This window comes from Macaca mulatta, chromosome 11, assembly GCF_049350105.2.
Source record: "Macaca mulatta isolate MMU2019108-1 chromosome 11, T2T-MMU8v2.0, whole genome shotgun sequence".
In the NCBI taxonomy this organism is placed as follows: Eukaryota; Metazoa; Chordata; class Mammalia; order Primates; family Cercopithecidae; genus Macaca; species Macaca mulatta.
In genome coordinates this window covers 24967720-25081698 of record NC_133416.1, presented here as the reverse complement: position 1 = coordinate 25081698, position 113979 = coordinate 24967720, and the positions used below count along the sequence as shown (strand labels likewise).

At 36.1% G+C, this 113979-nt stretch overlaps 1 protein-coding gene, 2 long non-coding RNA genes and 1 pseudogene across 9 annotated transcripts; 1 reads left to right on the top strand and 3 right to left on the bottom strand.

The window, feature by feature from the left end:
- Positions 1–15439: 15439 nt before the first annotated feature.
- On the bottom strand, positions 15440–77177 carry ETNK1 (ethanolamine kinase 1). 7 transcript variants are annotated; one of them, XR_013400932.1, is made up of 10 exons: positions 76735–77177; positions 56107–56366; positions 44889–45029; positions 42918–43060; positions 37838–37987; positions 35385–35509; positions 32770–32853; positions 30823–30983; positions 21554–21627; positions 15440–21224 (listed from the first exon to the last, which is right to left on the bottom strand). XR_013400932.1 is itself a non-coding variant. In XM_015151275.3 (8 exons), the coding sequence occupies exons 1-8, from the start codon at positions 76888–76890 to the stop codon at positions 21152–21154; spliced, it is 1092 nt and encodes a 363-aa protein (XP_015006761.2). In that variant the 5' UTR covers positions 76891–77150; the 3' UTR covers positions 15440–21151. The 7 variants fall into 7 exon arrangements, 2 of the variants coding, with proteins under 2 accessions (XP_015006761.2, XP_077809839.1); XR_013400934.1 differs by having other exon boundaries at positions 35407–35509; XR_013400933.1 differs by lacking the exon at positions 35385–35509.
- Positions 77178–77272: 95 nt separating this feature from the next.
- LOC144332807 (uncharacterized) lies at positions 77273–113745 on the top strand. The gene is made up of 4 exons (XR_013400938.1): positions 77273–77644; positions 92865–93042; positions 111803–111920; positions 113668–113745. It is a non-coding gene; the product is annotated as an uncharacterized LOC144332807 (long non-coding RNA).
- Positions 82199–83362, bottom strand: LOC144332806 (uncharacterized). The gene is made up of 2 exons (XR_013400937.1): positions 83051–83362; positions 82199–82708 (listed from the first exon to the last, which is right to left on the bottom strand). It is a non-coding gene; the product is annotated as an uncharacterized LOC144332806 (long non-coding RNA).
- Positions 106251–106429, bottom strand: LOC114670810 (small integral membrane protein 30 pseudogene; annotated as a pseudogene).
- Positions 113746–113979: the final 234 nt, after the last annotated feature.

Genomic DNA, 113979 nt, shown 5'->3' with positions numbered 1-113979 from the left:
AGTCCCTCCAACTGACCGTCCGCACTGCACCAGTTACTTCTCCAAAATGCACACGGGATCATGTGACTTTCCGCTTAATATCTTCCAGCACTTCTTAACACCCACAAGAAAAGAATACTAAATGCTGACAGCCAACCTCTTAATACAACTCCTGCTGCTTTCTAGGATCATTCACTGCTGTTCCCCCAACTTACACAGGCTGCTGCAGTCAAACCAGGCCTTGCTGTTCCCAGCTAGGCCACTGTATGCTCCATACTTCCTTGCGTTGGTACGAGCTGTATCCCTGTCTGAAAACCCACTTTTATGCCTGGTTAACTCCTAATCTTGGTTAGTCTTAATTTGGATTTAACACTCATGACTCGGCTCACTCCCCGACTGAGTAGTCCCACAGCATTCCCACACTATTACACTTAACTGCCTGTATTGTAATGATGCATTTACTGGTCTCTCTATAACCCCCTACCCCCAGCTCCCCAGAACTCCAATGCAGGGTAGAGACTGAACTATGCTGTATTTATTTCAGTAGTCCCAGAACCTATGCCCAGCAAGGCATGGGTATATAAGGAAGATTGGCTGCAGCTGTTTGTAGGAATTTGATCTCCACAGGATACAGGTGGCCAGAGCTTTAACGAAGAAAAGGTGATACCTGGCCGGGCGCGGTGGCTCATACCTGTAATCCCAACACTTTGAGAGGCCGAGGCAGGCAGATCAACATGAGGCCAGGAGTTTGAGACCAGCCTGGCTAACATGGTAAAACCCCATCTCTACTAAAAATACAAAAAATTAGTTGGGTGTGGTGGCGCACACCTATGATCCCAGCTACTCGGGAGGCTGAGGCGTGAGAATTGCTTGAGCCTGGGAGGCAGAGGTTACAGTGAGCCGAGATTGCGCCACTGCACTCCAGCCTGAGTGAAAGAGCAAGACTGCCTCAAAAAGAAAGGGAAAAAAGAAGGAGATACCATTTGTGGCTTAGCACACTGGGCAGGTATTTTTTTTAATGATGATTAGCTACTGTTAGCAAGGATTCTCAAAGTTCAGGTAAGAATAAAAATTTGTTTAAGTCTTTCAGAAGTAAGTACAACAAAATATGTCAAAAATATGCATATCATTTGACCCAGAATTCCACTTGTAGGAAGTGAAATTGACAATGGGCACAAAGATTTAAATATAATACTGTTTTTCACAGCAGCGTTAATATGCTGGAAAAGAATAAAAACTGGAAACCTAAAATGTCCAGAATAGGCACTTGCCAAAGTTAATCATGGTATAACATATAATAAAACTCAGGCAGCTATTAAAAATGAACATTTTCTGAAAAGCAGGAAAAAACGATGTAAAACAACTGTGGTCAGTTTTTTAGTGTACATCTGTATGTGTATGTGGGTTCATTTGTGACATGGCCTAACGCAATAAACTTATGTATGTACATACATTCACACACAAACAGATACTTAGCATAATGAAAGGTTGGAAAATACTTATACCAAAATGAAAATAGGGTTATAAATAATTTAATTTTTGGTTTCTCTGTAGTTTCTGATTTTTCTCCAGTGAACAAGCATCATTTGTAATAAGGGAGGTAATAAAGGTTATATTATTTAAGAGAAGAGGAAGAAGAAAAGAAAGGAGGCTGCTAAGCCCCTAAGGCCATCAAGCAAGGAGACTATAGGAAGCTTACCTGAATTTAAAAAAGCATCTGAATCTTAATAACAGAAAGACCTATGGAGTTTTACAGAAGGTTAAGTCAATTGGTTATATGTGCCTTAGTGTCAAGTCCTCAAATCAATATGTACTTGAGGTCAATGTCAGTGAATGGAAATTATTTGGAGAGGAGGGAGGTAGGGGGAAGAGGTGATATCTGTCAATATTATGGGTCAGACTATTCACATAACCCTTCTTCCCTTTGTTGCCCCACCCCACCCCACCACTAGGCCTCCATTCTTACTACAGGGACTTGGAGAATACTAAAGACTTCCCTTCTTCGTGGAGGATAGAAGGATATCTGTGGAAGCAGCACAAGAAGAATATCTATGCCATACGCCCACCCTTCTATCTGGATCTACATCACCAGCCTTGTCCTAACTAAAGGACAGATTAATTCTTTCCAAGTGCTTAGAAATTTGCATTCAGATTTCATCAAGAATTTTCCACTGATTGATTTACAAATTAAATCTTTAACACAAAGAATCTCTGGTCTCATTAGAATAAATATAAATAAATATAAAATAGTTGTGTGGAGAATTACTTTGTTCAGACCAAAAAAAAAAAAAAAAAAAAAGACCACTAAAACTATAATAAATGAAAGCTGAAGATAAAAAAAATGGAGATACCAAGAGTACACTGAGTTTTCATGAACTTCAGCTATGATGTTGAAAGGGTTCAGGTAATGGAAAATATTTATTGTTATCATGTTTGTTTTAAGATAAGAAGACACATTTGCATTTCCTGTCTTATGGGGAACATTCTTAAGAGGAAACTAATTGAACAAAGAAGAGAGGACATAAAGGAAATCACTGGTATTGAATGGGATAAAGAGCATTTTTACTTCTGAGGTTGAAGAAAAGTAGACGAGAAGGATCCATAATACTTTTAGTTTTGAGGATGGAATGCGGTGGGACATTTTAATTGATTGTCTGTGAAATTAGAGGCAAGATCAAGTGCGAGGGAAAGAGGGGTACAAGGGTCAGACAGTGGTTTTAGAAGTATCACATGTTTTTGGGAAAAACGCAGCAAATGATGTCTTCTTGGGAAATAATGTGTTGTCCCAGGTGGTGTTCTCTGGGAAGCAGAGACTGAAAGAGAGTAGAGAGTAGAAAAGTTCATCAGGGAGTAACACCTATGAAAGAGGAATCATGTCTTATGAGGGGCTCAGCGTTGCTTTCTGTTGTTGACTGGTCAGAGCTTCAGAGGCAGCAGATGAGGCTTGGTAGAAACTCAAATAGAGCCTAAAAATAGCCTCCATCCCTGCTAACGTGGCCACTTCATGCATGCGCCCATCATGTTAGCCCTGGGGTGGCCACTGATGAAAGCTGGCTAATATGAAATGGCCAAGCCGTTTTGTCTACTTAGTTGTTTAGTGGCTCATCCATGGTGGCTTCCATGTTTGGGGCATGTTAGCGTATGACAGAAAGATCCTTAAATTTTGTGCCTACTCCCGTGTGTCTAACTATATGTCTCTCTCCCAGATCTTGTCACTAATCTTCACATCTTCTTTCCTTCCATCTCTGACCAGCTCCTCATTGCCCATGAGTCCTTGTACAGCATAACCTCCTTCCATACAAACTGGATAGCCTAATAAACCACCCAAAACTCTGTCCACTAGGAATATTTTCCGTCACCACTGTCTTTCAAGACCATCCTGAGTGGAGTAGTAATTCAGCTGCTATCCACACCCAGCTTACGCTCATATAAGGCCACCTGTTTATAAAGCAAGCCCAGGCTTTCTCCTTTACCTTCAGCTGGTCATATAAGACCACCCATGTATAAAGTGGGGGAGGGGTGATGATGCCAATATGATGAACAGCATAGGGGGATGGGTTAACCACCCATTCAACCTGCTTTTATCTTCTGTCCTGTTCATGTCTAGTCCCCAGTTTCCTATTTTAAATTTAAAATGAATTGCCACTGGGCCTGTCTGAGTTTTTAATCTAGTAGGACCAACAGAATCCAGATCATGATGGCCAGTTCAAGATGCATAATAATTGGGGGTCCCATAATCAAGTGCTCCATCTCTTGATTATTTGGGGTCCAGTAGCACACCAACAGCTATTTTTCAGAAGGCGATTAATTCTGTGCTGCAGATGGCAAGACTACTCCAAAACCTAAGGGTTTTCTCCACAGGGAGAAATTCCGTATTATATCTTTTTCCACCATTGACATCTCTAACATCATAGGCTCTACCAAACATATAGTTCAAGTGGCCAGGCTACTTTCACCATAGGCTTGACTTGTTGAAAAGGTCTTATCAGCTCCAAGTCCAATGCAAATCTGACATCTTCCATATCACCAACAACATGGGGTGAAACAGTATTCCTAGGTGGAGAATATGTTGTCTCTGCAATTCAAAGAGATATCCTAGGTACTATGATTTCTTCTTCGTAGGCAAAGATGCACAATAAAACATTTGTCTTTTACTTTGGAGGGGATGCCCCAGCATGATCTTTACCACTGAACCCCTAATTGTGTTAAGTCGTAGGTCCCTAAATCTTCTTAAGGATTATCACATATGTGTTTTGCCAAGGCCTCTAGCATGTTAGCTACCTCTTGTTCATCCTGCCTGATCAGCAGGATGTCACTGATGTAACGGATTGGTATGATGATTTCCAGGGTATCCAGATGGTCTAGATCTGTTTGGACTATATTATGGCACATCATGATGATGCTAACAAAGCCTTGGCATATGGTTGACTCCCCGTGCAGTTTAGTAGGTCAAAAGGGAGAAATGAGAACCGGAACTCACAAAGGTCTTGGTCTAGTCTTGGAGCATACCACCTGGATGGCAGTCTCAATCTCAGCTGGTCACAGTACCAAAAAGAGACTTTTAAAATTACCAAGATGGTACACCAAAGCATGGGGACCACGGCAGGGGACTCTATTTGCTCACATCTAATGATGGTAATAGTCTCCATAATTCTTAACTGGTCAAGCTCCTTAGGCTGTTACTTCAAGCTTCTTGATCGTGTTGATAATCGTGACCCCCTCATTTCTGGCAGTTAAGCACAACCATCTGGCCTCTACGCTTCAGAGCACTATCATTTCCAATACCACCAATGAGAAAAGTTCTGTGGTAGCCTCTCCTATCTGCAGAACTGGCTTACAGAGAACTGTCACTGAACCTCTTGACTGGTGGCTCTTTCATCAGCTTATTCCTGACAGCCTTGGTGAAACGATGTGTCCTCTTTGCCTCCCTATAAAACATACCCTTCTGATGTGTCTTCTGGCCTTATATATACAATATTATATGTCCAGCCTGTCCACTGTTCTCAACCCTTTACGGTAATATCTTTTTCTAATGTATGTCGTGGCAATTCAGGCATTTCAGCCTCATTCATGTGGGCCATCATTTTTTGCCCTGGTAGCAAGTTTGCATCACCCCCCGGAGCCCTTACTAGAATGTTAAATTGCATATCCCAAGAGAGTACCATCAAGTCAATACATTCATTGTAAGTTACCAAAGAGACCAGCTCTGTTATTTAGTTTTCAATTGTTTGCTAACTGACCTCAGCTTTTCTTTATCCATCTACAGGTTACCAATGCAATTTATAACAACAGTTCAATTCAATTATCTTTATATTTATCATTCCCCTTATTCATTTAAAATTCCTGAATAATCATGCTACACCAATGGATTTCAATCCGCTAGCACACCATCCTAGTTCATCATTAGTGAAAGTAGGTCACATGTTGCTTAACCATGAGGATATGTACTGAGAAATGCGTTGTTAGGCAATCTCATCATTGTGTGCACATCATGAAGTGTAACTACAGAAACCTAAATGATACAGCCTACTAAACACCTAGGCTATGTGGTACAGCCTATTGCTCCTAGATTACAAACGTACAGCATGTTACTATACTGAATACTGTACACAATTGGAACACAGTGGTATCTGTGTATATAAATATATCTAAACATTAAAAACCTACAGTAAAAACATGGTACAAAAGATACAAAGTAATACACCTGTATAAGCTACTTTCCATGAATGGAGCTTTCAGGACTGGAAGTCAAGCTCTGGGTGTCAGTGAATGACTGGTGAGTGAATAAGAAGGCCTACGACATTACTGTATACTGCTGTAGACTTTATAAACACTGAAGACTTAGGCTACACTAAATGTATTTCAAAATATTTTTCTTTATTCAATAATAAATTAACTTTAACCTAGTGTAACTTTTTTACTGAATAAACTTTTTAATTTTTTTACTTTTTGACTCTTTCATAATACTTAAAACACAATCATACTGTGCAACTGTACACAAATATTTTTTTCTTTATATCCTTATTCTATATGCTTTTTTCTATTTAAAAATTTTTTAAAAAACTTTTTTGTTAAAAAATAAAACACAAACACACACATTAGCCTATGCCTATACAGGGTCAAGATTATCCAGACTAAGCCATAAGAATTTTTCAGCTTCCGGCCGGGCGCGGTGGCTCAAGCCTGTAATCCCAGCACTTTGGGAGGCCGAGACGGGCGGATCACGAGGTCAGGAGATCGAGACCATCCTGGCTAACACAATGAAACCCCGTCTCTACTAAAAATACAAAAAAATTAGCCGGGCGAGGTGGCGGGCGCCTGTAGTCCCAGCTACTCGGGAGGCTGAGGCAGGAGAATGGCGTAAACCCGGGAGGCGGAGCTTGCAGTGAGCCGAGATGGCGCCACTGCACTCCAGCCTGGGCGACAGAGCGAGACTCCGTCTCAAAAAAAAAAAAAAAAAAAAAAAAAAAAAAAAAAAAAAAGAATTTTTCAGCTTCCTTATCATCTTATGGGACCACCATTATATACATTGTCCATCATTAACCAAAACATTGTTATGTGGTACATTTCTTATGAAATAATGATAACAGATATATTTAGTAACATTATACAATGATAATAAAAAATTATATCCCAGTAAAATTATAACATGTCCATTAGGAGATATATGATGAGGACATACATTATTGTTTGTGGTGTCAAAAAGTTACAGGCAACCTGAGTGTCCATCACCGGGAGAAAGGATAGGTGAAATGTTTTCGATGCACACTAAATGGTTGTGCAGCTAACAGAAACAATACCTTAGAAATACATATTCACAGAGCTACAAAAATTAATCCTGGAAATACAGTGCTTGGTGAAAAAAGTGAGAATAAGAATGCAATGACTAAATTAATGTTATGTGAATTTAAATGGCCATAAAACTATACACATATTGTAAAACTACATTCAAATTTAAAAATATATACAATAAAATGGCTGCTTATTAGGAGCAGTGGAATAAGAGTGGAAGGCATGGGTAAAAGGGAAATGAATTAATAAATTAGAGCGCAAACTGACTAGAAGTGCTTTGCAAGGACAAACAATGCTAACATGGCTTTAACAGAAGAGCATGATTAACTCAGCTATCTATTCCTGAAGTCAACTGCTCTTAAAGGTGCAGTCTACAATGGAGACTTTGGAATTGGGGAGCATCAGCTAACAAAGTTGTCACGGGGCAGGGCCAACCCCAGGGGCAGGATATATCCAAGTCTAAGAATTGGCTGGATATTGGTGAGAGAAAGATGGTGGTGGCCAGTAGTTAAAAAGGCTGGCAGGAGGACCTGAGGTGACATGCCATCATCTAGCCTAGATAATAATAGGCCAAAAGGGGGATATCTGGACAGAAATGAATGCGGTCCAAAGTCTGGAGGTTTTACAAGGTAAAAGAAAAGGTGAAGTGAAAGGGAAAAAAATGAAAAAAGCTGGATGAATAGAAAAGCATAGCCAAAGATTGATACTAGTTTTTACATTTCAGTGGTGATACATTTTTCAGGTCAGGAGTTAGGCACAGATTATGACTATCCACATGGGAAGTTGATATAAAATGGAAATGAATAATACTAAAATTTGAAAACGCCCAGGCGCTTCCAGCCTGAGTTGCTGGAAGGGTCATTCTCAAGTAAGCTGCCTGTGGTGATAGCAGCAGTGGGAGACTGGGACTCAGAGATACTAAAGCTCTTCATGAGGAAGAAAGAGCGACCAGAATAGGAAATGACCAATAGGAAAGATAAGTCGGGTGTGACATAGGCATGTCTCATGAACTTTGCATAGTGCAAGTGTTTGTTGGAAAGAGATAGCAGTGGGAGGCTAAGAAAATATCCACAAGTCTATGAGCCCTCCCTGTGGAATAACCATTCTTTATTCCCTCACTTTCTTAATAAACTTGCTTTCGCTTTATGGACTCACCTCAAATTCTTTCTTGCATGAAGTCCAAGAACCCTCTCTTGGGCTCTGGATTGGGGCCCCTTTCTGGTAACATTTTGGTTACCATATCTTAGTATTTTACAAATAGAAAAGACTCTAGAGGTAATCTTATTTAATCTGATTATTCTATAAATGAGAATATGAAGCCCAGAAAACCCATGGTCATTAATGGGACTTCTTGCCACCTGAACGGGGCCTTTCTACTATATAACACTTTACCTCTACTTTCTGTCTCCAGTGAGATACTCAGGGTTGACAAGGATAAACAAGAGAAAAACGAAACTCCATTCAACCTTTACAAAGACTTGTGAAATTAGCAACCCCCCTCTCATTCTTCATTTGTATTGCAAAGGCAAATGAGCTGATATTGTCAAGACAATTACCAGGTAATTTAAGACAAAGAATTCTCCTCCTCTAGCTAAGTAAGGAAATTCACTGGCAAATGTGGTCAAATGGTTATATTTTCTTTCTAGTTAATGAATTTTCTGTTTTAGAATATTTCAAAGCTGTAACTCAGAAATATTTTTTAGCAAGATTGCTTTAGGTTCTTGTTAGGGATGTCACCAAGACAGACTTTTACAAGGCACCTACACAGCCTTCTGTTTCCATGTGGAAAAGAAAAAAGAAAACCTGCAAGAAGCACAATAACATTTTAAATTCTTTCCAAGTGTTACAAAACTAGAAAAAAAAGGGAACGGTTTTAGTTAGCTTCTTGAAATGTGGTGAGAAGATTAAAATGGCAATCCTTATCAACTAATTACTAAATATATATTTTTATAAGAGTCGAAATAAATTTTCAACTATTAAGATTCATAATATAGTTGAGAAAACCAGCTAGAGAAATTGCAGTAGAAACCAGAATGTTTGATTCATGATGTTGTGTTGAATTAAAATAATACAGTAAAAATACCTGATATGTCAAAGAAGAGATTTAGGCTGATTCTTCTTTTGTGATAATCTCATTGAGAGAAGGGGTCAGAGGAGATAAAGCAGTGCAATTGCCAAATCTTAATAACAGCCATTTTTGAAAATAAAGTTTTGGTATCAAAAGTCGGTAATGCTTGGCTTGAGTTTTATTGACTTTTATGTAATAGTCTGAGAAAAACAATTATAGGTTTTGGCTGAAACTCATCTAGAGAGATAAAATCGTTTAATGCTTGTTTCAATGTTATGGACACACATTTTTAAGACCATACACTGGTGGGACTTTAAAAGCTGCAGGGATGCTAGATTCTAAGAAGACTGAATTCTAGTCACCTCTAGGAAATCAATGGCAGTTTACAAAGTATTTAAATACTTCCCTCAATTCAGGCCCAACTAAATAAACTAAAACCAAACCATACAGAAATATGTGGTTAAAAAAATGAATTCACAACTTCCAAAGTAACGAAGTACAGGTTCTTCAATGCAGCAGATTTAAGAGCATCATATCAACTCAGAAAAAAAATGATTCTGGACAATTATTTCCAGAGTTTTTAATCTCTTTCCAAAATCAAATCCTGTCTTTGTGTCTTTGTGGAATGTGTTCCTAGAGCACTGCTCTGAGACAGGGGATGGGGGCAAAAAGACAGCTGACGAACAGAAAGATGGCTCTCCGAGAGTCTTACCTCCAAAGCAGTTTTTAAAAGTTTTAACAGAGCAGGAGTTAACCTGGTCAAGAGGATTAGAAGAAAAGTATGAACAACAACAACAAAAATGAATTTAATGTATATCATTGTGGAGGTAAGACTCAAACAAGGATAGGGACACTGTTTGCCTATATGGAAATGTTATATGTTCTAACATGCAAAGAATGTTAACTAAATAAAATGGGAGAAAAAAGAGAGACAGAGAAGTAGAGTAACATCACCGACTGTTCAGTAAATAAGATGGAGTCAGAGGATAGAATTTAAAACTGACAGGCAAGACAGGAAAAGCTAAATAAGAGAAAAAGCCCCTATAAAAATTATATAAAGAAAATCACTAGAACAAAAATACAAACCTTCCTGAATACAGATAGCAAAATAACAAAAAAGACAAACTAGACGCAGAAAAAATAACAAATATTAACAATACATAGTAATTTTAACACAGACTAATATGGCCAGAGTTGAGTCCAAACATATGAGTCATACAAAAAATATGAATGGGTACATTAACATGATAAGATTTCAAACTGACTCATAGGGTAAAATCCAATTATATGTTATACATAAGAGACATATCTAAACCAGTAACTCAAAAAAGTTAAAGGGATAAACAAACATAAACCAGGCAATTAGAAATAAGAAAGGAGGGTTATGATCCTAATGTCAACGTGGAATTCAGACCAAAAAGTATTAAATGGGATGAAGAGTGAAACCTTACAATGGTAAAAGCCACAATTTACAATGAACATCTAACAATATGTATATTTTTGCACCGAATAACACAGCAACAACCTATATGAAGCAGAAACTACAAGAGATACAAGGTGAAATTGACAGAATCACATAACCATCAGGAACTTCAACATATCAAACTTTAACATATCATAGGGACAAAAAAATGAGAATATTTCCCAAATTTCATAAAAGGTGTAAATTTATAGATTCAAGTGGTTCAAAACCCAAGCAAGATAATAAATACAAAGTAAATTGCACCAAAGCATACCATAATCAAATTACTGAAAACCAAAAGAAAAAAGAAAATCTTGAAAGTAGTCACTAAAAAATAACACACTATGTACAAAGTGACATTCATCTGAATGATCAACTGCTCATCAGAAACAGTGGGGGTCAGAACAGTGTTTTTAGAAAATACAAGAATGGAGGAATAAAGGAGAGTTATGTGTGCAATTTGCTCTCAAATAATTCACAAAAAGAAATATAGATGTAGAGAGAAAATGATAAAACAAAGCAAATATTTATTGGAGGGCACGGGAAAAAATAGGAGTTCACTAAATGATTCTTGTGACGTTTCTGTATATTTGAAATGAGTTCAAAATAAAAAGTTACAAACACAGATGAAAAAGTATAGAGGCATGTGTGTGTATAGTAGTCTACATATATTTATTTTCTAAAATGTCCACTGATGGAATGTAGAAGTAGCAAGAACTCAGGCTGGGCATGGTGGCTCACGCCTGTAATCCCAGCACTTTGGGAGGCTGAGGCGGGTGGATCACCAAGTCAAGAGATAGAGACCATCCTGGTCAACAGGGTGAAACCCCAACTCTAATAAAATTACAAAAATTAGCTGGGTGTGGTGGCGTGCGCCTGTACTTGCAGCTACTCAGGAGGTTGAAGCAGGAGAATCGCTTGAACCCGGGAGGCGGAGCTTGCAGTGAGCTGAGATCGCACCACTGCACTCCAGCCTGGGCGACAGAGCGAGACTCCATCTCAAAAAAAAAAAAAAAAAAAAGAAGTAGCAAGAACTCAGTAGTAATAAGCACCTGGCACCCGGTCTTGATTTCTAAATACCATTCTCTAATAAATAGAAAAAAAAAAGAAATAAGAACTCCTTGAAGAAATAGTTGAATTGAGGATTGAGGCAGGGAAGGTACAAGATGAGCCTGAAACACCTCATGTTAGAAAAAGAAGTGCTCAAAAAATTATGTAGCTTTACACTGCAAATGCTAGAGGTTAAGAAATAATAATAAATACATACAAATAATTATTGTAGCTGAAGTGGCTACATTGTCTGGGGGAAATACCTGGGGTTTGTCGTCTCCTGCCATAAAAATTTAGGACCCAGACACACACAAGGAGTTTAGGAGCAGAGGTTTAAGAAAGGCGAAAGAAAGAGAAAGGAAAACAGCTCTCTGTCTAGTGAGAGAGAAGGGACTTTGGAGAGGAAAAGGCCATTCAGCCACCTATGTCTGGATTTTATAGACTGGCTTGAGGAGGCAGTGTCTGATTTATGTAGGGCTCACAGATTGGGCTCACAGATTGGTTCCATCATATTGCCCGGGAATGCTGGATGCCCCACCCTCATCTTGTTATGCAAATGAACTTTCCCCTTGGCCAGCACCATCTTATCTGCTCCTTACTGTACATGTGGCTGGCAGAGAAGGGAAGACCAGCTGCCATTCTGAACATGATTGGCACAACTGCCGGCATCTATGTCTGCAGCTCAATTTTACAGGCTGCTCTTTGTTAGAAGGGAAAATGATTTGGGGCTGCTTTCCTTTCCTTTTTTTTTTTTTTTTTTTTTTTGAGACAGAGTCTTGCTAGGTTGCCCAGGCTGGAGAGCAGTGGCCCGATCTCAGCTCACTGCAAATTCCACCTCTGGGATTCAAGCAATTCTCCTGCCTCAGCCTCCCGAGTAGCTGGAACTACAGATACACACTGCCATGACTGGCTAATTTTTTTGTATTTTAGTAGACACAGGATTTCACTGTGTTGCCCAGGCTGGTCTCAAACTCCTGAGCTCAGGCAATCCGCCCGCCTTGGCTTCCCAAAGTACTAGGATTACATGTGTGAGCCACCAAGTTAAAAGGAAAACCATACTGAGGACTTCAGTACCCTCAATATCTGCATCAGTAATTTCTTCTTAATTCCTGTATCGTAGGCATGTTGAAAGGATACAGAAGCCAAGCTGAAAAAGTTCCCAATTGCCAAAATGAAAAACTTGAGCAACAAAATTATTTTTTGGTCAACAACTTGGCCAAAAAAATTATTGTAGTGGATTATAGGCCAGTGAATTAAGTATCTGAGTCCTTACTGATCTAGTTAAATAAATAAGTGTAAAAAAGGTATCCCTCCTTATTTCAGCAAAATTCCAATTTTCAAATGTAGAAGAGGGAAATGGAAAATCAGTGTTAGACAAACACAGTAATTGTTGCAAACAAAACCACCAATGGATGCTAAAATTAATGGCAAAAGATTTGCATAGTTTCAAAGTATCCCTCCCCCACTCCCACACAGGATATTAATTAAAAGGGGAAAACGGGTGGAAAAAAAGAGGGATGGAGGAGAGGGAGAATTGGGAGGAATCCAGCAGATACCACTTTAATCAAATGATCAAAGTTTACAAAAACTAGTAATTTGTATACTAACATCTTATAAACTCTCATGATACATTCTAAACAAGCACATCAATTCTGTGGAATTCTTAAAAACACACACAAACATAATCATAGTGGGTAAAGGGAGAAACAAATATGAATGAGAGAGGCAAGGAAAAATTCTAGTTAGAAGCTGGAGGTATAACTTGGCCTTTTGGCTAAGATCAAGTGTAGAAATTGGAGGTAACAGTATGAACTCACAATCTCTAAAAAAGAGATTTATATATAAATGTGTGTGTGTGTGCTTTCTTGCTCTGCCAGTCAAAAGAACCTAGGATGGATTGGTGATATCTCAGGAGTCAATAAGCACACCAAGTTCTCAGATCTTAGTTTCTAAACACCATTCCTCCTAAATGGAACCTCTAGGTTCTTTGGAGAAATGGCTGATTCCAGGGCTGAGGCACAAAAGGTACACGATGAATCTAGAATGTCTTCTTTTGCCAGAAAGTAAGCGCTGAAAACATGTTGGGAGCACAGCAAAAGGAATCAAATTTGAGGGGCTCCCTCAAGACCAATCTCAGACAATTTTAACAATGACATGAATAAATAATAGTATTAATAGCAGATTATAATCCACTGAATAAAACAGAAATCTATGAGTCTACACCTAAAATACAAATAGATGATAGATGATTGATAGGTAGGTAGGTAGATAGGTGCAAATAAGAGGACAATTCCTTTCAGTAAAATGCTGAGAAAAGGAGAACATAGCAATATTTTTAAAACACCATTTTACAATCATCATAATAAAGACTGGATTGGATGAGAATTATCAAGTATTGCTAAATCAGGGAAGGAAAAAGGGGATGTTTGTAGGGGAGCAAAATACTCAATCTAAAGCACTTTCCCACAGATTGCCTATTTGTTGCAAGGGGAAAATATACAGTGAAGACACAGAACAATACTTCAACCAGGTGATCAAAATTAATAAGTGATGTATCCTTGTTAAGGTATCACACGTGAGATGAGGAACTTGTTGATGTTATCCCCAGTTGGGGATACATAACTGCAAGCTAATCATCAGAAATTCTCAAACCCAAACTGGAAAACATTCTACAAAAAACCCCACACATGAACACAAATTAATGACTATTTTTGTTTACGGACAACTGACCTTCATGGCAAATAAACATCATCTGAAGGCAGAGATCATCTATCACACTATCTGATAATTTTAAGAGTTTGTTGTTTAAATGGATAATCCCTGCCTAGACCATAAGATGCTACGTCTCAGTGTCTTTATTCCTCTATGTTTCCCAACTCTGGTTCCAAAGAATAGTGAAGACACAAAGCATAATAGTCAGAAGAATAGTGAATTTTTAAACTAGGTAAACAGAATGTTTATAAGTTATGTAATATTCCATAGTCTCATCTCAACCAAATTTTTCCAAAAGTAAACATTTTTTCAAAACTCTTTTGTAGGGAGACCCCTTGAAACTATTGCTACAAAATAAAAGAAGAAATGCTCCTGATTATTGTAAATATAAAATTGCATGCAGGATTGTGTAAAGACAATGCCAGTTTGGACTGCCAGAATGAGCCAACAGTGCATGATGTGCTTCCCCCTGCAGAGAGCCTGTGACACGTACAGTCAGGGAGGTTTCACATCACCAAGATTCCTATCCCAGAAAAGCAGATGTTCATAGCTCTGGGAATGGAATGCGACCCTTGTGGAGAGCCTATAAACGGATGCATGAGGTGTGCCTGTCCATATGGATAAGATGGGGCTATAAATGCCCTCATCTTGCCTTGGCTTTTCTAGGCCTCTTTAGGCTTAAGGCATACTCCCTTCTGAGAATTTCTGGTCTAACCGGTTGTCTAGCTTCACGTCCTGTTTCTATGGATTGTTTGTAACCAGTTTTTGCTGCAACTGTTACTGCTGATTAATATCTTGCTAATCATAGGTTATGAAAAGACCGTGTTTCTGTTTTAAGGCTCTGTTAGAAATTACTGATGCACACACTATATTATAAATTCTTATCTCTGTATATTGTACTTCTGCATACAGATGTTATGTTAAAGAATTACTTCATCCTCATGTGACCATCTCACCTAATAATCAAATGACCCTAAATCCCTCACTAACCTACCCCCGCTCTCACTAAACTTAATAATAAATGCTGGTATATCCAGTGCATTGGCGGCACCGTGGGACCAGAAGGTGGTGACCCCCTGGAAACAGCTTTCACTATGTTGTGTGGGTCTATTATTTCTCCACCTGCTGATCTGCCTGAGAGCAAAGAAAGAGCCCTGTTGCATTGTGGGCTGCTGGCCAGATCCCACAATACTTTTTAATGTATATAAAACTAAAACCAAACCAAAAAAAAAAAAAAAAAACCTAGAATTTAGAATTAGAATTTAAAGAATCACTCCACATATACACTTATATACTAACTTTGGAAAGTCTTGTTTGCAGATATTCACAAGGAAAACCTCAAAAATAAGTTGAAGTAACAAAATTTATGAATACACTGTAGTTAGAACTCAACTTTATTGTTACAACCAATTTTTATTTACAGAATATAAATCTCTTCAAAAAGATACATTCCTTCATTTAATCAATGGTAAAAAGCCTTATTAACAGAAATAAAGCCTAAACATCACTTATATTTGAACTGAAAGACAAACAGCTTCATTAAGTTTATGAACACATAGTGAAAATGTATTTTTACTTAACCAGTTACATGAATGAGGCTGTTTTTAATTTTCTTCACTGCCAACCTCATTTTAACCACAGAACAAATTTTACTTAAATTAACAGTAGTAAAAATGTAAAACTTAAATTTTAAACATGAAAATATGAAACAAAACCACAGGAAGTATCTTCATTACCAAACAGATTAACAAATTCTTAGACACTCAGATATTTTCTGAGGCATATCAAAACACCTACATCAAAAGTTGCATTCATTTAAGAGGTATCAATACATTGTCAGTGCTGAGACTATTTGTAGCACTTACATTATATACAAAGCAGCATTATACTACTATGCTTCACATTTGATAAACACGAATTTAAGCTTTATGCCACAATTTCCCAATTCAACATAGAGCTAACGCAATGACAGTTACTCAATTTCATTCTTTTTCTTCTGAAACTGAATAAGGAAATTATCATTTAAGCACATGGAAAAATGGCCATGTCTTTTCCTTTTAATAACAGTATATTTTAAAACTCAAATACTTCATATCGTGGAGATCTGACCTAGCTGTACAAAGGCTCCTAAATACAGTACAGTCAAAAAGTTTCCTCTTTGCAGACTCAATTTATAGCCAATTTAGTACAGATAAATACCGGAAACTACTTCAGATTATTGGACAATAAGAATTTCAGCGTGTCACCACCTGTAATTAAGTAGCAGCACACCACAACCACAGCAAGTAAACACTAATCTTCTCCACTGCCTTTTTGGGGTCTTTTCCAGTCCCCAGTGGTATCCAGGGATACCACTGGGTTTCAACTTATCTCTGAAGGTTCCTTTATTATGAGTTTTGAAACTTAACTAATGCATCACCTATAATTCTGTCGGCCAGTTTTTTTCTTACCATTCACTAATTAGTTTCAAATACAATATGTAATGTTTTCAAATTTTTATAAACACAGGTGTTGTACTAAAATGATTAATGGCATTTGAAATACCACAAATTGGTAAGATGTAAACCAAAACAATGGGATTAAGAGTATTTTAGAAAGAAATTTTTTGATAACTAGAAAAGCTATAGGATTCACAATGAATACAGATACAATATTTTTAACCCTGCCCTTTTATTACATCAGTAGTATAGTAAGTGCATAAAGTATAGAAGAGAAAGAAAATTTCAGGAGAGAAACCTACAAAAAACTTGAAGTTTGATGCGTCAAACACAAAAGAGTTTACAGTTCCCATAAGCACTATCATAATTTTTTCCTATCCAAATAATTCAGGTCTTCATTCCATTTCAAATTGTAATCCAGAAATGAAGATTTTCAGTGTAAAAAACTGTTCAGAAAAATCTAATTCATTATGTAATACATCTTATTAATTTCAGTCTTCAAGTATTCAAGTAATGCATACCCAAGTATTTTCTGTTACAGCAACACATTTACAGACTAAGCCTCAAACACGGGGAAAAATTCATTTAAAATAATTGATACACTTTTCTGTCCAACGACATCAAACCCAAGACATGACACTGGAATCACACAAGTGGTATATAAAAGTTAAAAATTTTAAAATAAGGTGGTTCAATATAACTAACAATGTCTTCTTTTCAAAACAAACTGATAACAGGTTATCTTAATATGTAACTAAATTCCCAGTAAAAGGATATTCTGGAATCTAATGGACCAAAGAAAAAGCAGAGCAAATCAATTTTGAAAAATGAAGCTGCTTTACCACATACTTAAAATTATTTTTCCTCTGTGCATAATAATTACTAGCATTTGTTTTCTGCATAAAGTAGCACAAGTTGCTGTCAACAAGTTTGCTAGCATAAAGCATCGTAACTTTGTCTATCAACTGAATGACTGATTGATTAAAAGCTTAAGTCTGTATCACTTTGGAATGTTTATTAAAAGCAATTTAAAGCAGAAAATCGAAATGACAGTATTTTCACTTATATTATGAAGACAGGAATTCGTAAAATGGTACAGAAGGCTTCTGTGTAATGTAAAAAAGAAATAACTATATAATTTTAAAAGTGGAGGGTTCTAACTTTTAATTGAGAGTGTTTGGGGGAAACTTTTTTCTTTAAATCTGGAAGCTGTAGTAACATATATTTATGAAGTTAAATATTTTTAGTTCGGCAAAAATGGAAACAGTTGTCATTACAAGATTACTTATGTCTTTTCTGTCTTTTATGATCCTATCAGGATCAACTTTAAATTTAAAGAAGTCATTTGAGATATGCTTAAGTTGAAGTAAAGACTTATTATTTGTCTTGTTTCTGTATATATGGAACTTAGATTCACATTGGGATATATAAAATTTCAAGGTTTTTTTGTAGAAAAAAAATTAACAACCCTAAAAATAGGAAATTATTAAATTACATTTTTAATTTCCTTTAGCTTGGAATCATGAGTCAAAGAATGGAGCTCTATTCATATAACAGTGTACAAATTCACTGCTTCCAGGAATCTAACCTCACAAAACCTAACGGCTAACTAAAAAATAAAGAAAAGTCTTATTAAGCATCGAGAGGCTAAATAAATAAGTACTGACATTAACCAAAGCCGACAAACCCTATTTCCAGTTCCTGTGATCTCACTGTGCAGCCACAACTGTTGGCTATTTTTAGTCTAAAACCAACAAGCTGAATCATTTCCTTACAGAAAAATTTCTACAAAAGGGAAGAGAATGCAAAACAATACACAATGCAAGATACAATTCACACTAATTTACAAATTTTTATTTACATTATTTTATATACATTCCAGGCAGACCTACTTGATGAGTTTTGTGCTCATATTGATCTCAGATGATCATGTGTACTGTATGATGTACTACCACATCTCTTTTGATTTCCAGAATATGGTGGTAGCATGGGGTTAGGAGGAAAAGAAATCACTGGTCAGGTGAGATCATACAAGTATGAAGGGGAAATAATGAAAAAATTTGTGGAATTTTGCTTGTTAAAGCATCCAGGCCACTATGGTCTATTGATTAACATTGAATATACATGAATGCCACTTCTTACAGCCATTTTCATATTTACAAAATGAGCTTACTACTAGTTGAGTTATTAGGTAAGGCATTCAAGTTCCTTAGCTTAACATAAAAAGGCAACAGACATCTCAGCACACCACAGGACAAATTTTAGAGGGATGATTTTAGAGCACTTTGAGATTTACCCTTCTTTAGAATCCCTTAAGCGGTTGATATAAAAGAGAAGCAATTCTGAACCCTATTACTAGCCTGCACCACGATCCCAAAAACCTACACAGGAAGTAGGAGCATCACAACACCCAAAATCTAGCCAGAGTGGGGAAAATAGATTAAGTATCTTATTTTGTTCCCAAGATCCACTGCATATTCCCAGAACTAAAGTGAGAGCCTTTATTCCTGGTGACATTCACTTCCCTATGAATCTCTCCAAAAAACTTACAATAGTGTGACAGCTAGTAGCTATGCACAGTCTATCAGCAATGGCTCAGTGAATCTCTATTCAAAACAGTTTGAAGTAAGAACATGGAGTAAGGTAGAAAAATTATCTTCTCTCCTCCCACAGTTCTACAAGATATATACTGTTGCACTTTAGAAGGCAGAAAGCAAAAAAAAAAAAAAAAAAAAAAAAAACGAGTATTAACACATTCTTTATCTGTTTTATGAAAATGTTCCAACCATAGACAAAAATTCCACCAAAAACAATTTTTCAAGTTCACACTAACATTATAAAAAGCTACTAGTTGTTTAATTGGTTCCATTCACTTAATCAACTAGGCAAAGTTCTATTGATCTTACAGTAATATGGTTTGTAAAAACAAAAGTGAACATTTATAACATTGGGGAGGTAGAAACCAAATCTGGTCTAACACTGTTATAGATACAAACATATTTTAAGATTCTATTTATGTAACTAGAATTTACCATTTAAAATGGCCTGTGTTTCTATTTACTTTATTAGCTTTAAAAATCTTGAGATAATCCAAGTATTTTAAAGCATTTGTCTGAGAATATTAAGTCATTTGGAATACATCAGACTCCTCAGAAGATTTCTCAGAGGATAAATTTGTAGTTGCATATTTTGAATATGCAGATCCAGTAAGCCAACTTTGTACATGGGCACTTATGTGACCGAAGTGCAAAGCTTGTCAGACTAATTTTCTAAGTAAAGTTAACCATGACTGCCCAACTACAACAGCAGACTTCAAAACCTGAAGCCTATTTATCTATCTGAAAGATCTAACTTCTTTCCATATAATAATTACCTCCTTCTTACCACCAAACTAAATTAAAAATACAGTTAAACAAAAACAAGAGAAATAAACAAAAACCCTCCTGCCATGACTATTTCTGCTTAATTCACATTTTGTCATCTGTCAGATTTTAAGTGTACAAGATCAATGCCCTAAGTGTTCCTTATTTAATTACATAACTGCCTCAACATATAACGCTGAACTTACATATATCAAGTAATCATTTGCTATCACTCTAAAAACATAGAACCAGACTAAAACATGAAACTAAAATGTAAGGAACGAAACATGAAACTAAAACATGAAACTGAAATGCAAGGAATGACTCTGGATAGGTAAAAAATAATTAGCCTAAACAATATTTTCTTATTTCCACATATGATAAACTTTGTATGTTTGTTTTAAAAATTAGCAATACTACTGACTAATAATCAAAAACATAAAGCATCTCTAAAAGTAAAAGAAAATTTTTGGTTAGAAAGAATTTGATACTGTAAAATTTTCAAAACTGAAAATAGTAACTTGATCACATTTAGCATTTGAAAACATTATTTAATACAGATTTTGGTAACATTAACTCATACTTATTCCAAGATTATATGGTAAATATTTATATTTATACTGCCAGACTACGTAGAGAAATGGGGATTTAATTCTAAGTTATATTACCCCAAAAAGAAATACTTTCTAATATTGAATTCAACAAGATGTACCACCAACACAGACAGTGAATGTATTTCACCTTCCGAAACAGGTATTTTTATATGAAAATCCTAAACTATCTACATCAGTCAATGACTGGCATTTCAAGAGAAAATGATTCATTTTACTTACAATGCATCAAGATAAAAAGGTTACACTGAACAACTAGAATGTTTACTGAAATTAATATTAAAGTAAAACTGAAAACAATTTATCTGGGACATTTTCATTGCTTACACTCAACAAACATGAAACAGAGAAAAACAGTCACAGAATCCTGTTAAGTTTATAATAAATAATTCACATACAACATAGGTTAAATTATCAAAGAAATGCTTAAACTGACATCTTTATACCTTTTGCAGATTTAACACATTTCTAATCCACCACATACTGAGAGCAGTAGGTATATTTCTTGACATCATTCAGTCTATTTAAAAAATAGATTGATTGTTTAGAGGCATAATTTATAAAGCAAGATAACCAAATTAAATAACAGAATTTTAACTAATATTGGCTTTTTGGGATTTCTTAAGAAAAGATTCACAAGCATTGCTCAGCTACTGGAGAATAATTAAATCTCTTCTTTACTCAGGCACTTTTAATGCAGTAACCTCAGGCTTCATTTTAAAGTACTGGTTAAAACGAACAATTGCATACCTAGTGAGAAAAAGAGAACAACAAAAAAATTAGTCAAAGCTGAAAAACTTGGTCCTCCCCTTATTTCCACTCAGTCCTCTCTAAGCTGGTTTTTTTAAAGTTTAACATTTTCAAAGGACATATTTTTAGTTTACTGCACCACCTACTGGACACTTTTCTAATCCTGTGAGCACTTAACAGCTTATAGCAATTTCTTCACAGACCAATTACTAAATGTATGCAACTTTTATAATTGATTGCAAATAACTACAATATTCCCTGTGAATTCTAAATGTTAATCCAAACAAAAGCAGAGACCAATGTAATCCATATAATAAAATTTAACTCACCCAAGGAAATCAAACTCAATAGTGGAGTATTTGGCTTGAATCAAAGCCCACAATCCCCAAAAGAAATGAGAAGCCTTAAAAGAAGGAAAGAAAAATAAAAAATTATGATAATGAATTTCTCTGTAAAACACATATGAATTGCTAATTCTATCCTCTAAATCAACTCCATGCACCACACTTTCTTGCTGTTCTTTTTATATACAGTGTCTAAAACCTAGATCATATTGAAGTCTACACCTGCTAGATGGCTACAGATCACTTTCGTCAACACCAAAGGAGGTTATGGTAAATTACAATCACTTGAAAAATAGAGGTCAGTTACTGTGACCTGCTTTTTTATAAAGCAAAGTTTACTATTAGCACTGATAGATGTTAGTGTTTTTAAAGGTTATAATTGCTAACAGGCTTACACATTATATCAAAGGCCTTTGTTTCTTGACATAAAAATATAAACACAAAAGAAAACCCAAATCTCACAAGCAATAAATATATTTAAATGTAAAAAATGTTCTAGGGGTGAAAAACATCTGAAAATTGTCTTATTGGCTTAATTCTGCATAACAGACTACAACATAAAGTAACACAACTTATGTCAGGAAAAATATGGGCTTTGGACTTACAGGGAAATTTAGTATGTAATCAGTAACTATAAAATAATTATGTGTGCTTTACAATCTATTTTCAGTTGAACATGGTAATATTTTAAAATTTGAACAAGATTTCACTTCCCAAGAAATACTATATTCTAACTAAAAATTCTAAGTAGAAAAAGTATTAAAGACAAGGTTTTTGTTTCAGCTAAATTCATTATAGCAACAGTAACAAAGGGGCTCTAACAAAAAAGTACTCAACAGCCGTGACCTTGATATTTTTAAATACCAAGGTCAAGCAGCACAGTATATCAAAAAGAATTCTTAATTTGAATTACAAGATGTAGAGGCTCCAGTCCAGGCTCTATCTCTGAGTACCTTTGCAACCTTTAATAAGTCACAAACTTTAGTGTCAGATCTATCATTTACGAGATGGGAATATCAGCCATTCTGTATTCTACATAGGATTGTTTTAAAGACTAAAGGAAATAATATATGTAAAAACAAATTTTCAACCTAAAGATCTCTATTTAAAAAGCACACTGCACTTTGGTTTTGGCTTCCCCAAAAAATATCACTAACCATCCAGCTCTTCAGGAGGCTGGTGATCACTAGAGCCCAGGAGTTCAAGGCTGCAGTGAGGAGCACGCCACTGCACTCCAGCCTGGGCAACAGAGTGAGACCCTATCTCTTAAAAAAAAAAAAAAAAAGAACAAGAATATAATTTCTTATCTGATACAGGGATAGAAAAGAATAAACAATGTAGCAAAGACTAAACAAGTAAAGTCACTTGCACATGAAGCATAATAGTTTGAAAAAAAAAAAAAAAAAAAAAAAAAAAAAGCTGGGCTCTGGTGTGTGGCTTTAAGCACCAAACACGGTGCCTTTATTTCCTCATCTGTAAAATGTAGGTCATAATAGTGCCTATACCTGGCATATAACAAATATTCAATAGGATGCTAGCTATTCTTACTACATGAAACCAGAATGATTAAAAATGATAAAGATTTTCAAAAATGGTCTTCTATCTAAAAAAGTGTATCGGGTATTGAGAAATGAAGTTACGAAATTAGAGGACTTTCTTCTTTTCAAAGTCTACATCAGAGGTTCTTAAAGTGGTCGATGAACCCATGGGAGGTTTCAGAGGCCCAAAATTACTTTCATAATTACACTGATATGTTACTTGCCTTTTTGACTATGTTAACGTTTACACCAATGGTTCAAAAGCAGAGGAGGGTGAAGCTACTGTTACCTTAAGTCAAGGCAGTCGTAGCAAATCACACTAGTATAACAGTTTTATTCTTCACCATCACACAATAACAGTAAAAAGCCACTAAAGAATGTCCTTTGTGAAACCATTAAAACTATTAATTTTATCAAATCTCTACCCTGAAATACAAGCTCTAGTATTCTGTGGGAGGAAATAGGCAGTACATATAAAGCATGTCTACTGCATATCCAAAGTACAATGGTTGTCTCAGGAAAAACACTTAGGTAACTGACTTTTGAGTTGAATTTGCACATTTTTAATGCAACACCATTTTTACTTGAAAAAAAATGACTAATATACAAACTAGAGTTATCAAACTAGAGTTATCAGACTTGGGTATTTGGCAGACATTTTCCCAACTATAAAAAAGATAACTTGTCATTTCAGTGAAAATAACTGACAGTATTTGTTGCCAATGATAAAATTCAAGTTTTCACCCTAAAATTAGAACATGAGAAAAGTTGTATGTGATTCTGTGAGCTTAACAGCTTCTCAATATAGTACTGTAAGTTTTTCTGATGACACTGGTGGTGATATCAACACATGTGATCTTTAGCTATCTTATAATGAGATGTGTCAACATTTGGAAGATCTATACAACTCAATGAATCAATTATTTTCCAAATAACTAATAAGCTAAAATTACCAAATCACATACAGGTAAAAGAATCATTCAATCTGCAAGATAAACCAGTAGATCTTAATGTAATACAGTAAAAAGTTAATTGATATGTTCAGATTATTCACAGCAACTAACCTTTAAGAAACTATCACTTGTTGAGTTTTGGTCTAGTATCAAAAAAGAATATCCACAATTATCTGAAAAGGCAAAATACTCCTCTTTTCCAGCATGCATGTGTGAAACTTTTTTTCATATACTTGAAATGAAACAATCCATCACAAAAGATGTAATGCAGAAGCAGATACGGGAATCCCGCTGTATTCTATTAAACCAGACATTAAAGAAATTTGCAGAAGTGTAAAATAATGCCATTCTTCTCACTAAATTGTTTTTTGTTTTGAAAAATAGTTATTCTATTTATGGTATTTACATTAATGTAATGAGTTTATTTTAAATATATATATATATACTTAAATGTTTGAATTTTGACTTCTAATATGGTAAATACTGCCAATTAATTCACAAAGACAAAAGCTTGTAGAGGTCTTCAAAAAAATTTTAAGTGTGTAGAGGTCCTAAGATTGAAAACTTTGAGAACCACTAGTCTAAATCGCCTTGCATATTTTACATTGATATAAAATCACCTATAGATGGTATCCTAATCTCTTCTTCCTACTAAATTTATTCTGTAGTGGAAAAGACTGAGAAATCAAGAATCATTCTGCATTTTAAAAACATACCAACTTAGCTCTTCTCACCATTGTCAAGCAGAGATGGTAACTATATTTCTCAATTAGTTTTTATTCATATACTTAAATAAATTAAATGATTCTACACTAAAGAAGCATTATCCATAAAATCTCACTGAAATCTCATTTGTGTAGGCAACCATTTTTATAGGGGGAAAAGTGATAAATTAATATATAACAGTGGATTCTAAATGGATGAGAAGCAAAGGCAGAAAACAGCCCATTGGTCATTTGCATCCCCCCAAAATATAAGTACACCCCAAAAAATAATAAATTCTGTAACTATACTATTTCTTTTACATTTGGAGGTTATGGATATGTAAGTCTCTCTGTTAAAAGGTATTTTAATTTCTACACTACTCACCCCTGTTGCAAAGAAATATTCAAAGCTTTATATGGTAAGTAAATAACTAAAATAAATCCCAAGTGTGCATATAATGGGGAAAAAAGAAAAAAAAGAAAAACTCCTCAAAGTCATTATGTATACTCTGTTTGGTTTTATAATGCATATACCTACTTTTGTTTGCCACCATCTCAACATTAAACAATCAATGACAAGTGAAGTCTTATAATCTTCAGAAGTCTGTATCACGGCCTGAGCACTAAACATTTACTAACCATTTGTAATATTTCAAAACACGTATACCCTGATCTTATTATTCAGACCTGCTTTTCTTTTTATCAAAGCAGCTTCATAAACTATCTGAGGAGGAAACAGCACTTAAGACACATCCATAAGGAATAAGAGAAATCTGTAAAGGGATGCAGGGAAAGAAATCTGTAAAGGGCATTCCAGGTAGAAGGAATAAGCTTCTAAGTACACAGACATGAAACATCATGGAGTATGTCGGCACAAAATGACTCTGCTAGGGCTGATGTAGGAGGTGTGAAGTAGTGGGAAATAAGAGTTTGCAGATGCTGTCATTTGGATTTCATTCTGTAGGTCACAGGGAGCCATAAAATAGAAAAGTGACACAATCTAATTGACAAATTAAATTCTAATTACTAGAAAGGATCACTTTCTTAATAAACAGGATAAATTAAAGACAGGAAAAACAACAACAACAACAACAAACTGAAGGCAAAGAGACCAGCAAAGGCTAATGTTAGTAAGAGATTAAGTTCTCAATCAAAAGTCAAAAATAAAGGGAGAAGGGGATGAAATCAAGAACATTTTAGGAAGCAAGAACAGAACTTGGAAGGGGTAGACCCAAATCAGAACACTAGGGAATACTACTAACATGTAAGAGGGCTGGGAGAAGAGGAGGAAAGAGGAGCCAGATTAAGAGACTGAGCAAGACAGTACAAAAAGAGAATTTGTCACACGGCTTTAAAATGATGTATTCCCCCTCCCTGCAAGAATATGGCCAGGTGAGGTGGCTCACACCTGTAATCCCAACACTCGGGAAGGCCAAGGTGGGTGGATCATTTGAGGTCAGGAGTTCAAGACCAGCCTGGCTGACATGGTGAAACTCCGTCTCTACCAAAAACACAAAAATCAGCCGGGTGTACCGGCAAACGCCTATAATCCCACCTACTGAGGCCAGAGAACTGCTTGAACCCAGGAGGCAGAGGTTGCAGTGAGCCCAGATTGCGCCACTGCACTCGAGGCTGGGCGATAGAGACTCCATACTGGAGGGGGAAAAAAACCCCACAAATATGAGAACTATCAGATCCTGTATGTAAGCAAATGCAACTACTCCCACACCCTAGGAGAATGCGAAGTCTTATCAGGCCCTATGATGGTTAATATTAGGTGTCAACTTGATTGGACTGAGGGATGCCTAGTTGGCTGGTAAAGTATTGTTTCTGGGTGTGTCTGTGAGGGTGTTGCCAGAGGAGACTGACATTTGAGTCTGTGGACTGGGAGAGGAAGACCCACCCTCAATGTGGGCTGGCATCATCCAATCGGCTGCCAGCCTGGCAAAAACAAAGCAGCAGAAGAAAGTCGGATAACTTGGCTTGCCGGGTTTTCTGGCTTCCTTCTTTTACCCCATGTTGGATGCTTCCTCCTGCTCCTCCTGCCCTTGGACATCAGAATCCAAGTTCTTCGGCATTTGGACACTTGGACTTAGACCAGTGGTTTGCCAGGGGGCTCTTGGGCCTTTGGCCACAGACTGAAGGCAGCATGGTCAGCTTTTCTGGTTTTGAGGCTTTCAAACTTGTACTGAGCCACTACTGGCTTCCTTCTTCCTCAGCATGCAGACAGCCTATTGTGAGACTTCACCTTGTGATCATGTGAGCCAATTCTCCCTAACAAACTTCCTTTCACACATACATATATCCTATTAGCTCTGTCCCTCTGGGGAACACTAATACAAATTCCATATGTGAGTGCTTGGGGTGAACTCCTTCTCCTCTTTGGAATGTTACATTACACTTTCTCAGAACCCATGTGAGTAATTGACCTCAACTAGTGGACTTCAAAATGCATATAAACATAACAATTTGACACTCCGAACACTTAGTCTGTGACAGGCTGCACTCTGTCAGCTACTTCTCCAAAAGCAGAGTTCAGGCCTCTATAGGCCTTGGAGCTCTGAAGTCTCATCATGACAACACTAACACTACCTTCTTGCATTCAGGAACTTCAGGTGTCTTCAAGGATCTTTCCTATGTTGGTCAAGCCCAAGAAACTAATCGTAAAAAGGTATAGCTCAATCCTCTCCTGCTTTCATCCTAATTGGACTGGACTTTTAATAATTTGGAACTCACTCATTATATAGTTAATGTACCTCATCTATTGAGTATATTCCCTGTGAGATTTGTTCAGGTTGTTCTTCCTCCCTTTAAGCATTGTGAACCTAAGGGGAAAAAATTATCTTTGTACGGCAATAAAGTGTGTAATTCATGAAACTAGACTTTGATAATTTCCTTGTTTTCATCATATATAAAACTATCACAAAGTCAACGAGAGAATATTTTTTAAATCAATGGTAAATACTACTGACAGATCAAGGAAGATAAGGACTGAAAAATTTACATTGGACTTAGCGATTATGTCATGATTGGTAAGCCTTACCTGATTTTCTTTTTATAGTAGCGAGGGAAAAGGCAGATTGCAGTGTCTGAGAAATGCATGAAGGACAAGGGAGTAAGATTGAGGGTTTCCTTTTATTTCACATTGCAATCACAATTACTGATTCCTTCAAATGCTTGAGATGTGACAGGCACATACTCAATAAACAGTGGGAGGAAATTAAGAGTTAGTAAAAGAGGAAGGTAAATGGCTAGCTAAAAAGAAGCTACAGAAAGTCTTGAAAAAGAAAAGAAGGTATGTCAAAAGAAGGTAGTAACAGAGGCCCTGATGCAAGAAAGTTGTGACATCCCAGAAGGGCAGGAAAATCACACAACAGACGATCAGCAGAATTCTGATAAAATAAGAACAGGAATTGAAACAAAAACTGTCTTGATAAATAAAGGGCTTTTCAAAATCTCCTTAAGCTGAGAAGCAACTTCAGCAAAGTCTCAGGAGAAAAAAATCAATTTACAAAAATCACAAGCATTCCTATACACCGATAATAGACAAACAGAGAGCCAAATCCTAAGTGAACTCCCATTCACAATTGCTGCAAAGAGAATTAAATACCCACGAATACAACATACAAGGGATGTGAAGGACCTCTTCAAGGAGAACTACAAACCACTGCTCAAGGAAATAAAAGAGGACACAAACAAATGGAAAAACATTCCATGCTCATGGATAGGAAGAATCGATATCGTGAAAATGGCAATATTGCCCAAAGTAATTTATAGATTCAATGCTATCCCCATCAAGCTTCCATTGCCTTTCTTCACAGAATTAGAGAAAACTACTTTAAATTTCATATGAAGTCAAAAAAGACCCTGAATAGCCAAGATAATCCTAAGCAAAAAGAACAAAGCTGGAGGCATCATGCTACCTGACTTCAAACTATACCACAAGGCTACAGTAACCAAAACAGCATGGTACTGCTACCAAAACAGATAAATAGATCAATGGAATGGAACAGAACCCAGGCCTCAGAAATAACACCACACATCTACAACCATCTTATCTTTGACAAACCTGAGAAAAACAAGCAATGGGGGAAAAATTCCCTATTTAATAAATGGTGTTGGGAAAACTGGCTAGCCTTATGCAGAAAACTGAAACTGGTCCCCTTCCTTACACCTTATACAAAAATTAACTCAAGACAGATTAAAGACTTAAATGTAAATCAGCCAGGCATGGTGGCGTGTACCTGTAGTCCTAGCTACTTGAAAGGCTGAGTTGGGAGGATCCCTTGTGCTCAGGAGTTTGAGGTTGCAGTGAGCTATGACCATACCACTGCATTCCAGCCTGGGTGACAAACACCTTGTATCCAATAAAAAATAGGCCTGGCATGGTGGCTCATGCCTGTAATCCCAGCACTTTGGGAGGCTGAGCCGGGGAAAATCACTTACGCCCAGGAGTTCAAGACCAGCCTGCGCAATATAGAGAGACCTCATCTCCACAAAAAAACTAAAAAATTAGCCAGGTATGGTGGCCCTTGCTACTCGGAAGGCTCAAGTGGGAGGATTGCTTAAGTCCGGGAGGTTGAGGCTGCAATGACCTGTGATCACATCACTATACTCCAGGCCTGGATGATAGAGCAAAACTGTCTCAAAATAAAAATAAAAGTAAGTAAATATTAAAATAAAATCAATTTTAAAAGAAATGACTGTCAAATTTTACCAGTAAAAGAGTTATTCTGTACATCTTATTTGGCCTTCTAAATTATAAGCATTTTGAAAGAATGCATTTTTTAAAATTCTTCCAATCCACCTGACCTAGAATAACAATAAGTACTTAGTATCTGATTAATGAATCAGAAGTACAGGTATTTTTCAATGCCATGTACAGATACAGTCATAGTATCCCCCCAAAATGTTAAATGTCATCAAAAGTTTGCAAGGAAATCCAAATCAGCTTTCTAACAGCAAACAGTGGGACTGATGACTAAGAATTGATGAGCTATGTGTACTTTACATGGAAATTAACTAATTCAATGAATAAATGGAATATTAGGTTTATTCTGAAGCTCATTAAGTAACCTAAAGAGAAAGAAAGGCCTACATTCTCTAAAATCATGCTTAAATACAATAAATAGAAACAGCAGACATCCTAGGACCAGCTGTAGAGCATGTCATTAATTGACCCAGTAGTTGTACCAAAAATAGATATAAGAACAGCAGGTAAAGGAACATTTCAGGACACTCTCTTACTTCGGATGTATTCTGAGTAACTCTGGTCATACGGTACTTTTAAGACTATAAAAATGGTATACTTGTATACCACTAGGGTCTATCTGTACAGACAACATAACAAATATTTCCCGTGTCAACTGTACAAAATTATATTAAAACTGAAAAGCAGCAGCTAAAATAGCCTTGGCTTATTATTCCATTTAATTATCTAACACCTTAGTTGAAAGATCATTCTAATGTATCATACTGTTCTCAAAAGATAATTTAATGAGCTAATTTTTAAAATATAAATGCATGAAAAGAGAAGTAGGTCTTAATAATAAAGCTTTAAGATACCAATAAAGCTGGAAATAACTGCTTATCAAATGAAGGTCAAGAAGACAAAACACTGGATAAGTCATAAAAAACATAATCCTACTGGTTCTTCCAACCTACATTTATCATATAAGATCTAACTATAAAATGTGTTGTGGAAAAGCTCCTTTCCTGTAAAATCTGACTTTGATGTAAAGAAAGGAATAGACTAAGAAATTGTTTTATGCATCAATCTTAACCCTAATAAGAATCCACTCATTAAACAAATAATTACTGAGTACCTACCATATGGCCAGGCATTGTTCTAGGGGATAGGGATATAGTAGGAAATGAAACAAAATTGTCTTAAAAGCAATGCAATGGGGTAATGCATACTGTAAATGGTCATATATTTTCACTATTCTGAACAAAAATTCACAAAACTTAAAATAAGAAATTGTCTAAGATGACAAAAATTTAGAGGCATTTTAAATTACAGTAAGAACCGTTCATTAATTCTGTACATTTAAACTTACCAATGCAAACTGATTGACTTGAATGAAGAGTATTTCTACCTCCTTTTCAGTAACTTCAGTCCCAAAGCCCTTAAATTCTTTGTAGGCTTCAAGGTAAGCACGCAGCCACTGGCTCTGGAGTTCTCTATCTGGATACAGACTATAGTCTACATCACTTACACCTTTAGAAGAAAAAAAAAAATACACTGAAAAATTTTAAAACATAAACTCTTCTGCATACCTTAATAATCCCTAAAACCACCATTTTTTCATAAAAAAATGAAAAGTTCCATTTTGGCTAGAATGGTACCTGTTAAGTAAATAGCATTTATTAAAATAATAAACCAATCATTCTGTATTTCAGCTTAAACGCTAAGGCACATTACTGTTGATCACCAAATCAATTCTCATGGCTTCAATTTTTCCTCAAAGTATGTAGCTAGAACCAGCTGCATCACAAACCCAAAATATGCATTTTAGGAAGCAACTCAGGAAATTCTTAAGCATGCTGACATTTGGAGAACCACCTCAAAGTGTGGCTATAAAACTTTTTAAAACATGACTCATGGTAAGAATACTTTTTTTTTTTCTGGAGACGGAATCTTGTTCTGTCGCCCAGGCTGGAGTGCAGTGGCGTGATTTCAGTTCACTGCAACCAAGAATACATTTTTTTTGAGACCTTATACATATAACCAGCTGATACTAAATTTCACACAACAGTATTTACCCCAACAACATTTTCCAACTCTGATATTTTGTTTCTCTTTTCCATTCCTTGCTTTGAAAAAAAAAAAGTCATTACCCCAAAAATTTAATTTCATGATCTGTAGTTTGGAAAATACTAACCTAGAAGACAAAGTTCATACTATTTTCCTTAGCATCCAAGGTTCTTTATAAGTTGGTCTAAATCTACCTCACTAGTACCATAACTTTCTAGGCTCCTTCATGAATTTTATATCCTATAAAAGTAGTTTTTTACACATCCAAATTCTACCTAACTCACAAGTTTTAGCTCACTTTTTTTGCTCACGAAATCATTGAAGATCACTGGAGTTTTCTATTTCATATCGACGGCAATGACTGTCTATATTAGTAATATGGTAATATTTCATTATATGTACAGCTAGTTCCGTTTCCATAGATGAGATATGTAAAAATATGTACAGCTTATATGTATATGATAAGTTTGGTAGTCCAAAACAACTGGAAATGTCAAATTAAAATTTTTCCCCAGAGTATTTCCCAGTCTGGTAATCTGAAGTATATAAAAATACATAAATACATAAACTTACACAAATATAAATTCAACAATAAAAAATTTCTACTATGTATAAACCATTCAGGGGTATGTTCTAATCTTTAGCTTTTACAGCATTTCATATTTCTAAATAAAGAGTGATAAAATGGATTTTAAATTATTTCCATTTACATTTAAAAAACTAGTAATTTTAATTTAAGTTAGGGGTAAAAATGACCAACTTTTCAATATTCATAGCCAAAGACAAAAAAAGGTTATTGAGTTTTTTAGTGAACCAACATTCCAAAAGCCCCAGTTTACACTGGAAACAGCAAAGGCTTTTTAAATGCTTAAAAATTAGCTTCAAATCTTAGTTCTCTGTATTTTACTGTGACGTTGGTAAGTTTCTTTTTGATATGTAAACTGGGAATATTACCTTGTAGGGCTGTTGTGGAGAAAAAAATGAGGTAAGATTTATGAAGCACCTTATACTATGTCTGGTCTCAACAGAAGCCACAATCATTATCTTTCTCCTATTACTTTCTGATGGCAATTAAGGAAGAAATTTTGGTCATCTCTGCTTTCCTCCAGTGACAAACAAAAGCAAAGAAAAACGGTCAACAACATATGGGAAAATGTTGCTCCTGCTCCCAGTTTATTTGCTTTAAAAAAGAACAAAATATTCTGCAAATACCACTTCAAAGCTACATAAGTTACTCTATTAGTTATACCTGCAAATTCATTGAAATGATTTCCAATGTCATATGCCAGGTAGTTGTATCCAGAATATTCATAATCAATGAACTGTACATCACCTATGTGAGACACAAAAACAAAGACATTAAGAAATCACATATAAGATCAGAAAATCCCTATGCTATTTGTAATTAAATAGCTTCCAATATTTTGTCTCACTGTACGTGCTTGATTACATGCACTTCTGAGACAATACAGGGTAAGGCTGTGAATTTTATGGCAATGAGCTTTACAAAATTCAAATTATTTCTCTTGGTCAACAGCTTCTTTGTAAACACTAATGTCCACTTTTTTAAAGAAAAATGAAAAGACAGTCATTCTCCAAGTTTAAACAAAAGCAAAATACATCTTTCGCCACATGGGGGCACCAGTTACTTAAAAATTCAAGTTTAATTAGAAACAAAATTTTTATATTTGAAAATTGCTAATAATCTGTGTAATTTTAACAAAAATTTTGATACTCCAAGAGTAAACTGATAAGCTTATCTACATATGGAAATAAAATATAAACTTTTCAAGACCTGAATTCTGTAAATCTTGCAATAATGCTATAATACTTGCTGAGCAAATTAAGTAAGATCACTAACAAGAAGTTAGTTGCTATCATATGCTTACATTTTCCTGTAATACTACCTAAGGTTTCCATATCTGAGCAGCATTAAGGTGGTGGTTTTATCTTATAAAAAAGCAAAAGTATGGTTTCTGTTAACGTTTATAAATGTGAGAAATTTTTACATAAGCTAAATAGATGCCTATTCTAAATTACTGCTACATATATAGGCATGTCATTATAGCTCTCCAAAGATAATCTAGTTCTTTCATACTACTACTCAGGAACTTTTAACTTTTGAGTAATATTATAAAGGATTTGCCTTAACAAAGATATAGGTCCTATATTCAAAAGAAAAAGCAAAAGAGACAGAGAGAAACCTTAAAAAAAAAAATCAATGTGGGTCACTGTCTTCACCAGGGATCACAAACTCAAAGGCTTACAGGGTGTGGAGTTAAAATGGATATATGAACAGAGATGGCTGTAAGAATATAGAAAATGTTTAACACCTGCATAGTTACACTGTCTTTTAATCATCAGGCTTAGGTAGGAGAACAAATTCCTGGTCTTTTCACATTGTTATTTATTTCCCAAATAAAAACAGCTTTTGAATTATAGTATCTTGATATACATTTGTAAGTTTAATTTTGGAAAGTATTTGATCATATTCAAACACAAACAAAAACAAAATTATATGACAAAAAATGTCATGGCAAATTGTGTTTTACATAAAAGCAAATATTTTTAATATAATTGTATTTAATATATAATTCTAAACTTGTATAAATAAGTCACATCTAGAATAAGTGAGAATAATCAGTTATAACCCAGTTATAAAAATGTAATGTGTATTATAATAATAAATATAAGATTTTAAAATATTGGTGACAATAAATCACGGCAATTCAACTACCTCAAGTATTATATATTTTTTTCTCTCTTTGTTTTTTGTAGAGACGGGGGTCTTGCTATGTTGCCCAGGCTGGTATTGAACTCCTGGCCTGAAGTGATCCTCCTGTCTGTATACCTGAATTCACAGAATATTACTCCACAAGTCTTAGAGTTAACCAAATCACTTTACTAAACTGCAGAATGGGAAGTAGAAACATGTTTTAAAGTTTCTTTTCTAGGAATCATGGGAGTAGGAGAGTGAAGAGACAACCATCATGATAAAATACTCACAGGCATGAAAGTAAAATGAAATAAAACCATGAAGAAATCTCATTTTCAAAAATAATGACCAGGGAAATTACAAATGTCATATGAAAAGGAGATACTAAGTAGTAAACTGTGATCCAAATTAAAATATGCCTACAGAGAAAAAATATATATGTAAATAATGCATGTGGGGAAGGATGAATGGAAATAAACCAAAATGTTTAAACTATTAACAGGTGATAGACAAGTGACTTTTTTCCTTTTATTTTAAAATTTTATTTTAAAATTTATGTACAATAAGTAATAGAAATAAATTAGAGGAAAAATGTTATTTTAGAAGAGAAAAAGATGAATTCCCTATACAAAACTATCAGTAAAAAGACTAAAACCAATGATTTCAGAGACATCTATCCACCAGACTTCAGAAACTCAGGATACAAGATTTACTAAGTTGTACAACTGATCTAACCTAACAGTTTTAATATGTAATTTTTAAAATCTGCAGCTGTTGATAGCTTTAGCTCTCTAAAACAAATTCTTGTAGAGCTCATATTAACTGTTACATGCCAATAAAAATACACAGCCCAGTCCTGAAGCTTACTTTTGCCACATAAACATAAGCTTCAATTTCAATTTTCAAAATTATATTTAGAATTTGGCAAATACAGTTAAAATGGCAGGTAAAACATGCCTGCTTGTAGAGTAAATACAATTTAATTAAAGCATAGCACATTTTAACAAAAGTTAAAATCTGTTTCACTATGAAAATTTTAGCAATGACTTTTTGTAGTAACATTAATTAATTAAAACTAGCCTTTATTTTTAAATGCTATGTTGAGTTTATAAATAATGAAATTTTAAAAATAAGAAAATGAAGCTAACAAGATACAGATGAGGCTGTTACCAGGCTCCGTGCATGTGAACAAGTGATGCGATAAACCTCCAGTCAGTGCGTTTAAGAAGCACGGGGTGCGCCGCCACATGGCAGCAACAATGGCATACCTAATCTGTAGCAGATGAAGAAAATTTGGCAAACTCACATTGTACAAGACACAAAGCTTAAAAGGAAAAAAATTTAAAAAAAAAAATCTGCATTAGCTATTCTTTTTCAAACTATTGCAAACAAAGTGGAACTCAACCTTAAATTTAATCTTCTGCAACAAAGTAAAATTTAAAAAGCCAACTTCTCATAGTTAGGGTGCCAGAAAAATCAAATTACTGGAAAATGCTTTCCTAACAACAGAAAATACACTTTTTCCTTCTATAAAGTTAACTTCTGATTTCTAAAATTTCCCTTTATTTAAATGAATATCCACATCAGCAATAAAAATTAACTAGCTCATATAGCAAGATCATCTTGTCAGTTCTTTAAGATACGAATTTTTAATTGGGGTTTCAAGGATGAAAAGACAATTAGAATATTCCCTAAAATTTTATGTGTATGTGCACTTTCTTAGGAGGAGATTCTCAATTTTTCAGATTCTCAAGGGACCCTTGACCTTTAAAAAGTAAAGAACTACTACTTTAAGGCCTAGGAGTGTTATTTTAGTTATCTTTATATAATTATCACAACGACAAGCACATAATGGGTAAAGTATATAATTAATGGATAAAACTACAATTTGAATTTTCCAAACCTACATTTTTGTCTTTTATTACTTTATTTCTTGCATATCTTTATCAGGGTAATCAAATCCCCACACTACTGGTTAAACTGTTCAAATCTTAGTAAAAGACTGAAAACAGTCTGCCAATTTTTAAGGTACTTTAAAACCAAAAAATAATAATGTAATACCTAAAGTTGTCTAATTATCACATAACATGTTTGTCTGAATTCCTTTATTTTGTTGTTAGGAGAAAGGAATAAAAATGAAAAGCAAAACAGTCAATATGAGAACCTGAAAAATCTTTCCAATTCACCCTACTTGCTCTGCAATGTTAGGCAGGTTCAAAGAGAACAATACGAAAAGCAACTATAATCCTAACGTTAGCAAAATGTTTTCTGTCTTATACAGAAAAAGGGAGTATTCTAGTCTGAAACACTTTCCCTTCAATCCTCATGCTGGTGTCCTGTAGTACTCTGTACCCCTTCACCAAGGCACTCATCATTCTAAATGTAGGTATCTGTTCAGTGATTGGACTTCTCCACTACATGACACACAGCCTCCTGGAGGGGCAGTAGGGTCCCCTTCCTCTTTCATCATGCAATCCACAGAGCAATCCCTAGGACACAGGAAATATTTAAATGCTAGTGGAAAAAATGGAAGTTTTGCAGAAAATGCTGACACACAATAACACACTTGCTGGGGTAGGGGGAAAGACAAAAAAGCATGGAAAACTAAAGGAAAAATGTGGTGTTTCTGACATTTTCATTCAAGTACAAGACTGAACACAGTGGGCCAGAATGCATGAATGAAAAAACAAACAAACAAACTAGTACCTATATTAGGTCCCTCTTTCTTAATAGCTTCAGGTTTTTACAGTTCATTTAAGTTTTTTATTATCTGACTTACATTTTATTTTCTGCTAACTAGTGGTTGAGAATACAAATTAAAGCAGAGTTAAAGATTAAACTACATTTAGAAACACCACCCTAGAAAACACAGTTTACCAAACACAAAAATCAATTTGTATTTATTTAAATTTTTTAAAAGTACCAATGTAAAAACTCTTCTCAGTCATTAAAACATGAATAACATGATAACTACAAAGCTTTCTCAGGAGTAATAGTACAGTGGATAAGATTTAGAGCCAAACAAGTGACTATGGGGACTCACCCATTTTCTATTTATATTGTGTAGAACTCTTAAAACAAAACAAAACAAAACAAAACCTGATTTACTCTTTAATTCCCAGAAAAAGCTTTCCTTTTCTTCTACTCATTTCCTTAAACAGCTGTAAATCAGCTTCTTGTATTTTGCTGACAGAGAAAATAAACAGTGATTGCCATTACTGACATTTAAAGTTACATATTAGGTATTTACATGAGCTTTTAGGAAGAAATGGGAGAGAGGAGGAGAAATGAAAGTCACCAAAAGTCATGAGACCAATAAACATTCTGAGAGAGCATCAAGACATGAGATAGAAATCTCAACAGCTTTAGTAATTTCTTGATGTCAGTAGTTAAATGATTAGTTGAAATTAAAATATTAGATTTAAAGTTAGTCATAGGCAATATTACAATTTGTTCTGCTTAATATAAAGTCTATTAAATTAATGATTGATTTAAAAGATGACTGATAATTCCTATAGTTTTGGAGCAAGAACCACTGCTTTTGGTTTCCTTATTATATATCAAATTCTACCATCATTATCATTAAGTATTCTTTTCTTACCTTTTTAGGATGTCATTTCACTGAAGGCAAGGAATGGGCCGCTGCTTACCAATCACCTAATTCCTGGCACTAACTTTTCAAAAATCTTGACAGCTACCATCAACTTCAGAAAGGAAGCTCACTCTTCTCCCATGTCCTGAGTCCTGTCAACTGACATGGTGAGAGTAGGTAGAGGCAAAATTTCTTCCTGTGATGCCTATCAGTTCCAATAACATTCGCATGTAAAAATGCCTACAAACTGCAGGGTGCTCATAGTATGTGTGCCTTGTGTATAAATATGACCCATATATACATATACACACATTTGTAATTCTAAATTAATATCTCAAGTTATAGTTAAGATAGAAACTGAAAGTTGCACTTAAGGCAAACTGAATTGTCATGTCATATCTATCTGTTAATTTAGTCCTACCATCTAGCCTATAATAACCATTTTTCATTTTTTCAGAATCAGATACACTTTGTAAAACAAACGCTATAAACATAATACAGGGTTGGCGAACCATGTACCTTCAGCCCAAATCCAATCCACCACCTATCTTTGGAAAAAGTTTTATTGGAAAACAGCTACACTCATTTAGGTATGTATTGTCTATCGCTGTGTTCATGCCTCAACACACAGCTGAAAAGTTGCAATGGAGACTATCCAGCCCACAACGCCTAAAAGTTGTACTACACAGCTCCTTACAGAAAATGTTTGCCAACCCCTTTGTCAGTATAATAGCTACAACTAAGAGCTGCTAAGTCCTTGGTCCAGTGCTATATATTTTATATGCATAATCTAAAATCTTGTTAGCATCCATCTGAAGTAGATACTGTCTCTAAGTTACAAATAAAGCAAACTAAAGTTCTAGACTATCAGTAGCACAAAAACTGCCTCAGAATCTGTTAAACACAAAATTTCTAAGCCTATCTATAAAAATTATTGTTTAATTGGTCATGGGTGGGGCCCAGAAATCCAAATTTTTCCCAAGTACCATAGGTGATTCTGATGTAAATTGTCAAGAACAGTCTGTGTTTACATAAAGACATAAAGAGATAAAATGATATGTCTAATACAACTTATTTCTGTAAGTAACTGGGTAGGGATCTAAACTCAAATGTGCTTACTTCCAAAATCTATACTCTTTCTGACTTCTCTTGGTAGTAACCAAGCTTTAATTGTATCTGCTTTTAAGAGTCAGAGATTTTCTAGTACAAAATCTAAGTTACTATGGTTTAAACATATATGCAGAGACATCAAGATAATCCAGTATAAATTTAAGAAGTTTGCCTAAAATTTGTACTTCTGAGAAATTAAGGGTCTGAAACATACTGCAGACAAAGACTGAGCTTGATGATTTCAAGGCCAGTTCCTTGGCTTTCATCTTATTATGTTTTATCTATTGGTATCTCAAAGATGGGTACACAATAATGAAACCCGGAGCTCAAGTCATATGAATGACTTAAGAAGTAATAACAAATCAAACATGTTTGTGAATATGCAGCTTAATCATTTATTTTATATGGAAATTATCTTTATCTCAAAAGAGTCAACATGGCATTTATACGCTATAATAAGGCAACTAGTTTAAGAAGGTAAATAACTGCAGTCTGTATCTCTAGCTTTAATTACCCTTTTCAAAACTGCTGCCATAAGTGTTAATGCTATGCTACAATCTCAAATATATAAAATTTATTCCTGTGATGCCTATCGGTTCCAAAAACATTTGCATGTAAAAATGCCTACAAACTGCAGGGTGCTCATAGTGTGTGTGCTTTGTGTATAAATATGTTATGTATACATATACCCATATACATACACATCTTAATTCTAAATTAATCTAAATTAATCTCTCAAGTTATATTATAGAGATTAATATAAATCTCAAAATTAATCTCTCAAGTTATAGTTAAGATAGAAACTAAAAGTTGCACTTTTAGTGAACTGAATCGTCATGTCATATCTATCTGTTAATTAAGTCCTATATTTACCAGTTATATGCTTGCATTTAATATGCAAACATATCTACTAGTTATATTATATGCATATTATATTATATGCATATTAAATGCAAACATATAACTAGTTTGCATATTAAATTTACTCAATATTGACTATTTTTGTCTATTAAATTTATTAAATAATATAATTCATACCTTTTAAGGCATGGTATCTTCTACTTATAGTAAACACTCAAACATGTCATATAGTTAAATTACCTCAAAACCATCAGCTCCTAATTTCAAATGTAACACTAAAGACTAGGCTAAGTAAGTGTCTTGTCATACTCTAGTTTTAGATTTTTATTTGAACATTCTAACCATATTTCTTAATGCTTATGTTTCAACTAATCACACAGAAATTACTTTTTTAAACAGATACCATGGGATCAAAACTAGCCTTCCTAGTGAACATTATAAAACCACTGGTAAGGAGATAAAAAAAACCAGAACATTTCTATAAGTAAGACACATACACAACCACAAAGACTAAGAAAAAAACAAATGATACAAAAGAGACTTCAATAAAAAAGGCAAATTCTAAAAAATGTATCAAAACAGTTCACCTGTACAGCTGTAAAAATTTTCTGTGAAAGGAAAATTTGACACAAAACTATGATTCAAGTAACTTGGCACAAAAACAAATGACAACCTTGCATTCTTAAGGCTGAATTGAATAAAGATTTTATGTGAAAACATGGGAACTTTTCACATAACTGATCGATAGTTTAGAGATAAGTGACCATTTAAATAAAAAAGTGAAAATGTATTTTTTAATACCCAAGACAAAGTAATCTGATTTTTTTGGTCCCTTATTTTTTGGTTTTATAAACAAGTTTGTTCTGTGAAATGAATATGCAAAAGAAACTTATAAAAATAAAAATATGAAAGTTTAAAATTATATTCTAAAGGAAATAACAGATTCTCTTTGATCAACTTGCAGTTAAAAATAAAGCTGAGTGTCCACTTCAAATGTAAGATGAAGTCCCTCACTTGAAATTCCATTATATAAAATGTTTTATTAGGTCCTGCACTGAATTTACAAGCTCATACACTGCTTTAATGCGTAACTAATGCTCTAGTCTCACAAATGGCATTGAGATTTGGTTACCAGTATATAATGTAGTGCATATATACTATGATAATTATACATAATAGACAAAAAGACATTAAAGGACACTGTCAAGTACTTAATATTTTAGGGTACGCTCGAAATTTTAAAAATGATTCCACACAAGCATTTCAAGATGATTCAAAACAAAAATGTTAGTTCAGTATGTTTTTGAAAAATAGATCTCTAATCGACATTGAAATATCAAACATAAAAAATTCTCGAATATATTTTTGGCAATATGTGCGTAAGCCTACCACTCGACAGTGTACCTTTCGTTTTCTTAAAGTGAAAGTCAGCTATATCTATCAACCTTTGTATTTGAATAGTCCCGCCTTACACTCTAAGAAGGGTCATAAACAGTAATTTAATATAATTATGACCATGCTAATGTGAATTCTTAGGCTTTAGTATATTTACAACAGCGCAATTTTGATTCAAAATCGGCTCTTTCAACTGTAATAACTATCTTCAAAAACTGGTTTTCAGGCCAGGCACAGTGGCTCACGCCAGTAATCCCAGCACTTTTGGAGGCCAAGGCAGGAGGATCACTTGAGGCCACATATTCAAAACTAGCCTGGGTAACATAGCAAGATTCCATCTCTACAAAAAAAAAATTTTGAAATTAGTCAGGCATGGTAGCATGCACCTGTAGTCCCAGCTACTCAGGGGGGTGGGGCAAGAGGACTGCTTGAGCCCAGGAGTTGAAGGCTGCAGTGAGCCATGATTACACCATTGCATTCCAGGCCTGGGTAACATAGTGAGATCCCATCACTTTAAAAACAAAACAAAACAAAACAAAACAGAGAAGGCCGGGCACGGTAGCTCATGCCTGTAATCCCAGCACTTTGGGAGGCCGAGGTGGGTAGATCACCTGAGGTCAGGAGTTCAAGACCAGCCTGGCCACCATGGGGAAACTCTCTCTTCTTAAAAAAAAGAAAAAAAGAAGATACAAAAATTAGCCGAGCGTGGGGATGTGCACCTGTAGTCCCAACTACTCAGGAGGCTGAGGCAGGAGAATCACTTGAACTTGGGAGGCGGAAGTTGCAGTGAGTCAAGATTATGCCATTGCACTCCAGCCTGGGTGACAAGAGCGAAACCCCATCTCAAAAAAGAAATAAAAAAGTAAAAAAAACTAGTTTCCTATAAAATGAAAACACAGTTTCAAAAACATTTTTTGTTAGTAAGAATCCTTCAACTAAAATTTCATTTTAAAATTTCAATTTAGCGTTGAAGGGCATCTATCATTTAGCAACCAAACCTCAAACCACTTTAGCCAGTAATATAATACAACCGAGTGGTTCTTAAATATGAAAACAGAAAGAAATTGAATACAGTGTACAAATATGAACACAAAAACATTTCACCAAAAAGTATCAGGCTACCTCAAAAAATGTTGACATTATTTACCAAGATTTCTTGATTACTTTAGTAGACATAAATTTGAGAAACTACAAATAATATCTCCTCCATCTGTAGCTCTCTCCTTAGCATCAAAATAACTAACAAATCAACATAATAAATAGATAATGAGAAACCTGGAGACACATTTGTTTTTAATACTGTTGTCCTTCCCAACACTGTGAGAAAATTTTTCTATTTATAAAGCAGTTCAATGTCACTTTGTTGATTTTCCACATCCCCCGTTATAAGCAGGTACATGTTCAATTCATGAACAACCAAATAAGTTTTGCAATTAAATTTATAAACAAAATCATTTCATCATTTTATACTTAAAAATCCCACAGAAATCACAATCTGTTTCTAACCAATTCTAAAAAACATATTTTATACAAATATTAAAAGAATATATATCCTAAATTATCACAGTTACCGTAACTTGGATAACCTAAAAGAAAATCTTTAAAGGTTTCATGCATGATCTCACTCCTTGCATTTGAATTTATTTTATTGATATAGAGATGAAATGACCATTAAGAACATAAAATAAATCAATTTTACTTACTGCTAAGGTCAAATACCTACCTTGTTTCTCATTGTAGATTATATTCTTACACAATAGGTCATTATGGCAAAGCACAACAGGTGAGCCCAGGTTGGAAAGAATCTCCTTCATCCAAGTCATCTCTTCCTGAAGAATCTGAGAGCTTGGGATATCACTTAGGAACCTTTTAGTTTTAAAAGAAGAGTTATATCTGGTGTGACTTTTTTTTCAAGTTTGATTATGTCAAAAGTTAGAATAAAGAAAATCTATATAGTAAGTTTAGACATGAATAAAAGAAACTGAGCAGCAATTAAAATGTAGGACAAAAGTTAAAAAAAAAATCACTAAAAACTTGTGTTTCTAAGTGATATACATAGGTAATAGTTAACAATTACTAAGTACTATTCTAAGTAATTTACATTTATGTCAATTTTATAGATGACAAAACAAAGAGACAAAGCATTTAATAAACAGAAGTTTAAGAATGTTATTTAAAGTTACAAAGACTATTTTAAAAATTAAAAATACGTATTTCAAGGTTGAAAGGGTAAATGCAATATAAATCTAAATTCTCAGAAAAGTCAAAAGATTACTGTCTATAAAAGTTGATAAAAAATAAAGTTATCCTTATATAATCCAGTTATGTTAAAAACAGAACTATTACAGAAATCGCCACAGAGTAGTGAGACTGTGAAGGGTGGGAGGCAGCATGGTGAGCTGGACTAGAAATTGTGGCTTTTTGTCCTGTCCTCATCTATACTGATTATTATCTACACTTGTATTAATTTAATTAAAAAATCAAAGGAAACAAAATTGGCTGCTACCACTCATTCCTCAATAGCACCAATCAGGCTTACAAAACAGCTATACTCCTTCCCTCCTTCCCTTAATACTTGATGACGTCTTGATTCTTTCTCCAAAGTCTCTCGAATTACTCCTTGCTTCTCCATTAACAGTACAAACACAGATTCTTTTTACATTACTTAATTTGCCTGTTCAGGTGGTTTCTACCTATATTTTCCCCACTACTGTATTCTTCTCTACATACAACTTCCACAAGTAGTCCTCATATGCTCTTTTCAAAATGGTATGACTGGTCAAAAATGCGGTGCTTTTTTTTTTTTTTTTTTTTTTAAAGGTAGTGTTGAATGAAAATTGTGGGATTCAAAGGATTATAAAACTTATAATCATGAACAAACAAAATGGAATAAAAGAAACACAAAATGTATTTAATATTTTAATTGTGTGTTATGTTCTAGCTGTATTATTTTCTACTGGGGTAAGGGTTTTCTTCCTATTATTTACCATAGTACACCTCCAGCTTTTCCAAAGAATCATTAACCTTAAGGATTTCAAATAAACCTTGGAGAGCCTAGGAAAGAAATACAACTCTAATAACCTTCTTTGAATAACAATAGTAATTTTTAAAACAGCAGCTACCTCAACACTTACCTGATGACCAGGCACTGTTATAAAGACCTTTACATATACTATCTCGATCTTCACAAAACCTCTCTAGGGTTAATACACTACTACTGTAATTTCCATTTTATAGATAAGAAAACAGTTAGGTAAGTTCCCTAGTTGAGTGAGTTACACAACAGAAATGTTAACCAGTAGGACTGAGATTTAATCTGTTTGGCTCCAGGCTCTTGTGCTCTTATTCTATATAATACTAGACTTGCCTCTCAATTCTGCAGTATCTTAAAAAGTCAAGAAAAATCTTGCTTCACCATTACCACCTACCTTTTTATTTTTAAATGGTGTTCCCCTACTTCCACCTCTGCCCCTTGCTGTTGTAGGGCATATTTTTTGGAAGGGGACACTGAGGGGGATAGAGAGGCAGTTTTTTCTGTAGTGCCATCTGACAGCCAAAGAATCAATGCTTATTTTACTTCAATGCAAAGAAAGAAAACCTGATTTTATACAATGAAACTTTACAATTACCTTTGAAACCCTATCATAGAGCAAAGCAACATAAAACATAATTTCAAATGTAAAAATAATTGTACCTTTTATTAATGTCTTCATCTGCAAATCCTGTGGGAATGAGAGAGAAATACTTTCCCATCTTTAGCCAAAGATTAGATTTGGGGATCCAGCCATTGTGTGCATGGATAGCATGGATTTTAGCAAGCTGACGAGCTATTAGCCTGTTTAAAACAAAACCGCATAAAAAAGAAAAACTTAAGTATCAAAAAGGTCAAGTCTACTGACAAAGATTCTTGATGAAACTTTAGTCAGTCTCCTGAATCTTCTTGTAGACCTACCTGTGCTCCCTGTTGTTAAAACCAGTTTTAGCAAGAATCCTACTGAGTCCGTTTAGCGAGAGTATCCCCACCCTTGATATCTGATCAGGTTCCTTATCCTTCACCATTCCCCAAATTAATTACTCTGGCCATCTTCAGCAAGAACCATTAGGTTGTTTTACCCAGAAACCCCTTACTCTGATGTTACTCTTAATCTTCCACCCACCAACCCCTACCCTGCTCCTTGGATATACATTCCTACTTGCGCATGCTGCATTTGGAGTTGGGCCCAGTCTCTCTTCTCCAATTCCAAAATCCCACTGCTGTGGTCCCTATACCTGTAACTCAATGATTCTGAAGAAAGTCGGCCTTATCATGCTTTAGCAAGTATCACTAATAATTTTTTCTTTAACAGTTATGGTGCTGTGACTCAGAATCAAATTCATCACTGGACCCAGGACCCTATGTTTGCACTTTTGAATTCACTTCTGACTGACTGATGGGGATCCATTGGTGAATCAGATTCCTGAACCACTGAATATCCATTGAAGCTGGTAAGAACTTTAATACTTAAGATTTTGAGCGTACTCTCTGAAACTAGATTTGAGTCCCAGGCTTCCTTTGAAAGGTACCTCCTAGGCTGGAGGTCCTTCTTTCTGTCTCTCTTTGAGGCCCCTCTGTTCTCTCCATTGGATCCTGCTTCTCCCATGTGAACTTCTCTGTCCCCTGAAATCCGTCTTTTCGAACCTCGGCTCTACCAGCTCTGTCTACCCAGTTCTTGTTAGCATGATTTTCCTAAGGAACTTCAAAACAAATTAATTACACAGGAACTAACAAAATTCTGATTTAACTGGCCTGGTGTGCAGCCAGGACACTGAGATATTTAAAACCTTCCCGAGTCATTTTAATATGTAAAAACATTTGAAAACCACTTAGGGCCCACAGAGAATCTAGCATTATATCAATCCTTAAATAACACGTTTAATATTACATTTCTATATTATTGTGAATATTCTTGTTTTTGTTTCATTCCTAGTAACTAAAGAGTCCTGATTTTCCTTTGGAGAAACTTCTGTCCCTCTTACTTTTAGTTCATGTCATTACTACAGAACTGATTTCAACCCTAACTGCATCCCATGTCCATCACTCACTTCAATAGTGAGTGAACATATGACCCTGACTTGCTCAGAGCATTCTATCATTCAGGCTGGTTCAGCACATATCACCCAAGCCAAGCCAGAGACTTGATCTCACTTTTGTTGAAGCTATTAGAAAATTAGGAAAATTTTCCCCCTGGGGTGGTTAAACTGGTCAGAGAAACCAACTGATATTATTATGGAGAATCCTAAGGAAAGTTTGCAAGAAAAAAAAAAGGTAAAAGAATAAACAGAATAAAGTGATATTCCTAATGACATTGTTAGAGTCCCTGGATTTACCCCATGTTTGAACTCAGTATTCGCAATTACAAGTACCAATAAATTCCTTCTCCTTTATGTCACTGTAAATTGTCAAATTATCATCCTCAATCAACAGTATTAGTCTCATCTTTAATCTAATACATTATTAAAATATTAAAATCCATAACCTTTTTATATATGTGTACTTTGGTTCATACCTCTCAAACAAATGAGTAAATAAACATTTACTTTTACAAACTAAATCATTTTGAATGACCCTCCCTAAGACCATAAACTCATGTCCACAAGAATACAGAAAACAAATTATTTTTATGTCAGTCGCATATATACACAGAAAGCTAAGCCCAAATGAACTGTGGTACTTAAGCACCAGGCAACTTGATGAAAAGGCCAGGTGGTGATAAAATCAAAACAAAGGAAAGTACAAATGCATGCATGTACATGCATGCACACACAGACACACACACACTTTAAGCCAGTTAAAACTGGTTTTAAAACTTCAGAGAAGAGGCGGAAACAAAAAGCTTGAATAAAGATACAATCTGTGTTATATGAAACACAAGGGGTGATCTGTGTCAACAGAATATTATGTCTTAGAAATATTTACTAAAGAAATGAAACAGATGATTTAGGAGGGGGTCACACATATTTAACTCTAACAAACTTTATTTGCTGTGATTTTTTAAAAATAAATGAATAATAATATCATTTCTAACAGTTTTACCCCAGGGTTTATATGAGACCTTGATTTGGGGTCTCTTACAAAATGTAATTTTCCTTTTTGCAAAGGGGACACACATGCTGGAACGGACAGAACTCCATGACTTCCTCATCTGCTCCATGCTGGATTCAGAGCAGGTGGGAAGAGAGGCAAATGTCTGGGAGAGCAGAAGGCCCGTGTCACTGGAGGGCTCGGCACAGTAGTTCTGCTTTCAGTGAATAAGCAAAACTCAGGGAAGTAGCAGTTATTTGGAAATGTTTTCCCAGCAGTCCCTTTAGAACTAAGCCGTTTCTGCTCTTCTGATCTGAAACGATCAGTGTAAGCTTACTGAGATCAGGAGACAAGGAGGCCCTGCACATCACACGGATAAAGTCAGACAACTATAATACTTTTGCTGCCTCAAGTTGTTTTTTAAATAAAGTATTTTGAAGTTCATGAGAATCATGCTGCAGTATGGTCATTCCAGAGCAAATATATATTTCAAGATTAATCTAAAGCAGTTTTTAAATTACTTCAATTTTCTGTGTACTAAAAAAATGTAATGTTAGAAGTTGTCCAGTTACTCAGCTGATAGTAACTGAAATGTCAGGTGGATTAAAATCTATTTTGGATTTTTAATAATCTCATGTACTAATAATTGTAACAAAAAGGTTTTCTTACACAAAAACCAAATGAGCATCCACTTAAAATACTGCCTATTCTTTGATAATAAAGCCACATCACCTTCTTCTCATACTCCAGAATTCAAGCCAGTATCTACAGGTCTCAAAATTACTGGTCTTTTTTATCTTTTATATAACACAATTAACATGTAAAGTGTCTTAGTCCTTTCAGGCTGCTTTAACAAAAATGCCATAAACAAGGTAGCTTATAAATGACATAAATTTCTTTCTCACAGTTCTGTTCCTCACAGATGGCACCTTCTTGCTGCGTTTTCGCATGGTAGAAGGGGCAAGCAAATTTCTTTGGGCCTCTCTTATAAGGGCATTAATGCCATTCATGAGAGCTCCACCCCCATGACTAATACTGCCAAAGGGACACACCTCTTAATACTATTTCACTGGAATCAGGTCTGAACAAAAGGTTTTTGAGGGGATACAAATATTCAGATCATAGCAGAAAGGAAGGCAGTTGATTTACAATACAAATCTTCTCATGGAAATAAGTATACTTCGATTGTAACTGTGGCAGCCACCTATATACACTTAAAAACTAGGCTTTCTGAAGAGATTTTAAAAAATTATGACCTAATCACAAGTTCCATACTCATCTAAAATTTTTAATTAATAAGGACTGAACAAAGCATGAAAATTTTAAATGATTTTTAAGAAAATTAACAGTTTTTACTAAAAATCGAATTCAGCAAAGCTGCAGAACAGAAAATCAACACAGAAAAATCAGTTGCACTTCTACACCATTAACAATGAACAATCCAGAAAAGAAATTAAGAAAACAATTCCATTTACGATAGTATCAAAAAGAAATAAACACTCAGGAATAACCGTAATTGAGGAGGTGAAAGACTTGTAAATTGAAAATAATAAAACACTGCTGAAAAAAATTAAATACACAAATAAACAGAAAGACACCCCATGTTCATGGATTGGAAAACAATATTGTTAATATTTCAATACCACCAAAAGCGATCCACAGATTCAGCGCAATCTCTATCAAAATCCCAAAGGCAATTCTTGCAGAAACAGAAAAATCTATCCTAAAATTCATGGACTCTCAAGGGACCCGAGAGTCCATGACACTGAAAAAGAGTAAAGTTGGAAGTCTTACACTTCCTGATTTCAACTTATTACACAAAGCTGCTGTAATCAAAACAGTATGATGCTGTCACAAAGAAAAACATATAGATAAATGGAATAGAGCAGAGAACCCAGAAACAAATCCACAATTATACAGTCAAACAGTACTCAACAAGGGTGCCAAGAACCTTAAATGAGGAAAGGACAACAATGGGAAGAGAAGAACAATGAGGAAAGGACAACAAATCGTACTGGGAAAACTAGACATCCACATGCAAAAGAATGAAGCTGGCCCCTTTCCTTACACCATATACCATATACGAAAACTAACTCAAGATGGACCAAAGATCTAAACGTAAGAACTAAAAGTATTAAAACGCTCATGAGAAAACAGGGATAAAGCTTCATGACACTGGATATTTGGCACTGATTTCTTGGATATGACACCAAAAGCACAGGCAACAAAAGTAAAAATAAACTCTACCACATCAAAATTAAAAACTATGCACCAAAGGACACAATCAAAAGACTGAAAAAGCAACCTGCAGAATAAGATAAAATATTTGGAAATCATGTATTTAACAAGGAGTTAACATTCAGAACATGTAACAAACTCCCACAATTCAACAACAAAAAATAACAAATAACCCCATGAAAAAATAGGCAAAGGACCTGAATAGGTGATTCTCCAGAAAAAGTAAACAAATGGTCAATAAGCATATGTTCAACATTACTACTCATTAGGCAAATGCAAATCAAAAGCACAATATGATACCACCTCATATCCATTAGAATGGCTACTATAAAAAATAAAATAACTGTTGGTAAGAATGTAAAGAAATTGGTGCCCTTGTGCACTGTTGATGGCAATATAAAACGCTACAGCTATTACAGAAAACAGTATGGTGGTTCCTCAAATAATTAAAACCAGAATTACCATATGATCTAGCAATTTCACTTCTGGGCATTTATCCAAAAGAACTGAATGCAGGGTATCACAAACATATTTACATATTCATGTTCACAGCAACATTATTCACAATAGCCAAAACTGACTAGCCCAAGTATACATCCATGGATGAATAAACAAAATGTAGTATATAAATACAAAGGAATATGATTAAGCCTTGAAAAAAAAGAAAATTCTGACACATGCTACACAACATAGATGAACCTTGAAGTGTTCATGCTAAGTGAAATAAGCCAGTCACAAAAAGACTTGATTCCACTGACATGATGGAATCTACCTAAGTAGTCAAATTCCTAGGGATAGAAGGTAGATGATGGTTGCCAGGGGCTAGAGGAAGGAAGGAAGATTTGTTGTTTAAAAAGCATAGAATCAGCCAGGCCTGGTGGCTCATGCCTATAATCCCAGCACTTTGGGAGGCCAAGGTGGGCAGATCACCTGAGGTCTGGAGTTCGAGACCAGCCTGGCCAACATGGTGAAACCCTGTCTCTACTAAAAAATAAAATAATTGGCCGGGCGAGGTAGTGGGCACTAAAAAAATACAATAATTGGTAGGGCGAGGTGGTGGGCACTAAAAAATACAGTAATTGGCAGGGTGAGGTGGTGAGCACCTGTAGTCCCAGTTACTTGGGAGACTGAGGCAGAAGAATCGCTTGAACCTGGAAGGCAGAGGTTGCAGTGAGCCGAGATTGCACCACTGTACTCCAGCCTGGCCGACATGGCAAGACTCTGTCTCAAAAAAAAAAAAAAAAAAAAAAAAGAATTGCAATTTTACAAGATAAAAAAAAAAATTTTTTCAGGAAATTAGTTGCACAACCATGTGAATGCAGTAACACTACTGAGCTGTACATGTTAAAAAACGGTTAAGATGGTGACACAGGAGCCAGGAAGAAATTATTTAGGCAGATAGTGAAGGTAAAGGAGTTATCGGCAAGGGCTCCCTTTTAATAGAAAGCAGCCCCCAAATCACTTCTAACAAAGAGTGGCCTGAAAATTCAAGCTGCAGACATAGATAAGCAAGCTAGAAGCTTGCATAGGTAAATGCTGGCAGCTGTGCCAATAGAAAAGGGCTAGCTGGAAGCCAGGTATATTCAACATGGAGCCTCCACATCTTCCCTTTTCTTTGTCATCATGTGTCCAGTAAAACAAGCAGGCAACATGGCACTGGCCAGGTAGAGAATCATCTGCATAATAAAAGATTAAAGTGGGGCCACCAGCTTCTACACGCTTTATGCAAAAGGCACACCTGGTCCAACCAATCTTTCGCGCCCTATGCAAATCCAACACTGCCTCCTCCAGTTAATCTATAAAACCCCGTGCATTTCAGCACAGAACTGGCAACCCATTTTCTCTGGGACCCCTCTCTGCACAGAGAGCTCTTCTCTTTCTTTTGCCTATTAAACTTGCGCTCTTAATCTCACTCTGGTTGTCTGCATCCTAGTTTTCTGTAGCTGTGAGACAACCAACCTCAGGTATTACCCCAGATAAAAATGCTGCTTCAATGGTAAATTTTATGTTGTACTTACCATAATCAAATTTTTTCAGAACAACTATAAACAAATCAAATTTTTATTAACTAAATAAAATGCTCATTGAAAAAGAAAACACTTTAATCAAGTGTACCTCAATTGTTTTCTATTAGCAAATATCATATACAACAGAAAACACTACATTTTTGTATTTCCTATTTATTTAAAACATTATTTTTAAATGTTTCTTTTTTATATATTTGCTGACACAAAACATAAGCAAATCAAATCCAACAATGTATAAAAATAAACTATACACTGTGACCAAGTGGGATTATCTCAGGTATACAAGGCTGGTTCAATATTTGAAAATTAGTTAATGTAATCCATTACATTAACAGACTAAAACAGAAAAATCACACGAACCTATCAACATGTGCAGAAAAAGCATTTTGCAAAATCCAGCACCCATTATCATAAAAACTCAGCAAACTAGGAATAAAGAGACAGTATCTTCAATCTGATAAAGAATATCTACAAAAAAACTACAGCTAACATCCTACTTAATGACAAATAATTTGAAGATTTCCCACTGAGATCAGGAATAAAGAAAGAACATCACTTTTTAACCAATCCTTCTTAACACTGTACTGAAAGTTCTAGCTAATGCATTAAGACAAGAAAAAAAAAAATAAGAGGCAAGAAAAAAAAAACTGTCTTTGTTTGCAGACAACATGATTTTCTACGGAGGAAATCTAAAAGAATGGATCAAAAAAACCTCCTGGAATAAGCAATTATAGCAAGCTTGCAGGATAAAAAAAAAAAAATATGAAAGTCAATTGCTTTCCTACATACCAGTAATGAATAGTGAAATTTGAAAATAAAATGCACTCCTTTTACAGTAGCACCCCCAAAAATAAAATACTTAGGTATAAATCTAACAAACTATGTACAAGATCTATATGGGGAAGATTATAAAACTATGATAAAAGAAAGCAAATAACTAAATAAGAGATATTCCATGTTCATGGATAAAAAGACTCAATACTGCCAAGATGTCAGTTCTTCCCAATTTGATCTACAGATTCAGCGCAATTCCTACCAAAATCCCAGCAAGTTATTTTGTGATATCGAAAAACTGATTCTAAAGTTTACATGAATAATGTATCCCAAATATACACAATTATTATTTGTCAATTAAAAATAAATTCTTAAAAAGTCAATTTTAAAATGTAAAAAAAAAAGTTTTTATAGAGAGGCAAAAGGCCCAGAATAGCCAACACAATATTGAAAAAGAAGAACAAGTTGGAGGACTAACACTACCTGACTTCGAGACTTACTATAAAGCTACAGTAATTAAGGTAGTGTGATATCTGCAAAAGATTAGACAAACAGATGAAGAAACAGAATACAGAACTCAGAAATAGACCCACATAGTTAACTGATTTTTAAAAAGGAGCAAAGGAAATAAAATGGAGAAAAGACAGACTTTTCAATAAATTGTGCTGAACAACTGGACCTTCACATGCAAAAACATGAATCTAGACATATACCTTACACCTTCATTAAAATTTTGTCAAAATGGATTGCAGACCTAAATGTAAAATCCAAAACTAAAACTCTGTGAGAAGATAACATAGGAGAAAATGTAGATGACCCTGGATTTGGCAATGACTTTTAAAAAACGACAACAAAGGCATGATCCATGAAAGGAAGAACAGATAAGCTGGACTTCATTAAAATGAAAACTTTCTACTCTGCAAAAGACACTGCCAAAAGAATAAAAAGATAAAGCACAGACTGGAAGAAAATATTTGCAAAACTCATATCCAATAATGGATTATTATCCAAAATACACCAAAGAGCTCTTAAAATTCAGCAATAAGAACACAAACAACCCCATTTCATCAAAGATACACAGATGGGTAAATAGGCATATGAAAAGATATTCCATATTACGTATCAGGGAAATGCAAACAAAAACAATACGATACCTATACATTTATTAGAATGACCAAAATTCAAAACTCTTACAACACTAAATGCTGGTGAAGATGTGGAGCAACAGCAACTCTCAGTCATCGCTAGTGGAAATGTAAAATGGCACAGCCATTCTGGGAAAGTTTGGCGGTTTATTACAAAACTAAACATACTCTTACCATACAATCCAGCAATCATGCTCGTCAGCATTTACCCAAAGGAGTTAAAAATTTGTATGTCTACATTAAAATCTGCATAGAGATTCTTATAGCAGCTTAATTCATAGTTGCTAAAACTTGGAAGCAACCAAAATGTCCTTCAGTAGTTGAATGAACAAAATAGATTTGGTGTACATCCAATGAAATATTATTCAGCACCCTGAAAAGAAATCTGCCAATAAGCCATAAAAAGACATGGAAGAAACAAATGCATATTACTAAGTCAAAGAAGCCAATCTAATGAGGCTACTTAATTAAATGACTCCAAATATATGACATTCTGAAAAAGGCAAAACTGGGAAGCAGTAAAAAGATCAGGGGTTGCCACTGGTTAAGGGGAAAAGAGGGATGAATAGGCAGAGCACAGAGGATTTTTTTAGAGCAGTGAAACTCCACTGTATGACACTATTAACAGTGGATACGTGCATTATGTATTTGCCCAAACCCACAGAATGTACATCACCAAGGGTGTACCCTAATGTAAACTGTGGACTTTGGGTGATAATGGTGTATCAATATAGGTTTGTGTATTATAACAAAAGTACCACTCTGATATTCATAATGAGGGAGGATGTCTGTAAAGGATGTATCAATAAAAAATATATCTTTAAAAAGATCTAAGTAGAGAAAAATAAACAAAGGCTTTGGCATTTTGGAAAGAAATAATATATAAGTAGATCTAACCAAAAAGCATAAAAAAGGATACTTTTACTGAAAACATGTTTATAACATTGTATCAAATACCAAAGTCGGCCTTGACAAACCTTCACTGTTCTTGATCAAAAACTATAATTTATTTTTTCTATTTGAGGTTACTGAAAAAGATAAATCATGTTTTACTCTTTGCTTTAGTTAGAAGGAAACTCATGTGGCCTTTCTCTAGGAACTTCATGAAATATGTTTTTGTATATATACAAAACCAGCTTTGGGGGGGATCCAATTTATGCATCTATTCATTTTTACTGCTGTTATATAGGTATTTGCCAACCACTGTGAACAGATTGAGGATTTATAAATACATGCAAGCCTAAAGATTACCGAACAATTGATATACAGTAAACACAAATGTATTAATCAGAATCTCTTAATACATCTAAAGATCAGACTCATGTAAAAGAAGAAAATATATGTAATGGCTAAAAACTAGGGTTTGAACAGATTTCTATGCCAAAATATTTTAATATATTATTTGATATAGGTTTACAATAGGTAAGTGATACTGGTACATTCCATTTTTACCAGTGTATTAACTTAGCAATTCTTAAACTATGATCAGGGAGCCCCTGGCCATCCAAAACCCTTTCAGGAATTTTGTAAAGTTGAAACTATTTTCACAAGATATTATTTACCTTTCTCACTCTCATTCTCTCACAAGTGTACAGTGTAGTTTTCAAGAGGTTACATGATATGTGATAATTTCATCACAATGACAGCTAACAGGACATGTACTTGATATTCTTTTATTCTAAAAAATTTGTTTTAGTATCTAATATGGCAAATATTAATAAACGTTAATCAAATATTAAAACAAAGCTCTTTGGGCACCCAGCCTCAAAGAGCTATAAAGAGGTCTTGAGACCAAAATGGTTGCGAACTGCTGCTTTAACCTATGAAGTAACCTGCTGTTTTCCAATCAAGACCATTTTCTAGGCCGGGTGCGGTGGCTCACGCCTGTAATCCCAGCACTTTGGGAGGCCGAGGCGGGCGGATCACAAGGTCAGGAGATCGAGACCACGGTAAAACCCCGTCTCTACTAAAAATACAAAAAATTAGCCGGGCGCGGTTGTGGGCACCTGTAGTCACAGCTACTCGGGAGGCTGAGGCAGGAGAATGGCGTGAACCCGGGAGGTGGAGCTTGCAGTGAGCCGAGGTCACGCCACTGCCCTCCAGCCAGGAGGATAGAGCAAGACTCCGTCTCAAAAAAAAAAAGGCCATTTTCTAGAGTTTTCAAGAGCAGAAAGAGAATTTAAATTGGCGATTTTGGAAAAATGATCAAGCATATATGACATTATTCTTTATAGAAAGCACAATAATAATGAACAACTTAACAAAGAATTGTTAACCAAATTAATAAAATTTTACTAAGCAAGAACTCTGAAAACATGAATAATTAAGTAATAAGCAATTGTTAGTAACAAATGTATAACACGTCAACTCAAATACTAACTCGAAAACACTAAGCAGAAGCCTCGACTCTCTGCAGCTGGTTAATCCAAAAGCTCTTGTAGTTTTTCCTTTGCAAAGAGTCAGTGACGAGAACTGCAGATATAAAGAAATTTACTTCTTTCTTTTTAGGGAAAACAAGAACAAAAACAAAAACCCTAGCTAAAGAAAGTTTCTAAGTTAACCAAATAGTTGTTCAAACAAAGAAAAGGCAATTTTAAAAAATATTTCCTTAAGGCACTTAAATGCCCATATTTTTCAAAAGGAAAAATTCAGAAAAAATGTATGTACCTGAAAATGGCTGGATTGCAGACATGCTTTGGATCCAATGCTTCGCCTTGTATAAACTCATAGCATAGTCCATTATTGAAGGTACAGTAGAGTTGTGGTGCACACCCATGAGCCTGCAACACTCGAAAACTCTTTACTTCCTCATCTCGATCGACTAATAACTCAGTCTTATTGCCATAAATTCTCACCAGGACTACATCCTCCATGGTATTTCCCACGTAACAGCCAATAAGTTTATTTGTGATTCCATCTGTGAAGAGCTGCCAAAAATAAAAATTAAAAATGGGGGAAAAAAAGGAATTATCTATCTTTACAGAACAGGAGATAAATTGAAAATCATGAGTTAAATACTTATTAAAGAAAACACCAACTTCTTAACATAAAAGAACCATCTTTGAATACAATTTTATTTAACATCTATAATTTTAATTCGATATTTAAACTAAGGGGACAACTAATGTTAATATGTTGCCCTTAATTCATATAACATGCTTTCCTTGATCCAAAGTGTTAATTATTCACTGTCTTCAATATTTCTATATAACTTTTTTGATACATGCCATTTCTTACAGTCCACCTCGTATCACAATCTTTGCACATCTGTGTGTGTATATGTGTGTGTGTACACATACAGGGAATCTCTCCTATGTCCAACAGATCGTAAAGTCTCTGAGAATGGGAACACTGCCCTATTCCTGGTATGGTTCATTACTTATAGAAGTCCTTAACAACATTCATAGACTTGTTACTAAATATACAAATATAATCTACCATAATTTAATTATGGCAAATCTCCAACTTACTAAAAACTCAATTTTAAATATTAATTTTAAAGATTATCTAACATAACATGCATTAAACATTGTGTTATGCACTCAGGGTATAACAGTTTTGACTATTATAATTTAACCACTATGGCTATAAACAAAAACACAACTTTACAGAAAGACAAAAGAGGTAAGTAGAGATTTCTATGGTATTTTTTTAAATGAGACTTTGGGGCTTGTCAAGACCTTTAAGTCAAGTACTTTAAATCCTTTTTTAGATCTGAGCACAGAAGGTGTATTTCAAAAGGAAACAGGTGATTAGCAATACTAATTATAAAAGTCTATTAAAAATTATAATTTTCATTTTCCTCTGTATTAATCTGACACTAGAACTAACACTTCACTTCTATTATAATTCAGAACTTTTGGAGGCTCCCAAGTGGAACAAAGGGAGAAAAGAAGAAAGCGAAAGCAAGAATTCAGGACATTTTTTCCATGTCAACAGGGCAAGAATAGGAAAAAAGAACAGAAGTTTTAAAAGTATGTATACACATTTAACTAATGCTTGAGAAAGAGGGTAACTATTTCTATCTCAATTAGACTGATATGACATTAAATGACATATGAAAAAAGATGTCAAACTATTTACTAAAACTATTAATAATATACAACTAACCAGTGTTGAGATAATGGTTTTTATTATATATAGGTCTTAGCTGTTACCTTTCTTCACATAATGCAGTAAAACTTCATGAACTAGTGTAAAGGGACTTATTTTGAATATCCCCATTTTTTAGATATGTGCATACTAGTGTTGCTTTCCACCTAGATTTCAAAAAGACTGTATGAAAGACACTGTCAGGAAGTATATATACTTAAAATGAGTATTTTTTATCATAATTGTAATTTTATTAAAATCTGCAATGAAAAACATGTTATTTCTTATCACAATGCCACTATCAATTCACACATGCTGTTCTGTAACTTCTTCAGATGTCATAGATAAAATATTTCAAATACAGTAATAAAGATTGAGAAACCTTTTAACATTCTGAAATGTTTATAATGAATGAAACTCTGGGCTCCTCAAACTCCAGAAATCATCATCTCCATTTTCTGAATCTTCACAGCAAATAGTAGGTGCTTAATACTTAATACTAGGTGCTTAACACTAGAACTCATATAGTTACCAACATTAATGTCTTCATCCAGCTTATAAAAATTGCATTCTCGGGAGGCTGAGGCAGGAGAATGGCGTGAACCCGGGAGGCGGAGCTTGCAGTGAGCCGAGATCTGGCCATTGCACTCCAGCCTGGGGGACACAGCAAGACTCCGTCTCAAAAAAAAAAAAAAAAAAAAAAAAATTGTATTCTCTTGTTCTTGCCTATAATGATCAAACATATCCCTAAATTGACCATGCTATATTATACACATTTATTTGTGCAAACATAAAAAGATGTATACATTTAAGGGCTAGAGACAGATATGATTACTCAATACAGATTACTAAACACTAATTAAACATATATAAAGATGACAGTGTCACAACTCCAATGACCCTGGCCCTAACTTTCTGTATTGCACAACAGCTACATAATTGGCAATGAAATGATAGGCAAAGAAACCTCTAGAATGAAAAGATATGTGAATAATATAATTCCACATTTATCAAAATATTTTATATATAAAGATTTATTTGTCTACAAAGATACTAGGTAGTTTAAATCTTGTTTCTTTATTTTTTTGTTTCTCTGTAAGTAATTTAACCTTTTATCTTTTGGCTTATGTATGTTTACTAACTTGTATTTTTACAGCAATGAACCTGGTTTACTAGTGGAAAAATCAGTAGCAAAACAATGGCCTGGACTCAGTAGGCCTTGAAGTCATGCTGAACATAGTTTTACAAAACATCAATATTCAACATCAGATGAGGTCACTCTGTGATTATAATGGATCCAGAAAACAACAAAACCACTCTGTAATCATGTCTGAAGGTGGAAAAAAAATACGAACTTTGTCCAAATGACAAAAATTACCAAATATCTCCTTATCCTGGCTAATATGAGTGACTGCTGCTCTTTTCCAGTCAAACTTTGGCCCTGCTTCATTTCTTCAGCCTTCTAGGTAAGATTAAGATACCCCTAAGTCATAGACTTATCCCACTTCCTTCCTGACAGCATCCAATCCAGAGAATACCCTGTTTACCTCGAACCCTCCACCAAATCACAGACAAATCCCCACCATTCTCAATGATGTAGTTCTCCCTCACTGCAGTGAGTAATAAACCCAACTTCTTCAGCTACAGGTGAGTTTCTACCGGTCTCTCGCTGGAGAACAATGACTTCAGTTTAAAGATGTACAGGTAATACTTCTTACCTTTGCATTGTTCCCACCTCATATATAAACCACAAGTAACTCAATGTGCTGAACCATCTAAAATATGCTATTAAAATACACTATACACACTCTAGCTATGTATACTATCTTAAATATATACTAGAAATATAAAATTCCACCCCAGTAGAGGTGAGACAAAATATAAATCTTAGTGAGCTCCTTTTAATGGGGCTTATCCTGCACTATTTGTTAAGTATTTCACACGGCAGTAGTTGAGAGGATGAGCTACAGAGCCAGAGTTTGAGTTTGAATCCCAGCTCTGTTACATACAAACCGAGTAAACTTAGGCAAGTCACTTACCCTCTGTGTGTCTCTATCTCATATATAAAATCAGTATATTAGAATCTACTTCTTGCATTGCTCTGAAGATTAATATGTTATATACATAAAAGTACTTAGAACAGTGCTTGGCACTCAGTAAGCTTGTAAATGTAGCCAATTATACATTTAAATTTCAATACAAAACAGCAAAATAATGTTGAAATTATAAAATAATTAAGACTAAAATATATGTTAAAACAATATTTAAAAACAATACTTTAAATATGTCTCTAAAAGTAGCTTAAATCCAAATAGCTAAATGTTAAATATCATTTCTGGGCAAATTCTCTTTCACATCTAAAAAAAAAAAAAAAGGCTTTCAACTTAGTTAGAAATGCCATTCAATGGTACTCTCTCAAGTTAGTATTACCCTATATGCATTTGGTTTTGCACGACGAATTATATCCCGTTAAACTTTAATCCCTAAAATGTATACTACTAAGCTAGTAAATGTAGCTACTAATCACTTCTAATCTTTAGTTTAATTATTAACATCTTTTAAATACTAGGAAAATTAATAACGGATTCTCAATTTGTTCTCTGCCTTACCTCATCACGTAATTTTTAAAAACAACATCTATATTGGTTAAAAATACAATTTAAACTTACCCTTTAACAAATTCCAACAACCCAGGAGTCTATTTTTTAACTGCTTAATATTGATGAAGTTATCAATGTTACTATGAAAATTGGCAATTAAGTAGAATTAAGCGTTTATCCTACATTTTATGTAAACCACATTTCATAATATCCAAACTGCTCTAATTAATGAGAGAAAGTTATGTACCAAAGAATTCCAGTTGACAAATGTGGAGGATACAACAGAAAAAGTATTCAGGAAACAATCTTCAATGAATAAGACCATTAGATGAAAGATTGACAGGTAATTTTATAATGGTAGGAGTCATTTGTCACCTCCTGATTTCAAGAAACAATCTGACATGTTATACCTTCTGATGTGATGCAATATGAAATACACTGCACTACCCACGATTTGAAATCTAATCAAGCTTCTAGATCTTCTTTTTTTTTTTTTTTTTGACAGAGTCGCGCAGTGACTCTCCTGCCTCAGCCTCCCAAGTAGCTGGGATTAAGGCAACTGCCACTACACCTGGCTAATTTTGGTATTTTTAGTAAAGACAGGGTTTCCTCATGTTGGCCAGGCTGGTCTAGAACTCCTGATCTCAAGTGATCCACCCGCCTCAGCCTCCCAAAGTGCTAGGATTCCACGTGTGAGCCACGATGCCCGGCCAGATCTTCCTATTCCTAAGAAACACCACATGGCTGGCCACAGTGGCATGAATGCCTATAATCCCAACACTTTGGAAGCCAGGAGAATCCCTTGGGGTCAGGAGTTCAAGATAACCCTGGCTAACGTGGTGATACCCCGTTTCTCTAAAAAAAAAAAAAAAAAAAAAAAAACCACCACAAAGAGGAACAACAAAAAATATACAAATCCACAATGTGGGTCTTTCTACACAAACGCCCCACCAATAGTCAATAGTATGGCAGTCTAGTTTACGGAGGCTTAGGAAACACACAGATGCATCTAGTTTGTTTCCTAACTCAAACAAATATGTATAAAAATATTTTTTGAGGTAAAATTTTATTATGAACTGGCTATTAAACAGTACTTAGACATTACTACTAATTTTGCTCGGTGTTATAATGGTGCTGTGATCATGTAAAAAAAATTTTTTTTATGTTTACAAATGCATATGGAAATACACAAAGACAATGACAAGGTCTGACTGAGATTTGCTTTAGAATACTTTAAAGGGGTTAAAAACCAAATGAAGCAAATATGGATTCTGGATAATATACGAATATTTTATTCTCTCAATTTTGAGTATGTTAGAAAATTATAGTTTTTAACTTGCATGATACAACTAATCAAAGTGTAAGTGAGGAACTCTAGAGCTTCTATTAGAGAATTACAAAATATAAAAGATCAAGGAGAAATTCTAGAGTTTCTATTAGAGAATTACATAATATAATATAGCACAAGTATGTAACATTCACTTGCTAGCAGATTCCAAAACAAGTAAATGATAAAACTTAAAGACAGGCCGCGCATGATGGCTCATGCCTGTGATTCCAGCACTTCAGGAGGCCGAGGCAGGCGGATCACTTCAGGTCAGGAGATCGAGACTAGCGTGGTCAATATGGTGAAACACTATCTCTACTAAAAATACAAAAATTAGCTGGGTGTGGTGGTGCATGCCTGTAATTGCAGCTACTCACGAGGCTGAGGCAGGAGAATCACTTAAACTCAGGAGGTAAAGGTTGCAGTGAGCCAAGATCGCTCTACTGCACTCCAGCCTGGGAGACAGAGTGAGACTCCGTCTCAACAAAACAAAACAAAACACCTTAAAGACAGGTTAAAAAGGGGGAAAAAAAGTTAAAAGGTCCAAGTGTATGGGACGGAAAAATATATTATGCGGCCATGTATCCCACCCACTTCTAGAGGCCAACTTCTTTCTCCTTCCCTTCTCTGCCAAATTTCTTGCAAGAGAATTTTGTATTCAGTTATTTCCACTTCCAAACCTACCATCTGCTTTTTTTTTTGTAATTTTTATTTTTATCAATCAACAGTAGACCTCCTGCTAAACTACTTTTCAACTCTCATGCTATTTAATTCCTTATTTTTAAATACCATTCTTAAACTGCTTTTCTGTAAAGTCTACACATTATCTGAGACTTCTTATGAGACTGAGCTTTCTTATTTTCTTCACAATATACTCTCTCTCTCTCTGTCACTTCTCCTATCTTCCTCTACCCAATATAAGTATATCAGATTTTTTATTTTATCAATCTTCAATTACACTATTTTGTACACATCCTGCCAAACCCCAACATGAGATACACTGTAAATTTCCTTTCCGGATAGTTTGTTTCCTCTTTAACTAATAACTGGCTTATTTTCTCATTTGCTTACTTTTTAATATACCTATTTGTACTCTCTATATTAGTGACTTTCAAATTGGGCTATAAAGCCCTCAAGGAATGGGAATGGGAATCCAAGTGGGCAAAAAAGCTCTGCTATATCCCCAGCACATACAAACGCACATGTGCGCGTATACTACACTACCACCATCTTGCCCTCGTTTATTTCACATATACATGACACTTGGGGACAAGATTTTATTTAAACAAAGAATTCTAACCCTATAGAAAAGGTTGAAAATCACTGATAAAAATCATCTAATGGGCCACTTTCACTCTTGGCCAAGGCAAAGTAATGGGGACAGGATTTACCCTTTTACTTGAAACAACCTCTCTCCCACAAATAAAAACCAGACAAAACATATGAAATAACAATTTTTAAGACAATGGACTTTAGAGAGAACAGTGATTCCTGAGAGATGGGAAACAAACAATATGAACTCTATGATTGCCCCCAGCTTAATGTCTTGAGAGAATTCTCAGGTCCCAGCAAAGGGAAAGAGAACCCAGATGGAGCTTGTGTGGACTTCATTAATTGAGATAAACTGAGCATCGGAGGATATCAAAACAGCTAGAGTATGCAGGACAGAGTAGTAAACCGGAAAGACAGGGAGACAGACAGAAAGGAGACAGCACTCTAGAGGATCTGCAAATGGCCCCACTGTATCCCCTTGGTATCCGAGGGGGATTCATTCCAGGACCCCACCCCCACAACAACACCAAAATCTACAAATGCTCAAGCCTGTTAAATTTTGTTTTACATTTTTTTGTTCATATTATTTTACATGTTCTGAAAGTCTGTTATATAGAATGATGTAGTATTTGCACATAACCTATTTATATTCTGCCATACACTTTAAATCATCACTAGATTACTTACAATACCTAATACAATGTAGATGTTATGTAAATAGTTGTTATACCGTATTGTTTAAGAAATAATGACAAGAAAAAATATCTACACGTGTTCAGTACTGAAACAACCATCTTTTTTTTCTCTTAATATTTTCAATCCGCAGTTGCTTGAATCCACGGAGGCAGAAGCCATGGATATGAAAGGACAACTCTATATGCTGCTTACAAAACACATAGAGAAGAAGTTGATGTAGCTAGCTATCTCATAACAGATAAAATAGACCTTAATGAAATATTACTAAAGATAAGGAGGGACATTTTATAATGACAAAGGGATTGATCCACCCAGAAGATATAAAAATTCTAAATGTGTATGCATCCAACAATACAACTTCAAAAGATACAGAGCAAAAACTTACAGAATTAAACAAATCCCATAATAAATGTAGGAAATTTGAGCACACCATTCAAGACCTCAATTTTAATTTTTTTAATGTTTATAGATAACACTATTTTTTTTACAAGACCTCATTTTTTTGAGCAGAGAAAAATCATTATGTAGTAAAAGCTCTAAACAACAAAATTAAAAATCCAAATTAATTGACATACACAGAAGCCTACAGTCAACAACAGAATATTCTTTTTCTTATCTTTTTTTTGAGAGGGTCCCACTCTGTTCACCCAGGCGGCAGTGCAGTGACACAATCACAGCTCACTGCAGCCTCAACCTCCCAGGCTGAAACAATCCTCCTACCTCAGCCACCTGAGTAGCTGGGACTAAGGCGTGCATCACCACGCCCGGCTAAGGTTTTGCATTTTTTTGTAGAGACAGGGTTTTGCCATGTTGGCCAGGCTAATCTTGAATTCCTGGAGTCAGTCTGCCCACCTCAGGCTCCCAAAGTGCTGGGCCGTGCCCGGCCAAGAACATACTTTCTTTTCAAGGCTACACAAAACATTACCAAAATTGACTATGGGCTTCATTATAAAGCAAGCCTCAACAAATATCAAAGGATTAAAATCACTTAGAGTATCTTCTCAAACTACAGTGGATATGAGTTAGATATCAATAACATACACACCAAATAAAGCCGGTTAAGATAATGAATTTTTATGTTTTTATAACAATTTTTTTAAAAAATTAAATATGCATCAACTCAATGGAAAGGAATCAAATACACATGTAAAATAAGTGAGATAAAGAAAAAAAACACCACCATGGCAATTAGAAAACATTTTGAACTAAATGATAAACACATATTGTCAAGCAAGTGGTATCTGTAACCTAATATCAACACTAGAAGTCTTAGAACTTCTTTCTGTTCATTGTTTCTTGGTATCACAGTCACCAAAGAACACACGATGCGCAGTCAAGCACTGCATGGAACAACGCTTTACTCACACAGAGAGGAGACAAAGCAAGATCAGCTTCAGTAATGGGTGTTGGTCTCCCATGGTGGGCAAGTGCCTCCCAGCAGCTGATGCCAACAACTGGCCTACACAAACCCCTCCTGGGCTACAGCAGACCAACCCCATCCCTCCATCCCCTCCCCACTGGGGAGACACTGTAGGTGAGCCAGGTGACATACGACACACATGCTGAAGCAGAGCAAAGGAGTACACACTGAGTCTAAAACAGGAAAAAATATTCCCACACAGGAAAAAATAGGTCCAGCACAGGCTATGAGGACTCTTACCTCTTGGTAAGAAAGTGTTTCAGGCCCAAAGCCCATTTCTATTTGGTGAGAAGGGATGGAAGGACTGCGTGCATGAGACTGCCTTTCCCAACACAAGTCAAGACTTGTGGATACTTACAAAGACATGTAATGAACAATATATTAGAAATTTAAAAGGCAAAAAATTAGTGCTTCCAGCTCAAGAAGCTAGAAAAATAACAGCTAATTAACCTTCGAAAACAAAAAAAGGATTAGGAAGGAAATAACGAAGGACAAAACAATCAATAAAATAGAAAAACTCAACAGTCAAAAATTGTTATTTTTTAATAACTTCAAAAATAGCAAACTTTTGAAAACTTCAAAAGTTTGAGATGTGATGGTTCATGCCTGTAATCACAACACTTTGGGAGGCCAAGGTGGGCAGACTGCTTGAACTCAGGAGTTCAAGACCAGCCTGGGCAACATGATGAAATTCCATCTCAAATAAATAAATAAATAAATAAATAAATAAATAAATAAATAAGCTGGGCATGCGGCGAGCACCTGGTCGAGGCTGTAGTGGGCCATGATAGCACCACTGCATTCAATCCCGGGCAACAGAGTGACACCTTGCCTCAAAACAAACAAAAATTATTCTTTGAAAAGATTAACACAGTTGATAACTTCTTAGCAAAATGTATGAAGACAATAAAGTGACACAAATGATAAAGAAATGAACTTCACTACAGACCTTAAACATGTATTATTAAAAGCAACTCTTCCAAAAATAGAAAAAAAAAGAAATACCTCCGAACTTGGTACCAAAACTTGTCAAGGACATTATAAGAAAGGAAAATTTCAGACCAATCTCTTTCATAAGCAGAGTTGCAAAAATCCTAATCAAAATATTAGCAATTGATACAATAATAAAAAAGAGAATATATACAACCAAATAGGGTTTTCTCCAGGAATGCAAAGGTTACTTAACATTTAAATTTTTTTAAAATCAAAGTAATTCACCTCAATAAGAGAAAAATTAAGAAAAATCTTATAATCATCATGAAATGCAGAAAAAACATTTGGCCAAATTCATCATTCATGATGAAAATACTTAAACAAAGAATAAAAAGAAACTTGCTTAATCTGGTAAAGTCATTAAAGAAAATCTATAGCATATATCATACCTAACAATAAATTATTGAAAATGTTCTCCTTAAGACTGGGAAATAAAGGATGCCCACTATCAACTTTCATCTTTTTCAAGTGTGTTAGAGAGGTCCTTACTAGTGCAGTAAGACAAAAAGACAGAAGGACAGACAGCAATTATGTATTATTTTCAGATTTTACATAGAGAAAATGCAAAAATAATCTACATAAAAACCTTTAAAATGTGAAAAATTCAATATACAACAATTAATTATAATCCTATATACCAACAACAAAGTAATTTTTTAAGTGACACCCTTTACAATAATATCAAAAAGCATCAATACCTAGGGATAAATCAGATAAAACACGAGATCTCCACAGTGAAAACTTCAAAAGTTTGAGAGAAATTAAAAACCTAAACAAACAGCATATATGATGTTTATTAATTTTAAGATTCAATCTTGTTAAAAGAATTCACTTCTCCCCAAATCTATCTATTGATTCTACAAAATATAATCAAAATCCTATCCAGTTTCTTTTGTGGGAATTCCAGAATTGAGTCTACAACTTATATGGCAACTTAAAAAGTCAAGAATAGTCAAGGCAATCTCAAAAACGAACAAAGCTGGAGTCCTATACCAAAGCCTATAATAACTACATCAAATACCAAGTCCTGTAGCAATGATTGAGCGTAATCCACACAGAGTGGTACTGCTGCAGTAACAGACAAAACAGACCAAAAGAAAAGAACAGGCGGGGTGCAGTGGCTCGCGCCTGTAATCCCAGCAATTTGGGAGGCCAAGGCGGGCAGATCACTTGAGGCCAGGAGTTCAAGACCAGCCTGGCCAACATGGTGAATCCCCATCTCCACTAAAAATACAAAAGAAAATTGGCAGGGCATGGTGGCGGGCACCTGTAATCCCAGCTACTGGGGAGGCTGAGGCAGAAGAATCACTTGACCCCGGGAGGTGAGGCTGCAGTGGGCCGAGATTACGCCACTGTACTCCAGCCTCAGTGACAGAGTGAGACTATGTCTCAAAAAAAAAAAAAAAAAAGAACAACAGAATTCATAAACAGATCCACATATAATGCCATCTGATTTATGACAAAGGTGACACTGCAATGGGGAAGTATTTTCAACAAATGATACTGCATCAACCGACAGCCATTTGGGAAAAAAATGAATCATAAACCCTCCACCTCAAACCATACATAACAATCAATTATAAACCAGATGGCTTATACATCAAAGTGTAAAATATGAAATAATAAAGCTTCTAGAAGAAAATAGGAATATCTTCATAACTTTGGCACTGGAAAAGATCTCTTGTTCAAGACACAAAACATACTATCCATTAAAAAATTGAAAAGTTAGTCTTAAGACTATCAAAAGACAATATTAAGAATAAAAATGTGCAGTCGCAGTGGTTCACGCCTATAATCCCAGCACTTTGGGAGGCCGAGGTGGGTGGATCACCTGAGGTCAGGAGCTTGAGACCAGCCTGACCAATATGGTGAAACCCCGTCTCTAGTAAAATTACAAAAATTAGCCGGGCGTGGCGGCGTGTGCCTGTAGTTCCAGCTACTCAGGAGGCTGAGACAAGAGAATCGCTTTAACCCGGGAGGCAGAGGTTGCAGTGAGCCTAGATTGCGCTACTGCACTCCAGCCTGGGCAACAGAATGAGACTCTGTCTCAAAAAAAAAAAAAAAAAAAAAAGAAAAAAGAAAATGTAAGCCACAAAGCAGGAGAAAATACGTGAAAACGTATTTCTAAAAGAGGACGCAACTAGAATATATAAAGAATATCTACAAACCATTGAAAACATATTTCTAAGAGATGACTCATCTAGAATATATAAACAACATCTACCAATCATTGAGAAAAAAATCAGATAATCCAACAGAAAAATCAGCAAAAGGCTTGAACAGGAACCTCAAAATAGAACACATACAAAAAAAACCCACACACACAGAAAAAAGATGCACTAATTGTAGAAACAAGAGCAACTTTATTTTAAAATGTTAATCTACCATGTAACTTCTGACTAACCGTTGTCCAAGAATGCCTAAAAAATGTCTTTCTGTAGAAATGTCCATTCATTGTAAGTTTCACCCAAAACAACCCTTGATGCTGGGTTGCAGAAATTGTAAGTTGTGACACCCATAGCCACCTACACATTCCTTCCAGAGCATGCATACTTTCCCCAAGACATAAGACCTGGGTCTGAGGGGTTGTGAGGTAGAGATCTACCTGTTTTGTAGCCACCCAAGACCACACTTCTGCATCTAACTTCCCCTAGTAAGTCACCCAAAACCAACAAACTGGATTTGTCTGCCTCCTTTTTTGGTTTCTCAGCTCCTTCCACATTTAGAGGTTGCTTTGCATATATGGCCCTTTCACAAAACAGTAGTTATCAGGAATATGCAAATTATACCTGGAATAAGATACTCCAATACCTACCAGAAAGAAAAAATAAAGGCAGACAATAGCAATTACTGGTAAAGATATACAATAACTGAAACTCTCACATATTGCTATTAGGAATATAAACCGGGACAATCACTTCAGAAAACTGAAAGCATCTAACAAAGCTGAAAATACACAAACTAGATGACTCAGAAAGTCTACTTATAGGTATTCACTTAACAGAAATGGATATTCGTGTTCAAAAAAAGTGTATTTGTAAGAAGCACAATTTGTGATAGCCAAAACATGAAAACAACCCAAGTGTTCATTAACAGTAGGAGACAAATAAATTGAGGTGTATTCTTAAAATGGAATGATAGTCAGTCATGGAAAAGAACAATAACTATACACGCTTGAATAAATCTCTCAAAATCTGGGCCTACGCCAAATCAAAATTTTTAAAAAATGATGCCATTATATAAAATTCAAAAAGAGGCAAAACACTGACACAAGGCACAGTGGCTCACACCTGTAATCCCAGCACTTTGGGAAGCTAAGGTAAGAGGGTCACTTGAGGCCAGGAGTTCAAGACCAGCCTGGCAACACAGCAAGACCACATCGCTACAAAAAATTTAAAAACTAGGCAGGCATGGTGGCATGCACCTTTAGTCTCAAGTACTCTGGATGCTGATGTAGAAGGGATCGCGTGAGCTCAGGAGTACAAGGCTGCAGTGAGCTATGATAGCATCACTGCACTCCAGCCTGGATGGCAGCACAGACCCCATCCCTTAAAAAAAAAAGTAAAAATTTAAAAAATAATAAATAACAACTAAGTCACATTATGTTTAACATGATCATCAAATATTAGGTTTGTGACTACCAAAAATTATACTCCCATTCAAACATGGGAAAATGTTTATAAAGGGCTAGTGAAAAAAAGAATATAAAATTATATATATGATTGCAAATATGTAAAATAGGTTTAGGAGAAGTAGACGGTAATAAAAATAAAACAGTTGTGAATAGAATATTGATGACAGGAAATTGATTTTTTTTCTCCTATTCAGTCGTGGTACAACCTTTCAGTAAAACTAAATTATTTCATGTTCATATCGTTTCTTGTACAAAGACCTTCATGCGCTTATTATTTTTCTCAGAGTACTTACTTTAAAAAAATAACTAATTCAAAACATTCTATTTTGTTAATTAGAAAAAAAAATCTGCTATTATGATTACCACTAGAGGGAGGGAGAGATCAAGACTAAGAAGGAAAATGAAGATACTCGGTTGCTGGAAATTAGTTTTCTTTTCCTGGGTTGGGGTGGGTAAACGTTTTACAACAATTTATGATTCGTCCATTTTTCTACATGTTTGCTTTTTTTTTTTTTTTTTACAATTTTTAAAAGAATGTTAAAAATGTATTTATAGCCATTCTGGTATATCAAAGAGTAAAATAACTCCTTAGAAAACAAAATAAAGAGAAATAGAACCTCTGATTTCTTAAATAAAGGTCTTCTACTACTTCCCTATCTTTGTCATCCACTCCTTCCCCCACAAAAAACACCTTAATCTTCTTCCCTAACCTGCAATCAATTAACAAGTCCTGCACATTTATATTCTGAAATGTGAAATCTGTACCTTATTTCCATCTCATCTGTCCTAATCTGGGCCCCAGCGCCTCTTGTCTGGACTAACGCAACAGTCGCTCTCAAATTATTTCCTCAAGTTTTTTAAATGCAATACACTGGAAGAAATATATTTATCATTTGATATAATATGTACATAGATACTTTTTTTTTTTTTTTTGAGACGAAGTCTCACTCTGTCGCCCAGGCTGGAGTGCAGTGGCGCGATCTCGGCTCACTGCAAGCTCTGTCTCCCAGATTCACGCCATTCTCCTGCCTCAGCCTCCTGAGTACCTGGGACTACAGGCGCCCGCCACCACGCCCAGCTAATTTTTTGTATTTTTTAGTAAAGACAGGGTTTCACCGAGTTAGGCAGGATGGTCTTGATCTCCTGACCTTGTGATCCACCCGCCTCGGCCTCCCAAAGTGCTGGGATTACAGGTGTGAGCCACTGCGCCCGGCAGTACATAGATACTTTTATATAAAACTAAAGCACGCTTCACAAAAGAATACGTAGCACACTTCACAAAAGAATACGTACCACTGGGTGCAATGGCTCACGCCTGTAATCCCAGCACTTTGGGAGGCCGAGGCAGGTGGCTCACCTGAGGTTGGGAGTTCAAGACCAGCCTGACCAACATGAAGAAATCCCGTCTCTACTAAAAATACAAAAATTAGCCGGGCGTGGTGGCAGGTGTCTGTAATCCCAGCTACTCGGGAGGCTGAGGCAGGAGAATCACTTGAACCCGTGAGGCAGAGGTTGCGGTGAGCTGAGATCACACCATTGCACTACTCCAGCCTAGGCAACAAAAGCAAAACTCCATCTCAAAAAAAAAAAAAAAAAAAAAAAAAAAAAAAAAAAGAGTACATACCTTACTACTTGCAATGCTGTTTGATGTATCCTCTACAATTACGTACTCTAACTCATCTTTTTAAACTGTAATGGTCTCAATACAGTATTGATTTGGCATCCTATTAATGTATGGTAATCACCAGTTTCAAAACCAACGTTCTGAGTGATGACTTATTTCCCTATTTAAAACATTTCCCTCAAACAACCCTTCTCTACATTCTTGCCTGTCACTTCTCTAATACGTGATATAATTTACCTGCTTAACAATGTCCAGGCCAGGCGTGGTGGCTCACGCCTGTAATCCCAGCATTTTGGGAGGCCAAGGTGGGTGGATCACTTGAGGTTAGGCATTCGAGACCAGCCTGGCCAACATGGTGAAACCTAACTCCACTAAAAATACAAAAATTAGCTAAGCATGGTGGCGCAGGTCTCTAATCCAAGCTACTTGGGTGGCTGAGGCGAGAGAATAACTTGAACCCCAGAAGTGGAGGTTGCAGTGAGCTGAGATCACACCACTGCACTGCAGCCTGGGCGACAGCGAGACTCTGTCTCAAAAAAAATAAAATAAAATACAAAAATAAAAACATCCAGTGGCTTCCCATGATGTCCTAAATGATGAGCAAGCTGCTCAAAGTCTAGATTCATTGCCTTTGTGAGACAGTTTTCCTTGCTCAGAAATGTTTCTCCTTTCAGTCTGATCTCATCTACCCTTCAAAGCTTAGCTCAGGTACCCCCACTTCTATGAAGCCCTCTGTCCTACATTCTTCCATGCCTACCTTGGGCCACAGTTAGTTGTCCAAGGACTCTTACTGAAAACTAGCATTATACCTAGTACAAAAAACATGTGTTAGAATTACTGAATTTTAGGAGCTCACAATTCTCTCAGTTGGGATGGAAGAACTGGAAATGAGAGGTGGAGGAATATAGTACCAAAACATACTATGCGTAATTGTAGGTATATCATTGAATTCTCATGACTATTTTCCAAGGTAATCCCATTTTATAGGGACTTTAAAACTTGCCAAAGGTTACAAACGGCTGGAAATAATATTGAAAAACCATCCTCTTTCCATATTATGCTCAGTCCCCAAAAAGACGTGATGCAGTTTACATAGTCCAAGTTACACGGCTATTATACATGAAAACAAACTAGCACTTTAGGCTCCTGACTGCATAGTCACATCTTAATAAAATACATGGGAGCCTAACAAACTTTTCATGTTTTTGATGGGCGTCTATTAAACATTATATACTTTATTATTCTAAAATGCTGAAAACAGGGAGGGAATAGGAAACGGAAAACTGGATATAACCACTAATATTAAAAGTTACATTGAATATAAACTATGACTCCTTATTCGTATCTACAGGACTCAAGATTTCCTATAATTCTTAGGGAAAGTAAACTAATATATTGTTTACTTTTTTAATGTATTAAAAAATTAGCCGTAACTTAATATATTAGCTTACCTAAGACTTTTCAGAAGCTACCACTGAAAGGAACAAACTCATTTTTTTAAAAACAGAAAAGAAAATCGATTATTATATTAGAACACTAATGGAGACATAACTTAAGAGAGCAATTGTATAGATCTGGCTTTTTCTTCTTCCTTTAAGACAAAGACCAATATAAAATATTAACTATCAATATTAAGAGTGGTTACAGGTTCTTAATAGACTATTTAGGTAACTACCTCCAACACTGTTAGAAAGAGGAAGGATATGAAAACTGCTGTGTAGCTACACAACCTAACACAAACATAAGTTTCCATGATAGTTCACATATGCTTACAAAATATAATGAAAAGATTTTTAAAAACATGCATTCAAAAACATGCAAAAACCTGTAGTAAAGCAGAAAGAACAGTACATTTTTGAAACTTCTTGTGTAATCTTTGCATGTGAACTAAATTTGAATGTTCATTCCATAAACATTACGTTGTTATAATTTTCTTATTTGTCTTCCCCATTGGACTAGGAATTTCAAAGAGCAAATGTTTGTTTTTTGATTCAAGCAACCAATATATAGTAGGTGCTCAGCAGCAATAACGATTATCATGAAAGATAGCATTTATTTTACCCTCACAATAACCCATTGAGGTAGGGACAACTACTGGATCAATTTTACAGCTCAGGATACTGGGACAGGAAGTTTAATGATTTGACCAGGGTAACAAAGCTAGTAAAGTACAGAATCTGGACTCAAAATTAGCACTGTGTTCAAACCTCATGCTCTTGAGTACTGTAACATACTGTTATTGAAAAACAAAGTTGCTATAAGGTACCATATAGCAAACAATCTCATTTAGACCCAGTAAAGGAATAAATACATTAGTTTTGTAAGGTTAAATAATAATTATGGTGTTAATATCCTACCTATGAAGCCTTTGTCATTATCTACTATAAGTTCCAAGTAATAGAAAAATTCACAGTGACAAGTTAGCGAGAAAAACAACATTGCTTAATACAGCAAACAGAAAGATCCTGAGACAACATAACTGGAATATTCCAAACACTAATTCATCAGCTCTTCAGAAAATGAAAAACAATTTTAAGAGTCCATTGAGAAATATTTTGGACCTGAGACGTGACTTGATTCTTTATTCCTTTATACAATGACTATCCAAAGAAAAGTATTAAAAATTAAAAATCCAAATCTTCAAGTAAGTTAGAGAGTTGTTACACAACAAAAGTCACTATCCTAAGGAAAGCTGAAGTGATCCCTTTTTCCTAAAATGGTATCACGTATGAAAAAAGTAATGCAAATTTATGTTCAAGGGAACTTGAAAGTAGAATCTTTTTATGAGCCAAAGCTTTTAAGAAATTAATTTTATACAGAAGCACTTTCCCTGCCTTAATCATAATATACAAACAAAACTCTTGGTCAAAGAACAATAATTCATAAGATGGTTTCTCATCTCAGATCTGCCATTTGTAAACAGCAAATTCAGTTTCATTAACTATATAATATATATTAACAGTACTATCTACATCTACCTCACAGGATAGTTGGGAGAATGTATGTGAAAAGTGCTTTATAAACAGTAAAGGACTATTAAATACAAAGCACTGTGGCTGTATTGTTGTTTTAGATTTACTCTGCCTATTCTGTTACTATACTCTGAAAACCTCACCACCTCCTTTATACTTTATTCTTTTAATCTAGTAAGAACAGGAATTCTATCTAAAATGAGATATATTATTGCATGTGCCCACAAGTTTTGAGCGAAGACTGGGCTTTCTATCATTTTGACTCTAGTCTTTTTTTAGCTTGTTTTTTCTTTTTATTTTCTGATATGTTCTGGATAGTTCAGCTTGCAGGAATAATCAATCACCAGATAAGTATCACTACAGTAAGTTTCTAAGGTATACTTCAAGTATATCTTAAACATACAAAAATGTTAGAAAAATACTGAGGAAAAAAAACAGGCTAAATTACTGATACTCGACTGCTCTAAAATTACATTATATTCTGTTAACTATATAATACATACTTCTTCTGAAATGTGAGGTATGATTTGTATCTGTTTCAAGGGAAATACAATGAAATCTCAAAAGAAAATATTTCCATTGAGATTTACTTTCAGAATTTAAAGAAATTCTGAAAGAAATTTACTTCAGAATTTAAAGAAATTCTGAAGCATTATGAAAGTAGAGTTTGTAATGACCTAGAATGCAAGGCGCCAGATCTATTGAGCTGAAAGGTGAACTCATCAATTCAGCTTAGCAGATGCTTTTAGGCCAGCTTCTAGACCAAAGCTTTGCTTGCACATGGAGGGAATGTATTTCTAACTAATAATCATCTTAGGGAAAAATAAATGGTTGTATTTACCTGCACTTACAAATATTAAAAATTCAGATTATAAACCCAAAGGTCTTTAGGTTAAAAGTTGCTACAAGATACCAATATTTAATCACACGTAGTTACTTTCCAACAAGCAAAAATAGTTGAATGTCACTACATTTTGCCCTTTTTTACCTACATCCTGGCTTACTTCACTGAGTTTCACCTAAAAAAGAGATAGTGTCTACCTAATATGGTTGTTTGGACGACTAAAATAAAAAAATATAACTTACCTAACCCCACAGTAGCTATCATTACTATTCTACAGACAAATACATCAAAGGAAATTCCAGTCTTCAAAGCTTCAAACTTTAAAGTCACTGCTTAAAAGTAACTGATCTGCCAACGCTGGAGTTTACCAGGAAGTAGCACTCTTTAATTAATAATATTTTATGTGTAAATGACTGCCAGAAAATAAAGCATCTTAATAAATTTTAGAGCCTTATATAATAAAATACAAATAAATTGATAAACTAAACCACTACTGAATTTCAATTTGGAAGATTCATTTCCTTTAAAGGAAATATATTTTTTAAATGACATAAAAATCACTTCGCGTTCACTATTTCCTGTATACTCGGCTAACAAATACTCCCTTAAATTTCAAAATGTGTTGTCTAACAGTTTCTTTTCCAAAACATACGGGTCCTTTTAAGCTGCTTTAAAAACTCTTCTAGGCAATAAGAACTGAAACTAACGCGTGAAAACCCAAGTGTCGGGAACTGCTCTGAGCCCTAGGCACTGCTCATGTTTTATTCATCTCTGTATGGGTGGCTGGCTAGTTTAGCAAAGAATTTAGCAAATAAATCAACAAATACTGGTGAATAAATTAGTCATCAAACCAGGCAGATGGTTTGGCTAATTCAAATGAATGTTCTTACATTATTGCTCAGATTTAGAACAAATCCCAAATATCCCAGCCTCGAAAATTACTGGGTTTTTTTGTTGTTTGCAAGGGAAAAGGAGAAAATGAGATCTATTTTCGTATCTAGTTCCTGAAACTAAAGCTAAAAACAAATTAGTATTCCAAAAAAAAAAAATCACGTAGTAGAAATCATAACTTCCAACTTACCAGAAAACTCCTAGAGTCTCAGGGATTTTTCTCCTCCCAATTTTTTCTCTATCTATCAATACGGTGTCCCATGAAAAGGAAAGAGTCACAAGCCACTGCTCCTTCTAGTATCAGGTATTAATTTCACTAAGACGACTTTAATAATTCAGAAATATCGACTCAAACAAAACAATGTGTGTGGTGCTACCTAAGAACCGACCTAGCGATGCATGGTCGTGGTCATTACTTTGGGAATAGAGTACGCTCGCCAATCGGAGGGTTTGGGAAGACAAAACGCAGTGTGAGGCATCAATGAAAGCACATCGCAGGGGGAGGGGTGAGGAAGGAAAAGATCAGAGAGGATTAATGACTGCATTACTGGTGGGACGGGAGGAGGCAGTCGACGACCCCGTGCAAGGGGAGTGGAGAGGTTCATTTTGCAGTGACCGTGGACTGGGGAGTGGGAGGAGGGGCAACTATCAACAGGAATCTCCCCCCTGTGGATGGGTGCGTCACTTACGCAGCCGCTTCTGGAAAGAGAAAATGTGCCCTCAGGTCAATCTCAAAGAGCAACTGCGACGGGAAGGGGGAGTGACCTTCCTAGGTGTGAGGGGAAATACAGGGTCACTTCCCAACGGACTTAGGGAGGAGATGTTGCCCTAGGTCCTCCTCGGTCATCGTGGGACAGAGGCGATTGTGGTGAGGACCCCCACAGCCGCGTGAGGGACATAAGAGACCCAGAGCTGAGGTGTGGGCGTTACCTGCAGGGTCACCTCCTGGGGGTCCCAGTGAGGCCGCAGGTGTTGCAGGAGGCTCAGGGCTCCCTCCCGGCAGCGCTGCTCCTCCTGATCCTGAACGGTGACGTTCAGCTTGGGCACCTCCGGGGAGCCGGGAGGGACGTGGATGTAATTGGCCATGGCCCAGGCGACGGCGGAGACTACCACCACGACGACGGCGACGGCGACCACGAGAACGGCGGGCGCCGACAGACTGGTGGATCCTTCCGTCCCGGGGCGCCCTCGCGGGAGGGCTGGGGGCGCTCGGACGGGCGGGCGAGCGGCAGGAGAACGTCTGGAGGCGGCACTGTCGCCGATCCGGGTCTGGACAGCAGCTGAACTGAGCCCGGGCCGCTCTCGGGAAAAATTCCTGTTGTCGGCGCTTGACCGCGGGCGGCCGCGGAGCATGCCGGGGCTGGCCTGACGCTGGCGTCACGCGCGGGGCGGGGCCTGCGCTGCGTCAGGGGGCGGAGGCGGGGTTTCTCGCCTTCCGTCACAATGGAACCGCTGTACCGCGATGGACGTCGGCCTGCGATTAGCACACACCCATCCCTGGGAACTGCTGGTCTGGAAAGCGGGGCTGCTTCTCCGGGATGAGCCCGAGCCCTGCCAAGCCCCTCAAGGCATTGAAGCTTTAGCTCACCTGATCCGAAAGATCGTGGGGATCCGGGCTCGAGTTAAAGACTGAATTTTTGTGGGAAGCAAGGGACACGTTCTAAAATAACTCTAGGATCACTCTCCGAACTTGTGCTGAGTCTAGGCAAGCAGTGTTACTCAGTCGCCTTGATCTTGGAGCTGCTGTGTACTGGGGACCTCATACTAGCTGGGTTAACTGTATTCCCATTACAGTACACGGGATCGCAGTACTCGGGACAAGCTGAGTTCAGGTATTTGGGTAAGAAAACTGCAACACTTAAGTTATTTGTGGAGTAAGATGTTCGACCATACAGAGAATAATTAGAAGCTGGGGAGAACAGATTAGAGTCTGGTATATAGAAGAAAGGGAAGGAAAGGAATAGTTTTGAAGCTCAACACTAGAACGACCCGATGTCCGTGCCAGGGTACCCCGAGTGGGCCATGAAATCTTGCGTCTCAGTGCCTTACAGGGAATGGTAGAAACTGGATAAGCTACAAGTAAAGTATTGGGGCCTCCTAATTTTCCTTTTTGATGGAGGAAAACGGTCTGGGATTCTCTGCAGCACTTAGTACTTGGTGAATACGTTTATTAGTAGTAAATAAAACCCTTAACTGGACTGAGTTTCATTAACATTCAAAATGTTTAATTACTTCACCAGCATTAAGTTTACATCCTGATTGTTAAAGAAAGAACCTACTTACCTTTGTAATTCACAAAATAATTACTTCACCTATAACGGTAAACTTCCTAAACTAAAAAGAGGGGTGGAAATGGAGCTTTATAAAACAGCAAAGAAGTTGATTTAACATTTTTCAAATTTAGTGGGTTTTTTGGCTTGCTTTTTGTTTTTATTTGTTTTGAGACGGAGCCTCACTCTGCACCCAGGCTGGAGTGCAATGGTGCGATCTCGGCCCACTGCAACCTGCGCCTCCCGGGTGTAAGCGATTCTCCCGCCTCAGCCTCACGAGTAGCTGGGATTACAGGTGCGTGCCACCACGCCCAACAAATTTTTGTATTTTTAGTAGAGACGGGTTTCACCACGTTGGCCAGGCTGGTCTCGAACTCCTGACCTCAGGTGATCCACCCACCTCGGCCTACCAAAGCGCTGGGGATTATAGGCAGGGCGCGGTGCCTCGCTGGAATGAGCCACCGCGCCCTGCCAGATTTGGGCATAATTTTCTACTAGAAACATGAGAGTGTGTGTTCCTTCCACTTGGGGGAGAAATCGTAAATATACTAATACTTTCACATTTCAGATAGTATCCCTTGCATTTTTGTATAAAATGTATTTTTATTAAGCAGTTGACATTTTAAGAATTTTAAAACTTTAAGAATTGTAAAATAATTTAAAATTATGTTGCAAACTGCACTAGTTTGTAATGGTAAATAAGAGTCCATTAACAAGTAGAAGAAAAAGAAAAACAACTGTTAGGTACCTGAGAAAAAAAGTAACAAAAATGTACAGGATCCATGGATAAAATTAATGGAGAAATGAACCATATTCATAAATGAGAAAAGATTAATATAAAGGACTCAATTTTCCCTGAACTAATCAGTACATATAATGCAGTTCCAGTTAAAATCTCAAAAGGGTTTTTTTACTGAACTTGTTAAAATGACATTGAAATTCATATCAAAAGTTAAGGTCCAAGAAAAGTGCTGTAATTGGGGAGAGAGGAATGGGGACAGGTAAGATAAGGGAATATATTGGGAGGACCAATCCTACCAGGATGTATTATATATTGGTTTAGGTATGGGCACATAGGCTACTAGAACGTAATGAAGTCCCAGAACAAAACCCATACACATATGAGAACTTTGTATATAACAAAAGTACCATTACAAATTAATGAGAAAGTCCAGACTGATCAATGAACAGAAGTGGTACAGTTGCTTTTTGTATGAGAAAAAAATTTTGATCCCTCTCTCTTATTAGGCATAAAAATTAATTTGGGGAAGATTAAAAACCTAAATGTTAAAAGCAAAACTTTAAAAATGTACAAGAAATATCAATTCTTATCAACCTAATCTACGGATTTAATTCTAATCACCCCAGGTTATGTCGTAGATATCAGCAAACCAGTTCTAATGTTTACATGCAAAGTCACAAGAGCCAGAGTAGCCAACACAATATTAAAGAAAAACAAAGTCAGAAAACAGACTTGAAGACAGTATAGCTGGGTGCAGTGGCTCATGCCTGTAATCCCAGCACTTTGGGAAGCTGACGCAGGAGGTTCACTTGAGCCCAGGAGTTCAAGGCCAGCCTGGGCAACACAGTGAGACCTCATCTCTCCAAAAAAAACTTAATTAGCCAGGTGTGGTGGTGCACACCTGTAGTCACAGCTACTCAGAGGCTGAGACAGGAGGATTGCCTGAGCCCAAGAGATTGAGGCTGCAGTGAGCCATGATCAAGTTACTGCACCCAAGCCTGGGCAACAGAACGAGACCTTGTCTAAAAAAAGAAAAAAATAATAGTATACATTCCAGTAATCAAGACAGTGTAGTATTGAGGCCAAGCCGAGTGGATCACTTGGGTTCAGTAGTTTGAGACCAGCCTGGCCAACATGGTGAAACACTGTCTCTACTAAAAATATAAAACTTAGCTGGGCGTGGTGGCAGGCACCTGTAATCCCAGCTACTTGGGAGGCTGAGGCCGGAGAATCACTTGAACCTGGGAGGTGGAGGTTGCAGTGAACCAAGATCACACCACTGCACTTCAGCCTAGGTAATAGAGTGAGACTCTGTCTCAAAAAAAAAGAAAAGAAAAGAAAAAAAGACATGTAGTACAGTGTAGTATTCTCAAAAGAATAGATAAATAGATCTATGGAACAAAATAGAGTCCAGAAATAGATCCACACAAATACTGTCAACTAATATTTAACAAAGGAAAAAGGCAATTCAAATTTTGAATAAATGGTGCCAGAACAACTGGATATACACTTGCAAAAAAAAAAAGGATCCAGACACAGACCTTACACCTTTCACAAAAAGTAATTTAAAATGGATCGTAGACATAAATATAAAACACAAAACTATACAACTCTTAGAAAGCAACGTAACAGAACATCTAGGTGACTCTGGGTTTGGCAGTTACTCTTTAGATGCAACATCAAAAGCGCAACCCATGAAAGAAAACTGGTAACTTGTACTTCATTAAAATTAAAAACTTTTGCTCTGCAAAAGATAGTTAAGAGAATGAAAAGACAAGCCACAGACTGGAAAAAAAATGTTTGCAAAACATATTCAATAGAAGACTTCTATTCAAACTATACAAAGTACTCTTTAAACTTAACAATAGAAAACCCCAATTTTAAAATGGGCAAAAGATCAGAACAGATATCTCACCAAGAAGATATACAGATGGCACAAAAGCATGTGAAAACATATTCAATATCTAAACAATGAGATACTATTACATATCTATTGGAATAGCTGAAATCCAAAACACAACCAACCAAATGCTATGAAGATGTGAAGAGGAACTATCATCGCTGGTAGGATGCAAAATGGTACGGTCACTTTGGAAGACAGTCTGGCAGATTCTTACAGAGTTGAACATAGTCTTACCATACAATCTAGCAGTCATGTTCCTTGGTACCTACCCAGATGACCTGAAAACTTATGTCCACACAGAAACTTGCACACTAATGCTTCTAGCACCTTTATTCATAACTGTCAAAAATTGGAGCAACCAAGAAAATAGATGAATGTACAATAAAAACTGCTACATCCATAAAATGGAACATTATTGAATGATGAAAAGAAATGTAGGATCAAGTCACAAGAAGGGAAGAATGGAGCATAGGAGATTTTTAGGGCAATGAAACTATTCTATATGATATTATAATGGTGGATGCATGACATTATAAATTAGTCAAAACTCACGGAACTATGCAATACAAAGAGTGAACCTGAATATAAATTGTGGACTTTAGTTCATATTTGTATTTTTGTCAGTCAACATACTCCCTTGCTGTAGTAGTTAATAAATGTAAATGAATAAAACAGTCAGAAAATATAGAATCATATCTCTATGATTGTAAGTTAGAGAAGGATTCCTAAACAGACTCATAAAGCACGTACTATGAGGAAAAAGGATTGATAAATTTGAAAACATTAAAATTTGAAACCTCATGACTGAAAATACCATGAAGATAAATGACAAGCCATAAAAAGATAAGATATTTGCAATGTGTATGATCAAAAAAGTATTTATATTCAGGATACTACTAATAAATAAGGAAGTTAATCACCCAGTAGAATAACTGGCAAACAAATAGCAGTTTGAAGAAAAAGAAATCCAAATAGCCAATAAGCTTTTGAAACGGTACCTCCCTAATTGTAATGTCTAATAATTAAGATAATGTAAATTAGAATAATAATGAGATACCATTTCACACCCATTAGATTGGAAAAATTTTGAAGTCTGATAATGCCAAGTATACATTTCTTGTGGAGAAGTATATTTATTTGTAAAAACTTTGGAAAACAATTTTGCAAATTTGTATAAAGTTAATGGTAGACATTCTTTACCATCCAGCGGTTTCAATTCCAGGTAGATGCGAAAATCCCATACCATGTACATGATAAAGTGTGTACAAGAATGTTCACTGCTGTCTTGCTCCTTGTATTGCTAAAAACTGGCAGCAGTCTAACTGTCCCACAATATGAAAATGATTAGGTGGATGGATAGTTAGATCAACAGATCATTAGATGTTAGAGAGATAGGAATATATTATGACAGAATAAAGATGGCAAATGGAACATATGCATCTACTTATGCACATATTCAGGAGGCAACAGCGGTCCTAGAAGTCGAAATTCAAGCAATAGTTCTGGAAACCCAACAGCCCTTCTGGTTAGTTGAGTTCTCTGTCTCTTCTCTCCACCTGTTTTTACCTATCTTCTGTTTCTAATTGTCTGGTTTTGCTTCCTCATGATTTCTGTGTACTGGCTTCTTTTCATGTGGCTTCCTATCATTTAGATCTTACTCAAAAGTTGTTCTCTGGAGGGGCATTTCCATCCATCACTTCCCTTATCACAACGACCTGTTTTATTTTTTATATATCATAAAACAATGGGAGTTACCTTGGAATCAATGTATTCACTTTTATTTTCCCAGCAAAGCAGCAAAAGTTTATTAAGCATAGTAACACTCCCAGAGAGGGGAGAGTGCGCTGGCCTCTGTGAAATGAGATCAGCTAAAATCAGCGTATGTTTTATTTACCTTTTTAGTGTCCCTCTTACGTATTAGAATGTTAATGCCAGCAAAGCAGAGCCACAGCTTGTCTATTGCCACATTTCCACTGCCTACAATAGTGCCTAGAACATAAAAAGATAATAAATGCTTAAGTCCACCTAATTAGTCCTGAAACTGTGCCAGTCTCACATAAGAATAGCACTCAGCCAGGGGCTGTATCCGCTTAACTCATTATGCTGAAATCACCTGCCTGATCATTTCCTAGGCCACTGGCCAGCCCACTAGTTATCTTTGAGTCTGGAAAAAAATCTTAGCTACAGGGTGTCAGTAAAATATTCCAACATCTTGCAACACAGGTCGAGAGAATATAACATAGCTATAAAGATGTAACATTATTTTGAAGTATACAACACATTTAATAGTCCCTTTCCCATACTTCACATGGCATTGGGACCCTCCAATACCTGGAATGTCCTGCCTCCTATGTCTGCTTCTTACACCCTTACTCATCCTTCAAAGCTTAACTCTCCAGCAATCTTCTTCATGGAGCTTATCTGGATTTTCCTAGTCCAAATTTACTTCTCCCTCTTATATATCTGTTAAAACACCTACAAAATTCTGCTTTATGACACCCACATTGTAGATTTAAGTCATAATGATTATACCACATATAAAAGACTAGAAAAGCTGTTTCTAACTTGTTACATAATGAGCATTTGTATGAGGGAATGAAAGGATCACTGAATATGAACCCAGGGGTGCTCTGGTTGTTATGTGACAAGGGTGTGGATTCAGACCCCAAGAGAGGGTTCTTGGATCTCATGCAAGAAATAATTCAGGGCGAATCCACAGTGCAAAGTGAAAGGAAGTGTATTAAGAAAGTAAAGGAATAAAAGAACAGCTACTCTATAGACAGAGCAGCCCCAGGGGCTGCAGATTGCCTATTTTATGGTTATTTTTTGATGATACGCTAAACAAGGGGTGGATTATTCATGCCTCCTCTTTTTAGACCACATAGGGTAACTTCCTGACATTGTCATGGAATTTGTAAACTGTCATGGTGCTGGTGGGAATGTAGCAGTGAGGACAACCAGAGGTCACTGTCATCACCATTTTGGTATTGGTGGGTTTAGGCTGGCTCCTTTACTGCAACCTGTTTAATCAGCCATCCATCTTGTTTCTTCTGAGCAGCAGTCAGAGATCACTAGTTGGTTTACAGGAATAAGCAGGGCTGGCCTAAATTGCAGAAAGAAAAACAACAGATGAGACTAGAGTTTAATAGCAAGTATACCATAGTTACTGAAACATAATCTCTCTCCAGTTTCCCATTGTTACTAAAGACAAATTATGGTAAGACCAATTTGCTTTATTATACTTGGCTTGATTATTTGTATAAAGTGTAGCAAAAATCATAATTTGCCATATAGGCTTTTTAATTGGCTTTGATGGAAATTTGTTCCATAAGGAATCTCAGATAAGACTTTTTTAGAGCCAAGTCCTGCCATGGGTTTGTACCCTCAAATACCCAAGTTGAGTAAATTCCTTTCCTCTTGGGGTCCCAAGATAACTTGGGGCTTCTGGACCTGAGAAAAAGTGACATTCTTTACTTATCACAGGTAGAAAACCTGTACAAGGGACTGTGTAGGCAAAGTATGAGTCCAGTTCCCCAAAGGGCTTTCATTGGTTTTACAAGTCAAGTTTGACTCCTTAAAGGAAAGCACACCATTCCAGTTAAAGCCTTGGTAAAATAACCAATTTCTCCAATTGCGTCCTGTTGCAAAAGAAAACTGATTCTTATTGCACTTATGCAAATAAGCACACTTAACTTATTGCCATACGTTAAGAATACTCACAAATAGTCTCCAAATTCTGGAGAAATCAGATAGAGAGAAACAAATATGCTCCAAATGTTATTCACAGCAGTATAGTTTACTCAATTGCTACAAGCTGTAAATAGCTCGAAAGAAAAGTTTTCTTGACTCTGGAAAAAAAAACAAAGGATCAGCAATGTTTTAAGCAAAAAGTCACAAAGATTACTTCTGCTTTTTATTGATTCTGGTTATTTAGTTAACTCCTGTTTTGCTTGATATTCATGAACACTTTAGCTGTCTGTAACAGTTCTGAAAGTTGTTTCCTCTATTCTAATGTCACAATTTTCAAAGTGTCAGAAACCTGCATATAAGAATGTCTGTTAGAGTTCTATAGCTGATTATAAACCAGCTTCTATGGAGAGTTAAAACAAGACAAAAATTGTCTGTGGATGACGAAACGTCTTAGGACAGCCACAGTCAAAAACACAATTGACAAAGGAATTTTGGTTACCTCTCTGGCACAAAATGATTTTATGTAACAATATAATTACTCATAACACACACTAAGCCATATTAGAATTACAGAAGTTTCCCATAATTTTGGAACATATATTAATAACACATTTACAGCCCAAAGAAAACCAAACACCATTTCATATTTGATAATGCTTCCTATGTAATTTATTTTTCTTGAGACAGAGTCTCGCTCTGTCGTCCAGGCTGGAGTGCAGTGGCGCAATCTTGACTCACTGCAAGCTCTGCCTCCTGGGTTCACACCATTCTCCCACCTCAGCCTCCCGAGTAGCTGGGACTACAGGCACCCGCCACCATGCCTGGCTAATTTTTTTGTAGTTTTTGGTAGAGACGGGGTTTCACTGTATTAACCAGGATGGTCTCAATCTCCTGACCTCGCGATCCACCCATCTCGGCCTCCCAATGTGCTGGGATTACAGGCGTGAGCCACCGCGCCTGGCCCTATATAACTTTTATACCAAATAAGCCAAATGTCACTGTTGCATTAGTGCATTATTGATATCAAACCCAATTCTTAATGAAACCTTATCAATAAATGTATTTAATTTTTATCAGTTTGACCAAAGGTAAGATTTTCATAAACCTTTTACAACCCTTTACAATTTTTGTTAAAGAGCAGATCATAAGCAGGGTTTTGCTTTAAGAAAAACCTGTTAGGCCAGGCACGGTGGCTCACACCTGTAATCCCAGCACTTTGGCAGGCTGAGGTGAGTGGATTGCCTGAGGTCAGGAGTTTGAGACCAGCCTGACCAACACAATGAAATCCCATCTCTACTAAAAATACAAAAACTAGCTGGACATGGTGGTATGCACCTGTAAACTCAGCTACTTGGGAGACTTTGATAGGAGAATCACTTGAACCCAGGAAGCTGAGGTTGCAGTGAGCCTAGATCACACCACTGTACTCCAGCCTGGGCAACAGATCGAGACTCTGCCTCAAAAAAAAAAAAAAAAAAAGGGAAAACCTGTTGTGCTTTTATTCCAGTGGTTAATTTGCAGAAAAACTGAATAATATCCCTTTAACTTTAGCCAATGTCCACACAGAATCTGTTTTACGGGTTAATTTTTCATAAACCATTAGACATTTTTCCTTTCTTAAACAATCCTTTAACACTTTAGGCAGAAAAAAATCTACCTTCCCATGACTTCTTATACTCTTTCACCAAAAACACATTTTACTTTCTTTACACACCTTGCATGTAAAGTTGTTTCTTTGTAGTTTTAATTACATGTTATAATGTTAACTTTTAGCAACTTCTATTTTTGGTGAAAACCTTGGTAAATCTGAGATTTTAATTATGTACTAAGTGTGGATCCTACTCTAAGACACACCAGGCAGAAGTACATATAAGAGCTGACTCTCCAGCATAGCTAGGGGGTGTGGCTAATTCTACATGTTCCCAGGCCTTACCTTACTTAAGCAGGCAAGTTGTACAGTAAGAGTCATGGTAGCATTGTATGAAGCATTTAGAAGGCCTAACAACCTTTGAATTGTACATTTCTTGCATAAATTCCCTCCACAAATCCTTTCAAGACTTACACAGACTATCTGAGACATTCTTGAACTTTCTGACTTGCCCTAAACATCAATAGTCATTTTACTTTAAGACAAGAATTGGCCATACAAGATCATTTCTCATATAAAATCTCTTTTTTTATAATTTTCTTTGTATAGCTAGGGTGCATGGTGAATTCCACATGTCCCCAGACCTTATCTAGAATCTAATGGCTTTAAGATAGGTAAATTGAACAATTTTCAAGCAGTTTATGACCTTAAAGCATTTAGTAAACTTATTATCTGACCTGCATAATTTAGACCAAATATCTTTACTTACCAATAATTTTTAAAACTACCTTGGCCGGGCACGGTGGCTCATGCCTGTAATCTCAGCACTTTGGGAGACTGAGGAGGATGGATCACGAGGTCTGGAGTTCAAGACCATCCTGGCCAACATGGCGAAACCCCATCTCTACTAAAAATACAAAAAAATGAGCTGGGCATGGTGGCATGCACCTGTAGTCCCAGCTACTTGGGAGGCTGAGGCAGGAGAATCACTTGAACCCAGGAGACGGAGGTTGCAGTGAGCCCAGATTGCACCACTGCACTCCAGGCTGGTGACAGAATGAGACTCCATCTTAAAAAAACAAAACAAAACTATCTTTAGTTCCCAAAGATTACTTAAGTCACATGACTAAAAGTCATTACACTTTTTTACTTTTCTGATAAAATATTAAGCTCTTATTATTTTTCAAGTAAAGCTATTTCATATGTAAATGTCACAAACATAATACATATAAATACATAGACAGAAGATACAAGATCATCCCCTAGGCCAGGAATTGAAACCTGAATCCAGGCCACTATTGTGAAAAGAGAAAGCATGACCACATGGTTACAAGGTCAAGTTCCCAAGGGCATAACTGACCAGAGAGAAACTTCATCCAGTTTACACACACACACACACACACACACACACAGAGAGAGAGCGGGGGGGAGAGAGAGAGAGAAACCAGAAATCTGACTGGTAAGAAATTCTTATCCTTTTGCTGGCATTACAGGCTTCTGGATTCCCTTTCCATGAGCAGCCCTAGTGACCCAGCTGGCTGTACACAGCCCCAACGGCCAAGCCACAACACAAAGGAAAATTATCTTTTTCTGTTCTGGCCAGAGCAAAATACATGTGACAAAATATAGACATTAGCCACTCTGCTTAGCACCCATTATTAAACTTGAAAGGCTTAAACTTGCCCCTGGTCGGGCCCCATCATGGTTAATCCAACCTCTGATCAGGAATTTCAACATGTGGTCTCTGGGCAAGATGGTCACCCTGAATAATAGAAAAGATAAGAAAGAGAAAGGAGAGAAAGAAAAGCTTTGCCTGTGGCAGGGTGGGGAAAGCAAAATGATCAGGGAGGCCAGAGAAAGACCCACCCATTGCATCGACACTGAAAAGGTCAGGCGGCTGCTACAGGGATCTTTTCCAGCAATCCTATCAGCTTTCAAGTTTTGCCTTTTGGGGAGGAAAATGCTCCCCATGTCACCCAATCCTGTACATGCCTAATCCTAGCACCCACAGGTCTCAGCATAGAGTGCAAGGCAGATTAATCCAAAGAAAATAGCAGTTAACAACCCATAGTGCCGAAGCTGTCCTTGGCCAAGAGGAACTTTATCAAGAGGGGCGTCTAATTCCCTAAATCTTAGAAGACCTCTAATCCCCTTCTAAGTTGGGCCTCTAACCCAAGGCCAGTCACGCATCCTTGCCTTTTATTAAGAGGGGCCTCTAACCCACTCTGTCTTAGGAGAGACTATAACTCCACTAACTTGGGCCTGTAACAAGCCCGTTCTTTATCTGGGTACCATACCACTTACCCAAAGTCGTCCAATCAGTGTTGCATTCTATTTCCTTCAGGTTGGGGGAGGTTTCTTTAGTATTGTCCCTTCACAATTGGCCAGAAAGATGCTACAGGACCCCAACACTTACCCAAAGGTAGCTGTTGGGTCCGGGTTTCTACACTATAGTCCCTCCTGTGGTCACTAGAAATATGTTATAGGACAGGGGTCTGGATTCAGGCCCCAAAAGAGGGTTCTTGGATCTTGTGCAAGAAAGAATTGAGGGCAAATCTGCAGTGTAAAGTGAAAGAAGGTTAATTAAGAAAGTAAAGGAATTAAAGAACAACTACTCGATAGAGCAGCCCCAAGGGCTGCTGGTTGCCCATTTTTATGGTTATTTCTTGATGATATGCTAAACAAAGGGTGGATTATTCATGCCTCCCCTTTTTAGACCATATAAAGTAGCTTCCTGATGTTGCCATGGCATTTGTAAACTGCTATGGTGCCGATGGGAGGGTGGCAGTGAGGACGACCAGAGGTCACTCTTGTCACCATTTTGGTTTTGGTGGTTTAGGCCAGCTCCTTTACTGCAACCTATTTTATCAGCAAGGTCTTTATGATCTGTATTTTGTGCCAACCTCCTATTTCATCCTGTGACTTAGAATGCCTTAACCATCTGGGAACGCAGCCCAGCAGGTGTTAGCCTCATTTTACCCAGCTCCTATTCAAGATGGAGTTGTTCTGCTTCATATGCTTCTGACATGGTCATAAATGTTTTAATTACAATGGGATTAGATTTAGTTACCAGAGTGTTGCAGGAAGTCAGGGACCCTGAACAGAGGGGTTGGAGCCATGGCAGAGGAACATAAATTGTGAAGATTTCATTTTAAGATGGACATTTATCAGTTCCCAAATAATACTTTTATAATTTCTTATGCCTGTCTTTACTTTAATCTCTTAATCCTGTTATCTTCGTAAGCTGAGGATGTATGTCACCTCAGGACCACTGTGATAATTGTGTCACTTGTACAAATTGATTATAAAACGTGTGTTGGAACAATAGGAAATCAGTGCACCTTGAAAAAGAACAGAATAACAGCAATTTTTATGGAACAAGGTAAGACAACCATAAGGTCTGACTGCCTGCAGGGTTGGGCAAAAAGAGCCGTATTTTTCTTCTTGCAGAGAGCCTATAAATGGATGTCCAAGTAGGAGAGATATCGCTAAATGATTTTCCTAGCAAAGAATATTAATATTAATACCTTGGGAAAGGAATGCGTTCCTGGGGGGAGGTCTATAATTGGCCACTCTGGGAATGTCTGTCTTGTGCAGTTGAGATAAGGACTGAGATATGCCCTGGTCTCCTGCAGAACCCTCAGGCTTACTAAGGTGAGGAGAAACTCTACATAGGTAAATTTGAGGTCAGACCGGTTCTCTGCTCTTGAACCCTGTTTTCTGTTGTTTAAGATGTTTACCAAGACAATACAGGCACTGCTGAACATAGACCCTTATCAGTAGTTCTGCTTTTGCCCTTTGCCTTGTGATCTTTGTTGGACCCTTATCAGTAGTTCTGCTTTTGCCCTTTGTCCTGTTCCCTCAAAAGCATGTGATCTTTGTTTGACCCTTATTAGTAGTTCTGCTTTTTGCCCTTTGAAGCATGTAATCTTTGTACTTCCTCCCTGTTCTTACACCCCCTCCCCTTTTTAAACTTTTAATAAAAACTTGCTGGTTTGAGTTTCAGACAGGCATCATGGTCCTACCAATATGTGATGTCACCCCTGGCAGCCCAGCTGTCAAATTCCTCTCTTTATACTGTCTCTCTTTATTTCTCAGCCGGCCGACACTTACAGAAAATAGAAAGAACCTGCATTGAAATATTGGGGGTGGGTTCCCCCAATACAGAGTAACAACATAAAGAATTTGCAGAAGAAAACATTCTGTGAAACAAGATCATGTAGGCATGTCTAACAGCTAGATCATCCACCAAATTACAAACATGTTCAAAATGAAATCACTCTCACACACCTCATAGAAAATCAGTTAATTCATGTCATTGTAGAGAGAACTGAATATTCAGGAATTCAAAACATCTGTGATACCAGACTTCAAAGACATGCATGCTTTGTCCCACCTTCCATGAAAGCAAGGGAAAAAGAAGGCCACTAAGGGCTGAGATTTTTAGAGATGCTACGTCAAAATGAGGCTGCCACTATTCTGCACTTTTCGACTTTAAGACAGACTAAGGGATCTGGTCATCTATAAAACTGCTGCAGCAACCACATTAATCATCTAAGAAAGGCTTACTACTTACATGTGTGCTCAGTTATAACACCTAATATTTAACTCTATACAACCTGCCTCTTGGTTCTTATTCTATCTTGTCTCTTTTTGTATTTCTAGAATCAGAAATTATAGAGTTATAAATTATAACTCTATTTCATACATAAGATTATCTCGAGAGCTGGAATTCTATCATTTTCCCCTTTATATCCTCAGCAGTTTTAACACTGTGTTTACACATTGTAAATTATAATTGTGGGTTTAATTGAACAAAGAAACATACCAAACTGTCCCTAATTTTCATAATCTAAAATATATAAGGGAAAAATTGTAAACATCATTATATGAGTAATGAAAAAGGATGTACCTTACAAATGTTAGATCACATCTTTAAGCCATAAATTGTAGGTCAGCACAGGAATAAAGAGATCAATACAAAAAGAAAGATTCAAGGATATATGGTATGTAGAATGTAAAAAAGGCAAAATTTTAACTCAGTAGGGGAAAGTTATTAAAAAATAATATTGAGGCTGGGCACAGTGGCTCACACCTGTAATCCAAACACTTTGAAAGGCTGAACAAGGGAGGATCTCTTGAGCCCAGGAGTTTGAGACCAGCCTGGGCAACAGAGTAAGACCCTGTCTCTACAATAAATAAATAAATAAATTAGCCGAATGTGGCCATGGTACAAACCTAGAGTCCCAGCTACACAAGAGGCTGAGCCGGGAGGATTGCTTGAACCCAGGAGGTTGAAGCTGCAGTGAGCCAGCCTGGGTGACAGAGCAAGACCCTTTTTTAAAATAATAATGATAATGATAGATTACTTTTCACAGATTTTGGTAAAGTCGTTTCAGTAATCAATGTTGCTTAAGTTGTAGTAATAGAAAATTCACAAGTGCTGATAAATACTTCATCATTATATAAATATCAAATATATGCATATATATTTGCATATATAAATGCAAACACATAATATTCTAAAACTATATTTATACATATTTATATATTATGTATATATAATATATACATACATACATTCAGTATATATATACATGTATATATAATATATACACATACATAATATAACACATATATGTTATGTATGTATATAATATATAAATATGTGCATATATAAATATAGGAATTTATAAATATATATTTCTGTATATAACAAATATACATGTATCTCAGTGACAAATACACGACTCTAAAGATGAAAAAACAGATACTTCGCTCGCTTAAATCCTGGAGGTTTCTTAATCCATTTTTCCTCAGGGCTTAGGTAATGATTGGCATTTAGTAACCACTTAATAATTAATTGTTGAGTGATAAAACTGGTGACAGACTAAATATGTTCTGCATTATAGTTTAAAATTTCTTTTTCAGACTCTATGCTGAATTGAATAATCAGCCTTTATTGTTTTACTACCATTCCAACTTTCCCCCAAATGAATGCAATCACTTTAACAGCAATTCCTAAGTTAAACTTTTAATATCTTTACACCTATTTGGTTCTTCATAAGGAATGTTTTCAAAAATGTTTTGAAATTTTGAAGAGAGGATTTCAGAGCAATTATGTACCCACAAACTACAAAAGGTTAATGCCAACTACTTGTGTGACTGCAGTATATGAAAGACACACAAGAACCATTTTTTCCAGCTTCAGATTCTACTTGGCTTTGCTCCAACGCATGCAATGTTTTTAAGACTTTCTTGCTCTTAGAGATGTAGTGAAGGGGGTTAAAAGGATGTGAACTTTGTAGTTAGACAGTCCTGCTGTCGAATTTGAGCAATTTATTACATCTCTTTTAACCTCAGTTTCCTCATCTCTGTTGTTATCACTGCAAAACCATTGCAAAACAGTGATAACAACAGTGATGCAGAGAAGATTTAAATAGATGATTGTCAAGTCTTTGAAATAATTCCTGGTGCTAGGAAGGGATCAAATATGTTTTGAGCCAATATTATTAAATATTTATCTGAATTAAATAAAATGGTATATAATAGCTATTATTGCATGAGTTATGTTATTATTAGTAAGTAGTAGAAGAGGTAAAAGATGTTCTTAACTTAATCCAGGGAAATTGTTCCAATGTTTAAACTTTAATTAGTTCAGAACCCAGAACTTCAGAATCTAGAACTGAGTTAAAACTTTGGGGTCTGCTTTTCTTTTCTTTCCTTGGGGTAAGTTTATCACAGGCTAGCAGGGAATATGCTGGGAAAAAGTAAAGAGAGTATCAAGGACCTACTTTCTCTTGTCCTTTGTTATCTACTAAGTCTGCTCATGTTACTCTCCTTTTTTTCCCATTGTATATTTTAAAGCTGCTGTGAGTAACATGACCTGGAAAGAGAGCACTAGCAAGGAATAAAGAGTGATACAGTGACTGGTGGCTAAGAGATAATGTCTGCAAGTCACCTAAAACCATTGCAGACACAGGGAGATTGGCTTTTATGGATTTGGAGGATTCCTGATTTTGAAGACTCTGATGATTGCTAAAGAGTTAAATGAAATACTAGTGTGTTTTTTTGTGTGTGTTTTGTTTTTGTTTGTTTGTTTGTTTGTTTTTATAAAAACAGGCAGAATGTAGCCCTATTAATTGTAAACTGGCGAGATAAACCAGGATGCCTTGGTAACCACTAGACAACAGATTGTCAAGAAATCCAGTAATAACCATCCAAAAGAGTTTAAAGTACAATGAGGCGAAATCCTGATGGTTTTAAAAGAATAGAGCCTACTGTACCAATTAATTAACTTTTATGATAGTGTTAGACCATTAGTGACAACGAGGAAACATTGGATTTAATATATTTGAACTGTGGTAAGATGTAATTCTTTCTTTTTATCAACACATTAAAACCATATGGTCTAGAATCCAGTATTATAAATTAGAAAATTAACTGGAACTCTTATCCAAATGGTTCACAGTACTATTGCTGCTGAAATTTACTAAATGGGTCTATTTAAGGATCAGTCCAAGGGATTTTTAATATACTTATATGAGACAAGGATGAGACATTTTACAAAAAACAGTAGGAGTGTCTACCCACTCATACACCTCTGAGTCAGTGCTTAGAAACAGTAATTGCCAAACTGAGGTACACCTTCCTGACCCAAAACTATATGTCTGAAACAAATATGTAAGAGGTGTCCAAACACAGACCTTCAGATGGAAAAAATAAAAAGGAAGGTGGAGGAGAAAAGGGAAAGAGGCAGAGAGGTAGAAAAACCTAAATAATATAAGATGTCCTAATTAGCTATAAAAGGAATACAAAACTTATGTATTTAGATAGATACAAATTGACTCCTTTAATGTAGTTATCTCTTGAGCTGATCACAAAAAAATAAATGATAAAAGCAGTACACATGACAAATTATAAAAAACCAAAATTATCAACCTGAGGGTGAAAACAAGGACCAAATATTATGAAGCAAATGAATATTCTTCTAAGTAAAAACTGAGTCAAAAGGAAATTTAAAATATATTGTAGTAGGCCATTCTTGCATTACTATAAAGAAATACTTGAGCTTGGGTAATTTATAAATAAGTGAGATTGAATTGGCTTACAGTTCTGTGGGCTTTACAGGAAGCATGGTGCTGGCATCTGCTAAGCTTCTAGCGAGGCCTCACCAAGCTTACAATCATGGTGGAAAGTGGAGGGGGACCAGGCACATCACATGGTGAAAGCAGGTGAAAGTGAGAGAGTGGAGTGAGGAGGTGCCACACACTTTTAAATGACCAGATCTTGCATGAATTTAAAGCGAGAACTGACCTATCACCAACGGAATGGCCTAAGCTGTTCATGAGGGATCCATTTCCATGGTCCAAACACCTGCCAACAGGCCTCACCTCCAGCATTGGAGATTACATTTCAACATGAGATTGAACTGGGGACAAATATCCAAACTATATATACACTGATATTATTTTCAAATTTATTGATATGAAAACTATATACAAAAATGGGCTACTGCTAAATCAGAACTTTTTTATTATCAGAATAGGAGAAGAGAAGATAAGCACTGTGCTTAACATTTAAAAAAATATCGGGGCTGGGTGCAGTGGCTCACGCCTATAATCCCAGCATTTTGGGAGGCCGAGGAGGTGAGCAGATGACCTGAACTCAGGAGTTTGAGACCAGCCTGGGCAATGTGGTAAAACCCTGTCTTCACAAAAAATACAAAAATTAGCCAGACATGGTGGCTTGCACCTGCAGTCCCAGCTACTTGGGAGACTGAGGTGGGAGGATTGTTTGAGCCTGGGAGGCAGAGATTGCAGTTTGCTGAGGTAGCACCACTGCACTGTGTCTCAAAAACAAAAACAAAAACAAAAACAAAAACCTACAGGGAGGGGAAATGGGAAGAGCAGTCTCTCTTTCAGCTTAGCCAAGGCTACCTCAGCTATAATAGAATGTGCAAATATAAATGGGATTCTGTTGTGCCACCAATAACCAGTTCAGGGGAAAATATTTTTTCAAAAAAAAAAAAAAAAAGATTGCACAGGCATTTGCAGCATAAAGAGTAAGTTACTCAGGAATAAAGATGTGCAAGAACTTTTTCTTCTTTGGCATATGCTCATTTTTAAAATTATAAAATATTAAAATGTAGAAAGAAAGAAAGAGTGTCTTTTTTTCTACTTGGCAATCATTACAAATAACATTAGCTCCACACAGTTTCGTTAAAAATAATTTAATCCAAACAGTGATTAGTCTAAACAACAAAGTGGTCAAAACACATTCTCAGTAACTAACTTTTATACATGATGCTTCATTTACCAATTTCTCAATCATTATATATCTTTAATAATTTTTGTCTGGTTTTGGAATTTTTCAGTTGGTTTTCCTGTTTTTCTTAAGTATTTTCAGCTAATTCTATAGGTCTGAGCTATATGAACACTGAAATTTAAAAAATAACCTAAATACTAAGTGGGAAACAAATTTGTGTTATCCAGGCTGCATAAACTTAGGCAGTCAATACATTAAAATGTAGTCACGAAAAGTATCCATTGAAATGAAAAACAAAATAAGGTGATCAAACTGTATGTAATGTGCTTTCAAGTTAAAAAACTAAAATTAAAAAATACATATATATGCACATATATATCTATATTTATGCTCAGAAAGGGATTTAGGAAGGTAGAAGTCGTTGTTCAACATAAACAATATAAACCAATATTTTTATTGTAAATTGACAAATTATTGTATATATGAGGTACAAAGTGATATTATGTCATATATATACATACAATGTAGAATGATTAAATCAAGCTAATTAACACATCCATCACCTCAAATACATATCATTTTTTGTGGTGAGAACATTTGCAATTTACTCTCTTAGCAACTTTTTACATCTTTTTTTATTTATTTTTATTTATTTATTTATTTATTTATTTATTATACTTTAAGTTCTGGGATACATGTGCAGAACGTGCAGGTTTGTTACATATGTGTAAACGTGCCACAGTGGTTTGCTGCACCCATCAACCTATCATCTACATTAGGTATTTCTCCTAATGTTCTCCCTTCCCTAGCCCCCCACTCCCTGACAGGCCGTGGTGTGTGATGTTCCCCTCCCTGTGTCCATATGTTCTCATTGTTCAACTCCCACTTATTATTAACTATGGTCATGATGCTGTGCAATAATCTCAAAAAACATATTTCTCCTAACAGAAACTTATTACCTTTTAACCAACATCCCTGCTATCCCCAGCCTTTGATAGCCACCATTCTACTCTCCACTTTTATAAGGCTTTGATTGTTTTTCTGTTTGTTTGTTTGGTTTTTTTTTGTTTGTTTTTTGAGAAAAGAAGGAAGGAAGGAAGGAAGGAGAGAGGGCGGGAGCAAGGAAGGAAGGAAAGGAGGGAGGGAGGGAGGGAGGGAGGATGTCTTGTCTGTTGCTGTGTCACCCAGGCTGGAGTGCAGTGGCATGATCTCAGCTCACTGCGGCCTCTACCTCTTGGGTTCATGCAGTTCTCCTGCCTCAGCCTCCCAAGTAGCTGTGACAACAGATTCATGCCACCACGCCCGGCTATATAAGTATTTGATTGTTTTACATTCCACATTAAGTGAGTTCATGTGTTTTTCTGTGCCTGGTTTAGTACACTTAGCATAATGTCCTCCAGGTTCATCCATGTTGTCTCAAATGACAGAATTTCCTCTTTTTTTAATGCTGAATACTATTTTACTGTGAATATATACCACATTTTCTTTATCTATTTGTCCATTGATGGACACTTAGGTTGATCCCATAACTTGGCTATTGCAAATAATGCTGTAATGAACATGGTAGCACAGACATCTCTTCAACATACTGATTTCATCTCCTTTGCATATATACCAAAAGTGGCATTGCTAGATCATATGGTAATTGTATTTTTAGTTTTTTGCAGAATCTCCATACAGGTTTCCATAATGGCTATATTAAGCTACATCCCCATCAACAGTGTAAAAGGGTTGACTTTTCTCCAAATCCTCACCAAAATTTCTCTTTTATCTTTTTTGATAATAGCCATTCTGACAAGTATGAGGTGATCGCTGTTTGTGGTATTAAACTGCATTTCCCTAATGAGTAGTGATGTTAAGCATTTTTTAATATATCTGTTGGTCATTTGTATGTCTTCTTTTGAGAAATGTCTATTCAAGTCTTTTGCCCATTTTTTTCTTTTCTCTCTCTTTTTTATTTTTTTCCAGACAGAGTCTCACTCTGTTGCCCAGGCTGGAGCGCAGTGGTGTGATCTTGGCTCACTGCAACCTCCATCTCCTAGGTTCAAGTGATTCTCCTATTTCAACTTCCTGAGTAGCTGAGATTACAGGCACTTGGCACCATGCCCGGCTATTTATTGTATTTTAATTTAGTGGAGATGGGGTTTTGGCATGTTAGCCAGGCTGGTCTTGAACTCCTACCTCAGGTGATCTGCCTGCCTCGGCCTCCCAGAGTGCTGGGATTACAAGCATAAACCACCACACTTGGCCCACCCACTTTTCAATCAGGTTATTTGTTTTCTTCTTAATGAATTTTCTGAATCCCTTATACATATTGGGTGTTAATCCCTTATCAGATGTATGACTTGTTTTTGGACACTTGTGTACCTTCTTTGAGAAATATTTGTTCATGACTTTTGCCTGTTTTTTGATGAGGTCATTTGGTTTTTTGCTTGTTCAATTGTTTAAGTTCCTTATAGATTCTGACTATTAGACCTACGTGGATGCATAGTTTGTGAATGTTTTCTCCCATTCTGTAGGTTGTCTGTTTACTTTATTGTTAGTCTCTTTAGCTATGTAGAAGCTCTTTGGTTTAATTAGGTCCCACTTATCAATTTTTGTTTTTGTTGCAATTGCTTTTGAGGTCCTAGTCATAAATTCTTTCCAAAGACCAATGTCTAGAATGTTGTTTCCTAGATTTTCTTCTACAATTCTTATAGTTTGAGGTCTTACATTTAAATTTTTAATATAAGCCTGGTGCAGTGGCTCACCCTTGTAATCCCAGCATTTTGGGATTTGGGTGGATCACTTCAGCCCAGGAGTTCAAGACCAGCGTGGGCACTGTGGCGAAACTCTGTCTCTACAAAAAATTAAAATATTAGCTGGGCCTGGTGGCATCTGCCAGCTACATGGGAGGCTGAGGCAGGAGGATCACCCGAGCCCAAGGAGGTGAAGGCTGCAGTGAGCTATAAACCTGGCACTGCACTCCAGTCTGGATGACAGAGTGACTCTCTGTCTCAAAAAACAAACAAAACAGAACAAAATATAAGTCTTTAATCCACACTGAGTTAATTTATATATATATGTTGAAAGATAGGGGTCTAGTTTTGTTCTGCATATGGCTAGCCAGCTATCCCAGCACCATTTATTAAATAGGGTGTCATTTCCCCAGTGCTTATTTTTGTCAATTTTGTGAAAGATTATATGGCTGTAGTGTGCAGCTTTATTTCTGGGTTCTCTATGCTGTTTCATTGGTCTATGTGTCTGGTTTGGTATGATGTTTTGGTGACTGTAGCCTTATCATATAGTTTGAAGTCAGGTAATATGATGCCTCCATCTGTGTTCTTTTTACTTAGGATTGCTTCAGGTATTGGGCTTTTTTTGGTTCCATTTACATTTCAGAATAGTTTTTATATGTCTGTGAAAAATGATATTGATAGTTTGATAGCAATGGCATTAAATCTATAGATTGCTTTGAGCAGTATGGCCACTTTAACAATACTGATTCTTTCAATCCATGAGCATGGAATGTTTTTCCCTTTGTGTCACCTATGATTTTGTTTAGCAGTGTTTCATAGTTCTCCTTGTAGAGATCTTCCACTTATTTGGTTAGATGTATTCCTAGGTATTGTTTTGTGTAGCTATTGTAAATGGGATTGCATTCTCAATTTGGCTCTCAGTTTTAACATTAATGGTACATAAAAATGCTACAGATTTTTGTACATTGATTTTGTATTCTGAAACTTTATTGTAGTCCTGGGCTTTTCTTTGATGGGAAACTTTTTATTACTGATTCAATCTCCTCATTATTGTTCAATTCAGATTTTCTATTTCTTCAAGATTCACTCTTGGTAAGTTGTATATGTCTAGGAATCTATCCATTTCTTATAGATTATCCAGTTTGTTGGCATATAGTTGTTCAAAGTAATCTCTTATGATTATTTTTATTTCTGTGGTATTAGTTGTCATGTCTCTTCTTTCATTTCTGATTTTGAGTTTTCTTCTCTTTTTTTCTTACTATAGCTACATGTTTATCAATTTTATGTTTTTAATAAGCCAACTCTTAGTATTTTTTATATTTTTCTATTTTTTTCCTAGTCTCTATTTTATTTATTTCCCCTTTAATCATTGTTATTTCTTTCCTTCTGCTCACCTTGGACTCAGTTTGTTCTTGTTTTTCTACTTCCTTGTAGTATAACATTAGATTGTTTATTTGAGACCTTTCTCTTTTTTGATATAGGCATTTATTGCTATAAATTTCCCTCTTAGAATTGCTTTTGCTACATCCTATAAGTTTTGGTGTATTATGTTTCCATTTTCATTTAACTCAAGATAATTTTTAATTTCCCATTTGATTTCTTCTTTGACCCATTTCTTGTTCAGGAGCATGTTATTTAATTTCCACATATTTATGAATTTTCAAAACTTCTCCTGTTATTGATTTTTAGTTTCATACCATCATGGTCAGAGAAGTTAATTGATATGTTTCAATCCTCTTAAATTTGCTCAGACTTGTTTTGTGGCCTAACATATAATTTATCCTAGAGAATGTTACATGTGTTCTTGAGAAGACTGTGTATTCTGTTGCTGTTGGATGAAATGCTCTGTATATGTCTGTTAGGTCTATTTGATCTAAAGTGTAGGGCAAGTCCAGTGTTTCCTTATTAATTTTTTATGTAGATGATCTGTTCATTATCGATAGTATGACTTGAAGGCCCCTATTGCAATTATTATATTGCAATCCATCTCTTCCTTCAGGTTTTTAAATGTTTGCTTTATATATTTAGGGGCTCCAATGTTGGGTGCATATAGATTTACAATTATTATATTCTCTTGATGAATTAGCCCCTTTATTATATATAATGACCTTCTTTGTCTCTTTTTATAGTTTTTTTAAAATTTAAAGTCTGTTTTATTTGATACAAATATAGCTACCCCTGTTGTCTTTTGGTTTCCATTTGCATGGAATATCTTTTTCCATCTCTTTACTGTCAGTCTATTTGTGTCCTGAAAAGTGAAGTGAGTCTCTTCCAGGCAGTATATAGTTGGGTCCTATTTTTTTAAATCCATTCAACTACTCTGTCTTTTATTGGAGAATGTAATCCACTTACATTTGTCTTAGTTTATTTTGCACTGCTATAACAGAATACCACAGACTGTGTAATTTATAATGAACAGAATTGTATTGGCTCATGGTTCTGGAGGCTGGGAAGTCCAAGATCAAGGGATCAGCATCTGATAAAGGCCTACTTTCAACCTAACACAGTAGAAGGCATCACATAGATGATAGAAAGAGCAAGAGGATGCCAAACTCATCCTTTTATAAGGAACTTACTCCTGTGACAATGGCATTAATTCATTCATTAGGATAGAGCCCTATGACCCAAACACCTCCCCATAGGCCTGCACCTCCCAACACCTCCACATTGGAGGTCAAGTTACCAGCACATGAACTTCAGGTGGCACATTCAGACCATGGCAACATTCAAAGTAATTATTGATAGATAACAGCTTACTAATGCCATTTGATAATTTATTTTCTGGTTGTTTGTAGAGACAGTATTTCTTTCTTCCTCTCTTGCTGTCTTACTTTGTGGTTTCATGATTTTTCTGTAGTAGTATGCTTTGAATCCTTTCTATTTATGTTCAGGGATCCCCATGAGGTGAGATTGAAATGGGCTTCCTGGAAAGCTTCTTGGAATGTTAAAGAAACTGGATATTCACTTCCTAACTCCTTTCAAGACCACAAAAATCAGCATAAGGCTAGCATCATTGTTTAAAATGCGTTTAGATATAAAGAAGTTGAGAGAAAAAAAGTCAGATAATCAATATGTGAAAACTAATGACCACGAATATTAAGGTTTGAACTATTTTTTTCAAAATATTTATTTACTTGGCTGTGGTGGCACATGCCTATAATCCCAGATACTTGGGAGGCTGAGGCAGGAGAATCACTTGGATACAGGAGATGGAAGTTGCAGTGTGCTGGGATTGTGCCACTGCACTCCAGATTGGGCAACAGAGCAAGTCTCCTTCTCAAAAAAGAAAAACATATCTATATATGTATATATGCATATATATATATTTATTTGCTATATATAACATACAACCATAAAATACTTATGAATTTATGGATTTACTTATATATAATTTTATATACATGTGTATCTTACATCATTTTTATCATATTGTATATCAGGTTTTGTATAATGCTTTTTTATCATTCACATTATATACATTTTTTCATGTGATTAAAATTCACAGCATAATTTTGTTGGCTACATATTATTGTCATACAACATTTATTTATTTATTTGTTTATTTATTTATTTATATTGTGGTTAAAAAGCACATAACATGAAATTTACCCTTTTAACCAATTTTTAACTGTAGAGAATTGTTATCTACACAAACAGCATGGATCCAGTTAGCCAACTGGGCCTGCTCAGCTGGCTTCTGAATGGAAGTTCAAGGCTTGCGTAGCAGGTAGGTAAAGTTAAGCTGGTGTAATAACCACTCACACTCAGTTTTCACATTGTAAAATATGAATAATTCTACTAACTAGCTCATCAGATTATTAACTAGATTAAATACAATGTATAAATCACTTAACACAAAAGCAGAGTACCTACTCAGTACACATTTCCTTTTATTAATAGTACTGGTCAGTTTATGTCAATCTGAACTCTTAATACCAGTGGGGACCTTGAGATATTTAGAGGCTTAGATCACTTAAATTAATTTTACATCATTAAAAATAAAATATTTTGTTTTCACTAACTAGCACCATGTTTTCACTTTTAAAATGTGATGCATGCAAATGAAATCTATTTGTGTGTGTACGTGTGTTATCATTTGACTTACATCACACAGTGTCTGACAAAAAGTAATAAATCTTTCTTGAATGAACAGTACTGTATGGTTATAAAGCAGCTACCACATACTACAAACTGTGAAATGTTATATTCTGAGTTCACACAAGACCTACATCACTGAAAGCCTTGGTTGATAACAGTAGATAAAAGGCTTAATGGATTCACTGACTTCCCATAAACAAATAATGAAGTTCATAGTCTATCGTTCATTATACCTGGGCTGAAGGAGACTCTACCATACTTATCTGTCAAGAGCTCTAACTAGGAGTGAAGGAAGGAGTTTCCCTTCCTGTTTCAAGTCCCTTGGACAACAAGCTGGCTAACATTGATGGGGAAGGGACACTTGTGCACAGAAGTAGGTAAAACTAGGCACCGTTCAAAACCAGCCTGGCCAACATACTGAAACCTCGTCTCTACAAAAAATACAAAAAATTAGCTGGGCATGGTGGTGGGCTTCTGTAATCCCAGCTACTCGGGAGGCTGAGGCAGGAGAATCGCTTGAACCTGGGAGGCGGAGATTGCAGTGAGTCGAGATCGCGCCACTGCACTCCAGCCTGGGCAACAAGAGCAAAACTCTGACTCAGAGGGGAAAAAAAAGCAGGTCAAACTAGGCTGAATTTTGAATAACTGAATATGACTGAAAATCTATGGGATTTTCCTGAGGTATCATTAAGACATGAGTCAGGGGGATTTGATAAAACAGAATTGAAGTCATTTAGAAAAAAGTTCTACCTTTATACCCTAAGGCAGAAAAATCGCTTGTTAAACTTGTTATGCATATTTTGACGGCAGAAAGACTTTTAAAAACTTTTGAAGTCCATGGTCGTACCACCTGAGTGTACTTGATCACATCTGGAAAACTTTTAGAGCCATTAAAGAGTTTAAGAACCTTAAAACCGGCCGGGCGCGGTGGCTCAAGCCTGTAATCCCAGCACTTTGGGAGGCCGAGGCGGGCGGATCACGAGGTCAGGAGATCGAGACTATCCTGGCTAACATGGTGAAACCCCGTCTCTACTAAAAATACAAAAAACTAGCCGGGCGTGGTGGCGGGCGCCTGTAGTCTCAGCTACTTGGGAGGCTGAGGCGGGAGAATGGCGTGAACCCGGGAGGCGGAGCTTGCAGTGAGCCGAGATCACTGAGATCAGCCTGGGAGACACAGCGAGACTCCGTCTCAAAAAAAAAAGAACCTTAAAACCAAGGAAGAATTAATGTTACTTATGACATATGATACTTAAGAAAATAATTTACACTACATGTAAATCACTTGATATTAATATTAATAACAGTATAATAAATACATAGTGTAATAAAATTGTTATATTTTCATTAAATTTTATCTGGCTAGAAATACCACTTGTGAATTGTGCTTAATAATTTATAACAAAGACAGTAGGATATCTGAAGGATGTCCTTCCTTCCGTTTACTGCCTGACAAAAACTTCTACTTGTATTTCCAGACCAGTACAAATGCCACCTCTAGGAATGTTATAAATAATATACTTCTATATCACATTGTATTTTAATTATCTGGTTTTTTTTTTCCATAACTAGATATGTGTCCTTCAAAAATAAGAAAATATCTTATTTTTGTATTCCCTACCTGGTATAATGCCTGACGCATAGTAGGCAGTTCATAAGTGACTGAGTTATTTAATAAGTCAGTCATATATAGAGTCATGCGTTGCTTTACAATGGGATACAGTCTGAGAAATCCACTGTTAGGTGATTTCATAACTGTGCAAACATCATAGACACAAACCTCCATAGTCTATCCTACCATACACCTAGGCTATACGGTATAGCCTAATGCTCCCAGGCTACAAACCTGAATAGCATGTTTTTGTATTGGATATGTAGGCAATTATGACACCATGGCAAGTATTTGTGCATCTAAATATGAAAAAGGTATAATTTTTAAAAGGAATAATAATCTTATGGGACCACTATCATATATGCAATCTGTCACTGACCAAACATTGTTATGTGAGGCATGGCTGTATTTCTCATCATTAGAGTTGAAATTAAGTTTTGAATAACTAGAATATTTTGGGAAAGTCATTGATGTTCATGAGCATGAGGTGCTCAATGTACTTGTTTAGTATGACCTTTTCTCATAAGGTTACAGGAGATTTACTGGCAGAGCTGATAATTGACTTTATTGCTCACCAAATTGCCAACTCTAACATAGATATTAAAAATTATGAAAAACATCTGAACTGTTGGCTTTTTAAAGATCACTCTGTTTACTTCAGGCTGTGATGCATTTATTACTATGAAGTCAAAGAACAGTTCTAAGAGATCTTAATTTCCCAGTAACATGATAGTGAGCTGGATAGTGGAATATGACCTATGGCTTGCAATTCTACGCGAGTGTTTAACTTCCTCAAGTAACTCATTAACTGTTTGTCTTACTAAGCAAAGTGCAGGATGATTCTGAAATAACTAAATAGACTAATAAATGTTTTTGCAACAGGGAAATCTTTCACACTTGTATGCTGTTATTAAAATAGATACTCTACTGTGTGTGAGCTGTCTTAATTCACTGAGATACTACCTCAAATTTTTCGCTTGGTGTGTTTCTCTTTTAACTTCAAATGTGGTGCAGACAGAGTTATAAAGCCCTCATTTCAACTTTGCAAGCCTTTGTGCATTCTTTCTCAAAACAATGGAATTTTCTACTCAGCACATACTCAAATGCGTGCAAGGAAATATTCTAAGAGGTAAATACAGTAATGCAGTGATTAATTTTTTAAAAGATTCTATTTAAAAAGTAAACTTAATATTGTTTTATTTATATTCTTATATGGAATGGTATACCTTTTAAATTCTAAACTAAAGTGACATTGGTATTAATTTGGCTACTATCCTAGTTTTACAAGCCTCACTACAGGTATTTTCGTATCTGTAGACTTGAGTAAAGTGTCCAATATAAGGCCGGGTGCAGTGGCTCACGCCTGTAATCCCAGCACTTGGGGAAGCTGAGGGGGATGGATTGCCTGAGTTCAGGGGTTCAAGACCAGTCTGGCCAACATGGTGAAGCCCCGTCTTTACTAAAAATACAAAAAAATTAGCCAGGCATGGTGGCATGTGCCTGTAATTCCAGGCACATGCTTAGGAGGCTAAGGCAGGATAATTGCTTGAACCAGGGAGGTGGAGGTTGCAGTGAGCTGAGATCTCACCACTGCACTCCAGCCTAGGCAACAGAGCAAGACTCTGTCTCAAAAAAAAAAAAAAAAAAAAAAAGTCTGATATAAAGATAAAATTTTTCAGATGAAGATGAAATATTTTCAGAAGTAGTTCTAAGTGAAAACTCAGTTTAGCCACAATCTAGACATCTACGTCTGTCTTGTTCATCTTTTGTTTCCTAGCACATAAATTAATCTACCAAAAAAGAACCTGAACTAATTGTCTTAAACAGTACTTAAACTGAACTGTAATTAAAGGATTTTCTTTTTTTTCAGCAACATAATGGGTTTATATTTAATATACTACTTCTTATCAGGAGGATGTTACTCAGTTAATATAAAGGTTTTTTTAACATTAAATCTCTTTTCCATGCCAATGTCTTTAAATCTTTTCTGCATTTCATTATTAGATACACTGAATGCATTTTTCTAAATGTTTATTTTCCCCCAGAGATAAAAAGTTCCCCTTTTTGGCTGACTATTTGATATCTAAATACAATATCAACTTGGGAGATAACAAAACAAAATTCTAATAAAAATATGGAGAAAAGACTGCAACGATTCAGGAGGCAGTGATTACAGGTGAACAGTGGTGATTTCCTAGACTTCTGGGCAAGAACTTCCTTCTTTCTATTTTATGTGCTTTGAAATTTTAAAACTATGAACTATTATGAAAATTTCAGCCATCTTACTTCTTTGACCACCTTTCTGACCAGCAAATACAAATCATAGGCTGAATTTTTCAGTGCATAATTTGTTGTAAAGAAAACTTTCCTTTTTCCGTATATATACATATATCTGTTTGTTCCCATTTCATAGAAACAATGAAGAATGTAAAACTCCCCTATTTACTGATTCTTGAAAACTTTTAGACACCAAAGCTCAGGTTTAGCCTCAATAGTACAAAGGTTTTCAGGCTGAGGTTTGATTCAGTAGGCCCTTCAAAGTCACATGTGTCCATATCTTTCTAGTGCAAATACCTGCAAGTAAGCACAAATGCCTGTAATGCTGAGAACCACACCTAACAAGAGAGCGATTACATCACTGGCTTCTTCTGCTTCAACAACAGGCAGCATCAAAACAGTGACCTGAGAACGAAGGACAACTATGTTGAAACTGAGGTCATGCTGTTGAAATCTTGAGGGCTGAAGGTTCCAAAGAAATGATATACATAGAATTCTATCTGACTTGAAATTTTCCTTTTCTGGAGCTCCAGATGCTGAGACTAAGAGGTTCCTCATGAGGCTGCTTTGCAGGAAGCAGTCATTACAGGAATCAAAGCATTTTCGTTCCTTTTGATGCATAACTATCTTATCTACACACAGATGATAAGAGCACAGAAAAATGTCATTTCTGTTATTTAGTAATGATTCTAATTTAAAACAAATCCTTAGGTTGCACTAAAAGAAACATCTCGATCAAGAAAAGTAATAGTTCCACTGAATTGGGTTCAAATAAAATGTTTATACAATTGTTATTAATTTTTAAAAATGTTTTTGAGACAGGGTCTCACTCTGTCACCCAGGCTGGAGGGTGGTGGTGTGATCTCGGCTCACTGCAACCTCTGCCTCCTGGGTTAAAGTTATTCTCTTGCCTCAGGCTTCTTGAGTAGCTGGGACCACAAACATGCACCACCATGTCTGGCTAATTTTTGTGTTTTTAGAGGAGACAAGGTTTCACCATGTTGGTCAAGCTGGTCTCAAACTCCTGGCCTCAAGTGATTCACCCGCCTCAGCCTCCCAAAGTGCTGGGATTACAGGCGCGAGCCACTGTGCCCAGCCTGTTATTAATTTATAATGCCACTAAAATAAATACAACAGAATAAGACTTTTAATGAGGGTGTGGAGAAATACAACCAGCAAATCTAACCTATATCTGTGCCTCCTGGCCAGTAACCCTTTAGGAATTCTGTATGGAGAGCAGGTCAGGTGGGAAAGATGTCTGGGGCTGGCCCTTGGTGGGAGGCTGCGGCTAAGAGGAAAGGCTCAGGTTTGGGAGCCCAGAGCCTTGCCTGGCTCTGATCTCTGACTTCCAGAGCCCCAGCTGCTGGCCGATTCTAGAATATCCTACTTGATATGATCAAAAGGCCTAGGAGAGCTTGGGGCCCTCAGTGGCAAAACAACAATGTCCAACCCTTGGTCTCCTCTCTTTCCACTTTTTGTTAAACAGCATCCCAGTTGGTTTTTCCCACCAGTGGTGCTGTTGAGATTTTTAAAATATTGCCTCCATTTATCAAGGAGAGAAATAATAACTAAGAAATATACCCTTAAAAAATATTTATTTCTTTTTCTAAAAATATGGGAGCCAACATTCCATTCATGGAAGAAAGACAAGGCCAACCCCTTACCCTCAGAGAGGTCCACCTGGTTTGACATTGCAATACTTCTCATTTTTTTTTGGTTATTATTTCATTTCAATTCCATCCTTCTATTCTTCTTAGTCTATATCCATAGACCAAGTGGCACACAGATACTCAGATAACTGCCAAAAAAAAAAATTAGTTACTAATATATAATTAACATTTATTGAACATTATGCCAGCCAGTGTTTTAGATACTTTATAAATATCATTAATTTTCTTTCTTTCTTTCTTTTTTATTTTTTATTTTTTCAAGGTGGAGTTTCACCCTTGTTGCCTAGGCTGGAGTGCAGTGGCACAGTCTCGGCTCACTGCAACCTCTGCCTCCTGGGTTCAAGCGATTCTCCTACCTCAGCCTCCTGAGTAGCTGGAATTACTTGGCATGCACCACCGTGCCTAGCTAATTTTTTTTTTTTTTTTTTTTTTGTATTTTGAGTAGAGACGGGGTTTCACCATGTTGGCCAGGCTGGTCTGGAACTCTTGACCTTAGGTGATCCGCCTGCCTCAGCCTCCCAAAGTGCTGGAATTACAGGCATGAGCCACTGCACCTGGCCTAAATATCATTAATTTTCACAACCACTCTATGAAAGAAAACCATGATTCAGTATATAGTTCTCTTCAAGGAGAGAAAAACTGCTTACTAAAACTGAGCAATATTAGGTAATTGTGTGAATCCATTCCTAAAGGGCATTGCCTCCACAATAGACAATTATTTTCAGTTGTAGTTGTATGAATGATATATAATGCCACAGCTGAAATCCTGCTGCTCTGAGAAAGTTAAGAGTGCGTCCAGAGAAACCTGAGCAGGTTAGTGAAGCATTCAAAAATGCTGTTGCTTGTGGAAAGGTTAAAATCACTGTGACACTTTAGCATAGAGAAGAGACTACTTAGGCAGCTATCTTCAGATATTTGAAGGGCATTTTGTACAGAACAGATTGGATCTTATTTTTGTATTGCTGCCAGGCACAAATAAGATACATGAAATGGGACAGGGAGACTTTGTGAGTCAATGAGTTCTCTTTGCATTGCTAAAAGTGCTCAAGATTATCATTATCAGGGTAGAGCTTGTTTTTGTTCTTTTTAAATTTATTCCAAAACAAATACGAAACAGCTTTACCAAAAATGAAAGGAAAGAAATAAAGCAGGAAGGTAAAGCGGGAAGATAGGCAGAAAGGAAGGATGATAGAAAAGAGAGAGAGTTTGGGAAAAACATAAGGGGTGATCCGTTAAAGATTTTTTCAAGAAGTAAATGGAAAGTAAATTTAAGATGAGTCACTGTTTTCCTAAGAGAATAGGAAGGTTTATCCAATGTATGATCTGGTAAGTATATCAAAAATTTTTTTTAAAATTACGTAAAAAGATCCTAAGATACAAAATAGTCAATGTTGATGATATATATGATGGATATTGTCATATCTTTTTGGTAGGATTATGTATATTGATACATTTAAACAAACAATAATTTGACAAAATAAAGCATTTATAACTTCTGCACCATAATTCTACTTCTGTGAATCTATCCTAGTGAAAAAAATCGTAAGAAGCTGTGAGCATAAGCATATTCATCACAGTGTATTTTTTAAATAGCAGAAAATTGGAAATAATATAAATCCAATTATAGAGGAATAGTACATTAACTGCAGCACATTCAATGGATAGAATGTTATGTTGCCATCAAAAAGATGTTGTCGGCTGGGTGCAGTGGCTCACACCTGTAATCCTAACACTTTGGGAGGCCGGGGAGGGTGGATTGCCTGAGCTTGGGAGTTCAAGGCCAGCCTGGGCAACACGGTGAAAGCCTGTCTCTACTAAAATACAAAAAATTAGCTGGGCGTGGTGACATGTGCCTGTAGTCCCAGCTACTCAGGAGGCTGAGGCAGGAGAATCACCTGACCCTGGGAGGCGAAGGTTACAGTGAGCCAAGATTGCCTCTCTGCACTCCAGCCTGGGCGACAGGGTGAGAGCAAGACTCCGTCTCCCCGCCGCCAGAAAAAGGATGTTGTCAAAGAATGTGTATCAGCAGGGGGCTAAGGCAGGAAGATTGCTTGAACCCAGGAGTTGGAAGCTGCAGTGAGCTTTGATCACATCACTGAACTCCAGCCTGAGTATACATAGGCAAAACATTTTTTAAAGGACTTGTAAAATTTACTTGGCTCTCTTCTAAAATTGTGAATAAATTCCATTCATATACCTCAGTGACATTTCCCACATTTACCTCTTCTTTTCAATTCTCTGCAACCCCACATTATTCTGGATCCTCTTACTTATAAACCACAATCCAATATTCCCTTTTCCCCCTTTGTCAGCTGCTTTCTTTCTCTCTATCCCCCTCTATCAGTTATTTTTTAAAAATTATCCCAGATCAATTTAGTTTTTCTCTCCCTGCCTTCACCCCTTCCCAATTTTGAATTCTACATATCAAAAGTCCATCACTACAGCCTGGCAGAAGATGAGTCTTCTCTGGGGGAAAGGAGGTGGACGCCGGAATGAAACACACAAAGTCAGCATTGTCTCTTGTGGTAGAGGGAAGGTCATCTCCACATTAATAATTTTTTATCCTGTTTAGTTATAAACCAGTTAACAAAATTTAAGATACCAAATATTGAAACTTGGTACTCAAGTCTTATAGTCAAACTGGTTTTGGTTCAAACAGATATACTCCCATCAGAAATACATGAAAATATCCATAATATACACCTGCATCAGCATTGGGCATTTTATTTCTTAGTCTCCTTTTTCAGGCAAAACTAACAAAAATTATGTTAAAATACTGATAAACACACAATTATAACATTAGCATAAGTGGTGGTGCTGACATGTAAAGGACTAGAAAGGTCTCCCAGACAGAAGGGCCAGGATTTTACCGTGAAAATAAAACTTATTTGGAACTACGTCTTAGGACCCTGCCAATTTCTTGCTGAGTTAAGACGTATGATTTACATAAATCCTGGTTACATTGAGGGGCAAAAGAGATGAGAAATAGCCAGTTGTTAATGGGGAATATGTCAAGAGGAAGGAAGACAGAAGTGAGGGCTGTAAGAATACTTAAAACGCTTCCTTGTTTTTGAATTTTTAAAAATTTCAATTTCTAAACATAATTGATTTTACTAGAGGCCTGCTGCTGTCTTTGATTAAATGAGAAAAGATTAATTGCTAGACCTTGCACCCCACTAGATGCTTCCTGTAATATCCTGTTTTCTGTTAACTACTTAATCAATAATTTAATTAAAAATCAGTAGAATTACAAGTATGTAGGATAAAGTCCCATGAGGTCCTGGAGGGACTTTAAAATACTTTAGCAACAAAAAGAAAGAAAATAAGGGTAGCTAAAGCCCATATGACAAAATTCCAGCCCATATGACAAAATCTGGGTGGTGCATGTATGAGGGTTCATTATGCTAGTCTTTCTATAACACTTTTGTGAGTGCTTAACATTCTCCATAATATTTAAATCAGTAATATGATGAAGGCAATTTTGAGCTGTTTTAAAAAATAAAGTTTCTAAAACTAAAGTTTTCTGTCAACAAAGTTGTTTTTATATTACATCTTGATTTATTGATTTATGTAGAATAAATATAGATGAAAAAATACAGATGAGTTCCTGACATATAAAAAAAAGTCTAACTATCCAAGGATGAAAAAACTATGCATATGATAAAGATCAGATTCAAGAAATTTTAACGTTAGACATTAAGAAGTAACACCAACTTGCACTTCTTATTACAAACAAAGAATCCAACGTGCCTTTGAATTGTTTCCAAGATTCTACACTTGCTCTTTTCCATCTTCTGTCCCACTTTTCTTGGTCTTGTACCTCAGTCTTGGATTTAGGTTTAAACACCCTTTCTCTTCATTCGATTGTTCTCTTGTTGGTTTATTCGAATGGAAAAATGGAAAATACGCGATGTAGGATTCAAGATAAAACGGCTTTTGGATCAAAAATATTCTTAGAAGAACTGGGACCAATACCAGGAATGGTGGTAACTAAAGAGAGAAGGGAAAAGAATTAACATGTTTTGATTAGTCTATTATGTGCCAAGGCAGTATCATGGATATATATAAACAGCAGGGTAAGACATTTTAAAATATTGATTAAAAGAAGCTTATTATTATTTTCCTTTTTTTTTTTTTTTTTGGCAGTGTCTCAATCTATTGCCCAAGCTGGACTGCAGTGGCACAATCATAGCCCACTGCAGCCACGATTTCCTGGGTTCGAGTGATCATCCCACCTCAGCCTCCTGAGTAGCTGAGACCACAGGCGTGCACCACCACACCGACAAAGTTTTTAATTTTTTTGTAGAGACAGGGCCTCACTATGTTGCCCAGGCTGGTTTCAAACTCCCGAGTTCCAGCAATCCTTCCACCTTGGCCTTCCAAAGTGTTGGGATTACAGGCATGAGTCACTGCATCCGGCCTATTATTTATTTGTTGAAGAGTCACTAGAGTGGCCCTATTTTTTATGCAAATGCAAGACAAGCAGGGTTCTTTGCCCTGTAGTGATGATATAGCAAATATCTTCTATGACTCCATTCAATCAGTCACTCACTGTGATTCTGGGAATGTGAGACTGACTACTGGCACATTTGCATAAGGAACCCAGGGCCTTCTGGGAGGGGAAAAAAATCCTAAATATTTTCTCTGGGAATATTCTGCTCCCTCTTTCTCTGAGGTGTGAAATTAGAGAATACTGCTGAGCTAGAGAAGGTAGGCTTTATTCATCCAAGGGCCAGTGGTAGGGATAGGCAGCATGTCTCCTAAGATTAATATAGAGAAAGGTGTTATCTGAACTGGTAACCCCAACCCTTGGTACTCAAATAATAAAATACAGAAGCAAGTAGAATAATAAATATATTTATACTTTTTTCCACATAAAGAGTTAAATAATAAATATATTTGTACTCTTTTCCACATAAAGAGTTAGTTGAGGTTGGGCATGGTGGCTCATGCCTGTAAAACTAGTACTTTGGGAGGCTGAGGAGGGTAGACTGCTTGAGCCCAGGAGTTCAAGACCAGCCTGTACAACAAAGCCAGACCCTGTCTCTATAAGAGAAAAAAAATGTTATCCTTCCCCAGAACAAAGCACAATTTTCACCTCACATTGGATTTTCCCCTCTTTTACCTTTCATTTCATGGAAATTTAGCTCTAAATTATTCTCTGTATGCCATACCTCTACATCTCAGGAAAATTACCTATGTGTAAAATAGTGTTGTTTGCACTTAAAAATAGTAATTTGGAGTTAGTAGAAGTGAATAAAGCAAGAGGCATTCAAATCCTATACTGTCTGTTCCATGGCCAGACTTCCTCATCCTAAATCCTGACTTTGTTTTACCTTTACCGTTTTTTTTTATTTTATTTTTTATTTTTATTTTATTTTATTTTTTTGAGACGGAATCTCACTGTGTCACCAGGCTGGAGTGCAGTAAGGCAATCTTAGCCCACTGCAACCTGGGCCTCCTGGGTTCAAGCGATTCTTCTGTTTCTGTCTCTTGAGTAGCTGGGACTACAGGTGCACGCCATCACTCCCAGCTAATTTTTGTATTTTTAGTACAGGTGGGGTTTCACCATGTTGGACACGATAGTCTTGATCTCTTGACCTGGTGATCTGCCCGCCTCAGCCTTCCAAAGTGCTGGGATTACAGGCATGAGTCACTGTGCGGCGCCACCTTCTTATCTGAATAGTTCTCACCCTTGATTTCCCACCTCAAGTTCTATTTTCCTCTTGAAATCTCACCAGCCATCTCACTCCACAGAGACGTTTTTCTGCTTCTGAATTCCTGTTATATTTACCACTCATTTTCATACTCTCCCCTATGGTTATATTTGAAGTATATAAACTAAAATTTGAGTTGGAATTTATTTGAAAGCAGTGACAACATTCTGGATCTTTCTGAATTCTTCCAAGGGATTAATGTGGTGTTCCATATGTAAGTTGAGCATTAGATTGAAATGCTACTAATTTTCTCAGAACATACGAGTTCTTCTACCTCTCTTTGGCTCTGTTTAGCTTAGTAACAGTCATGGACAACAGTATGTGAATCTTAGGACTGTTATTGGCTAACCTAGCAACCATGCAGTTCCCAAGGATACAAACTCTGAAGACACACCCTTTTGGTATGGTAATGAATGAAGCTAAAGAGGTAACTAAAATCAAATGTCAATATTAGAACTAGTGTATAATTAACTGTGGCTTTATGGTCTCTGTAGGAGCCACTATTACCCTCTCTAAATCAAACATTTTCCTTTAGTCACATGAGATAAACGTCTTAAACTTTTAAAAAATGAAATAACGAGAACAAGTAGAGGAGTATCAAGAATA

What these genes read in the sequence shown, in the direction of transcription:
- ETNK1 (XM_015151275.3), bottom strand. Translation starts at nt 76,890, where the DNA reads ATGGCCAATTACATCCACGTCCCTCCCGGCTCCCCGGAGGTGCCCAAG. An exon ending in TGCAATCCAGCCATTTTCAG is followed by an intron (nt 45,030 to 56,106) that starts GTACATACATTT and finishes TGTTTTAAACAG; the next exon opens with GCTAATAGCTCGTCAGCTTG. An exon ending in GATGAAGACATTAATAAAAG is followed by an intron (nt 43,061 to 44,888) that starts GTACAATTATTT and finishes TAAAACTAAAAG; the next exon opens with GTTCCTAAGTGATATCCCAA.